Here is a 127124-nt window from a genome sequence, read left to right on the forward strand (position 1 = left end):
TCCGGCCTTGGCCCTGCTAAGCATGTATTGTTCGCTAACGGCAAGAAACACAAACCTAACATCTTCTAAGACGCCATATGAACTCATGTTAGCATCTTATTAACTAATGTCAGCAAAAAGAGACAACACAAACTGTCCGGATTGTAGATCATGTTTTGAATTATGTTCCTAATACGTTTTCCATTAGCCAAGAGATGCTTCTCTTCTTGGTCGTGTTTGGGAAGTGATTTGTTTGGGAAGTTGCCACGGCAATGGAAATCAATAACCTTTTAGCTACTCAGATTAATAAGAGGCAAATATGCAGACTCTCTCTACCCTGTCTGTTTTACCAGGGCACGGAGCACTGCAATTAAGGAAGAGGTTGGAAAAACAGTGTATTTGACATGCGTGATAGATGACAGGGCCATTGTATACAAACAATGTGATCACAATGTTTAGAGAGGAGTGCATTTCATACACAGACTGTAGAAGACCAACAATAACATTTTCAACACCAGCTTTCGCAATTATTGTTAGCATTTGTAATAATTATTAGTAGTTACCATCATCAACACCACTATCATATAGCCTACATTAGCTTTGTTTGATGTATTGCAATATTGAGACTCTTGAAACAACTCCCAAAACAATGTCAATGTAAAAAATAACTCTTAGGCAATCTGAACGCAATCTTGTGATTCAAATCTCTGCGTAAATAGATATCCACTGGATATAGCTGTCCATCCATCCACCCCTCCACCCCTCCATCCATCCATCCATCTATTGTTCTATCTCTTGCAGCTGATAGGCTCGATCATCGGCCGGCAGGGCACTAAGATCAATGAGATCAGGCAGGTGTCGGGGGCTCAGATAAAGATCGGGAGCCAGCTGGACGGAACCAGTGACCGGCACGTCACCATCACTGGCACACCAATCAGCATCAACCTGGCCCAGTACCTCATCACCTCCTGGTAAGGCCATTGGCCAATGCGATCCAGGCTAACCAAGAGGGGATTCGGCAGGGAGAGGGAATTCTGTTTCCATAACAGTCCAGGTTAAAGGTTAAATAACTTGGTGATAGGCAGTAATGAGGTCATTGTGTTCTTGTTCTGGTAATAACCCCTTAGATAATTCATACACCTGTATTGTATTGCATTGTACTGTATTGTATTGTAAGCCACTCTTCTCTCTCCATAGTTTAGAGACAGCTAAATCCACGGCCCAGGCAGCGTCCATGGCCGCCCCCAACATGGCTGACCTCAATATGGCCTTCACACAGCCCGCTTCCCCGGCCTCCCCCCACTCCGCCTCCACCCTGGCAGCCATGGGTGCCCTGTCCCCCACCCCCGTCATAGGCCACCCCTACGGCGCCCTGCCCTTCTCCAGTCTGCTAGGGGTCAAGTCTGTCCCCTTCCTGACTCTCTCTAGCCCCTCCCCCCAGGTCGCTGTCACCGCAGCCCCCTCCCACGCCACCCTGGCGGCCTACACTGCCAAAATCTCCTCGGCCAACTGCATCAAGAAACCCGACAGACAGAAGTTTGCACCCTACTGATGCTACATGCTACATCACGCTAGCCTCTGCCTTCTTCTGGAGGCTGAAATGAAGGACAGCTGTCTATTATGGTTGCATCTCAAATGGCACCCTATTCCCTACATAGTGAATAGGGTGCCATGTTCTTCCAGTCAAGCCCCGATGTAGCCATATCTGCTGACAGAGATTATCTTGGCTGTACTTTAGAATTCACCACAAGGAAGAGACCAACGCAGATTTGGACGTTAGCTATCATAAGGTATACTATACATTACATATATAGATGATTTGTGATTTCCCCATGAATTTATGGACTGCTTTCACCCCCCACCTCATTCTACTGTTATTTATCGCTTATAAAGAGCACAGTCCTAACTTCGGAATTGCACTAACTTGGAATTTCATGTAAATCATGCACTGATGTGATGGTAAGTGTGCGTCTCAAGTTAGGAATAGGTCCGAAAGTATTTATCCTTCAGTAAGTTTGTAAATTATACTCTGATATGGATGGCTGCTCAACTGTATGATGCTTTTATACAATGTCTGTGTTTGCTTCTTGAAGTTTTTAAGAAAATCTGTGAAGGTTTGGGAGGAAAAATATTGTTTGTTTTTTATGCCTTTGTGCTATAGCTAGTACTGTACTGTTCAGTGTTATATTTGTTTTGTTTGAAATGTTGAACTTGTTTTATCTTATTTCTTTGTATTGTTTTGTTTATTAAAAGTATTTGTTTCTTGAGATGGCTGCAGGTATGTGTCTCCCTTTAAACAGAACCTTTGTCCATTCAAGGTGGAGTCTGCAACTTCTTTGTTGCCTGTGGCCATGAGATGAAATGCTCAAACAGTCAATGTGCAAACGAAAACACACTCAAAAACAAATATAAGCCAATCAGAGTGCTTCAAACATACTGCAAAATACATGAAACACCCAAGTAATGGTCTTTTTTCCTATAGAGATCATCTATTTGAAACCACAGTGAAGAAGGCACTTGTGAAGCCACTTTACACACCATATAAAAATGACGCAGCACCAATTGTCCTCCAGCCAGGTTATTTTTATTTCCCCCCTAACTGTCACGAGACGGTGGGTGGCACGTCATTCCAAATGCCAGGTTTTTTGAGGGATGCTCATTGCATCATTGTGCTCTTGTCCCCCGAACAATAACCGCAGTGTGAGACAGGCAGGCTCCTCAACCCCACTGGAGCAGAGGGCTCCGCCTGCATTCACAAATACACAGCACACACAGACAGAGTTACTACGTACACACACACTGCACACACACTTGGACGGTGAACTCACACGCACGCATTTTTACATTTTTACGTTTTAGTCATTTAGCAGAAGCTCTTATCCATAGCGACTTACAGTTAGTGCATTCATCGTAGGGCAGCTAGGTGAGACAACCACATATCACAGTCATAGTAAGTCAAATGTTTCCTCAATTAAGTAGCTATCAGCAAAGTCAGTGCTAGTAAGGAAAGACAAGGGCGAGAGTTTGCGCAAGAAAAGTGGTGCTCGTTCCACCATTGGGGTGCTAGGACAGAGAAGAGCTTTGACCGGAAGCTGACCTCCCCGGGTTGGAGGGCCAAGAGACCAAAGGTGGCAGAATGGTGTGCTCGGGTTGGGTTGTAGGGTTTGAGCATAGCTAGAAGGTAGGGAGGGGCAGTTCCCCTTGCTGCTCCGTATGCACACACACACACACACACACTCAGATACTGTGCACACACATACTAATTCAGATACTGAACACACACAAACTCAGATACTGTGTACACACACACACTGTGACCGCACACACAAAAACACACACATACGCTCAGATCACACACACACTGATCAACTGATGCTCAGAGATGAGGGTGCAGGTGGAGAGAGCAAGGAAGATAAGGGAACATGCAGTGACAACTGGGAGGCAAAATACTGTAAAATTCAGCAACAGCATCAACATGCACCACAGCATCGTCATCCTCTGGAGAGAAAACCAGCCTTGTTTCCTTCCACTCTTAGAAGACTTCTCAGTGGGATCGACAGAAGGCCTTGACGGCGATGTGTCGTTACTGTTGCCATAGATATTCACTTACACATGGTCTCAGAGGCATGCAACAATATCACCCTTTCACCAGGCTGTGACATCCCTTTGTGTAAATTCAACTGAGAGTCTTCAAATTATCCAGTTTCTTTGCCTACTGTAGAATTGGATCTCTCTCCCTCCCTCCCTCTCTCTGTCTCTCTCTCTCCTCTCTACAGCCTAATTCTGCTCCCTGAGCGTTGAGCCAAAGGTCATAAAATATCCATGCCCTCAATGGTCTGTCTACCTCCCGCATCCCTCTCGATCTCCCTCTTTCTCCTCCCCCTTTTCTTTTTTTCTTGCTCCTCCTCACTCACACCCTATTTCTCTTCCTCTCTCATGTTCTTACTAAGATCTCTCACTGCACACAAGAATAAAAAAACATTGATTCATACATACACTGAAAGCAAAACATCACTATCTGGCGTTATCTACACACCAGACAGTACTATATTTGAGTATGTTCACATCCCAACACTACATCATTAACAAATATTGAAAATGTATCTCATACTTTGTGCTCTGTACAAACGCTCATACTGTAGATATGAATGAGAATGCACAGGAGCACTTCCCTCAGACACTTGTGCCACCTGCAGGAACAAGTATACACAGCACCATTGAATGCACTGCTACCTAGGTCTGCTACCTAGTCTAATGCAGTTTGACAGCTAACTGATGGAGTGAATTGAACAGCCGTTGACCTTTATCGCACAATCTATCCATCTCACTCTCTCTCTCTCCCCCTCAATTCATTCAACACCCTGTACAGGCCTCCTGTTTTCTATGTATGTTACATGGAAAGAGTTTGGAATGAAAATCAAATGAGAATAACTGAGCTGTGATGTCAGACCAGAGTAGCTATCCTACCTTTATTATTCAGGTTATTTTTCCTAATGTATTGTACATTTTGTGGAAACAACTGTCCCCTCTGAATAGAGTGTAGAGTTTGTATTATTTGCTGCCTGAAGCACAGGAGGAAGGAATTGTATAGGCTAAAGCATCTTCTAGGGTCTGCTATGGACCCAGGGGCCGAAGTGAAACCTTTCATAACACACACGCACGCACACACACACATTCATGTACGCACACTTTCTTACTTGCTTATTGCGGCGTAATACACACATACCCACACGGTATGGGTGACTATAACTGTTGTGTAGGCAACACAATGCAGTTAGTGGCAGGTAGCTTAGTGGTTAAGAGCGTTGTGCCAAAAACCGAAAGGTCGCTGGTTCTAATCCCCCTAGGTGAAAAATCTGTCGATGTGCCCTTGAGCAAGGCACTTAACCCTAATTTCTCCTGTAAGTCGCTCTGGATAAGAGCGTCTGCTAAATGACGTAAATGTAAATCATGACAAAAGCATCAAAGACAGTTTTGTATACCTATCAAAGACCTGAAAGATTCTCTAGAGCGTCTGCTAAATGTAAATGTACTTTTCCTGCAAAAACAAAGCATAGCAACTTCTAAAAGGTGGATGGAGATGGGTAGTTAAGGACATTTCCACTGACGTCTGGCTTTATACAAACAAAGCATATTGTGTACATGTCCTAAAGGAAGTTTCCATGTTGTTTTGCATAGGCTCCTAGTCAACTTGAACTTGAGATTGAGAGTGCATTTTCTAGATCAACATATAGCACGTTCATATACCACAACTTTACAACAGTTGTAGACTTTACCGTGAAATGCTTAATTAAGAGCCCTTCCCAACGATGCAGAGATAAAAATAAGAAAAAATAAATAAATAACACGTTGGAATAAAATACACAACAATTTAGCTATATACGAGGAATAAATACACAATGAGTAATGATACCTTGGCTATATACACAGGGTACCAGTACCATATCAATGTGCAGGGGTGCAAGGTATTTGAGGTAGATATGTATATAAAGGCAGGGGTAAAGTGACTAGGCATCAGGATAGATAATAGTAACAGTAAAATAAAGAACAGAGTACCAGCAGCATATGATGAGTGTGTGCGTGTGTGTGCGTGTGTGTGTATGTGTGTATGTGTGTGTGTGTGTGTGTGTGTGTGTGCGTGGTGTCGATATGTGTGTGTGTGCGTATGTATATAGTGTATGGGTTTGTGTGAGAGTGTCAGTGTAGTGTGAATGTAGCTTTGCGGTCGAGTGTAGTGCAATGGCCATACCAAGCGATGATGCAGCCATTCAAGATGCTCTCAACGGTGCAGCTGTAGAACTTTTTGAGGATCTGAGGGCCCATGCCAAATCTTTTCAGCCTCCTGTTCCAGCCCAGCATTAGCATACCTGATTCATATTTTAAAAAATATATTTGAAGCATTTAACTGGTTGAATCAGGTGCGCTAGTGCTGTGACTTTGAGTAGAGATGTTATTACATCTGAAGTGGCTGTCATTTTTATTTTGTCCTCAATGCCATGTGAACACGCTTAATAACGTGCCACTGAAGAAGAAAAGATATGATGATAAATATGGTGTATTTGTATACATATTAGTGCATCTTTGAATGATAAGCAATGTACTGCACAAGGTACAGAAGCAGCATATTTACAAAAGAAGGGAAACAACTATTTACCTAACAAAGTGTGTTGTTTTAGTCTTTTCAAGGTTTGTCCAGGTGTCACCCAACATGTGTCTGTGGGGGCGGGGGGTAGGGTAAGGGAGAGGAAGGGGGATATACACAATATCATTAGCAGAGACGGAAAAGCTTTGGATCTGGAACCTCAGCCATTCTCTTTGTAGGTAAGCAGTATTCCCTTTTATTAATAAGACTGGTATGCTATCTTGACTCGGTTATATTAAGGTATTCAAAAGAAACCTGATATATTAAAGAATCAAACTTTGAAAATAATCATAATCATAATGACAAATGCTGTAAAAATCAATATCAATCCATTGTCACTGGCACTATCTTAGAATGTAATAACTGACATTTGAACGTTCAATGTTGAAAAGGGAGGAATTATATAGTGTGTTACGTAAAGGACAAAGGAGTTTGATTATCGATCTTATTAGTCCTTGTTTTACAACTAACTCTATAACAGATATGGAGGGGAGGACATTTTTCGTCTTGCCCCTCTCAGGTCAGTGGCACAATCTTTTTGTCTGTCCATCTGTCCGTCTGTTCATCCGTCCATCTGTCAGTCTGTCTGTACATTTGTGTGTGCGTAGTTGTGAAGCCCAGAGTTACTGCAGAAGAGGTACACCTACCTGGCCTCCATAGACAGCATAGAGGACTCAACCAGGCTGAGTGACTCAGTAGGCACAGGTTATAGCGGATCAGTCTGGATAGGGCTGCAGAAGGAGGATTCTGTCAGGTGGTATTGGTCACATTCAGGGGAATGTCTAGACTGGGAGGGGGGGACTGGATTCAGCAACTGGGGGGATGACAACCCAGAACCCATTGTGCACAAATGCACTGGACGACTGGAAGATGGTACGCTACAGATTGTAAAAACTGCGTTATAGTGCAATTAAAATGTTAATGTAATTTCCGATTGAACCGACATATGCAGCGTTTAACGTGAACGTAGTCTCTGCGAATGCGGGAATATTGCCTTTAAATTTCACTATAGTGCGAATCTTCCAAGATATGGATTGAATCTAGGCCATAATGTATTTTTGTTTTTATCAATACATGTCTTGACTTCCCCAACCACTAAAACACTAACCCACATATCCATTCACAGTAGTTCTTGTATTTACAGTAACTATTGGTGATGTGAAATTTGTCTCTCATTTCAGAGATAAATTCCCTATATGTTGCTGTGGACTTAGCATTTACTTGGGAAGATTATCAGAAGTACTGTCGACAGCACTACACAGACCTGGCCAGCGCCCTGAACCAGAATGAGTGTCACGTTGTATAATGATTTGAAGACAGGCGCAGGAATACGTATTAGGGGTTTTATTTACTCTACCCAACACAAACATGTATATACATATCAAATGGATGTAACCCAAACAAAGAGCGAGGTGTAACCTCTACACAATACACAGGACGAGACCCGTAAACAACAAGAGCACAATACATGGTACTCACGAGACCAACGGACATGGGACAATAATGGACAAGGACAATGGGGAACAGAGGGCACATATATACACATACTAATCAGTGGGAATGGGAACAAGGTGTGCGTAATAAGACAAGACAGTCCGGGGTTGGTGGTAATGATCCATGTCAGTGACACCTAGAAGGCCATGACGTAGACCTCCGGAACTGGTGAACGGAATTAGTAGCAGTACCGGGGGGATCCGTAACACAGAGACTCCTTCAAGTGGTCAGAGCAGAGTGCCTACTCATTCAAAAACTGGAAGCAAGGACAACCTCAATACAATGTGACCCACAAATGTGTGGTGTCTTCTACAGACAAATGGGAATAGGAAGTTGAGAGATGTGAAATGACGTACCATTTCTTCTGCCATGGTGCCCTCCTTGTGAAGAGATAAGTAGTCCGAGTGAAGCTGACACCAGACTCCTCTGTGACCATGACTGATCCGGTTGTGTTGGAGGATACAGCATATCCAATCTTACAGCAGATCCAGGTATAAAATGATGGAGAAGGAGATGTCTCAAGATGCCAAACTGAGTTGGAAAAGGCAGCCAGGCGGAGAAGACTTCAAGGAGGAGAAGGAGATGGAGAGCTGTGAGAAGAAAAGGGGGAAGGAAAAAACAGAATTATGACTTTGTGAAATATCATCTGATCTGGTCCTCTGTAGCTCAATTGGTAGAGCATGGTGCTTGTAATGCCAGGGTAGTGGGTTCGATCCCCTGGACCACCCATACGTAAAAATGTATGCACACCTTACTGTAAGTCGCTTTGGATAAAAGCATCTGCTAAATGGCATATTATTATTATATACAGTTAATGTTATTATTCTCCTTCTCTATATTCTGATGGGATATTTAGTAGCCTATGTATTGTCAATTTTTTTGTCTAGAATTTATTGTGAAATGTGTACCTTAAATAATACAAAAACCTTTACATCATGTAGCACTCCTCCACTGATTCTACATTTCACAAACATTCTGTTCTAATAAGTGGTGGCCGCGGTAAAGGCCGGTTAACGCCATGCGGACATTTTGTTTGTTTGCAGTAAATGATGACATATTGTACTCAACTCTAAATATGTATTACTGTTGAAAATAAATGTGTTATCCTTGTCTAACATTACCATTAACTTGCACCACTGTCTTTGACTGAGTTTGGAGGAGCAGGTACTAGCAAGCTTCATGCACTAGGGGTGAAAGTGCGTTCCAGAAAGGATGCGTATACCTGATCGACCGCCTTTACACTACGCAGGAACTACTCCGTTCTTGAAGAAGGTGTGGTATCGTTTTGATTCAGAAATTATTTTGCCAGTCATAAAACTAGTATGATCAGCATTTATATATTGAATAAATAATCTAAAATGTATATTTAAAATATAAAGATAATAAAACAAATATTCTGTGCGTGGAAATTGTCATGTTTAAAATATGTAATCATGTGATTTATGCTGCGTTTGTAACCAAGTGGGAGGTGGGAATTTACCAGTTGTGAATTCATAAATATCAGTTAGATGTATTGACATGGAGGCTGCTGAGTGGAGAACAGCTCATAATAAGGGCTGGAATGGAGCAAATGGAATGGCATCAAACACATGGAAACATTTACATTTACGTCATTTAGCAGACGCTCTTATCCAGAGCGACTTAAAAATTGGTACATTCACCTTATAGCCAGTGGGATAACCACTTTACAATATGTTTATTTTTATTTTTTTGGCGTGGGGTGGGGTAAGGGGGGGTAGAAGGATTACTTTATCCTATCCCAGGTATTCCTTAAAGAGGTGGGGTTTCAAGTGTCTCCGGAAGGTGGTGAGTGACTCCGCTGTCCTGGCGTCGTGAGGGAGCTTGTTCCACCATTGGGGTGCCAGAGCAGCGAACAGTTTGACTGGGCTGAGCGGGAACTGTGATTCCGCAGAGGTAGGGGGGCCAGCAGGCCAGAGGTGGATGAACGCAATGCCCTCGTTTGGGTGTAGGGACTGATTAGAGCCTGAAGGTACGGAGGTGCCGTTCCCCTCACAGCTCCGTAGGCAAGCACCATGGTCTTGTAGCAGATGCGAGCTTCAACTGGAAGCAAGTGGAGTGTGCGGAGGAGCGGGGTGACGTGAGAGAACTTGGGAAGGTTGAACACCAGACGGGCTGCGGCATTCTGGATGAGTTGTAGGGGTTTAATGGCACAGGCAGGGAGCCCAGCCAACAGCGAGTTGCAGTAATCCAGACGGGAGATGACAAGTGCCTGGATTAGGACCTGTGCCGCTTCCTGTGTAAGGCAGGGATCGTACTCTCCGAATGTTGTAGAGCAGGAACCTACAGGATCGGGTCACCGCCTTGATGTTAGCGGAGAACGACAGGGTGTTGTCCAGGGTCACGCCAAGGCTCTTCGCACTCTGGGAGGAGGACACAACGGAGTTGTCAACCGTGATGGTGAGATCATGGAACGGGCAGTCCTTCCCCGGGAGGAAGAGCAGCTCCGTCTTGCCGAGGTTCAGCTTGAGGTGGTGATCCGTCATCCACACTGATATGTCTGCCAGACATGCAGAGATGTGATTCGCCACCTGGTTATCAGAAGGGGGAAAGGAGAAGATTAGTTGTGTGTCGTCAGCGTAGCAATGATAGGAGAGGCCATGTGAGGATATGACAGAGCCAAGTGACTTGGTGTATAGCGAAAATAGTAGAGGGCCTAGAACTGAGCCCTGGGGGACACCAGTGGTGAGAGCATGTGGTGCGGAGACAGATTCTCGCCACGCCACTTGGTAGGAGCAACCGGTCAGGTAGGACGCAATCCAAGAGTGAGCCGCGCCGGAGATGCCCAACTCGGAGAGGGTGGAGAGGAGGATCTGATGGTTCACAGTATCAAAGGGAGCAGACAGGTCTAGAAGGACAAGAGCAGAGGAGAGAGAGTTAGCTTTGACAGTGCGGAGAGCCTCCGTGACACAGAGAAGAGCAGTCTCAGTTGAATGACCAGTCTTGAAACCTGACTGGTTTGGATCAAGAAGGTCATTCTGAGAGATAGCAAGAGAGTTGGCTAAAGACGGCACGCTCAAGAGTTTTGGAGAGAAAAGAAAGAAGGGATACTGGTCTGTAGTTGTTGACATCAGAGGGATCGAGTGTTGGTTTTTTGAGAAGGGGTGCAACTCTCGCTCTCTTGAAGACGAAAGGGACATAGCCTGCGGTCAAGGATGAGTTGATGAGCGAGGTGAGGTAAGGGAGAAGGTCACCGGAGATGGTCTGGAGAAGAGAGGAGGGGATAGGGTCAAGCGGGCAGGTTGTTGGGCGGCCGGCCGTCACAAGTCGCAAGATTTCATCTGGAGAGAGAGGGGAGAAAGAAGTCAAAGCATAGGGTAGGGCAGTGTGAGCAGGACCAGCAGTGTAATTTGACTTAACAAACGAGGATCGGATGTCGTCAACCTTCTTTTCAAAATGGTTGACGAAGTCATCCACAGAGAGGGAGGAGGGGTGGGAGGGGGAGGAGGATTCAGCAGGGAGGAGAAGGTGGCAAAGAGCTTCCTAGGGTTAGAGGCAGATGCTTGGAATTTAGAGTGGTAGAAAGTGGCTTTAGCAGCAGAAACAGATGAAGAAAATGTAGAGAGGAGGGAGTGAAAAGATGCCAGGTCCGCAGGGAGTCTAGTTTTCTTCCATTTCTGCTCGGCTGCCCGGAGCCCTCTGTGAGCTCGCAATGAATCGTCAAGCCACGAAGCAGGAGGGGAGGACCGAGCCGGCCGGGAGGATAGGGGACATAGACATAGATAGGGGACATGTGTTTGATGTACCGCATCAGTCAAAAGTTTGGACACACCTACTCATTCCAGGGTTTTTCTTTCTTTTTACTATTTTCTACATTGTAGAATAATAGTGAAGACATATACACTATGAAATAACACACATGGAATCATTTAGTAACCAAAAAAGTGTTAAACAAATCAAAATATGTTGGAGATTCTTCAAAGTAGCCACCTTTTGCCTTGATGACAGCTTTGCACACGAATGCAGCATTACTTACCTGCCTTTGGTGTCACCTTCCTAACCAAGTGGGAAGGTGGCATTTACCACATACGACTGGGAAAAATCCACTTGAACGCCCCTCCAACTAGTAATTACTAGTGGGAAACTCGTCTATCATCCCTGAGCTCCGACTTCTCCATATGCTGACCTCTGACATTACCTACTAAGGACAGGACCTTGATAACAGCATTTTCGGCAGTTAAATGCAACAATAAAACAGTATTTATATAAAGCAATCTATTAATAAGGCTTTGGAACACCATACTTTGTTTACAAGCATGATGGCTGTACTTTTAGTTTATGGTTGATACGGCTTGTGGCCATTAGCCAATTGGCATTTCTCAACGAGTTCAAAGCATGTGAAGGCATCCAACTGGTATTTACAACTTTGCAACTGGTAATTACCACTTGCTTATGAACGCAGCATTAGGGTGGAGTTCCTGCTGGCCGACTGCATCGCAGACACATGCCAGATCTCACAATGCCTAGATAGTTAAATACCTATCAGCTAACCACATCATATGATATAGGTTGTGTTCCCCTGCTTAGACGTTGCATGCATCAACCAATGGTTGTGTGACACATCATCGACTGTGCAGTCGGGCGCAAGATTGCTATAACATGTGGTTAGCTGATACGTAAAATACCTATCCAGGCTTTGTAAGATCTGGCATGCGTCAGCAACATCTGAGTAGGGGAACAGGACTTAGCCATCGGATGCCCGACTGAACAGTCGATGACGTGGCACGCAACCAGTGGTGTAAAGTACTTACAGTAAGTAAAAATACTTGAAAGTACAACTTAAGCAGTTTTGTGGGGTATCTTTACTTTACTTTACTATTTATATCTTTGACAACTTTTACTACTACATTCCTTAAGAAAATAATGTACTTTTTACTCTATACATTTTCCCTGACACCCAAAAGTACTTTTTGAATTCTTATCAAGAGAACATCCCTGGTCATCCCTACAGCCTCTGATCTGGCGGACTCACTAAACACAAATGCTTCACTTGTAAATTATGTCTGAGTGTTGAAGTGTGCCCCTGGCTATCTGTAAAAAATACATTTAAAAAATGGTGCTGTCTGGTTTGCTTAATATAAGAAATGTGAAACTATATATACTTTTACTTTTGTTACTTAAGTATATTTTAGCAATTACATTTACATTTACATTTTAGTCATTTAGCAGACGATCTTATCCAGAGCGACTTACAGTTAGTGAGTGCATACATTATATATATATTTTTTATACCCCCCGTGGGAATCGAACCCACAACCCTGGCGTTGCAAACGCCATGCTCTACCAACTGAGCTACATCCCTGCCGGCCATTCCCTCCCCTACTCTGGACGACGCTGGGCCAATTGTGCGCCGCCCCATGGGTCTCCCGGTCGCGGCCGGCTACGACAGAGCCTGGATTACATTTACTTTTGAAACTTAAGTATATTTAAAACCAAATACTTTTAGACTTTTATTCAAGTAGTATTTTACTGGGTGACTTTCACTTTTACTTGTGTCAATTTCTATTAAGGTATCTTTACTTTTACTCAATTATGACAATTGGGTACTTTTACACCACTGCATGCAACCATTGATTGATACAATGCAACGCCTGTGCATCTAGTTGGACAGGAACTCCATTTATATCTCTGAAATTCAGATTCAGGTTGGGCAGTGTGGCTGCGTATAACCCTCAGGCCAGGATTAATGCTCACCCTCTGGTGAGGTAGCCTTTCTGGGCTATTTGTACTGCAGGGTTAATTTTCATTATTTAAAGCAGCTGTCAATTTAGCTTTGCTTTTGGTGAATCAACTTTACTTCATTTTCTTTTTAAATCTTTCTATACAAAGTTCCGACAAGATGCTTTGACTTTTGCTTCTTTGAACCTTACAAGAAAACAATTTTTACAACAAAGTGTCTTTCTTAATAGCTAAATATCTGTATTGAACTGTCACACCTGTCTGCAACCAAATTTCCTTCTGATAAAAAATAAAGATTGACTGATTGACTGACAGTGATTTGTGTATGTGGAAGTATCAGGGCCACCTACTATCAATTTCCATTCCCAGCCAAACATACTGCCAATCATTGGTGCTATTTTCCACAGAGCAGCAAGCGATGGAAATAACAGAGACAGAGCTGATAAAAGATTGTCTTTAATGTTTGGCATTGTTAATGAATCCATACCACAGCAGTTATGGGAGTAGGAAAACCACTTTTACAACCAAACACTGCTTGATCATGCTAACACCATATGTACAAGAAAGCACATTGAAAAGTGTATAAAGTATTTATATTAGAAGACTTAAAATCAAGAACAATGCAGACAACCACAGTCTAATGTATTTGTCTTCTTTAAACATTGATTATAGATATTCATCAATTACATCGATTTCTGGAGTACATGTATTTACACAAAACAACAATACAATAATTTTAGGGGGGTCTGCAATAATTCTCAAAAATATTTCACAATACCGCTGTATGTACAGTAACAGAATTTACATTGAAAAATTCTATTGTACCTATAATTTAATCTGAGTATTGCTCCACTTCTTAATTTATTTTCACACCAACATCAGTTCCCCATACACCTGACTTCCATCTTATATTTGATCTATAGTTCTGCTCTTCCATACTAACTCCACAGTCTGCAAAACATACCCTGCATCCTTCCATGATACATCTGTGAAATATGTCCTCACAACTGATGTACCTGCATACAAAAATAGATGTTGTCTGATCAGTGGACAACCTAATGTGCAAGAACACAAAGCAACGCATTCACCTGCAAAAAACAACTGGGAGAAACAAAGACCTGCCTTTGAAACAGTAACCTCCACCTTCCAACCCACTGGTGAGTTATAAATTACATCTCAGCAAACACTGTCTGTTGTACAAGGAGATCAACCTCATGGTCCTGTCTGAGCTTCTCATACTCATCTTCTGTACACACAAACATCTCTCTATTGCAGATCAAAGTGAAGAGAAACTGCAGGCAGAACGAAATATACTGTAGCGCTGCAAACCAAACAACAATCTTCAACCAAGGCAGGACAAAACAGATGTCACACATTGATATTATAAGGTTTGATCGGAAAGTGTCGAGAACGTGATGAAAAATGAGAGCTGTCATTTCATGAGCGTCACAGAAACAGTCAAGTGAGGTGTCGGAATGAGAGACTGATTCTGCATTTCAGTGCACTTAAGGCAGGTAGTTGTTTAGAACGCTGTTTGAGGGAGTTTGGATTTGCCATTCGGTGGGCGAAGGTGAGTAGAAGAGGTAACGTACTGTAATCAGACAGGAGCAATGTCATTGCCATTCGTCCTTTTACACACAGTCCATATGTAGTAATTGTTGATTGACATCGTCTTGAAACATATAGAGGCAGAGAGAGGGTGTGATAGTTGTTTTTCTGAGTATAGTTAGTCCAATAGGTGGTTGAGGTACTGTTGAGCCATTATTCTTCGCTACTTCTCATCTTACTCCTAGCTGAGTGTTGAGGATGTTTTCGCCATGGTTATTTTCTCCATCACTATCTCCTTTCAGGGAACAATCCAGTGCTATTGAGTCCAACTCAACCTGTGCAACTGACATTGGAACTCACTGCTGTTCCAGAGCTCTCTGTGGCACCTGACAATATCCACCCCTCCTTGTAGCCCTCCCAAGGATTTATCAGCTTTTTCAGTCTGGGTAACGCTCACGCTCCTCTCATGAGATATTTCGGTCTGTTACACAAAAGACAAGAAGACTGTAATAAAGACGTAACTTAAATTTAAAAGCACTTGAACAGAAAAGAAGACCTGCCACTTGCGTAATACAAACAGTACATCTTGTTTGAATACATTCACATTGTTTTTCCATATGTACTGTATGGAGGGATAATCCTAAACTGAGGTTTATATGTCCCTAGAGGTTTGGGTCAAGAAGAGTGACCCAGGTCCAAATAACAGACCTGCTTTCAATGAGAACCAGGTAGCAGAACAGAACAGAGGATTGGAGAATGCCACATTGTGAAGCACTATACAGCGTTTTGTAAAAAAGATGAATGAAAGTCTATATGAAAATCCCATACATACTGTAGCAAGGGTATCAAAATAATAGGATAGATATATTAAGCATTAAAAACAGAAAAGTCAACATCACTTTAATAAGAGTATAACTTTCTGTAGTTGCCTTTCGTTGTGGAAAAGGGAGGGATATTCTATTTGGGGCTCGTATCGGTTGATCATGTTGATCAGGATCGTTATGTTTCACAAAACGGGTGTATATTGTTCTCAAATGAAAATAAACTAAACATGCTCACAGACTAGTTGTACAATAGTGTACAATCAATATCAATTTAAACAAAGTCATTATTATCGGTCATATTGTCCAACAGATAATATTCCCTTATTAATTCCTATGAGGCTGCTTCATCCATTCAGAATCAGACTGAATACAGTGAGGAGAGTGAGGGTGCATCTCAATAGTCTAAAGTGGCTTCCTCTCCCCTTCATCTGCTCTGATATTAAAACATGGGATGGATGAAAGCATGCCTACAATGTATTTGCATGATTCACCAGCCCATGTTCTTTCACATCAATGCAGCTGAAGGAAAGGAGACAGGAGGAAGGGAGCCACTTTAGAATATTAAGATGCACTGAGGTGAGTGAAATTTCCAAGAGGCCCAGCCCTGTAGTCTCCTCATTGTGTCTCCTCGTGCTCCTCGCTGATGCACTGCTCCCAGGCAGCCTTGGCTAACTCCTCTCTGTGGCTGTGGGGGGAGTGGAAGATCCTCCGGGGAAGGGGGATGGGCTGGGGCACCAGGGAGCTCAGGTCCTCCTCAGGGATGCACCCTTCCCTCAGGTAGGGCTTGGGGGGCACAGCTGGGGGCTGGGGGCGCCGGTAAGGAATGTGGTGTGGGCCGTGGAGGGGTATCTGGTGGTGGGTGGGTCCGTGAGAGTGGGGGTGAGGTTGACCGTCAAGGCCGGCCGGTTGGTGGTGCGAGTGGGGGTGGGAGTGAGGGTGGGAGTGGGGGAGGTGTGAGACGGGGTTACGGTAGTGGAAGGGTCGGACATGGTCGAAGGACTCTGGTTCTGGACCACTGTAGTGGATGTGCAGGTAGGGAGAGGCCAGGTACTCATCAGGGGTCCACAGGTGGCTGGGTAAGGGCTCCATGGCATCATTCCGCACAGTTTGGGCATCGGGGTACTGGCCCCCAAAGTTACTCTCACTCAGAGAGGAGACCCCGCTGCTGGCGCTGCCCGAGAGGGTGGAATTACTGCCCCCCAGGGCTGACTGAGGACTAGTGGGGGAGCCGGGTATGGGGTGAAGAGGAGACTGGAGGGATGGAGAGAGAAAGAGGGAGAGGAAGATTAAAAAAGGGTTGGCATCTGTTGACCAAGTAAAGAAGATGTACCGGTACAGTCAAACTGTCTTTTACCTTTCTGAGAGAGCGAACAGGCAGCGCCGGGGGTGGGTCATTGTTCTGGTGGTGGAACGCATCAAAGTGCATCAGGAAGTGACCTAAAGAGAGGAGGTAAAAACAATCACATCAGAATAAACTTCCAAAACCACCGATCTAGTGTACATGACAGCTGAGGGACTCTTACCCATAGATAAGGTGTATATAATTGGTGTTACCTGGTGGGAAGGACCTGGGTGGGACGGGGGGCATGATGACGCCCCCTGTAGGTCCCTGGATGTAGGGTACCGTCTCCCTGCCCTCGCCATCTAGACTCCAGCTGCTCGGGGCACTGGGGAACACTGGGGGAACACCAGCAAACCACAGGCTCACTACAGAGCTAGGACTAGAAGTTCGGTCCTACTTAGCTCATTTCTCATGAACACTAGAGAACACTAGCATTTACCTTTTTTACCACAGGCATACAGTATACTCACCTTTCTCTGGCAAGCTCATGGGAGGGTCAACGCACGGCTTACAGGGGTTCACTTGCTGGAGTAAGGCACGCTGCAGATGATTGCTCTGCAAACAGAGAGACAACAGAGTCTAAAGATAACTGAAAAGGACAAGAACAAACAGTATGTTCTGTAGCCTCAGTACCAGTCTATTTCTGCTTTGGCCAACCTATTGTTCTTACGCGCAGTGAACTAGCTGTCGTCTTCTCCTTAATTAACTAATGCAGCAATGTCATCAGTTCACTTCAGTGCTATTTTAACATGTGTTGGCCTGTAACGTCAGCACCTGTCCGTTCTCAGTCATGGTGTAGTACATTGTGTTGTTGACTCTCTGGTGAGGTGGCAGCAGCATCATCACCTCCCGGTTGTGTTTGGCTTTATCCGGCAGAGACGGAGAGCCTGGGGGAGGAAGGGGGGAGAGGACAGGTCAGACAGACACCAGAGACCCATTGGAAGAATCTCAATTGGATTTGCTCAATTCTTCACATCCTCTTCTCCATCCTCTCCTTCCCTCCTTTTTAAAAAAGGTCAAAGGTAATTGATGTGAGGAGGCAAGGAGAGGAAACCTGGAAACAAATACTGTTGTATAAAATGAGACTGTCCTTCTCCACTAGCCCGTCATCAGGCAAATTAAGTTTACAGATGAGGAATCGCAAAACATATGTGTAAAGTGGTCAAAGGAAATGTAGCTAGTTGTGCCAGACGGAGGCTATCGAGGAGAGGAGCAAACTCCTCGGTTCGCCTATTAACGAATTGACACTCTCCTACATATGGCGACCACTTACACATATCGGTTCCCAGGTCACGGAGGAGAGGAGGACGGAGGAGTCGAGGAGAGGACAGACTTTTCCCCCATTGATACATTGGAGGTACACTGACTAACAGTAAAATAGGCTCATATCACTCCCTCAAGTCACAACTGTGGAAATACGTTTTAAATGGATGCTTACAGGTCTGTTAGGTATCCCTGTTTGCCAAAAATAATTAAAGCAAAGTATGAAAACACTTTGATCATTATCGGTGATCTTTGATCTGATTTTCTATCTGATGTTCTATCTACAGTGCATTCGGAAAGTATTCAGACTCCTTGACTTTTTCCACATTTTGTTACGTTACAACCTTATTATAAAATTGATTAAATTGTTTTTTTCCCTTATCAATCTACATACAAGACCCCATATTGACAAAGCAAAAACAGGTTTAAAAATAAAAAACTGAAATATCACATTTACGTAAGTATTCAGACCCTTTACTCAGTACTTTGTTGATGCACCTTTGGCAGCGATTACAGCCTTGAGTCTTTTTACATTTTTACATTTTAGTCATTTAGCAGACGCTCTTATCCAGAGCGACTTACAGTTAGTCAGTGCATATATTTTTCATACTGGCCCCCCGTTGGAAACGAACCCACAACCCTGGCGTTGCAAGCGCCATGCTCTACCAACTGAGCTACACAGGTATGACGCTACAAGATTGGCACACCTGTATTTGGGGAGCTTCTCCCATTCATCTCCACAGATCCTCTCAAGCTCTGTCAGGTTGGATGGGGAGCATCACTGCACAGCTATTTTCAGGTCTCTCCAGAGATGTTCGATCGGGTTCAAGTCAGGGATCTGGCTGGGCCACTCAATGACATTCAGAGACTTGTCCCGAAGCCACTCCTGTGTTGTCTTGGATGTGTGCTTAGGGTCGTTGTCCTGTTGGAAGGTGAACCTTCGCCACAGTCTGAGGTCCTGAGCGATCTGGAGCAGGTTTTCATCAAGGATCTCTCTGTACTTTGCTCTGTACATCTTTCCCTCGATCCTGACTAGTCTCCCAGTCCCTGCTGCTGAAAAACATCCCCACAGCATGATGCTGCCACCACCATGCTTCACCGTAGAGTTGGTGCCAGGTTTCCTCCAGATGTGACACTTGGCATTCAGGTCAAAGAGTTAAATCTTGGTTTAATCAGACCAGAGAATCTTGTTTCTCATGGTCTGACAGTCCTTTTTATGCCTTTTGGCAAACTCCAAGCGGGCTGTCATGTGCCTTTTACTGAGGAGTGGCTTCCGTCTGGCCACTCTACCATAAAGGCCTGATTGGTGGAGTGCTGCAGAGATGGTTGTCCTTCTGGAAGGTTATCTGTCAGAGTGACCATCGGGTTCTTGGTCACCTCCTTGACCAAGGCCCTTCTCCCCCGATTGCTCAGTTTGGCCGGGTGGCCAGCTCTAGGAAGAGTCTTGGTGGTTCTAAACTTCTTCCATTTAAGAATGACGGAGGCCACTGCTGTGTTCTTGGGGATCTTCAATGCTGTAGACATGTTTTGGTACCCTTCCCCAGATCTGTGCCTCGACACAATCCTGTCTCGGAGCTCTACGGAAAATTCCTTCAACCTCATGGCTTGGTTTTTGCTCTGACATGCACTGTCAACTGTGGGACCTTATATAGACAGGTGTGCCTTTCCAAATCATGTCCAATCAATTGAATTTACCACAGGCGGACTCCAATCAAGTTGTAGAAACATCTCAAGGATGATCAATGGAAACAGGATGCACCTGAGCTCAATTTCGAGTCTCATAGCAAAGGGTCTGAATACTTACGTAATTAAGGTATTTCTGTTCATTATTTGTAATAGATTTGCACACAAAAAAAAATGTATTATATTATGGAGTATTGTGTGTAGATTGCTGAGGAAAATGTTTTTTTCATAAATTTTAGAATAAGGCTGTAACATAACAAAATGTGGTTAAAATCAAGGGGTCTGAATACTTTCCGAAGGCACTGTATGCTTGCTAATACGGTTGTTTCTCAGCACAACATGTCAGGTAAAATATGTGTTGTTGAGAATGTTAAATTTCATTCTCAAATGCCCAAAGAAGATGATAATGATGAGTTGGAGGTATTTACTGCCTGGTGCAGGTGACACTCACCTCTGGCACTAGATGGGGCAGAGTTGATAACCTGGGAGGAGGTGGAACGAATGGAGCTCAGACTGGAGGAGGAGGGGCTTGGCTGGAAAATAATACATCTGTTCATTCACATATCTTCAAAACATACAAAACCTGAGTGTGTGTGTATTCATTCCACCCACCTCCATGTGAGCCGTGTCCTCAGGGTGCTCTCCCATCAGGCCGTCTGTCAGGATGACCAGGTTTCCTCCCGCCTCGCTGGAGGTGTGAGAAGAGAGGGAGGAGGAGGACTGACGGATAGATCCCTGCAGGTTCATAGGGCTGCAGAGAGAGAATCATATTTTAATCTCACATTGAGATTACTGTAGCATCTCTTTTTTCCAAGTGAAATCTTTGTACAATATGTGACTGACCTGTGTCTGTGAATCAGACGGACACTTTCTGGGCTCATGTGGCTGTGAGTGGTCAGGATGCCTCTGGGATTGTTGACTCCAGTGCAGGCTGCTGGCAACCCCTGCTGGGCCACATGTAAACACTGCTTTGAATAATCATGCTGAATGTGCGCGCACACACACACACACACACACGCACACACACACACACACACAGACACACACACACACGGGTGCACACACCAACACATTAGGACACAGGAGGACACACACACACACAAACAGAAGAGTATGTAGAACCACTCACGTGATGCAAACCAGTCCTCATCATGTGGAACTGATCGATCAGCTTTTTGTGCAGGGGACGCATTTCTGGGTGCACCAACTTCTCGTGGACGGCCAGCCCCACTCCAAGGATGTGAACCTGTGACAATGAAACAACATGTCGGAAAGAGAGAACATATGGTTTCTGTCCTCTATACCAATGTACACTGTATGGACCATTGGCCAGTGTGCAGTGACGAGTTAAGAGCTTTGTCTGACCTGTTCCTGCATCAATTCTTTGAGCTGAGTGATCTTCTCTGTGTCCTCTGCGTGGCTGTTCATGTAGTCCTTATCAAAGAATGCCTGTGGAGGAGGAATATGGCATATGAATGTGTTACAAGGCATGGCAAATAACAATACATGTCCTGGAAGAAAATTACCAAAGTATCCATCCACCCATCCACTGCCCGAACCACCCACCCGACCCACCCACGCATCCATCCCCATCTCCCTCCCTTCCTTCCCTTAGTACCTCCTGGTATCTGGCAATACCCCCGTTGACGGCAGCGTCTATGACCCCGTTGAGCAGCATGCTGAGGGGGTTGATGTTGCCATGGTGCTGCCTGTGCTGGTACTGGCTGATCAGGGTCCGCAGCTCCTGGGTCTTATTCTCCACCACGTAGATGGCATTCTCCAGAGGGCTCACCTCCACCTGCACACACACATATATATTTGAATCCACTATGAAACATGCAATAATTCTCTCTCACAAAACCTGGGAGGCTTGTAGGCCTTACCCCCTTCCATAGACCTACATGGTAATTATGACCACTTCCGGAGGATGTCCTCCAACCAATCAAAGCTTTTGCAATATGAACTGAGATTTTGTCCATCCAATCATAGGATTAGGATCAGAGAACGATCCTAGTGTGGTGTATTGGTGTTGTGCCACAGAGCATTATGGGGGTTCTATGTGTTGAGAAGCTTGGTGAGTTGGTTACATATTGGATAGAGATTAAGAGTGAAGAGTGATAGTTGAGCATTTTTAGGATATTATTAAGTTCAAATTAGTTTCTTCAAACTACAGAAGACAGAGAAGGTAGATTATATTTTGTTTTCTTGATTTTCAAACGTTATTTTTGTGTGGAGTTAGTGCAATTTATTTCAATTTGTCTTGCTAACTTTAGTAGCAAGTGCTAATATTACCTAGCTACCAGGGTGCAGTTTTCTCCGCCAAAATGGCTAATTAATGCTAACAACAATGTAGTTGATTTTGGGTTGAAGAACCCCTTTCATTGCCCACATGGAAAAAGCTGCATCGATCATGTAATGGACGAACATCTGCGTATTCAAACTGCGCGACACAGTGAGAAGGTAAAAAGAAACAGGGTCACAAGCAACTTATCGGCAAGAGTTGGCTTTTACTTAGAGGCACGATGGGAGGAAAAGTTCAGCTAACAAGGGCAACTATAAGGAGATTGCAGAGGTAATTGCACATTACGATGCTTTACTTGCTGAGCATATGGAAGTTTCTACTGTCTTCTCTGGAATGTTGAAATCAATTCAGAATGATTTTATTGTTTCCATCGCATTATCAAGTACATTGCCTTGCAAAAGCATTCATCTCCCTTGGCGTTTTTCCTATGTTGTTGCATTACAACTTTTTTTATTTGGATTTCATGTAATGGACATACACAAAATAGTCCAAATTGGTGAAGTGAAATTAAAAAAAAATAATAAAGGAAAAGTGGTGCGTGCATACTGTATGTATTCACCCCTTTGCTATGAAGCCCCTAAATAAGATCTGGTGCAACCAATTACCTTCAGAAGTCACATAATTAGTTAAATAAAGTCCACCTGTGTGTCACATGATCTGTCACATGATCTCAGTATACAGTGGGGGAAAAAGGTATTTAGTCAGCCACCAATTGTGCAAGTTCTCCCACTTAAAAAGATGAGAGGCCTGTAATTTTCATCATAGGTACACGTCAACTATGACAGACAAATTGAGAAATTTTTTCTCCAGAAAATCACATTGTAGGATTTTTAATGAATTTATTTGCAAATTATGGTGGAAAATAAGTATTTGGTCACCTACAAACAAGCAAGATTTCTGGCTCTCACAGACCTGTAACTTCTTCTTTAAGAGGATCCTCTGTCCTCCAATCGTTACCTGTATTAATGGCACCTGTTTGAACTTGTTATCAGTATAAAAGACACCTGTCCACAACCTCAAAACAGTCACACTCCAAACTCCACTATGGCCAAGACCAAAGAGCTGTCAAAGGACACCAGAAACAAAATTGTAGACCTGCACCAGGCTGGGAAGACTGAATCTGCAATAGGTAAGCAATTTGGTTTGAAGAAATCAACTGTGGGAGCAATTATTAGGAAATGGAAGACATACAAGACCACTGATAATCTCCCTCGATCTGGGGCTCCACGCAAGATCTCACCCCGTGGGGTCAAAATGATCACAAGAACGGTGAGCAAAAATCCCAGAACCATACGGGGGGACCTAGTGAATGACCTGCAGAGAGCTGGGACCAAAGTAACAAAGCCTATCATCAGTAACACACTACGCCGCCAGGGACTCAAATCCTGCAGTGCCAGACGTGTCCCCCTGCTTAAGCCAGTACATGTCCAGGCCCGTCTGAAGTTTGCTAGAGTGTATTTGGATGATCCAGAAGAGGATTGGGAGAATGTCATATGGTCAGATGAAACCAAAATATAACTTTTTGGTAAAAACTCAACTCGTCGTGTTGAGTTCACCCACTGTATATACACCTGTTCTGAAAGGCCCCAGAATCTGCAAAACCACTAAGCAAGGGGCACCACCAAGCAAGCGGCATCATGAAGACCAAGGAGCTCTCCAAACAGGTCAGGGACAAAGTTGTCTGGCGCAAACCCAACACCTCTCATCACCCCGAGAACACCACCCCCACACTGAAGCATGGTGGTGGCAGAATCATGCTGTGGGGATGTTTTTCATCGGCTGGGACTGGGAAACTGGTTAGAATTGAAGGAATGATGGATGGCGCTAAATACAGGGAAATTCTTGAGGGAAACCTGTTTCAGTCTTCCAGAGATTTGAGACTGGGACGGAGGTTCACCTTCCAGCAGGACAATGACCCTAAGCATACTGCTAAAGCAACACTCAAGTGGTTTAAGGGGAAACATTTAAATGTCTTGGAATGGCCAATCCAATTGAGAATCTGTGGTATGACTTAAAGATTGCTGTACACCAGCGGAACCCATCCAACTTGAAGGAGCTGGAGCAGTTTTGCCGTGAAGAATGGGCAAAAATCCCAGTGGCTAGATGTGCCAAGCTTATAGACACATACCCCAAGAGACTTGCAGCTGTAATTGCTGCAAAAGTTGGCTCTACAAAGTATTGACTTTGGGGGTGTGAATAGTTATGCACGCTCAAGTTTTCTGTTTTTTTGTCTTATTTCTTGTTTGTTTCACAATAAAAAATATTTTGCATCTTCAAAGTGGTAGGCATGTCGTGTAAATAAAATGATACAACCCCCCAAGAAATCCATTTTAATTCTAGGTTGTAAAAATGCCAAGGGGGGTGAATACTTTTGCAAGCCACTGTTGGCTTTCCACTTTCCTCCGGTATTTATTTAGCAAAGGTGATAACACATAATCACTCCGAACAGACACAAGCAGTGGCGACCTGTCATTCAGGGCAGGTTGGGCAGAGCCCCACCTGTTTTGAGCCCCACCTGTTTTGCAAACTGATATGTGACATTAATACATGTCACATATCAGTTTGCAAATAAAATGTATTGAGTTCATAAAGCTGCATACAAACATGGTCTCTTTTTTGCTTTCTTGAGTAAGGTTTAGTCCCCTGTAGCACAGTTGGTAGAGCATGGTGCTTGCAATGCCAGGGTTGTGGGTTCGCTTCCCACGGGGGGCCAGTATGAAAATGTATGCACTCACTAACTGTAAGTCGCTCTGGATAAGAGCGTCTGCTAAATGACTAAAATGTAAATGTAAAATGTAAGGCAGCTCCAAAATGCAGGTGTTTCAGCATAGCTCAGTGCCTTCTGTTGTGGAGGGGCAGCCAGTGGAAAATACAGAGCGTAGGGGTTGGTAATCTTCCCTAGTTGGCAGTGATTGGCTCAGTGTTCTGTCACTCATGGGGACACTATGTCACCGCAGAATCTACAGGGCGAGCTAGAAAGTTCAAGCCCCCTTGGGTGCTGCCATAGAGTTACATTAGAAGTGCCCATCCAAGAAGGCTCAAGGTCATTGGCCACAGATAAATTTACGCCAAATCACATTATATCTACTGTAGCTTTGATTGGACAGATCATGTAAACATCATACTTTCAAAATCTTAGCTAGCAGCTAGACAAGCAATCATCATGAATCACGTCGACAATCTACTGTCAAATCCTTTTCAATCACTGTCATATGAAGATAAATCATAGATAAAACGTATCGGTGCTCATCGGCCATTGGACATAAACATTACACAACAAGTTGGAAATCACAAATTAAACAATGAGTGGTTTGGAAGGAATCAGTGGCTAACTGCAAGCGTTGCAAAGCAATCACTACTTTGCTTCCCCTGCCTGCTAGTTGGTGGAGAGGGTGTGTGGTCCAAGTCTGGCTTTAAGGGTCTCTTTTCCAAGCTAAAAAGGATAAACATTCACACGCAACACCACGTGCCAGAAAAGGTTGAATATATTGGCCATGCTGTCAATCCAGCATGACTTCTGCCACGTTCAAAACAACTGGAAACTCGGAACTGGGAAATCTCAGACTTCAGTTAGTTTAAGACAACTGGGTCTCGAAAGAAAACAAGCTCCGACTGGGAAAATACGTTTTGAAAAGCACTATACATCCAGAGAATGACAGACTTTGATGACAACGTTTCCTGACAAAATTTGCCCACAAGGACCACCGCGCCACCTTCCTGTTCAAGTGAGCACAGCACAACAGTGAGTCCAAAAATGTATTGTATGCTGCTGCATAAATGATGTAATATGCCAGGGAGATATGTATACTTTAGCTAAGAAAGTAATACTAAGATTATGTTGTGTAGTAAGCTGTTAGTAGCCCATGTGCTTCAGCCTAATTATTTAGTCCCTTCCCCCTCATTTACATTTTAGTCATTTAGCAGACACTCTTATCCAGAGCGACTTACAGTTAGTGAGTGCATGCTGCACATGTAGCCTTTTTTAGAGAAATGTTATCATTGAATATTGTAAGAGCTTTCATTGTCTGCTTATATGCCCCCTTTATTTATCCTACAGTTCTGACTTGGTGTACAGGGAGAATACTGTAAGAACGGCCCATGTTCTGAATTCTGTCGCTGTACATTTCAAAAGTGCTGAACAAATAGTTATATTGACTATGTCCGTCTTAGCTCGCTCAATAATATCTTAAATGAAATTATGGATTGCCTCTTATCCGCTCATCGTTCCATTATGCCATAGTTTGTACATCTCAATTGTCAATAGAAACCACATTTGTTTAATCAAGTCAGCCATATCAGATATGTTTTCTAAAAAGGCAGTAAATGAGGCTGAATGAACTCTGCCAGAAAAGGCTCTGCTGATAGCTAGGTGTAGCGGTATTAAGGATTCACTCCATGGTGCTGAAAAGAACGCTCTGCTGTTGGGACAGCTTTATGTAGGCCCTAACAGTTTATGGGCACCGTTTGTCACCGCTATAGAGCAATTAATGTATTGTTTAGTGTTCTGTTGTGTAGTGGCTTTGCTGGCATGCATATTTTGTTGTATTTTATTTTTTGCCCCACCAAGATTTACATGCTAAAATCGCCACTGGACACAAGCAAAAACTCATTACATAAATGTTGCAGCAGCCTAGTCTACACCTAAACATTAGAGATCTGACATGCTGTATAGGATGAAAATGAGAGGATTTTTCAGTCTGATCAACAGTAGGCTACTAATAAGAGCAGCTGCATACAGCGTATGCGCCCTGTCCGTCTGGTCAGGGTAAACAAATTGGTAACATTATGCATTTAAAATAAATAAAAAATAAATATGCCATTTAGCAGACGCTTTTATCCAAAGCGACTTACAGTCGTGCGTGCATACATTTTTGTGTATGGGTGGTCCCGGGGATCGAACCCACTACCTTGGCGTTACAAGCGCCGTGCTCTACCAGCTGAGCTACAGAGGACCACATTTATAGTCCATTTGTCCATTTGTTTGTCAGTAGAAAATGTGAATGTGATCTAATTTGGTCTATATTCAATTAGGGTCCAGAGATTTCCTGGTTAGGTTACCAGATAAGGAAAAACTCTGGGCTCCAGGGGAATAAAATTGCCCCACCTCTCTGGGACATATGGTGCCACCAGTCTGCTCGCATTTGTCAGTTATCGTCAGGTATATGGATGATCAGGGCTTTATTCAGAAACATTTCTTGGGCTACTTTGATGTGTCAAGTGGGCGAGATGCACAGTCTGTGTTTGACTTTGTAAATTCTGAGATTAACTGAGTTTAACTTCATGGAGAAACGTGTTGCCCAAACCTATGATGGTGCTGCTGTAATGGAATGTATCTGCTATTTGTATTTCCAGCTTAGTCCCCTCCTGTTCCCTGATTAAGAGGTGATGACTACTCCACTCCACTACCATTGTCAACTCTCTCCTGACATGAACTGAAGCCACGTCTCATGTGCCCGCTCATCCACTGGCGCATTGAATGTTTCCTCGCCAAGCATTGTGAGTAGCCCTGTCAATTTCCTCTCATTACTGTACTGTATGTAGAGTCAATACACAAACACAATCACATTATTACACATCAATGATTTTACTCCTTGCTTGGACTAACTCATTCTTAGCTCCTTTGTCTAACTGTGTAGTGTGTTGTGTTATTGTTTTTTGTCTTCCCAGTCAAATCCTGTCCTGCACTGGTCAAGCCTCTGAACACCTCAACTCATGCCTGATACCTTCATTCAATCACTGCTGTGATCCCTTCCCAACACTGTGTAAGTAGCCCTCTCATTCCCATTACCCATAATATTGTACTATAAATGTCTTTATTAAATGCTGTAGGTAAAAATAATTAGTCTTTGACGATTTTTGAAACCCACTTTGTCGACTCCGTGCGGTCCGGCGCCTATAACGTGGCTCTCCCATCCTCCTCCATTTTTTAAGTCACCAGCCTCCACTGGTGTGCGCGACCAATAAACATAGATTTTTGATTTGATTTGACACAAATGATGCACGCGCTTGCATAATCTTCCTGAGGCGTCTGATGTCACAGTGTGAGATGACAGTTTGAGATGACAGTGCTCCTCACCAGTTCTCTCCTCTCCACCTCGGCCCAGCGGGAGATGCCAGGGAGAGGACGAGACAGAATCAGGGTGGTTCTCTCGATCCACAGGCTCTGAAAACACACACACAAAACACTGAGTCACCTTCTGTATAGTAATTATACACACCTTGTATCAACAGACAATTTCAGTTACATTTGATTCAAATTCATTGCACACACGCATACCCTGAACTCATTCTCCCTGTCTTTGGGTCCCTTGTGGAAGGGTCTGTCGTAGTGAAAGCGAGTGACATTGTTGATGCGGTAGAAGCTCTTGATCCTCTCAGGTACGCGCTCCAGCTGAGGCACATCAGTGATGTCTGACACTGGGGTCACCGCATAGATCTGCAGGTCTGAGGCCAGGCGTTAAGGAAAACACAATATACTGGCAGTTGAGTTGACAGACACAACACACACACACATTGACCATGGTTAGGATACACTGAGCGTCACTTTGTAGGAGGGCGTCATCTGGTTGGTTGGGGTGCTGCATGGCAATGGCCTGTGGGAATTCTCCCAGCATCCTTTGCTGAAAGTCCTCCAGTCGTTCATAGTTATAGCCCCGGCACACAAACTCCTTATTCTGGAGAGAGAAGGTTTGTCAAACCAATTCAATAGCATTTAGATAAAATATAGTGTGTGTGTGTGTGTGTGTGTGTGTGTGTGTGTGTGTTCATCTCACCCTGAGGAAAAAAGGAAACTTTCTGCCATAGAACCCCATCCTAAAGAACTCTGGTTCAATCCTCTGCTGTTCTATGATGTTGTCATAGTATGCAGCCTCCATTTTCTATAAAAGACAAAAATACTTGATTCAACTCTGAGAGCATCTTGAACTTTTATCAGCGACACACATTAATGAGGTTCCCTTTATCATATGGGTCATAATGTTTTTGATATTTCATCAGTGTATTGCAATGTGAATAAATGTCCACATTGTGAGGACAATAAAGTATTTATATTCATTTCATTTCCATTCATTTCTATTTACTTTCCATCTTGGCCTGACAATGGGGCTACATGGGCACCACCCTGACTTATATGAGTGAGTGAGTGAGTGAGAGAGTGAGAGAGTGAGAGAGTGAGAGAGTGAGAGAGAGTGAGAGAGAGAGAGAGAGAGAGAGAGAGAGAGAGAGAGAGAGAGAGAGAGAGAGTGAGAGAGAGAGAGAGAGAGAGAGAGAGAGAGAGAGAGAGAGAGAAGGCAGCCAGTGCTGGGTTGTCAGACAGACTCACCCGTATCCAGCTCAGGCTCTGGTAGTCATATAAGGTTTCATACTGGAAAGCCAGTTCCCGGCAGAGTGATATTCCATATTCCCAACACTGGAAAGAGATAAAGAGACCGAGATCTCACACATATGGAATCTCTCAATACATTTTTACAATATCCTGTCTATGGAACATCATTCTCAGGAGGATTTGAAGGGGGAAATGTTGGGTTTCCAGAATAAAACAGCCATCAAAGACATCATGGACATGGAGAAATATTTAGACTTGAGATTTTGACTTGAGATGTTCTTAAGTAAACCCATGTGGGACATATGTAAAATAAAGTTTGAGTATCTCACATTTAAATACTACCCAAAGTGACTGGACATAGCCTGACTTGCATTCCCCTTGTTGTTTAACTTAGCTTGACTTGATTTAGCTTGGCTTGCCTTTCCCTTGTTAAAGTAGTGGAGCACTTTGCGGCTGAGGCCCTCTTTGCGTTGCCACTCGCTCTGTGTGGGATAGTGGAGGAACTCCCTTAGGGGCCGGTCCTCCCAGTGCAGCAGCTCCCAGTACAGCAGCAGGGTGAACGCTGCCTCTGATGGTGGGGAGCACACAGAGGTCAAAGGTCAGCATGATTAACCATCATTGACCTTACATGGTAATCCTGACCGTCCCAGGGTTCTAATACTATACAGTGTGAGCACGTTGAAAAGTGTTCTATATATCCCAACCAGTTACCTGTGTAGTCCTCTGCGTGCAGGTGCAGGTCACACAGCTTGTGGACATAGCGGATGTACATGTCCTCCTTGTTGATCTCAGACTTGTAGAAGTTCTGGGGAGGACAGACAAATGGAAGCAACACACCACTACATGGATATACTGTAGCACACTGGCCTAACTGAGGTATCGTAAAGGGTTAACATATAAAATGCCTCACCATGAGGTTGGAAGAGCCACCTATTTTCTTCTTCTCCATCTCATCTCCTTTCATACAGTCCCTAAAAGCAGAGCAGGTTTGTAATGCCCTATAGCTCTACAGTGCATCCCTTTATCAATAGTCAATGTTATGATGTTAACACGTTGTTTCGAATCTGTAATCCAATCGATCAGTAGTAACAATACCTGTAGTCTAGTAGGCGCTCCATCAGTCTCGTGACGGAGGTGACAAACGAAATGCCTGTCTCTCTCCATGTTTCCTGCTCAATTTTCTCCAGCAGGCTACAGACAGAGACAGGCTATGTTGCTGGTGCACAGTAACAGTGGACAGGGGACTATAAGGACTGATGTGTTTGAAAGGACCATGATAGTGGTAGAGTTAAGGCTTGGGCTGTGGAGAAACTGATAACTTACCTGGGGTAAGGCCCAAACAACTGGGTCCTGAATGACGTAGCAGAAGAAGACCCAAGAGAAGTCAGAAGCATACAAAACAACAGTAGTACAACGCAGTCAAGTAACACTTTAGCATTGTGCGTGAATAGAAGACTGAGGTTGTTGGTGCTTACAGCAGGCCAAAGAGCTCTCTGTGATTGCCGTCCCCTTTCCCGTCAGCCACCATACTCTCCAGCTTGTCCATCAACTCTGCTTCCACCTACACAACACACACAACACAGAGGTTAGTGCATAAGGAATCAACGACCACACCATTTCCCTAGACACTTATAGCAGTAAAATCCGTGATCCGTAACATAGACATGATATTGCGTGATAACCTGTAGTACCACAAGGCCTGCAGAGGATGAGCGGTGTCACGCAGAAGGGGACAGCACTGACCAGTTTAAAGTTGCCGTTCTTCCTCTGCTCCCAGTCCATCATGTCATGGAAGATGGGGATCATGATATTCCGGACTTCGCTCTGAGGCACCAGCGTCACTCCCAGGAACGGACCCATCATTCCAGGGATAAAGTGGGGCTTATTCTCACCTGGAGCACACAGAGAGGGCACAATACCGATGTTATAATCACACATGACATTATCCTTGAAGGCTAGAATGACAAGACAGTTGTATCTGAATGTAATGTTATCTTACCAAGCTTCTGCCACATGCTGAAGAGCTCATAAGCCATCATCACCCTCATATCTCCATACCTGCAGAGAAGGTACATGGGGAGAATGTAGAGAATACTAGCTACTGAGTGACCACACGTAGATAGATGTAGGAAATATGTATTTCAGGATATAATTGATGGACATTGAACAGAGGTCCTTACTTGTCCAGAACTTTCTTCCTCTTGGCCTGGGTCAGGGGCTCCAGCTGCAGACTGGGCTGGTTGATGTACAGGACCGTCAGGCTGAAGAAGGAATTCCACACCTGGTACAGAGAACACACATATACAAACATCAACTCATATTTTGATTCCAATAAAGTTATATCTATATACTGTATACACCTTTTTAATGGCCCCATATTTCACCATCAGGTTTTGCATTTCCATATTTTCCCTCCAGGCATAAATCCAGGTTGGACAAATCCGCCACATTGGACTGGAGCCAGATACAGCTCAGATAATGACAGCATACTGTTGTTAGGAAACCACGTAGAGCAAAACAGAAAGTCCTTTGTAAACAGAGAAAGACATGGACAGAACAGCAGGTTTGGGGTTGACTTCTCCGGGATATTGAAGGCTCTATTGTTTACTTACTGCTCTTGTACAACATGACACTTCTCGTTTCTCTACAGAAGCACGCACCTTGAAGTCAAAATCCGCCTCTGAGAAGTTCTTGTGTAACGCTGGAGACAGGTACTGTGTTGTCGCCACAATGACACTGCAGAAGGAGACAGCAAAACGTTATGATAAAAATAGATGATGCAATGGCTACACTAATGTCACATGCGATCAGAGTCAGGAGAGTGTCATCTCATGGTTGGATATGATCCCTTATCTCATATAGGAGGCAATATGAAGGCAGTGTTATAGGTCATCTGAGTCAGACTTACTGACTGGTCAGTAGCCTCATGACACTCCAGTCTCGGGGGAAGATGGTGAGCTTCATCAGGTTCCGGAACACGCAGAAGATCTTCAACAGGAACTCCTGGAAGACAATGGATTTAGTTGGTATTGTGTACATTATAGCTCAACCCCAGGTTCCTCTGTGAGACTGAGACTGACACAGCAGCTCTCACCTTGAGTTCCTCTTTGCTGTGGAAGTTGTTGAGCAGGTGGTGGAAGTGGATCTCTGTCATCTGCCTGAGTAGAGACAGCAGAGTGGACACATACTCCCCCTGGACAGGCAGAAACACACCCATATTAGAGAGGTTACATGCATTACAAAAGATATACAGTATCTGTTTCATGCAGTGAATAAAGATCCAGCCAGACAGTGTAGGAGAGGAGAGTCACTGACCGTGATCTCAGCGGTGCACTGGGGACAGCGCTGCCCTCTAGCTGTCTCCAGAGACTGAGACTTGGACATGATGGACAACAGAGTCTGGAGCAGAACATCCAACAGGCTCTCCACCATCATCTCTACCTCCTCCTGCACAGAAGACTCCTAGGAAGAGAGGGAGAGAGAAACAGCGAGAAGGAGAGAAGTGATTGAGGAGACAGGCGAGAGAGAGATAGAAGGGGAGACGAAATAGCGGGAGAGAGGGAGAGAAGAAGGGGAAGAAGAAGAGACTGAGCGACAGGGAATAATTAAAGCATTTGCATAAGCTGCTCGACAGACCATTTAAAAGATAAATTCAGCACTCAACGTGAAGTGGCCTACATAATAATGTCTTGACAATAATGTCTAAACAATGACATGTGTTATGCTTGCCTTAACAAGCCTTGGCAGAGTATAACATTTTACCAACTACTCAGTCGTCTCATCTTTAATTCCATTTGAAACAGGAAATGTGAAAAGGATGTTTAACTGGGATTACTAGGTACACTGTGTACAGGAGATGTACTAGTAACCAGTTATGGTACCAGCTTTGTTACAGAAAAGTAGCCCCTAACCACTGATACAGGGTCAGATATAATTTCATCCCCCTAATGATTATGATTAGGCCTGGGGGTAGTGTAATCTGATACTGTGGTTAAGGGCACCTTCTTCCTCCAACCTCTACTATTACAGTAGATTTAGTATTGATGTGATGTACCATAGAGCTGGTCTTGATGATGGAGAAGATGCTGGTGAGGATTCCTGAGCAGATCAGCAGCTCCCTCTGCTGGCGCAGGTGCAGGTGGATGTGATGCAGGACCACCGGCAGCAAGATACTACGAGACTCTGACAGGGGGAGAGAGAGGAAAGGAGAGGGGGAGAGAGTGGGAGGAGTATGGAGAGCGAGGGAGATGGGGAGAAAGTGAAGGATCAAATGTAGAAAGATATTTAACCAGCTTTAACCCTTGCCTTTTAGATTCTGACAAAGACCCAGTTCCACCATCTATTAAATTGCCATTTTGGGAGCATCAAACAGTGTTCACAGATTCATTTTGTGTTAGTTTAGTTGTCCTGTAGTCTTTAATCTTACCAGGGAAGAAGAAGAGCCTGCTCTCGACGGTGCGGGCGATGGACTGCAGTTTGACCACGTCCATAGACTGGCCGATGTCCACCGTACTGGGCATGCTCCCCAGGGTGCCCCGGACGTACTCAGCCACCTCCTGCACCGTGAACATCTGCAGCAGCTCATCAAAAATGTCTGGGAAACTGTTCAACAACGCCGCCTGACAGGGTCAAGGAGAAGAGAGAAGAAGGGAGTGACAGGGAAATAGAGGAACAGACAGACAGACAGACAGACAGACAGACAGACAGACAGACAGACAGACAGACAGACAAAGAGAGAAGGGCAGAGAGAGAGACAGACAGACAGACAGACAGACAGACAGACAGACAGACAGACAGACAGACAGACAGACAGAGAAGGGCAGAGAGAGAGACAGACAGAGAAGGGCAGACAGATAGACAGAGAAGGGCAGACAGATAGACAGAGAAGGGCAGACAGACAGACAGAGAAAGACAGATAGACAGAGAAGGGCAGACAGACAGACAGACAGACAGACAGACAGACAGACAGACAGACAGACAGACAGACAGACAGACAGACAGACAGACAGACAGACAGACAGACAGACAGACAGACAGACAGACAGAGAGGAGCAGGTCTTTAGATCATTCGTATTCCTCCATTCTATAAATGACACTAGTAGTTATAGTAACATCCATACAGGGAGAGTAAAGAGACGTAAGTCTTAAAATGTGCTATAAGAAGAAGATAAACAAAAACAAGGCGGGTCTATACTCGCAAACGCTTGCTTAAGCCGGAGGTAGCTATTTAAAAAAAAAGGTCTAAACCTCCGGTTTAAGCAAGAGTTTGCGAGTATGGACCCGGCAGTGTGACACATATCTGATTGAGGACAGAGAGCAACTGCTGCACTGGGTCACCAACACAAGGTGGCGCTGTGACTTACTGAGACAGGAGAGAGCCCTGGAGCATGACTACCATAGAAAGGCATGCAGTTGATCACACCCCTAAACTGTCCAAGAGCAAGCCAAGGACGGGGCAACAGTAAAGGGAGGGATCAGAGCAAAAATAAAATGATACAAATGATAAATCCCTGAAGTGCATTACAGGCAAGCAACAGATAGAAGTCCAGTCAAACTGATTTGTCTATGTAGAAAAGGAGGACAATACCCAAGGTCAAGAACTATAACATTTCAGCCTTCTGGCATAAAGACAAGCTACAGACAAACAGACAGGAAGTTTTGATGTTCTGACCTGTGTGAAGACGAGGGTCTCAGAGCTGCGGCTGTCCAGACTCAACACAAAGCGGATGGACTGGAAGAGCTCCTGGATGCTGGCCCTGAACTGGTCCTCCTCCATACCACAGGTCGCCCGCGAGTACAGGATCCGAGACTGGACAATGAACTTAAATAGGTACTCCAGAGCCTGCAGGGTGGACAGAGGACGGAACAAGACACAATTACCTGTAAAATACCATTATTTTTATATTATGTGTTCTATTGTCTTGTGTTGTGTCACGTCATATTTCCTTTCATCTATAGACGTGAGGTTTGGTAAAGAAAAGCATGTTGGGAGTGTCTAACAGTGTATGGGTTCACTTTGTTTGTCCACACCTCCTCTCATGTCCTGATGTGAGCCTTACCTTCATGGCCTCCTGGATGTGGTCCTGTCTGACAACCTCAGCAGAGCGGTCCATGTACCATTTCAGACAGCGGATTAGCTCTCTACAAGAACACAGAGTAAAGGGTGTAAAACATGGGGTATCCCATGGCCATGTAAGACAAAGAAAATGTACATTAGTGTCATATATTTCTGTATATTTCTGCAGAGAGCAAGACAAATCTCATATAATACATTATGAGCAAAACAAAAAGGTATATGGCTTCCACTCAGCAACATGATACCGACATCAAGACCTCTCAAACACCATAGAAGCAGTTGAAATGGTAGACGTGGCATATTACTTGTAGGCTAGAGCTCCTGCAAAGTGGTTCTGTATGTAGGCCTCCATAACAGGCCGGAAGTGGTAGAAACGACTGTCCCTGAGAAGGTTGATGATAAACACCTGAGGGCAAAAAGACAGACAGAGAGGAAAACAAAAAAAGATAGGTTTTAGCCATAATGGAGAAAATTGGATTATGCTGTAGTCACACACACATGCGGTCATGCATGCATTCGCGCATGTGTGCACACTCTCACACATGTAGTCACACATAAACAGTGGGGAGAACAAGTATTTGATACACTGCCGATTTTGCAGGTTTTCCTACTTACAAAGCATGTAGAGGTCTGTAATTTTTATCATAGGTACACTTCAACTGTGAGAGACGGAATCTAAAACAAAAATCCAGAAAATCACATTGTATGATTTTTAAGTAATTAATTTGCATTTTATTGCATGACATAAGTATTTAATACATCAGAAAAGCAGAACTTAATATTTGGTACAGAAACCTTTGTTTGCTATTACAGAGATCATACGTTTCCTGTAGGTCTTGACCAGGTTTGCACACACTGCAGCAGGGATTTTGGCCCACTCCTCCATACAGACCTTCTCCAGATCCTTCAGGTTTCGGGGCTGTCGCTGGGCAATATGGACTTTCAGCTCCCTCCAAGATTTCGCGATACATGGCCCCATCCATCCTCCCCTCAATACGGTGCAGTCGTCCTGTCCCCTTTGCAGAAAAGCATCCCCAAAGAATGATGTTTCCACCTCCATGCTTCACGGTTGTGATGGTGTTCTTGGGGTTGTACTCATCCTTCTTCTTCCTCCAAACACGGCAAGTGGAGTTTAGACCAAAAAGCTCTATTTTTGTCTCATCAGACCACATGACCTTCTCCCATTCCTCTTCTGGATCATCCAGATGGTCATTGGCAAACTTAAGACGGGACATGCGCTGGCTTGAGCAGGGGGACCTTGCGTGGGCTGCAGGATTTTAATCCATGACGGCATAGTGTGTTACTAATGGTTTTCTTTGAGACTGTGGTCCCAGCTCTCTTCAGGTCATTGACCAGGTCCTGCCGTGTAGTTCTGGGCTGATCCCTCACCTTCCTCATGATCATTGATGCCCCACGAGGTGAGATCTTGCATGGAGCCCCAGACCGAGGGTGATTGACCGTCATCTTGAACTTCTTCCATTTTCTAATAATTGCGCCAACAGTTGTTGCCTTCTCACCAAGCTGCTTGCCTATTGTCCTGTAACCCATCCCAGCCTTGTGCAGGTCTACAATTTTATCCCTGATGTCCTTACACAGCTCTCTGGTCTTGGCCATTGTGGAGAGGTTGGAGTCTGTTTGATTGAGTGTGTGGACAGGTGTCTTTTATACAGGTAACGAGTTCAAACAGGTGCAGTTAATACAGGTAATGAGTGGAGAACAGGAGGGCCGGAATTCTTACTGGTTGGTAGGTGATCAAATACTTATGTCATGCAATAAAATGCAAATTAATTACTTTAAATCATATAATGTGATTTTCTGGATTTTTGTTTTAGATTCAGTCTCTCACAGTTGAAGTGTACCTATGATAAAAATTACAGACCTCTACATGCTTTGTAAGTAGGAAAACCTGCAAAGTCGGCAGTGTATCAAATACTTGTTCTCCCCACTGTACATAAACACACACACACACACGTGCACTATATTCCATTAAATTGAATGAGGTTGATCTCTCCATCTTGACCTACCAATGACTGGAAAACCAGTGGTCCGTATTTATCTGTGTTGTCATCCAGGAGACAAAAGAGTGTATCCAGGACATCTCGTAGGAACTGCAGGAGAGAGGAGCCAGCTCAATCATTTCACCATCCTAGTTCCCCAAAACTATGGCTAGTCACAGATCTGTTAGTGTTTGGCCAAACAGTCAAGAGGGCGTTTCCCTAGATGTATGTATTGATTGACTAAAAGAGTGTTACCTTGACAATCTCCTCTCCATTGATATGGCGTAGTCTGCCCAGGATGTCCAACACCCTGTCAGTGTGGGCTTTCCAGTTCAGTAGGGCCAGGAGATCCACTGGAAACAGAGAAGAATATAATATAATAAAATAAACACAAATAATAAATAATATGACATTTAGCAGACACTTTTATCCAAAGCGACTTACAGTCATGCGTGCATACATTTTTGTGTATGGGTGGTCCCGGGGATCGAACCCACTACCTTGGCGTTACAAGCGCCGTGCTCTACCAGCTGAGCTACAGAGGACCACACAAGTGAGCACCGCTCCTCCAAATACAGATGTAAAGCTCTGGATGAAGAGGCTAGTCAAAGCTCTGTTATAGCGCTGTGTGAATGTGGTGAGATGCACAGTGTAGTGAGTTGGCCGTACCGTTCTGGGTGAGCTTGGTGGAGCAGAGCTGTGTGGAGACCCAGAAGGTCTCCTTGGGGTTCCTCTGGAAGGGCAGGGTGGAGGGCAGGTTGGGGCAGCTGTTGAAGTCCTCCTTACAGCAGGGCATGCTCAGGTACAGGCCCTGGTTACTGAACGTTGCATTCTCATCACACTGGAGGACAGAGGCACAACAGAGAAATGTGTTAGATAGAAATGACAGAGAAGAGTGTAGAATAGCTGCAATATGCAAGTGTATGTGCATGTCTGTGTGACCCCACCTTATAGACATAGAGCTCATGGCTCTCGCCTGATAGCGTGGTCCCATCCTCCCTCATCAGAGGAGTGAAGGAAAAACCAAACAGCTTCTTCTCCCCTTTGTCTTTAGCTGAGGAGAGACACAAAGGCATTACTGTATAGTTTATACCATCTACGCAGCACAGACAATACCATACACAATTCAGTTCATAAATAGTATAACAATAATATTTCTAAGTCATGTCTAGAGTTGTTGACCTACTGGAGCAGTGTCTAAACTCAAAGCGCAGGTGTGATCCTCTGAAGCGGTCTATGGGGATGGGAAGTTTGATCATCTCACTCCAGCGAGGGCTGTTGTTGTGGTAGAGGACAAAGGAGCGGTGCTCACTTGTGTTGGGCTCCCCACTACCTAGACTGATACAGTCCTGATGGCGGGAACAGAGAGAGGACAGGCACTCTTTAGAATGGATGGATGGATGGATGGATGAATGGATGCAGATGTATGCATCCATCCATGTACAGTGGGGAAAAAAAGTATTTAGTCAGCCACCAATTGTGCAAGTTCTCCCACTTAAAAAGATGAGAGAGGCCTGTAATTTTCATCATAGGTACACATCAACTATGACAGACAAATTGAGGAAAAAAAATCCAGAAAATCACTTTGTAGGATTTTTTATGAATTTATTTGCAAATTATGGTGGAAAATAAGTATTTGGTCACCTACAAACAAGCAAGATTTCTGGCTCTCACAGACCTGTAACTTCTTCTTTAAGAGGCTCCTCTGTCCTCCACTCGTTACCTGTATTAATGGCACTTGTTTGAACTTGTTATCAGTATAAAAGACACCTGTCCACAACCTCAAACAGTCACACTCCAAACTCCACTATGGCCAAGACCAAAGAGCTGTCAAAGGACACCAGAAACAAAATTGTAGACCTGCACCAGGCTGGGAAGACTGAATCTGCAATAGGTAAGCAGCTTGGTTTGAAGAAATCAACTGTGGGAGCAATTATTAGGAAATGGAAGACATACAAGACCACTGATAATCTCCCTCGATCTGGGGCTCCACGCAAGATCTCACCCCGTGGGGTCAAATTGATCACAAGAACGGTGAGCAAAAATCCCAGAACCACACGGGGGGACCTAGTGAATGACCTGCAGAGAGCTGGGAACAAAGTAACAAAGCCTACCATCAGTAACACACTACGCCGCCAGGGACTCAAATCCTGCAGTGCAAGACGTGTCCCCCTGCTTAAGCCAGTACATATCCAGGCCCGTCTGAAGTTTGCTAGAGTGCATTTGGATGATCCAGAAGAGGATTGGGAGAATGTCATATGGTCAGATGAAACCAAAATATAACTTTTTGGTAAAAACTCAACTCGTCGTGTTTGGAGGACAAAGAATGCTGAGAGAACACCATACCTACTGTGAAGCATGGGGGTGGAAACATCATGCTTTGGGGCTGTTTTTCTGCAAAGGGACCAGGACGACTGATCCGTGTAAAGGAAAGAATGAATGGGGCCATGTATCGTGAGATTTTGAGTGAAAACCTCCTTCCATCAGCAAGGGCATTGAAGATGAAACGTGGCTGGGTCTTTCAGCATGACAATGATCCCAAACACACCGCCCGGGCAACGAAGGAGTGGCTTCGTAAGAAGCATTTCAAGGTCCTGGAGTGGCCTAGCCAGTCTCCAGATCTCAACCCCATAGAAAATCTTTGGAAGGAGTTGAAAGTCCGTGTTGCCCAGCGACAGCCCCAAAACATCACTGCTCTAGAGGAGATCTGCGTGGAGGAATGGGCCAAAATACCAGCAACAGTGTGTGAAAACCTTGTGAAGACTTACAGAAAACGTTTGACCTGTGTCATTGCCAACAAAGGGTATATAACAAAGTATTGACAAAACTTTTGTTATTGACCAAATACTTATTTTCCACCATAATTTGCAAATAAATTCATTAAAAATCCTATAATGTGATTTTCTGGATTTTTTTTTCTCATTTTGTCTTTCATAGTTGACGTGTACCTATGATGAAAATTACAGGCCTCTCTCATCTTTTTAAGTGGGAGAACTTGCACAATTGGTGGCTGACTAAATACTTTTTTGCCCCACTGTATGTATCTTAATTTGATCACTCTTTTGTGGCGGCAAGTTTTCCTGCGTATCAGGAAATTTAAATGAGACCTGTGATTTAGATACGGTCTCTTTCTCTCCATGCGGGGGCAGTCGAGTAATTCGGACAAAATTATCCTCCCTCTCTCGCTCGCTCAAACGCCACAAGCACCAGACAGAATATGACTAAATGTCCTACTGCTACTATTGGCCTATAGGTCATATTACTGCAACATTCAAATGTAATTTTTTTTATCTGAAATGCATCCATACACATTAAAAATCGGTCATTTTATATAGCATAATAACACAAGATAGATATTGGTCTCCACTACGACATAAAAGTGTCAAAAGGTATCCAAAATACAGCCATACGGTAGGCTACACCTAAAATATATAGCCTATAAAATATTATCACACACAGGCCTATAATATCAGATGTAAAGACAAGATGAAATTGAGAATAGTGAGGTAGCCTAGGGAATGGAGTGTGACTCTAACAATAAAAAAATTAAATACAGTGAGGGATAAAAGTATTTGATCCCCTGCTGATTTTGTACGTTTGCCCACTGACAAAGAAATGATCAGTCTATAATTTTAATGGTAGGTTTATTTGAACAGTGAGAGACAGAATAACAACAAAAAAATCCAGAAAAACGCATGTCAAAAATGTTATAAATTGATTTGCATTTTAATGAGGGAAATAAGTATTTGACCCCTCTGCAAAACATGACTTAGTACTTGGTGGCAAAACCCTTGTTGGCAATCACAGAGGTCAGACGTTTCTTGTAGTTGGCCACCAGGTTTGCACATATCTCAGGAGGGATTTTGTCCCACTCCTCTTTGCAGATCTTCTCCAAGTCATTAAGGTTTCGAGGCTGACGTTTGGCAACTCAAACCTTCAGCTCCCTCCACAGATTTCCTATGGGATTAAGGTCTGGAGACTGGCTAGGCCACTCCAGGACCTTAATGTGCTTCTTCTTGAGCCACTCCTTTGTTGCCTTGGCCGTGTGTTTTGGGTCATTGTCATGCTGGAATACCATCCACGACCCATTTTCAATGCCCTGGCTGAGGGAAGGAGGTTCTCACCCAAGATTTGACGGTACATGGCCCCGTCCATCGTCCCTTTGATGCGGTGAAGTTGTCCTGTCCCCTTAGCAGAAAAACACCCCCAAAGCATAATGTTTCCACCTCCATGTTTGACAGTGGGGATGGTGTTCTTGGGGTCATAGGCAGCATTCCTCCTCCTCCAAACACAGCGAGTTGAGTTGATGCCAAAGAGCTCGATTTTGGTCTCATCTGACCACAACACTTTCACCCAGTTCTCCTCTGAATCATTCAGATGTTCATTGTTAAACTTCAGACAGGCCTGTATATGTGCTTTCTTGAGCAGGGGGACCTTGCGGGCGCTGAAGGATTTCAGTCCTTCACGGCGTAGTGTGTTACCAATTGTTTTCTTGGTGACAATGGTCCCAGCTGCCTTGAGATCATTGACAAGATCCTCCCGTGTAGTTCTGGGCTGATTCCTCACCGTTCTCATGATCATTGCAACTCCACGAGGTGAGATCTTGCATGGAGGCCCAAGCCGAGGGAGATTGACAGTTATTTTGTGTTTCTTCCATTTGCGAATAATCGCACCAACTGTTGTCACCTTCTCACCAAGTTGCTTGGTGATGGTCTTGTAGCCCATTCCAGCCTTGTGTAGGTCTACAATCTTGTCCCTGACATCCTTGGAGAGCTCTTTGGTCTTGGCCATGGTGGAGAGTTTGGAATCTGATTGATTGATTGCTTCTGTGGACAGGTTTCTTTTATACGGGTAACAAACTGAGATTAGGACCACTCCCTTTAAGAGTGTGCTCCTAATCTCAGCTTGTTACCTGTATAAAAGACACCTGGGAGCCAGAAATCTTTCTGATTGAGAGGGGTGAAATATTTATTTCCCTCATTAAAATGCAAATCAATTTATAACATTTTTGACATGCATTCTTCTGGATTTTTTTGTTGTTATTCTGTCTCTCACTGTACAAATAAACCTACCATTAAAATTATAGACTGATAATTTCTTTGTCAGTGGGCAAACGTACAAAATCAGCAGGGGATCAAATACTTTCTGCCCTCACTGTAAAAAATCAAACAGCCCATGATTTTTAAATATTGAGTTACACCCTCTTTTGCACTCAGAACAGCCTCAATTCGTCAGGGCATGGACTCTACAATGTGTCGAAAGCGTTCCACAGGGATGCTGGCCCATGTTGACGCCAATGCTTATATAATGATGAGTGAGAAAGTTACAGATGCACAAATATCATACCCCACATTTTCTTTCTTGGGGGTATGATATTTGTGCGTCTGTAACTTTCTCACTCATCATTATTCATGATTCATTCAGGATTATCCGTAATCATGGTAGCATCCACATTAATGTAGAAGTGTTTAGAAACATATTCTATTCTTATTTATAATATAAGTGACTCCAGAATGACACAATACATTATATACTATACATTTCTATTGGGCACAAAACAATCTGAAACACAACCAAAACAAACAGCAAATGCATCCAACAAATTTGTAGAGTCACAAGCTTGATGTAGTCATTGCGAGCTATGAATATGGGACCAAATACTTAACTTTTTACTACTTTAATACACATATGTGAATTTGTCCCAATACTTTTGGTCCCGTAAAATGGGGGGACTATGTACAAAAAGTGCTGTAATTTCAAAACAATTCACCCGATATGGATGAAAATACCCTCAATTTAAAGCTGACAGTCTGCACTTTAATAGTCATTGTATCATTTCAAATCCGAAGTGCTGGAGTACAGAGCCAAAACAACAAACTATGTGTCACTGTCCCAATACTTTTGGAGCTCACTTTATGTCCATTTATTATAATTCACATGAGACGTGCTCTAGTGGCACCCAGTGGACCTGCAGTTAAGGCTCGCACACATCGCACAGAATGTGGATCTAGCTTTCGTCTGCCAATCGTTCAGCGTGCTATGTTTTAGGCTGTAGATGCATGACTGCCAAAATTTTTCTTGCGATTCTACATGTAAAATCGTTCGCAAATTACATTCAGAGGTGCTAAGTACTCTTGGCCAGCAAACGCTATTGGTGTGTCCGAGCCCTTAGGTACAATGTTGGTACGGTACTGCATTGTATACAAACATTGCTTCCAGCTGCCACCGGCGACGATTCTACATATTTCTTTAGCTTATCAAATCCTCCTGCTGCAGCCTTATTTTCCTCCTGCGACGAAAAGGGTCAAATAAACATTCAACATCTGTAGATGGATGGATGGATAAATGAATGGATGAATGGATGTATAATGGTGTTATAGTCTATCAAATGATTGAAATAAAAAAAATCCAAAACAATTACGACAAACCAACATAAATGTTCTCTCTTACCTTGAGTGTGTCCCCATCAGCATAAAGCACATAGACGGTGACCTCAATGTTTTTCTGGACACTCTTGCCCCCCCTCTCAAAGTCCCCTCGCTCCAGGGTCAGGTACAGGTCATTACGAGTGTCACCTAGGATACAGACACACGGTCAAACCATGACGTTAGGCACAAACACAGTGTTCTGTTGTAGACTATTCTCTCAGGCCTTCCCAGCTACAGTGTCACTACAGTTCAGAGGAATAGGCCTTAGAATGCCCACGAGACTATAGCATCTCCAGAAGTTCCAAGCCTAGGACAAAACCTGTCCCCCATGTGCTGCGAATGGAAGTTTTATGAGCACGGAATTGTGAGTTTACCTTTAGTTTATACTCTGTTTTTCGTCTTCTTCTATAATTTACCTGAGCCCCAAGTGATCCTGGGGCAGCTCAGATGAGTGTGGACATTATGAATTAGGATGCAGCGCTGACGCCAAACATTATTGTTCTTGTCAACGAAAAAATGACATACACTCAGTGGCTAGTTTATTAGGTACACCACCCCGTTCACTAAAATGGTTTGCTCCTACAGACAGTGATTCACGTGGCCCTCCTGAGGTGTAATAACTGCCACAGCACTCCTTGTGAGGTCAGTGCTTAATGGAAAATATATCAATGACTACAGTGAAAGAAGATATTGCAGTTATTTATAAAATCAGATTACTGTTATTTATATCTAACTCATTTCCTTGGGGATAAATGAGTCACTGACAGTGGTGTTGGGAGTTATTTTAAATCAGAATGAAAGGAAGTGGAGCTGTGTGTGTGTGTGTGTGTGTGTGTGTGTGTGTGTGTGTGTGTGTACACTGTAGTATTTATCTCAATGAGGCCTAGAAGAGGGATGCCGAATGATGAAACAAGTTGAAATAAACATGTGAGACAAATGCACACATCTCACACACACACACACACACACACACACACACACACACACTTTATGGCCCTTTACTCCTTTGACAGAAACTTTGAAGACCTCGATTGTTTATTTACAAATGGTCATGGTTTTAGCCTCTGACCAAAATGTTGTCAGAAGTATAGAACAACTGCTTACATTCTCCCCGGTACAGACCTCATTGAAATGTGTTTATTTCAAGTGAAACATCTGGTTGTGAGCATTTTGTATCTGGTGTCCAACTGTGTCTGTCCAACTGGTGTCCTTCTGAACATCTGGTTATCTCACCTAATGCATCACTTCCTTTGAACGAAACACTAGCCATAGTTTCTGGAACCCCCTCCCTACTTCCTACCCTCTACTACGGTCGTCACTAGTTGCCACAGCCACAAAGTCATAAACCCCGCCTATTACTACAATTTCTCTTCTTAAAATCTGATTTTAAACCTAACCATAACCTTAACCACACTGCTAACCCTAACTGTAAATGAAAACCAAAAAGCACATTTTTGTTTTCATGCATTTTTACGATATAGCACATTTTGACTTTGTGGCTAGATGATGTCAGGGATACCCAGTTTGTATGTGATGGCCAGGGCCCTGCTGAACACAGCCTGGTTCTGTCATCCTACCCCCTGCTCCCTACCCTTCACCTGGCATGATGACGTCAGGGAAGCAGAGTTTGCGCATGATGGCCAGGGCCCTGCTGAACACAGCCTGGTTCTCCCTCCTGATCTGATCCAGCTCCCCCCGCAGCAGCTGTAGAGAGATGATGAGGCCTGGGGAGGGGGAGGGAGGGATGGAGAGGGAGGGCGGGCGGGCGGGCGGGCGGGAGGGATGGAGAGGGAGGGCGGGCGGGAGGGAGGGAGGGAGGGAGCAAGAGGGGTGAAAGAGGAAGAGAGAGTGAAAGGGAGGAAGGGGATGTTAGAGGGAGGAGAAGGAAGAGACAGGAGCATTGATGGAGAGATGGGAGTCAGAGAGAGAAAACATGGTTGGGTGGCATTAGGAATAGAAAAACAGAGGAGAAGGGTGTGGAGCAAGACAAGATGACTGAATTCAGTGACTCACATTATGCTGCAGAAATATACCAGTGAGAGACGCAGAAAATAACACTGAGGGAGGACATAAAGATGTTTGTAGTACAGACATTCTATCAGTCAAACTAAAACTGAAGTTTGTTTGAACTGACATGTCGAACCACAGAGAATACAGTATATCCTCTATCTTATCACATTGTTTATATCTCCCGTACATGTGCAGTTAAACATAAATAATAACAGCCCTTTCCTTCAGCATAACATGAATGCTGATTGTCACGGTCATGGTGATCAATACATAATTATGACAATTCATATCTGAGTCAATCTTCAAGGACAGACAGGGCCAGTAACGTATGCATCTCATAACGTATGTCTGAAACGTTCTTTACACCTTACCTTCTTTCTTAGTTGGTAATTCACACCCTTTCAACACAGAATGTTCTAGAATTCAATCTCCATTCTTTCTTAGTTGGTAATTAACACCCTTTAACAACATGCAATGCCCTAGAATTCCATTTCAATTTAGTCCATTTAGGAGATTAATTGTCATTTCAATTCAAGAATTGAAAACTCCCATTTATCTTCCATGAGGATGTCTCATTTCCAATGTACTTCCTGAATTGACTGAATTGAAATGGAACTGACCCCACAGATGTACAGTCCTGAATGATGTCATCATATGTACCGTAGTTGGTGCTAGGAGCTGAGTACTTGGTGCTGGACTTGCGGATGATGTTCTCATGGATCTGAAACCACTCGTTCTCATTATTACATCTGGAGAAAACGATAGAGAGAAGCGTTAACGACACACACATTAGAGGGGGACAGATGGAGAGATGGGGACGGTTGGCGAGGGACTAACTGAACAGCATGTCCCAGAAGCGATTTCCTCCTGGACAAAAGGTACCAGCTGGGGGACATGCTATCAAGCAACATATTACCCCAAACTCACAGGCCACTAAGCTGAGCTGACAGCAAGTTCTTTCCTCTACTCTCCACCAGTAGAGGAGGCCCAAAGGCCCCTGGGAGAGGCATGGGGGAAATGCACAGGCTGGAGCATTATAGGAGCGGACAGTTTAGAGGCAGCTCTGCTCTACACTCACAACGCTGCTTGCTTTTTCTGAGGAGACGTGCAAAGGGCTAATTATAATCATCATCATAAAAATAGTTTTTTATTTTATACTGCACAATTCCTTTAGTGTAATGTATCAAGCTTTTTCAAGGCAAGATACACTATATATACAAAGATATGTGGAGACCCCTTCAAATTTGTGGATTCGGCTATTTCAGCCACACCCGTTGCTGACAGGTGTATAAAATCGAGCACATTGCCATGCAATCTCCATAGACAAACATTGGCAGTAGAATGGCCATACTGAAGAGCTCAGTGACTTTTAAACAAGTCAGTTTGTCAAATTTCTGCCCTGCTAGAGCTGCCCCTGTCAACTGTAAGTGCGTCTAGGAAACGTCTAGGAGCAACAACGGCTCAGCCGCGAAGTGGTAGGCCACACAAGCTCACAGAACGGCACCGCCGAGTGCTGAAACATGTAGCGCATAAAAATTATCCTCAGTTGCAACACTCACTACCGAGTTCCAAACTGCCTCTGGAAGCAACGTCAGAACAAGAACTGTTCGTCAGGAACTTCATGAAATGGGTTTCCATGACCGAGCAGCCGCACACAAGCCTAAGATCACCATGCACAATGCCAAGCGTTGGCTGGAGTGGTGTAAAGCTCGCTGCCATTGGACTCTGAAGCAGTGGAAACGCGTTCTCTGGAGTGATGAATCACACTTCACCATCTGGCAGTCCGACGGACGAATCTGGGTTTGGCGGATGCCAGGAGAACACTATCTGCCCCAATGCATAGTGCCAACTGTAAAGTTTGGTGGAGGAGGAATAATGGTGTGGGGCTGTTTTTCATGGTTCGGGCTAGGCCCCTTGGATCCAGTGAAGGGAAATCTTAACGCTACAGCATACAATGACATTCTAGATGATTCTGTGCTTCCAACTTTGTGGCAACAGTTTGGGGAAGGCCCTTTCCTGTTTCAGCATGACAATGCCCCCGTGCACAGAGCGAGAACCATACAGAAATGGTTTGTCAAGATTGGTGTGGAAGAACTTGACTAGCTTGCACCAAGCCCTGACCTCAACCCCATTGAACACCTTTGGGATGAATTGGAACACCGACTGCGAGCCAGGCCTAATCGCCCAACATCAGTGCCTGACCTCACTAATGCTCTTGTGACTGAATGGAAGCAAGTCCCCGGCAGCAATGATCCAACATCTAGTGGAAAGCCGGCTGTTATAGCAGCAAAGGGGGGACCAACTCCATATTAATGCCCATGATTTTGGAATGAGATGTTCGATGAGCAGGTGTCCACATACTTTTGGTCATGTAGTGTATGTTGGGAAAAGGGCATTTAAAACAGCATCAGTGCCACAGTAGAAATCAGTAGCGTCGGGCTAGACCACATCCAAAACCCATGATACAGACCCCCGAGGAGGGCAGAGGAGGAGGAAGAGGAGAGGAGGAAGAAAGGAGGAGGATAGGAGGACGTACAGTAAGAGATGTGCTATAGCCATCTGTTGAGTCACCGAGTCAGAACGCTTAGCTCTGTGTTATTTTCCCCTTCTACTCCTCCTCAAACTTTGTCCTCTAACTTTGTTCATTTGTCTAAGTGTCATCTCCGTCACTCTCTCATACACACACACATTCTCTCTCTCTGTGCCTCTCTCGCTCTCTGTGCCTCTCAGTCTTCCTCTCTCTCTGCCTCTCTAATCTCTTCATTGCTTGGCGGGGGTACAGGAGTGTCCCTTGAGTGGTGCCTAACAGAGGGAGCCAGATTCACATCACACCAGGAGCACAATCTTAGGCCCTGGTTGAGCAGATATTGATTTTCCAGAGGACACTTCATTATCATTCTGGTTCAAGTGCACAACACATCAACACAGTCAAGCGCTTGGTAGGGAACATTCACACAACATTGGTAGAACATTCATGCCTCGGTAAAAACAGCAGAATTTTAATGGAGATATCTTTGTGAAAGGCTGATGACACACTACAGTGTTCAGTTATTCTGGCTATCACCTCATACTTATCCCATTTAGATGGTATGTCCCTATTTACAAAGACTCCAGCTACATACAGAATGTGGCATCAGCAAAAGAGCGGTTTAGTATTTTGAAAAACGTTGGTTTAAATCTGGCACATTTCAGAAATGTTATTTCATTCATTAATGTTAATTCATGTGTATTGTCCCTGTCGAATAAATAAATAAATACATTGTAAGTCGCTCTGAACAAGATAATCTGCTAAATGACTAAAATGTAGAATGCAAGTCAGGATCAGACTGTGACTCACGTGTAAACTTTGAGCACAAAGTCCTTCTCCTCTTTGAGGTCAGTGATGGTGTGGAACACGTCACTCATGGCCAGAACAGCACAGCCGTACGGTCTCCTGTACTGCACGTGGGGCGGACCCTTCTTTGAGTCATTCAACAACATACGACCTGGGGACAACAACATCAACAACAACATCAACAACAATGCATTAGCTCCATGTGAGGAATGCTACTTTCCAAGGTTTCCTGGAATGAACATTGTGATATTTCTGTTACTCCATCTCACATAGGCTTACCAGTTCGTATGACATGTGCTACGATGTACAGGTCTCTCTTCAGGTCTTTACTGCTCAGATCCTAAGAATAAAACATAAACTCACTATTAACAAAAGAATACTGTAGCCTACTTAAAGTACATGGATGTGAGGCATGTGTTTATGTACACAACACATTAGTTAACTACATGATTTACTTAAATGTGTTGCTGTTTTACTGTGGTTGCTGTTGAATAACATATCCATGAATAGCTCATCCAAAGCTAAAATCCTATGAGCCATCATGTAAGGATGGAGAGCGGAAAGTTACCGTGAAGAGAGCACACAGACGGTCCACCTTCTCTGGGTTTTTTGGCCCTCCATTTTTGTTCAGTCTCACCATAAACTTCTCACTGAGGAGGAAGACATACGTTACATGATTCAAGTCACATTGTTTTTAAATGTAATCCTTATTAAACCAAGTAGTCCCATTGAGATCATTCTATTTTGCAAGTGTAGGAAACCTTGAGCTTTACAATGTGGTGCTGTCTGGGGTGTAAATGGGTCACATGAGGGAAAGGCCTAGCGCTGAGTGAGGGTGACATGTTTGGGGTGTGGTTTGTGTCTACTATGCCCTCTAGCACCCGCTCGATTTGGGCCTCACGTGTATCATAGAGGTTGTTTGCGTGTGTGTGTTCTGTATGTGCGTGCCCTGTATGTTTGAGTTCTGTGTGTGTCCTGCAGCTGTCCTTCCAGTATCTGTTCTGCTCGTTGTCACACGTATCATAGAAGGAAAATAAGATGTCCGGTGGCTCCCTCTTAAGTACCTGACCTGCTGCTTCTTGCACGTGTGCCTGTAGAGGTTGTGTTAATGTGTCCTGTGTGTGTATGGAGTGTTGACTGTGCGTCTACCTGATCTGTTTGTTGTCCCGGGTGTCGTAGAGGGAGAAGAAGACATCTGCCTCCTCGCTGATGGTGTTGTAGGTGAAGCTCTTCAGGTTGATGAAGAGGTGGTGCAGCACCGGAACACGGCAACCGTCTCCATGGCGCTGACGCACGCTGTCGCCCTGAGAACGATCGGACGACGAACACTAACAAGACAGGTCCTTACTGAGGGGCAAAGCTCTGACTGCACTGCACTGCACACATGCTACGTGTATCTACCCTGTGAATGTTGTCACTGTGTGGTAGACAGGTTTGTGGATGCGTTTTGCCAGCTAGGTGATCGTTCACATTGAATGGATTTGTGTTTGTGTTGGGTTTGTGGTAGTGTTGATGGTTATGGTGATCATTCAAAATGGTGGCATGTATTTTGTCAGTAGTGGCGTGTCAAATGAGTTCTCATGCATACAGTGTATCTCCACCCGGTTCTAGCTACTGCATAGGATATTTTATTGAGGTCATACCTGGTTTGTGCTTGGCTGGCCACAGTGTCTGCTGGATGCATGCTGTGGGGTACATAGAGAAGAGAGATTTCAGTTTAGTCAACCCATTCCATTCTATTCATACTCATGATCAATACACTAGTTCCTCACAAAGAGCCCACACCTGTTGTATAGTACAGTGCAATAGATGCATGAATTCTGATATAAAGGCGCCCACCAATTTTGCCTAGAGGTTCCTTCAGTGAGCAGTATCCCAAAAATAAGCCCACATGAGGTAGAACGTGAGCCCATGGGAGAGGAGAGGACAAAGCACAGATCGCCCACACACACACATACACACACACCTCTCTGCTCCGCAACCTAAGAGATCTCATTTACTCCTACCTGAAGAGGCGCCAAGGCCTGTGTGCCCTACCAAAAACAACCTCACTTTCATCAACAGAGTGAGGAGGCTTTTTGGCAGGGGTGCACCACACTGTTGTTTCTGGACCGAGCATTTAATGCACTAACAATCTGCCTGCAAAGCCGATAAAAATGGCACAGCAATAATAGGCGACTGCAGGGCAGTTGGAGACGGTATTAGACCAGCATATGGACCCTCCACCATTGGTCAAGACTGGGTCTCCCATTTCCAAGATGGCCTCCCCCAAAACATGACATCTACGTCTGAGCAGTGATTACACTTTCCTAATTCTGGATCTGGCTGAGTCATTCTAATCTCCTTTTACTGGGGGTGTTCACTTAGTGTAGAACTCCCTCCTACGTTACTACAGCTTATTCCAAATTCCAAGAGCACATTTGGGATATAACTTATTTATAGAATTATGTCTCAACTATAGATGTGGTTAGTTTACGTAACCCAGACTGTACTATGTAAATTACAATAACCAAAACGTGTGTGTTTTTTCAAATCCTCTGACATGGCTGTCACAGTGCATCTAGTTAACGTTCACGTTTTGGTCATGTGTGCGCATGTAGAGGAACACTCTCAATATGGCATCAACGTGACCTTAAAGAGTAGGGGGGATGAACTGGCTTGATCCACAAAAGCGGAGTTGTGCCGCACACACACACACACACACACACACACACACACACACACACCCTTACTTAGAAAATCCATACAAGACACATACATTCACAAGTGCACAAGGCGGCAGACACACACAAATCATACAGCACACACATACAAACAGATTCCAACATATATTTGCATAAACACACTTGTCAGTAAATACAACAAATACAGTAATTCACAACCCACACACTTATATTAAAATACTATCACACAAAGGAAGAATCTGTGGAAGTACACTGTGCGTGTATAATAATATATTATAATAATGCACATCTTGAGGGTCACTGTTCTCTTATTTCCCAGGGGTTTGATAGAGGAAACGATGTGCATAGATTTGCATTCACACATAACACCCACATAGAATGGCAATGTACAGAATGCAACATTAATACCTCCCTATGTTGACCGTACCATTTTGTAGAGTTCAGATGCACTGATATGATCCGGATCCACCATTTCAAACTCCTTTCTAGGAACAAGGTCCAAGCCAAGGTGCCTATTGAGAGAGATATTGGGAGAGAGAAAGAGAGAGAGAGGGAGAGAGAGAGAGAGAGAGAGGGAGAGAGAGAGAGAGAGAGAGAGAGAGAGAGAGAGAGAGAGAGAGAGAGAGAGGGGCGGGAGACAACAAATCATAACATTAACCATCCAAGAACACACAAAAAGCATTTCCTTTTATCTAAAAAAAATACCCCTTATATCTCTTAAATACTATTCGAAGCAAGCATAGAAGGCATTTAGCTCTTGTTCAGACAGTGATTATTAAAGGGATACTTTGGGATATTTGGCAATGAAAGGCCTTTATCTACTATTTATGAGATTAACTCATGGATAACATTTTATGTCTCTGCGTGCAGTTTGAAGGAAGTTGCTAACTAGCGTTAGTGCAATTGCTAACTCGCATTAGCGCACCTCCAGTCATTGCATCAACGCTAGTTAGCATTGGCTGGCGAAACCACATAACTTCCTTCATACTGGATGCAGAGACATAAAAATGGTATCCATGAGTTAATCTGACTTTGGGGAAGTAGATAATGGGCTTAATTGCCAAAATTCAGAAATATTCCTTTAGTAAGCAGGGTCTGAACAAGAGCTAAATGCTTTTTATGCTTGCAAGAGCATGAGCACCTGGCTTTCTTTATTTAAAAAATAATGTTACATTTTTTAGAATTGCAGAAAACCATTTCCTGCAATAATACACTCTTTCTTCACAGGGGGAATCCATATTTATGAACAGAACACAACTATTTGAACATCCTGAAGAACAATCTGGCCTTAATGGCCATGTACTCTTAGAATCTCCACCTGGCACAGCCAGAAGAGGACTGGCCACCCCTCAGAGCCTGGTTCCTCTCTGGGTTTCTTCCTAGGTTCCTGCCTTTCTAGAGAGTTTTTCCTAGCCACCGTGCTTCTACATCTGCATTGCTTGCTGTTTGGGGTTTTTGGCTGGGTTTCTGTAAAGCACTTTATGACATCTGCTGATGTAAAAAGGGCTTTATAAATACATTTGATTGAAATTTGATTGATACTGTTCTTAGGTTTTGCCACAACAAATTATATTGAAAATGTGTTTTCATTTCTTTCTTACTAATCTACTCCCTTCCCTGAAAATCCCACCCCCAATAATTAATCCTTAAGAGTATATAACCTAATTAACATTCTTTTTTAAATCCCCATCAAATCCGTCAGTTTAAGCTAGAGATGCTGTATCTGTATTTTTTATTTTTTTGCATGGGCTGCATCTTAATTGACCATATCTGCGGTGGAAAGTGACAGAGCTACAGCGCTGTTTGTCAGACAAGGAGACATCCCGAAAACGTCTGTAGTGTCCGAATGGTTTGGCCTGCTGACCATGACCAACTCTATAGAAAGACGAGACTATCAGGAGCACGATGGTGTTCTCCGTTTTGCTCTACAACCCCCACGGGACATTGGTACCGCCAATGTGCCAACTTCTGTCTGTAGCGTCCAAACTGTTTGGCCTACAAACTAATATGACCCCACTGTGGAAAGGGGAGACTCTCACAAACACAATGGTGTTCTCTATTTTGCTCTACGACCCGATTTGTGGGATGTCTCCTGGTCTGACAAACAGATCTATAGCTCTGCCACTTTCCACCGCAGATGCAACAGGCTGACATAGGCGGATGTGGTGTATTGAGATGCTGCCCATACAAAAAAAACATATCTCTAGCTTAAACTGAAGGTTCTTTATGGGTATTTGAGTATTATGTTAATTCGATTGATGCACGGGGGTGTCAACAGAATTAAGGATTAAAGGATTGATGTTGGGAAAATATATGGCAACAATGCACAGTGCTGTTAAATGCCTGCAGGTGCCTTTGGATTTTAAACACCAGTGGTGCAACTAGTGCTTTCGAACTGCACTGAACCAAAACAGTGGCGTGCGGGAGGGAAGCAAAACTTTCCAGTGGGTAAAACCATTCATCTTCAGGCGACGGGGGGAGGTGCAATATGCAATCTGTTAATTATATAAATAAATAAAGTTGACATATCTATCTTAATACAGACTAGCTCAAAACATGACTAATCATTGAAAATTATCCAATGGATCATGATACTTTTCTGGAAAAAAAAGTGTGGATGCAGCTGCTCCATTGCTCAGGTGCCTATAAATGAGAGCCCAACTGTGTGATCTCGCTCTCCGTAGCCGATGTGAGTAAGACCTTTAAACAGGTTATAATTCGCAAGGCCGCAGGGCCAGACGGAATACCAGGACGCGTACTGAGAGCATGCGCTGACCAGCTGACACGTGTCTTCACCTCTCCCTGACACGTTCTGTAATAGCAACTTGTTTCAAGCAGACCACCATAGTCCCCGTGCCCAATAACATCAAGGTAACCTGCCTAAATGACTATCGCCCCGTAGCAATCACATCTATAGCCATGAAATGCTTATCAGGTTGGCTCACATCAACACCATCATCCCAGACAACCTGGACCTACTCCAATTCGCATACCGCCCCAACAGATCCACAGATGACGCAATCGCTATTGCACTCCACACTGCCCAAAAGGAATACCTATGTCAGAATGCTGTTCATTGACTACAGCTCAGCATTCAACATCATAGTCCCTTCCAAGCTCATCAAAAAGCTCAGGACCCAGGGAATGAACACCTTACTCTGCAACTGGATCCTGGACTTCCTGACGGGCCGCCCCCAGGCGGTGAGGGTAGGCAACCACAAGCTTTAGGTAAATGCTGTGATTTTTCAGCCATTCCTGAACATGCAACGAAAAACAAGCTACAGTGAGGGAATTTTTTTGGGATCCCCTGCTGAATTTGTACGTTTGCCCACTGACAAAGACATGATCAGTCTATAATTTTAATGCTAGGTTTATTTGAACAGTGAGAGACAGAATAACAACAAAAAAATCAAGTAAAACGCATGTCAAAAATGTTATGAATTGATTTGCATTTTAATGTGGGAAATAAGTATTTGACACCTCTGCAAAACATGACTTAGTACTTGGTGGCAAAACCCTTGTTGGCAATCACAGAGGTCAGACGTTTCTTGTAGTTGGCCACCAGGTTTGCACACATCTCAAGAGGGATTTTGTCCCACTCCTCTTTGCAGATCTTCTCCAAGTCATTAAGGTTTCGAGGCTGATGTTTGGCAACTCAAACCTTCAGCTCCCTCCACAGATTTTCTATGGGATTAAGGTCTGGAGACTGGCTAGGCCACTCCAAGACCTTAATGTGCTTCTTCTTGAGCCACTCCTTTGTTGCATTGGCCGTGTGTTTTGGGTCATTGTCATGCTGGAATACCCATCCACGACCCATTTTCAATGCCCTGGCTGAGGGAAGGAGGTTCTCACCCAAGATTTAACGGTACATGGCCCCGTCCATCGTCCCTTTGAAGCGGTGAAGTTGTCCTGTCCCTTAGCAGAAAAACACCTCCAAAGCATAATGTTTCCACCTCCATGTTTGACGGTGGGGATGGTGTTCTTGGGGTCATAGGCAGCATTCCTCCTCCTTCAAACACGGCGAGTTGAGTTGATGCCAAAGAGCTCGATTTTGGTCTCATCTAACCACAACACTTTCACCCAGTTCTCCTCTGAATCATTCAGATGTTCATTGGCAAACTTCAGACTGGCATGTATATGTGCTTTCTTGAGCAGGGGGACCTTGCGGGCGCTGCAGGATTTCCGTCCTTCACGGCGTAGTGTGTTACCAATTGATTTCTTGGTGACTATGGTCCCAGCTGCCTTGAGATCATTTGACAAGCTCCTCCCGTGTAGTTCTGGGCTGATTCCTCACCGTTCTCATGATCATTGCAACTCCACGAGGTGAGATCTTGCATGGAGCCCCAGGCCGAGGGAGATTGACGTTCTTTTGTGTTTCTTCCATTTGCGAATAATCGCACCAACTGTTGTCACCTTCTCATCAAGCTGCTTGGCGATGGTCTTGTAGCCCATTCCAGCCTACAATCTTGTCCCTGACATCCTTGGAGAGCTCTTTGGTCTTGGCCATGGTGGAGAGTTTGGAATCTGATTGATTGATTGCTTCTGTGGACAGGTGTCTTTTATACAGGTAACAAGCTGAGATTAGGAGCACTCCCTTTAAGAGTGTGCTCCTAATCTCAGCTCGTTACCTGTATAAAAGACACCTGGAAGCCTTTCTGATTGAGAGGGGGTCAAATACTTATTTCCCTCATTAAAATGCAAATCAATTTATAAAATTTTTGACATGCATTTTTCTGGATTTTTTTTATTGTTATTCTGTCTCTCACTGTTAAAATAAACCTACCAATTAAAATTATAGACTGATCATGTCTTTGTCAGTGGGCAAACATACAAAATCAGCAGGGGATCAAATACTTTTTTCCCTCACTGTATACTTTTTTTAGCTACATGTGTGACATAACTCCACCAGTCCTATTTATGATATCACTAACAAAGATTATTCCATTTTAAACATTTTAAAAGAAATAATAATGTTTTCTATCAATTAGTATATTTGAGTTTAACTGAAATTCTTGCCAGCTTTCTATGTCTTGTTTAAAAAAAAATTTGCGATATTTTTTAGATTATTTCATTTTCAAATAACCGAAAGTGAGTGTTTGTAATCTGAATAAAGAGAAAGAGGCTATTTTTTAACATGGGGTGAGCCATTCTTACTAATGTGCTGGAGAACCAGTTCGGATTTAAGTATAACTTCTGTATGAATGAAACCTTTAGTGAGAGGTTCAATGCTTTAATATTTAATCATTTTAGCCCTCTGAATTCATATTCATTATCTAAATAGGCCCGTTTAATTTTGTCTGGCTTGCCGTTCCAAATTAAGTGAAATATTCTTTGCTCATATATGTTCCAAATTAAGTGAAATATTCTTTGCTCATATATATATATATATATATATATATATATATATATATATATATATATATATATATATATATATATATATATATATATTACGTCATTCAGTGTAGGCAGGGCCATCAGTAAATAGGTAAACTGGGGCATGACTAAATAATTAATGAGGGTGATTTTTCCACAAATAGACAGGTATTTTCCTTTCCATGGTAGCAAAATCGTATCTATTTTTGCTAACTTTCTATTAAAATGTAGTGTAGCAAGATAATTTCTATCTTTCGGGATATGAATAACAAGTATGTACACTTCACCGTCAGACCAATTTATTGGTAAACTACATGGTAATGTAAAAGTTGTGTTTTGTTGCGATCCAATACATAATATGGTACACTTATCATAGTTCGGTTGTAATTCAGAGAGGTTAGAAAAATGATCTAGATCCTCTATGAGGCTGTGCAGGGATCCAAATTGCGGATTTAAAAGAAACATGAGTCGTCAGTTTACAATGACACCTTTATTTTTAAGCCCTGGATTTCTAGCCACTTGATATTATTGTTGGATCTGATTTTAATAGCTAACATTTTGATGGCCATAATAAATAGATATGCTGATAGTGGTCAACCTTGTTTTACTCCTCTTTACAATTTAATAATTAGTGAGAAGTAGCCATTATTTACAATTTTCCACCTGGGGTTACTATACGTAACTTTGACCCATTGTATAAGAGACTCTCTAAAATTAAAATAGTCCAAGTATTTATATATAAATTGCAGTCATACTTTATCAAAGGCCTTTTCAAAATCAGCTATGAATACCAGGCCTGGTTTCACAGATTTTTCAGTGTTCTATTGTTTCCAGTACTTGTCTTAAATTATCTCCAATGTATCGTTGATGTAAAAAACCTGTCATGGGCCTCTCACTCCACCGGGTTACCACCTTAATTTTCTTCCACTCTGCTCACCACTCTCTCTACTCAGCCTAACTAGCTCCACCTGTCCCTGCTCTGCTCTGCTCTAATTACTCTGCCAGCTGCGCTGCATTACCCACTACCTCTCCCAGTATTTAAGGCCCTGTCTTTCAGCTCTCCGGTGTCAGATCGTCTGCAAAGCTCACACCCGGAACCTGTTTGCTCGCGCTTCTGGCTCACCCTGGTTTTGTGACCCCGGACCTGCCTGTTTTTTGGATACTCTTCTGCCTCAGGAGATCCAGACCTGCTTCTGCCATTACGACTCCTGACTACTCTTCAATCCCGGTAACTCTGACCAGCCTTCTGCCTTGCTACTACGTATTTTGGATTTCCCTTGAACTGTACTGCTGCCTGGTTTCATTCCGCCCTGTTGTGTCTGTGTCTCCCCCCCCCAGGACTTCTGGACCACCCACCACCGGCTTCATAGGACGCATCGCTGCCACTGGGGGGGGCACAGACCCAGCGCATTGGACGGGATCCCTGTTACCCCTGGAGCCTTCATTCACTCCCTACTTCCCTTTTCCCTTAAGTTTAATAAACTTTCTGGTGTGACGCAATTGTGGTCCTCTGGTCGTCTGTCTGAACCGTGACAGTACGATCTGACCATTATGGACTCAGCGCACACTTTCCCCGACATGGAAACCGATGAGCATGAGCAGCAGTTCCAGCAGCAGCAACAACAACTCGCCATGATCATTCAACTCCTCACCAACCTTACCCCAGCCAGTCTGCCCACCAGCCCAGCCCCCGAGTTACCTGCCCCGGTCATTGCAGCCGCTGCTCCGGAACCCAAGATTGGAAACCCCGAGCGGTTCAACGGCGATTCAACCCAGGTCCGGCCATTCCTGACTAGCTGCCGACTTCAGTTCTCCTTGCAGCCAAGGACCTTCGCCACGGAGGGGGCTAAAGTTGGGTATGCCATCACTCACCTGACGGGCCGAGCTCGACTCTGGGGAACAGCAGAGTTCGAACGTCAAACCCCCGCATGTGCAACCTTCGACCTGTTTGCTGAGGAGATGCTGAAGGTGTTTGACCTGGATTCACCCACCGCAGAGGCGTCTCGTGAACTGTTCAGTATTCGACAAGGCAGACGTACAGTCGCAGACCATTCCATCGACTTCCGAACCCTGGCTAGACGAAGTTCTTGGAACACACCATCGTTGGTGGACGCGTTCTTCCATAGTTTGGCTGACTATATCAAGGACGAGTTGGTCTCCCATGAACTGCCTTCCACTCTTGATGAAGCCATCGCACTGACTGTCAGGATCGACAGAAGGATACAGACCCGTCGTCGTGAGAGGGGGCGCCAAGGTCCACCTACTACCGGCATTCGGAGAGATCCGACTGGGCTCCTGTCATCTACTGCCACTCACCCAGGTCAGCTTGATCAGTCTGAGCCTATGGAGATTGGGCGAGCCTCCCTCACTCCTGCAGAGCGCCAGCGCCGCTTCACCTCAAACCTCTGCCTCTATTGTGGAGGTGAGGGACATCGTGTGGTAACCTGCCCTTTAAAGGGCCGAAGCTCACCGGGCATAGGGGGAGTCCGGTTGAGTTCAATGACCATCCAGTCCTCCGACCGCAAACCCCTGCTGCAAGTTCACCTCCGCCTCTCTGACTCAACTCACACCCTGGCTGCTCTGGTGGATTCTGGCGCCGAAGCCAACATAATGGACATCAAGCTGGCACGCCAACTGGGACTGGAGAACCTCCGTTTGACACCTCCTATTCCTGCCCGGGCACTGGACGGACACTTACTCGGATCGGTCACTCATGTCACGGCCCCGGTCTCGATGGGTCTGTCCGGAAACCATCAAGAAACTATCCAGTTTCACCTGCTCCCCTCTCCAGGCCAACCCCTCATCCTGGGTTACCCATGGCTCCGCCGGCACAACCCTCAGCTCGACTGGGTGACCGGGGTGATCAGGGAGTGGGGAGAGGACTGCCACCGAACCTGCCTGCTTGCTGCCGCACTACCCCCTCGGCCAGTACCTACTAACTCCGCTCCTGACCTCTCCAATGTCCCAGAATGCTACCATGGTCTCAGAGAGGTGTTTAACAAAGCAAGAGCCACATCTCTGCCCCCTCACCGTCCGTACGACTGTGCCATCGACCTCCTCCCTGGAACAGCTCCTCCAAAGGGTCGTCTTTATTCGTTGTCTGCTCCTGAAAGAAAGTCCATGGAGGACTACATCAATGGCTCTCTGTCCGCAGGATTAATCCGTTCATCTTCATCTCCTGCTGGTGCTGGCTTCTTCTTTGTGGGGAAGAAGGACGGATCTCTTCGCCCCTGCATCGACTACAGGGGACTCAACGACATCACAGTGAAGAACCGTTACCCTCTGCCTCTGCTCACCTCTGCTTTTGAGTTGCTCCAGGGAGCCACTGTTTTTACCAAGTTGGATCTCAGAAACGCTTACCACCTAGTGCGGATCCGGGAGGGAGATGAATGGAAAACCGCATTCAATACACCAACAGGCCACTACGAGTATCTGGTTATGCCTTTTGGCCTCACCAATGCTCCTGCTGTGTTCCAGGCTCTAGTGAATGATGTACTGCGGGACATGTTAAACAAGTTTGTCTTCGTTTACCTGGATGACATCTTAATCTACTCCAGAAACCTGTCTGAACACACCCGCCATGTCCAGCAAGTCCTTCATCGTCTTCTGGAGAATTCCCTCTACGCCAAGGCAGAGAAATGTGAGTTTCACGTCAAGACAGTGGCCTTCCTGGGGTACATAGTGGCAGAGGGAAGTATCCAAATGGATCCTGCCAAAGTATCAGCAGTCACTTCATGGCCTGTTCCGGAGAACAGAAAGAAGCTGCAACAGTTTCTGGGGTTTGCTAACTTCTATAGGAAGTTTATCCGGAACTACAGTACCGTTGCTGCCCCTCTCACTGCTCTAACCAGCACCAAGCAACCCTTCACCTGGACCCCAGCAGCCGACAAAGCCTTCAGTACCCTCAAGGTGAGGTTCACCTCCGCTCCCATCCTCCAGATGCCTGATGTGGACCGGCAATTCATTGTGGAGGTGGACGCCTCGGATGTGGGAGTTGGTGCTGTGATTTCTCAGTGGGCTGCGGAGGATAGGAAGCTCCATCCCTGTGCCTTTTTCTCACGTCGGTTGTCCCCCTCTGAGTGCAATTACGACATAGGGAACCGTGAGCTGCTGGCTGTGAAGCTTGCCTTGGAGGAGTGGCGTCACTGGCTGGAGGGGTCCACCATTCCATTTCTCGTTTGGACCGATCATAAGAACTTGGAGTACATCCGCACGGCCAAACGGTTGAACTCCAGGCAGTCCCGCTGGGCCCTGTTCTTCACCAGGTTTAATTTCACTCTGTCATACCGGCCTGGATCACGCAACACCAAGCCAGACGCCCTCTCCCGTCAATTCCAGAAGGATGACACCCCCTCCAAGGACCCTGTGTCGATTCTGCCAAGTCCCTGCATCGTTGCAGCTCTGACCTGGGCTGTTGAGGAACAGGTGCTGGAGGCTCTCCGTAACCAGCCAGGTCCCAGCACTTGCCCAGCTGACCGCCTTTTTGTCCCCGAAGACCTGAGGTCCCAGGTCGTTCAGTGGGGACATGACTCCCGCCTAGCTTGTCACCCTGGCTCCACCCGCACTTACAACCTGCTCGCCCAGAGGTTCTGGTGGCCCTCTCTGAGGAAGGATGTACGGGAATTCGTCCAAGCCTGCCCCATCTGCAACCAACACAAGTCGTCCTGCCAGCCCCCAGCCGGATTGCTGCAGCCCCTGCCTGTGCCCAGACGTCCCTGGTCTCACATCGCCCTTGACTTTGTCACGGGGCTGCCCCCTTCAAGTGGCATGACCGTCATTCTCACCATCGTTGACCGTTTCAGCAAGATGGCACACTTCATTCCCCTCCCCAAGCTCCCAACCGCCAAGGAGACCGCCCAGGTGGTCCTGGAACACGTCTTCCGGATCCACGGACTGCCAAAGGATGTAGTTTCTGACCGTGGTCCACAATTCTCCTCCGCTTTTTGGAAGGAGTTCTGTCACCTGCTGGGAGCCACAGTCAGTCTGACTTCCGGATTCCATCCCCAATCCAATGGGCAGTCAGAGCGGGCTAATCAGGAGCTCGAGAAGGCACTGCGATGCATGACTTCACGCAACCCCCACTCCTGGTCGCAGCAATTGACATGGGTGGAGTACGCACACAATTCTCTGACCTGCTCTGCCATCGGTATGTCCCCTTTCCAATGTGTTTATGGATACCAGCCTCCTCTATTTGCCAGCCAGGAAGAGGAGGTTACTTGCCCATCTGCACTTGCTTTTGCCCGTCGATGTCGCCGCACCTGGTCACAAGCCCGAGCCACACTCCTCAGATCCGTTGCCAGCTACACTACCGGGGCCAACCGTCGGAGAATTCCTGCTCCCACCTACCATGTTGGTCAAAGGGTGTGGTTGTCATCGAAGAACCTGCCACTCAGGGTGGAGTCGCAGAAGCTGGCACCTCGGTTCATTGGCCCATTCCCTATCATAAGAGTGATTAGCCCAACTGCTGTCCGGCTCCAACTGCCTAATTCCCTGAGGGTGCACCCCACTTTCCATGTGTCTAAGATTAAGCCCATCCATGAGAGTCCGCTGGTCCCTGCTGCGCCTGGTCCTCCTCCTCCACGGCTCGTCGATGGTGGTCTGGTTTACACCGTCCGCCGCCTGCTTCGGTCCAGACGGAGGGGTAGGGGTCTCCAGTACCTCATTGACTGGGAGGGCTATGGACCTGAGGAGAGGACCTGGGTGCCAGCTAGTCGGATTGTGGATAGGACTCTCATCACCGCTTTCCACCAACGGCATCCTGATCAACCTGCAATCCGTAGGGGCCGCCCCAGAGGGGTCCCTAACCGTCCGGCCTGCTCGGCTTCCTGTCCTGTGCCTGATCCTGTCTCGGGACCTGTCCCATCTCCCGACCACGGCCCTCCGGCTTCCTCCGAGGATGAGGACGTTCACTCGGACCGTTCGGAGGAGTTCTAGCCCTCCTCCGGCTCCCCTCCTCCCGCCCGGCGTGGTGTTGCTCTTGGGACTTCTGGGGCCGTCCCTTGGGGGGGGGGTTCTGTCATGGGCCTCTCACTCCACCGGGTTACCACCTTAATTTTCTTCCACTCTGCTCACCACTCTCTCTACTCAGCCTAACTAGCTCCACCTGTCCCTGCTCTGCTCTGCTCTAATTACTCTGCCAGCTGCGCTGCATTACCCACTACCTCTCCCAGTATTTAAGGCCCTGTCTTTCAGCTCTCCGGTGTCAGATCGTCTGCAAAGCTCACACCCGGAACCTGTTTGCTCGCGCTTCTGGCTCACCCTGGTTTTGTGACCCCGGACCTGCCTGTTTTTTGGATACTCTTCTGCCTCAGGAGATCCAGACCTGCTTCTGCCATTACGACTCCTGACTACTCTTCAATCCCGGTAACTCTGACCAGCCTTCTGCCTTGCTACTACGTATTTTGGATTTCCCTTGAACTGTACTGCTGCCTGGTTTCATTCCGCCCTGTTGTGTCTGTGTCTCCCCCCCCCAGGATTTCTGGACCACCCACCACCGGCTTCATAGGACGCATCGCTGCCACTGGGGGGGGCACAGACCCAGCGCATTGGACGGGATCCCTGTTACCCCTGGAGCCTTCATTCACTCCCTACTTCCCTTTTCCCTTAAGTTTAATAAACTTTCTGGTGTGACGCAATTGTGGTCCTCTGGTCGTCTGTCTGAACCGTGACAAAACCTGTCTGATTAGGATGAATAATATCCGACAATAACTTTTTTATTCTATGCGCTATGCATTTTGCTGGTGGACTGGATCTTTATATTTACCACCTGGGTCCTGTTTCAGTAATAGTGAAATCAGAGCTTCTTGCTGAGTATCTGATAGTCTACCATTTTTATAGGAGTGGTTACAACATGCTAATAATGGAAAAAAAGGTTGTATATACACTACTGGTCAAAAGTTTTAGAACACCTACTCATTCAAGGGTTTTTCTTTATTTTTACTATTTTCTACACTGTAGAATATTAGTGAAGACATCAGAACTATGAAATAACACATATGGAATCATGTAATAACAAAAAAGTGTTTTATATTTGAGATTCTTCAAATAGCCACCCTTTGCCTTGATGACAGCTTTGCACACTCTTGGCATTCTCTCAACCAGCTTCACCTGGAATGCTTTTCCAACAGTCTTGAAGGAGTTCCCACATATGCTGAGCACTTGTTGGCTGCTTTTCCTTCACTCTGCGGTCTGACTCATCCCAAACCATATCAATTTGGTTGAGGTAGGGGGACTGTGGAGTCCAGGTCATCTGATGCAGCACTCCATCACGCTCCTTCATGGTAAAATAGCCCTTACACAGCCTGGAGGTGTGTTGGGTCATTGTCCTGTTGAAAGACAAATGATAGTCCCACTAAGCCCAAACCAGATGAGATGGCGTATCGCTGCAGAATGCTGTGGTAGCCATGCTGGTTATGTGTGCCTTGAATTCTAAATAAATCACAGACAGTGTCACCAGCAAAGTACCCCCACACCATAACACCTCCTCTTCCATGCTTTACGGTGGGAACTACACCTCATCCGTTCACCCACACCGCGTCTCACAAAGACACGGCGGTTGGAACCAAGAATCTCCAATATGGACTCTAGACCAAAGGTCCACCGGTCCAATGTCCATCGCTCGTGTTTCTTGGCCCAAGCAAGTCTCTTCTTCTTACTGGTGTCCTTTAGTAGGGGTTTCTTGGCAGGCCTGATTCACACAATCTCCTCTGAACAGTTGATGTTGAGATGTGTCTGTGCCTTGAACTCTGTGAAGCATTTATTTGAGCAGCAATTTCTGAGGCTGGTAACTCTAATGAACTTATCCTCTGCAGCAGAGGAAACTCTGGGTCTTCCATTCCTGTGGTGGTCCTCATTAGAGCCAGTTTCATCATAGCGCTTGATGGTTTTTGCGACTGCACTTGAAGAAACGTTCAAAGTTCTTGAAATGTTCCGTATTGACTGACCTTCATGTCTTAAAGTAATGATGGACTGTCGCTTCTCTTTGCTTATTTGAGCTGTTCTTGCCATAATATGGAATTGGTCTCAAAGAAAAAGCCATATCTCAGACTGGCCAATAAAAATAAAAGATTAAGATGGGCAGTCTGAGATATGGCTTTTTCTTTGCAACTCTGCCTAGAAGGTCAGTATCCCGGAGTCACCTCTTCACTGTTGACATTGAGACTGGTGTTTTGCGGGTACTATTTAATGAAGCTGCCAGTTGAGGACCTGTGAGGCGTCTGTTTCTCAAACTAATGTATTTGTCCTCTTGCTCAGTTGTGCACCGGGGCCTCCCACTTCTCTTTCTATTCTGGTTAGAGCCAGTTTGCGATGTTCTGTGAAGGGAGTAGTACACAGCGTTGTATGAGATCTTCAGTTTCTTGGCAATTTCTCGCATGGAATAGCCTTCATTTGTCAGAACAAGGATAAACTGATGAGTTTCAGAAGAAAGTTATTTGTTTCTGGCCATTTTGAGCCTATAATCGAACCCACAATTGCTGATGCTCCAGATACACAACTAGTCTCAAGAAGGCCAGTTTTATTGCTTCTTTAATCAGCCCAACAGTTTCAGCTGTGCTAACATAATTGTAAAAGGGTTTTCTAATGATCAATTAGCCTTTTTAAATGATAAACTTGGATTAGCAAATACAACGTGCCATTGGAACACAGGACTGATGGTTGCTGAAAATGAGCCTCTGTACGCCTATGTAGATATTCCATAAAAAATCAGCCGTTTCCAGCTACAATAGCCATTTACAACATTAACAATGTCTACACTGTATTTATGATCAATTTGATGTTATTTTAATGGACAAAAAAATTGTCAATTTCTAAGTGACCCCAAACTTTTGAATGGTAGTGTACATATATATTTTAAAATCTTCCATATCTTAATTAATTCCCACAATTGACGAATAATATGTGTAATAATGCAGGCACTTCCTTCGAAGGATTGTTACCTATATAACAACGACCGGAAGTAGAAAAAATAAATTTTTGGCAAGCAATTATTATTTTTACTTGTTATTGCTTTTCATTATTCACTGTGTATTTAGTCCTCGTGTCACTATTTCAAATGTTTTTTGTTTGTTTGTTTGTTTTATCTTTATCGTTAACTCTGCATTGTTGGAAAAGGACCCGTAAATATTTCACTGTTAGTCTACCTGCTGTTAACAAAGCATGTGACAAATAAAATTGTATTTGATTTAATTAACTCATTGGCAACTCATTAACATTCATACACCTTTCCACAGTGTTTGTTTTTATGTTGTATGGAATTTATTAAAGATGTATGTTTAACATTACATTCTAGATGGTGCTGAAACCACCACCCACTACTAAACTAAAATCTAGGTATTGTGTACCCTTCACAGCCAATTCCCCGGAATAGGATCTGACAGGCGGATGCTCACATTTACGTGTGCGTCATAACACTATCACACTCAGCCACCCTAGCACCATCCTGGAGAGCTGGAGTGACGAAAACACGTGGAGTGTTCTGGTCAGATCACACAACCACAGGTTACTCCACGTCAGCTTGTGAAGAAAATAGCCTTTACCTCACTCATTCACATAAAAAGGTTTTCTACAGGTTTTCTTATCTGTAAAGATTGAATTCAAGCCTAAGCACGATGTCCGCTAAAGTCGACCTAAATTCATTTCACTAAGACTAGGGGAAAAGTCCAAGTTGATCCAACAGATGGCCTTTTCACCTAAAGCTCTTCCTTTGATAATGAGGACGGAGCCCCTTAGAGCTCTCTCTATGGGTGGCTACTGGAGTATGGAGCATGGTGCTGGCAACATCAATGAGCTGGGATCCATTTCCTTCCCCTTAGGGCCAACTACAGTGGGTATCATAAGTATTCACCCACCTTTTTTTGTTGCATTACAAAGTTGGATTGTAATAGATTTAATTGTGATTTTTTTTTGTCATTGATCTACACAAAATAGTCCATAATGACAAAATGAAAATACAATTCTACACATTTTTACAAATTATTAACAATTCAAAAACTAAAATATAGTCGTTGCATATGTATTAAGTGCCTACTTCCTTTAGGCAAGCCTAAATTAGGTCAGGAGTAAAATGTGGCTTAACAAATCAAATAATAAGTTACATGGACTCACTATGTGTGAAATAATAGGGGTTGACATGATTTGTAAATTACTACCCCTTCTTCTGTCCCCCATACATATAACATATGTAAGGTCCCTCAGTCAAGTATTGAATTTCAAGCGCAAATCGAACTACCATGGAGCTTTTCGAAACCCTCATAAAGAAGGTAAGAAGAAAGGTAAAAAGAAAGAAAGAAAGCAGGTAATAAAGAAGGGCAGTGATTGGTAGATGGGTAACAATAACAAATCAGATATTGAATATCTCTTTAAGCATGGTCAAGTTAATAATTATGCTGTTGATTATGTATTAAAACCACCCAGACACATCAAAGATACAGTCGTCTTTCTGAACTGATAGCCCTATTTGGTAAAAGACCAATTCCATATTATGGCAAGAACAGCTCAAATAAGCAAAGAGAAACGACAGTCCATCATTACTTTAAGACATGAAGGTCAGTCAATACGGAACATTTCAAGAACTTTGAACGTTTCTTCAAGTGCAGTCGCAAAAACCATCAAGAACGATGATGAAACTGGCTCTCATGAGGACCGCCAAAGGAAAGGAAGACCCAGAGTTATCTCTGCTGCAGAGGATGAGTTCATTAGAGTTACAAGCCTCAGAAATTGCAGCCCAAATAAATAATAATAATAATAATAATAATATGCCATTTAGCAGACGCTTTTATCCAAAGCGACTTACAGTCATGCGTGCATACATTTTTGTGTATGGGTGGTCCCGGGGATCGAACCCACTACCTTGGCGTTACAAGCGCCGTGCTCTACCAGCTGAGCTACAGAGGACCATGTTTCACAGAGTTCAAGGCACAGACGCATCTCAACATCAACTGTTCAGAGGGGACTGTGTGAATCAGGCCTTCATGGTCGAATTGCTGCAAAGAAACCACTATTAAAGGACACCAATAAGAAGAAGAGACCTGCTTGGGCCAAGAAACACGAGCAATGGACATGTGTCCTTTGGTCTGAAGTTCAAATTGGAGATTTTTGGTTCCAACCGCCGTGTCTCTGTGAGAAGCGGTGTGTGTGAATGGATGATCTCCGCATGTGTAGTTCCCAACGTAAAGCATGGAGGAGGAGGTGTTATGGTGTGGGGGTGCTTTGCTTGTGACACTGTCTGTGATTTATTTAGAATTCAAGGCACACTTAACCAGCATGGCTACCACAGCATTCTGCAGCGATACACCATCCCATTTGGTTTGGGCTTAGTGGGACTATCATTTGTTATTCAATAGGACAATGACCCAACACACCTCCAGGCTGTGTAAGGGATATTTTACCAAGAAGGAGAGTGATGGAGTGCTGCATCAGATGACCTGGCCTCCACAATCACCCGACCTCAACCCAATTGAGATGGTTTGAGATGAGTCGGACCGCAGAGTGAAGGAAAAGCAGCCAACAAGCGCTCAGCATATGTGGGAACTCCTTCAAGACTGTTGGAAAAGCATTCCAGGTGAAGCTGGTTGAGAGAATGCCAAGAGTGTGCAAAGCTGTCAAGGCAAAGGGTGGCTATTTGAAGAATCTCAAATATAAAATATATTTTGATTTGTTTAACACTTTTTGGGTTGCTACCTGATCCCATTAGTTATTTCATAGTTTTGATGTCTTCACTATTATCCTACAATGTAGAAAATAGTAAAAATAAAGAAAAACCCTTGAATGAGTAGGTGTGTCCAAACTTTTGACTGGTACTGTATAATAGTGTGTTTTTTGTATGTAAACATGATTAAAGTGACCAGTGTTCAATGACTAGAATACAGTATATACATATAAAGTGGGTAAATCAGGATGTAAACATTATTAAAGTGACCAGCGTTCAATGACTCTATGTAGATACAGTGAGGGAAAAAAGTATTTGATCCCCTGCTGATTTAGTACGTTTGCCCACTGACAAAGACATGATCAGTCTATATTTTTATGCTAGGTTTATTTGAAAAGTGAGAGAGAGAATAACAACAACAAAATCCAGAAAAATGCATGTCAAAAATGTTATAAATTGATTTGCATTTTAATGAGGGAAATCAGTATTTGACCCCTCTGCAAAACATGACTTAGTACTTGGTGGCAAAACCCTTGTTGGCAATCACAGAGGTCAGACGTTTCTTGTAGTTGGCCACCAGGTTTGCACACATCTCAGGAGGGATTTTGTCCCACTCCTCTTTGCAGATCTTCTCCAAGTCATTAAGGTTTCGAGGCTGACGTTTGGCAACTCAAACCTTCAGCTCCCTCCACAGATTTTCTTTGGGATTAAGGTCTGGAGACTGGCTAGGCCACTCCAGGACCTTAATGTGCCTCTTCTTGAGCCTCTCCTTTGTTGCCTTGGCTGTGTGTTTTGGGTCATTGTCATGCTGGAATACCCATCCACTACCCATTTTCAATGCCCTGGCTGAGGGAAGGAGGTTCTCACCCAAGATTTTACAGTACATGGCCCCATCCATCGTCCCTTTGATGCGGTGAAGTTGTCCTGTCCCCTTAGCAGAAAAACACCCCCAAAGCATAATGTTTCCACCTCCATGTTTGACAGTGGGGATGGTGTTCTTGGGGTAATAGGCAGCATTCCTCCTCCTCCAAACACGGCGAGTTGAGTTGATGCCAAAGAGCTCCATTTTGGTCTCATCTGACCACAACACTTTCACCCAGTTCTCCTCTTAATCATTCAGATGTTCATTGGCAAACTTCAGACGGGCCTGTATATGTGCTTTCTTGAGCAGGGGGACCTTGCGTGCTCTGCAGGATTTCAGTCCTTCACGGCGTAGTGTGTTACCAATTGTTTTCTTGGTGACTATGGTCCCAGCTGCTTTGAGATCATTGACAAGATCCTCCCGTGTAGTTCTGGGCTGATTCCTCACCGTTCTCATGATCATTGCAACTCCACGAGGTGAGATCTTGCATGGAGCCCCAGGCCGAGGGAGATTGACAGTGCTTTTGTGTTTCTTCCATTTGCGAATAATCGCACCAACTGTTGTCACCTTCTCACCAAGCTGCTTGGCGATGGTCTTGTAGCCCATTCCAGCCTTGTGTAGGTCTACAATCTTGTCCCTGACATGCTTGGAGAGCTCTTTGGTCTTGGCCATGGTGGAGAGTTTGGAATCTGATTGATTGATTGCTTCTGTGGACAGGTGTCTTTTATACAGGTAACAAACTGAGATTAGGAGCACTCCCTTTTAGAGTGTGCTCCTAATCTCAGCTTGTTACCTGTATAAAAGACACCTGGGAGCCAGAAATCTTTCTGATTGAGAGGGGGTCAAATACTTATACTTATTTTTTTGTTATTCTGTCTCTCACTGTTCAAATAAACCTACTATTAAAATTATAGACTGATCATTTCTTTGTAAGTGGGCAAACGTACAAAATCAGCAGGGGATCAAATAATTTTTTCCCTCACTGTAGGGCAGCAGTCTCTAAGGTGCAGGCTAGAGTACCTGGTGGTAGCTGGCTAGAACAGTGACTAAGGCTAGTGGTGATTGTTTAACTGCCTACTGGCCTGGAGATACAGTTGCTTGCGAAAGTATTCATCCCCCTTGGCATTTTTCCTATTTTGTTGCCTTACAACCTGGAATTAAAATGGATTTTTTGGGGGGTTGTATCATTTGATTTACACAACATGCCTACCACTTTGAAGATGGAAAATACTTTTTCTCATGAAACAAACAAGAAATAAGACAAAAAAATAGAACACTTGAGCGTGCATAACTTTTCACCCCTTTGACTAGGCCTTTCCAAGATATTTACATGTTTCCCCTTAAACCACTCGAGTGTTGCTTTAGCAGTATACTTAGGGTCATTGTCCTGCTGGAAGGTGAACTTCCATCCCAGTCTCAAATCTCTGGAAGACTGAAACAGGTTTCCCTCAAGAATTTCCCTGTATTTAGCGCCATCCATCATTCCTTCAATTCTGACCAGTTTCCCAGTCCCTGGTCCCTGGGATGAAACACATCCCCACAGCATGATGCTGCCACCACCATGCTTCACTGTGGGGATGGTGTTCTCGGGGTGATGAGAGGTGTTGGGTTTGCGCCAGACATAACGTTTTCCTTGATGGCCAAAAAGCTAAATTAAAGTGTCATCTGACACAAGTACCTTCTTCCATATGTTTGGGGAGTCTCCCACATGCCTTTTGGCGAACATCAAACGTGTTTGCTTATTTCTTTCATTAAGCAATGGCTTTTTTCTGGCACTCTTCCATAAAGCCCAGCTCTGTGGAGTGTACAGCTTAAAGTGGTCCTAGGAACAGATACCCACTGTATAGAGTACTGCATAAGTACTCTGATAAGTATTACATTATCTAGGAATTGCTTTGGATAAACAAATCTGCTAAATGACCTTGTCATTACATTACATCTACATTATTATGTACTGTAACATGATACAGTATTACAAATGCACACAGAAACACACACACACACAAACAAACTTGATATGGTTCCTGGCCCATGCACTACAGTACAGTAACTCACTCATTGCCCCAGTCCAGGCGCACGGTTATGTGGCGTTTGATCTCTCTGGTCTGGTCCTGGGCCAGGTGACCCTGGATGAGCTGCCGGCGCAGGTCGATGAGCTCATTCATCACATGACGCAGCTTGTGGAACAGGTCCACCTTGTGCTTCTGTGGGGATCACACACACAACAATATGATCAAAACATGAATGTAACAATACATGGTTCATTACACATTGACTCTTGGACATTCCCACAATACAGTATGTCTATATTGGTCTGGACTCTGACGTTTCCATGTTAGTATCTCTATTCTTATGAGATTTCCCTGGTCTGCTATGGAAGAACAAAGCAACTCCAGCTCCAGGCACCCTCATGATTCCATCCATGGTTTTAAATATACTTTCATTATGAAACACACAGCTAAGCAACTAGCTGCTGTTCGATTGCATGTGTTCCTCCTGACAGTAGAAGGTCAGGGTTATGAAACTGTAATGAGTGTTAATGAAACACACTAACATGGCTGTGTCATTAAATCATTATGCAGGAATTATGCAGCTATAAAGGAAAATAGACGTTCAGTGAAACCTGTTTCTCTGTTATCAAACAACCAACAAGCATCTTCATTTTCTACTGGAGGCTACAAAGTTAGAACAAGTGTTCCACTGATTGAGCTAAAGTACCAGCACAATTAATTATAAAAATAAAAATATATGTCCTACTCAGAGTCCTTACAGGGTTTCATCAACAACAGCTTTGTGGAAACTAGCTTTTCTCCATGACCAAGGACAGCACTTTTAATTCAAGCGTTTATTATTCCTCCCATCGGACTGACAAGCCCACACTACCTCCCAGGTTTGTTTATATAAGTGTAAAGATTAAGCGCATCTACAATGTTCATGTAAATTTAATGAGGGTAAACATTCCATGTTCTCAACCTGCTGGTGGCTGTAAAACAAAGATTTTAGTCAGAGCTGATGAGGCCTCTCGGACGGCTGTTCTGTGAGGCCTAATTATGTACATTACAACAGATACACTAATTCTCAGGCCATCGCTCCCTGAGGTACCACGATGCATTCTAATTGCAATATGCCTTGAGCGCAAAGCATTCAAGGAAAAACGTGTAAATATCTAGCCCAGGGGTGTCAAACATACGGCGCAGGGGCCAGATCCGACCGCGAGGCGGGTCCAATCCGGCCCGTGGGTGGTTTGAGTAAAAAATATATATAATAATAATATTCCAAAAATATATATACTTGCAAATGACTAAAATCAAATCGAAACTGTGTAGAAATTATAATTGCCTACATTCATACAGTTCTTGACTGTGTCCAGCTTGCTAATAATCACCGAAATGAAAGCTAGAAAGTCAAGGAGCATAAAAATTGGATAGAGGACTATTGAAAAAAAATATATATATATATATAGAGGAAATATAACCAATTTTCAGTGCAGCCCTACGGACTGAGTTTGACACCCCTGATTAAGCCAATGATACATCCTGTTTTTATGGACGGTAACCATGGTGACTGGCTACACTGGCTACCACACAGGGGGGCAGAGTGAGTGCCCGAAATGAGCAGCGTTAAATCAGTGGTTCAATTTAGTTGTGTTTGACAGGAAGTTACATCACCACAGTCCTGCCCCAGGCTCCTTGGCTGCTCTGAGCATGAGCAGTGCTCGTTGATAAGTTACGTAAAAACTCGCTTCCATCCCAGCTCAACAAAATCTCCCTCCCTCTGCTCAGCTCAAACCTCAGCTACGTACATCCTCCTGGTTCCTGACCCCTCCACAATTAGCAGGATTAGGGTTTATTTAGGTCTCCATAAACATTTATACAGTGGGAGGGTGATGATGACAATGCTGGCTGAACGTACAATACTCTGTTGAGTTTTAAGATGACTCTATGATAGGCCATAACATAAACATTAGCCTGTGTTCTTTAGCTATCTCCTCTGACTATCATTGTCATGAATGGCATGCCAACGATAGAAGAGTTGGCTACAGCACGTAGAGATCTGGGACCGGGATAGGCAAAGTAGTAAGGTAATGGCAGAGTGACATTCCGTGAAATTGCCTATGACAGCTATCTACTACGCCATTATTTATTGCCAATTACTATTTTGGGATTTACATAGGCAGGATATAATGATGAAGAGTGGAGTGACAGCCTAAATGGCACGCTATGGGGATTCATGGGAAGCGGCTGTATATACAGTGTGTTCAACCCCAATAGTTGTTGCTTTCCCCCAGTCTTTTTCAGCTATTGAATGAGGTGAAAACTGCATGAAAACTGCATACTGCAGGTACAAATCTGTATCTTATCAAATCTTTGGAGCTAAGTATGTAAAGCAGGGGTGGGTGCAGATCCTTTTTCGCTTTCCCTTTCAGATCAACCACCCTGTACGTTGCATTTAAATGGACTCAGTGTTTTCTCTAAGCTAGACAGAGGTTTCCCCGTGAGAGGTGAGGTGGTACTGACCACGTAGAGTTGCTTCCACAACACGCCCCATTCCTGCAGGGTGGAGGTGGTCTCAGTGATAATAGGGTCTTCCAGAGGTACCACCATCTCACACAGCCTAGGGTGAGACACACACACAGTTATTGAAACAGAGTCAGACACTCAGAAACCTAAATATTAGATAGAGACAGACATATCTGCCTACAGTACAAATAGAGAAAGAAAAAAAGAACACACAAATGAACAAACCAACGCCAAACACAAACACACACATTTACATCCCTGCCCTGTGTTGGCACTGTAATGACATAATAACTCTTTCATGACAAAAAAAAATGAAACATTACACAGTAATGAGTTTTCACTTTGTGAAATTAGGATTATAAAGGATCACTAGAGCAAAACCACAACAGACATCATTTATATTTCAGTGCCAACCATGAGACTAAATGAAAGACAAGAGAAAGGCCTTCAGCAGGAGAAACGTGTCTAGTTAAAAACATAAGACAGTCCATCCATTACATAACTGTCAGAATGATCCTCTATAGCTCTGATGCACTGGGAGAACTGAGGAGAAACTGTAGGTGTTTTCACATCATTAACCACACTGAACTGCAAAGCACATTTCCCAAGTGCAACCCTTTGAGCGGGGAAGTGTAATAATGACAATTTCCAAGTCTGCACCATTAATTGTTTTAAAAGCAAAAGAGAGCTCTCTGACTGTGTGCTAAAAGTGCACTGTAGGGTGGTGATATAACACTATGAAGTATCCTCCCAGTCCACACTGTGTCACTGATCCCTGCCTGCAGATCTAATCTCCATCAACACTGGCTGATAAAGAGCTTTCCTGCCTCCCTTTGTCTTTGCACTGCCCTCTCTCTGCTTCCACTGCCATGAACAGCTTTTGTGCCTTGAACAGCAGCACAGCTCGGATGACCACTGGTGTTGTGTGTGTGTGTGTGTGTTTTTGTGTGTGTTTGCATGTGTGTGTTTGCTTCACTGGCAGAGCAGAACTAATGCCGTTTAAGTACAGATCCTCACAGATCAGTGATGAGGGAAATGAGGCAACGGAAATGGGCGGGACATGCACACACCACCCCATTGTTGATGAATAAATCTGACCCAATGGCAGCTCTACAGTATGTTGTGGAAAATATATAGCTTCCTTTGGCTTCCATTAACCAGTGATCCTGCACCTTATATCTGAAATGATTGGCACTCTTGATAAAGATGAGCAAAAAATACTGTATAAAATAAATAATACAAATACTGAGCTATATTAAATGCAAAAACAAATGGGGAAATTATATTATTTTATAATAATACAATTGCTCAGAGAAAAATGGTTTTTAAGACAATAATAACCCCAAGCACACATCAAAATCCACAAATAAATTGTTAATTGAACACAAAATCAACATTTTGGTCTCCAGACTTGAACCCTATTGAAAACCTGTGGTTTGAATTTAAGAGGGCAGTCCATAACCTCAGATGAAGGATATCAAGGATCTGGAAAGATTCTGTATGGAGGAATGGTCTAAGATCCCTCCCAATGTGTTCTCCAATCTCATAAAACATTTTAGAAAAAGGCTCAGTGTCGTTATCCTCGCAAGGGGAGGGTGCTGGAGTATTGAACAGAGGGGTGCCAATAAATTTGACCCCTATCTTTTTTAGATTTAACTAAATATATTTATCTGAGCAATTGTATCAGTAAAATAATATAATTTCCACATTTGTTTCAGCATACAATATAGCTCAGTATTTGTATTATTAACTTTATATAGTATTTTTTGCTCATCATTATCAAGGGTGCCAATAATTTCGGAGCTGAATGTATCTCTGACAAACAGGGCTCATATGATTTAACAGAAAGAGACTCACCCTCTGTTGGTGACTGTGGATTTCTTCAGGTGGACATAGCTGGTTGGGAATATACCCTGATGGATGGAAAGGGCAGAAGTGTTAAAAAGAATGTAGCAAGGTGCTGCAACTGAAGACCATAGTCCTGTGGTGTACATGCATGTAAACAGTATGTCCCACATGTTGCATGTGTGTGTCCCTGTGTTGTACATGATATGTATTGGTCAACTGTAATGTGGAGCAGTTGTTCTTAACAGAGAAAAACTACTGTAGCAACAAGCTACTCTTAGATTGTGGCTATTTTAATTCTACTCTCTCTGACACACAACACACACACACACACACACACAAGCTGAATATGAAGCAGCTCAGCCCAAATTGTCGCTTAGCTGGGGAGGGCATGAGACACAGAACAGTGCCAACTGCCACCCTTGCAGTTCCTCTCTCTGGCTCTAATCTGCCAGATGTGATGAATTGGGCACAGTGAGCACAGCTGATTGTGGCGGCTCAGGAAAAGTATGAGGACGAGGGAGGGAGCGTGGGAGGAAGAGTACATAACAAAATGGAGGTGTGTTGGTGGGGGACTGTAACTAGCTGATGAGAGTAGTGAGAGCAGGACGGGCTTTAACATCCCATAAGACCTCTAGCTATCTGCCAGGATTCTGAGGAGTATTAGTGTGTCTTTCTGGAACAGTATGTTATCTGACTTACTGAGCTTTGATTTCAGGACGACTCAAAAGAATGATGACACAACAGAGGTATTGTCTATCACTGTCATGACATTGAAGAGGAGTAAACCACATACAGATCTGGGACCAGGGCCAGGCTAAGGTATCACAGGTTCTTCACTGGTTTCGCAGCTTATTAAAGATACTGACTGAGCAGGGCCTCCCGAGTGGCGCAGCGGTCTAAGGCACTGCATCGCAGTGCTAGAGGCGTCAATACAGACCCGGGTTCGATCCCGGGCTGTATCACAACCGGCTGTGATCGGGAGTCCCATAGGGCTGCGCACATTTGGCACAGCGTCGTCCGGATTAAGGGAGGGTTTGGCCGGGGGGGCTTTACTTGGCTCCTTGTGGCGGGCTGGGCGCCTGCAGGCTGATCTCGGTGGTCAGGTGAATGGTGTTTCCTCCGACACATTGGTCTGGCTGGCTGTTAAGAAGCGCAGTTTGGCGGGTCATGTTTTGGAGGACGGGGGGGGGGGTAAAAAAAATAAAAAGATACTGACTGAGTGACTGGTATCATGTGTCTGACATTTTGATTTGTAACATGGAATCCGGAGAAACAGGTACAGTTATAAACATGGTTTACTGAACAATCAATTGGATCAGAAGTGGATGTGTCAGTAATATATAATAGCCATGTACTGCCGTGCAGAACATATCGATGGCAGCAGCCATGGTGGAGCATTGCTTGGAGGTACTGTATCTATTTAGTTCAAACATAGTGTACGTACACATCCAACAAAATTCCACAGGTGCAGGCAGTTACTAATAATACCATAGAAAAAAGAAGATTAATACTTGCACACTGTTTGAATGTTCTTTGATTTCAAAAGTAACGTAAGGGTCCTCGTCAGACTTGGTCAGCCTGGCTGAAGAGACACTTAGTAATCGAATCAAAATAAAAAAGAAACCCCGTTTGTCATTTTTTGAGGTATTGTTGTATTTCTGTGCATCTTGGGACAGTATAAAAGCTAGGATACCTTGTTTTCTTACTGTACCTTTCTAGGCCTTGTGTTAATGGAGCTCTACCTGGAGGAGAGGTTTGCCAGTTTACATGGAGCTGCATGTGAGAACAGCAGCCTGAGCCGGCTCTCTGGAGGGAATGTACTGGCAGGAGATGCCTGATGGTTTGGACCACATCCTCCTCTCTCTCCCCTCTCTCATCCCCCAGCTGAACACAAATGGCTTCACGCTTTTATCTTAGATGCAAGCTCCAACGTATTCTCCCATTGCACTCATCTCATTGGAAGCAAGATGAATAGCGTACATTAAACACAGTGCCACACTGTAGGCCTCTTTGTGTGAGTGGTAAAACACTGATGGATCATCTGTGGTAAATAGTATGTGTGGGTGTGGAAGGTGAACTGATAAAAGAAAATGGTGTAACTCTTATTGTATATGTACCGCTACTCGTCCAATACAACGCCTCCAGAAATCCAAAGTGTGTATTGTATTCTCTGCAGCGCAGATTGCACCTAACAACACATACTAATTGCAGTACCCACAAATGCTTCTTTTTTTTGTGTTGTCGTGCTGAGGTTGAGGTTTTCATTAGGAATCACGTTGCTGTAAATAAATAGCTTCAAACAAACAGTGGCTGATAGCTGTCTGGTCTAACAGGACCGTTCTCAATAATAATGACAATACAAGCAGTGAATGTAAAGTGTGATTCTAAAAGAAAAGTCTGATATGTTTACCTTGATTGAAGGCTTCTTGGTGGAAAATCCTCTGTACCAGCCTAAAGAGACATCAAAGATGCATATCAACCAGCTGAACAGGGACTATGACTATTAACCCAATACACACACACGCACAAACCACAATGTGCTTTTTTAGATTAAGGTAAAGTGAGTACACTATACAATGTTATCCTCTATTATTCTCTATAAACTGTTATTCAGCAGTTCTTACCTTCACTCTTCTCCAGGATCTGCACAGTCTCTCCGATCTCCAGAACCAGGGCCTGACATACTGAGCCCCGGAAGTTACAGATCACTGAGAGGAGAAAGAAAAGGGTAAACAATGAAGTTCATGAAGTTATGTCTGTTTCTGCTTTAGCCAATGTGTTTGTTTGTTTATGATCAACTGTTTGTTCAGTGAATAGAGATTACTCAAAGACTCTCAAAGCTCTGCTCATCATTACATACCTTTCCCGTATACAGAAACAGTCAGATACCCAGCCTAAGGATGAGATACTCTGTCCTTGGCTTTATCCTTGTGTTACTTTCCACAAGGTGCATCCCTCCCCATCAGTCATGTTTTCACACAGCATGTGTTTTGGTTTGTCGCCGAGCGGTTATCACAGCTTTTTAATAAGCTGTTTCCTGCAGACATCTAAACAAGGCCTTGCAAAGGAGCCCCAGCTCAACCAACTGCAAACAGGCTCCCCTCCCTGAAGTGTGTAGCCATTTTAATAGGCAATTAATTCTTAAGCAGTCCTGATTTTAATGCAATGTTAAGTTAAGTCTCCAAATAAAGACCCTACACACAGCACACGTTCTGCTGCTAAGTAGTAGGGGTAACTGCTCCTTCATCATATCTTTGCATTTGCACAAATCTTCCATGCTGAACTGAACTGTGTGCTCTCTGTGTGTTTTCGCCGCAGCATAAATTCAACCAATGCCCTTTAAAGTATGCAGAGGAGTGCTGGCTGAATCAAATACTGTGACTCAGAGAAGATGATTAAGGATGCGTTAGAGTCATCTTCAGGGGACCCTTACTATAGTGTTCTACCTTTAATACCTCTTAATGGTACGTCAGTCGAGTAGCGGAGTAACTTAACAGCAGAACAGAGATGTAATGTCAACAGACCTCAGTACAAGACAAACTTGTTTGGCGATGACAGGGCTCCATTGACGATTCCAAAACCCACAAATGGTGGCCCTTGGAGGAGAGTTCCGTGTGAGTCATTATGCTAATGACCCAGTCAGGGGACCCAATGAGCGGTGGGAAAAGAGGGGAGAAGGGAGGGGCCAGAGCACTTGTTCTGTTCTGTTTGTGGGAAATGAGCGCTTAGTTCCTCTGCTACGGTAGCTATGGCAACAGATCATCTATAAAACTGTAGGGCTTTCTTCACTGTATAACTGCTGCAGGGATCTGGGCATTTTAAAATGGCAGGAATATAGATGTGTTGCTGCTGCTACTGCGCACAGAGTCCAAATCACGAGCACAGGGCATAGATCAGATGGAGAGAGAGATGGAGATGGAGAGGGAGAGCGATAATCTGAACATATAACCATCTAAGTGACAAGAGAGAAAGAGACTTGAAGAGGGATCTTCTTGCCACATTTTCTAACTCTGCTTCAGGTCTATTAACAACCTGGCCTAAACATTCTCTACTAGAAAGTCATTGTCTTTTAATGTCCCCTAGTTCATTTAAATTGCTTAATTACACTGGAACCATTATGAGACCCTCAGCAGAGTGCCCATGTCAGAACAAGATGGGACTGTTTCACTGGAGATTGTGGTTCTATTTCACAGGCTCTGTTGACACTGCTCTCTTACTTGGATTTGAAATATTCCCTTGCTGAAATCTGGATCTATGTGTTATCTCCAACGCAAATCTCCAATTACATCACTGTTCCCCATATTGTGCCTCAAAAGTAGTGCACTATATAGGGAATTGGGTGTCATTTGAGACGCAGACCCAGAAACAAACACACAAAGTATTGAACTCACTTCCTTTTCCATCTATCTATTACAGGCCTACTGTGAGTGCGTTGGACCAGTAACTGAAAGGTCGCTGGTTCGAATCCCCGAGCTGACTAGGTGAAATATCTGCCGATGTGCCCCTGAGCAAGGCACTTAACCCTAATTGCTCCTATAAGTCGCTCTGGATAAGAGCGTCTGCTAAATGACTAAAATGTAAATGTAATAAGTGCATAAACACACTATCTTTTATCAGAGGCCATAACCTTTATGGATCACATGGTCTGTGGCAACAAAGTGCCCATCACCACCCCAACAGTACAGGTACTGTACACAGCAATGCAGCAACACAGGGAGTGACCGTAACAACAACAGTTGAGTTCAGCCAGAGTTCAGATGCAAACTGAAAATGTTGATGTGTGAGTAAGATACACTAGGGTGTGTGATTAATTAGACTTGGCAGAAGCAAGGCATTTTCACAATCTTAATTATCAACTGGTGTGAGTAAAATAATAACCAACAGTAAACGGTAATAGCCGTGCTCGCTCATAGGAAAACACAGACAAAGAGAAAATTGTTAGCCTTACATTAAACGTAGTAAAGTGAGACACAGTGATATCTAAATGGGCAAAATAAATATTGATGAACAAGTTACAGAGTATTAGGTTGCATGAAGTGCCACTGTTGATGATTTGCAAAGAACTGATGTTAGTTGATGAGCCTGCTTACGATAGCTATTAAGTCTGAATATAACATAACTGTGTTAGGAAGTTGTTCCTAATTCCTCAACTTTGGAATTCAGATTAAGCTTATTTTTGCAGAGATTCAGCTGAAGCTATTTTTATAAAGCACCGGCAGTTTCTGTGGGCCCACATGACAATGTACGATGAATGCAGACAGATGCTGCAGTTTTGTGCTCCCTGCAGTGTGAAAACAGAGGAGGAAAGGGCCACACACACAAACAGGCACACACACCCACAGAGAGAAAGAGACTTACACACCCACCCACCCACCCACCCACACACCGACCCACCCACACCCACAGAGAGAAAGAGACTTACACACCCACCCACCCACCCACACCCACAGAGAGAAAGAGACTTGCCTACACAGAAGACAGAGCTCAAGGCTACATCATTGTTGCTTTGTAAATGAGTTAGCTAATGGTGTGGAGTTACAGGCTCCTATCTGTCATCCTTTGTTAGGTTTGCAAAGTGAACGAGAGAAAGTAAGCTCAGTTGAATTGATCCTTGCTTTTTAAAACAGTGCTTACATTGTTCACTTTTATATCACATGGATGTCTACAAAGCCATTTGTACGGTTGTCTCTATCTAGTCAACCCAGTGAATCTAGGTCTTTACAGTGTGTGTCACTCTCTCAGTCCCCAGGCTAAATCAACCATGCAAATAGCCTCAATCAAATATGCACAGCACACAAAACCATCACTATTACGCACCAATTTGTTTGGTCATCAAAATGCCACAATGTGGAGAAAATAAATGGATTTACAAAACGATCAATCAAAATGAAAATCAAAGTAGTCTCTCTGGTGATAAGATAATGAACTACAGACTGAAGTCACAGTCATCCAAGAATGATCGATCTATTCTTTCACCACAGACAGACACATCGCTCATTGCAAAGACAGCTTTATTGAACATGGAGGAGGTAGGTTACTGTTCTCTCAGTTCACTTTTGATTCTGTGTTGATGAAGGAAACATTTAGCAGACAGACAGCAGCACAGCACACATGGTCAGGAGAACATGCAGCTGAGAGAGAGACAGAGACATACTGTACTAGACTGTACTGTACTATGCCCTATAGGGCAGTGTAAAGGGTAGCAAGCATCAAACCCCACCAACAAGAGTAAACGCAACCCTACATCTCTTTTTGGGCCTACTTCATTTGAACTGAAGCTAAAGCAATGTATTTACATAGTAATTATGTTGACAGGGACAGCATAACAAGAGTACAGCGAGGGTGGACATTGCTTCTGAGGGGGCTTTATGGTACCATAAAGAATATACAGAAAGGAGCATACTGACAGATGGATGTTAAAGGGATAGTTCACCCAAATTACAAAATAGCATATCCCGTTCAAGTCTTGGGACGGATATTAGCAATTTTCACGCATCCAGTTTAAATCATCTATAAGTGACTTTGTTGAGCTTCACAATCAATTATAGATAGTTTCGGATGACTTGGACATGATGCGCAAAAAATGCTAATATCGGTCCCATGACCTGAATGGGATTTGTGTCACAAATGCTTAAACGTTAGCATGTGGAAACAGTGCCAGGGAAACTAAACCAAAGCATAGATTGCTGTCATACCTTGTCCATAGACTACTTACCGGGTAAGGAAACCAATATGTAATTTTGTAATTTGGGGGAACTATTCCTTTTAAACTGTGGCATCTTTATTTGCAAGATCATCTGAAACTACAGTGAAATACACGTCTTGAAGGACATCACATTACTGACGTACAATGTGTCTTACCCTTTTGGACCACTGTATGCATTTTATTCTTAAATCTGTGATTGTTTTACTATTATTTAAGTGCTGTATTGAATAGAAACTATCATAATGGCTTCCTGGATGCTTTTAGAACCAAAACATTACTGGTAGGGCTGATGATCACAGTGATGCGCATCACAGATTAGTTCCTTTAGCCATTCCAGTAATGCATTGTGACTAAGCATGCAGACCCCGGAGGTCCTGCTTCTCTCCTAGATTGAGTAACCCTGTCCCAGATCCTCACATGGCAAAGTAAAAAATGACACAAGGGCCTTTTCTGTTTGGCCCAGTGAGTCATGTTGTTCAGCATGACTTGAATGCACGCTCACTCACTCAGACACACATCGCATCACTGGGCTGTTCTCAGGTCCTGCTAACCTAAGGACTTCTGCCACAGGAGTGCCCGAGCGCTTTTGTCAGATCTGATTTCAGAACAGCAGCCACAGCTGTCTGAGTGAGTATGGCACCCTTCTGCAGTGGAGATCACATGACTACTTGATGATGACCACGTTACCTTTTATTAAATTTCGATGAGCAAACACTGTCACGCAAACACACATGAACACATACACAGATGCCAACAGACACACATGCCGCCAACCCACATACAGATGCACGCAATAACACACACACAGCACAGACACAACAATGTTTAAAAATAGGCAATAATGGACTAACGCTGAACTTTTTACTGGTGAGAGAAGAAATCCCATTGCTGGAATGATTCCACAAGCATTTTCACTCAAGTTCTGTCTAACAACCTGCAGCAGTGGAGGTGATCAGTGGTTGTGTCCTCAGTGGGTTCAAAACATTAAGAAATGGTGCTTAGGGTACACCAATCTCTGTAATCCACCCCCCCAACTGAACATTAAATTGTATATCCTGCTTTACTTGCTTATGGCTGTCCATCCACATCATTGTCCAAGATAGCATAGCTCCAAATTGCCATGCCGTTCTAGTTTATTAGTTGCACTTGAGCCATTGCATGTGGAGGTGCAAGGGCATGTCAATGTCAGATGTTTCTGAACCAGAGTGAGAAGTGAATACAGTCATGTGTACAGCTATCTCTAACTACCATATCACCCCAATAACCCCAGATACAACTGTCCGGTGCTACCTGCAAAGTTTGGGTAAGAGGACACATGGGTGAGATACTGTCTAGTAACGATGAAGTCGTTCACAGAGACGTATTATGTCCAATATAAAACCAAGGAAATATTAAATAATGAGGTATTCTAAAAGGAGACATTACATTTTCATGAAGTGGGTTCTAAAAGTTCTTTGTTAGCCTGAGCCCATTAAGATAAGACAGGATGAATGAGGCCCACCGAGAACAGTACAACTGCTTTTAGACTGTATTGTAGAAATTGCCCCTAAAACAGATCTAGGAACAGATACATTTGCCTGAATCCTGACCATTAGGTGAATTAAGAAATGTGTGTCCGAAAATCAATAGTCATAGACTCCTAGGAGATGCTGCCAATCAAAACTGATAAGTCAATGTCAGTTTGTAGTTTTCAACATGGGACATGGTTTTCACAAGGACAGCTTCAAATATCAAGCATCAAACCTCAGCAGCAGCCCACATATCTGAGGAATATGATGTGGCTTTTGATTACTCTGGCAAAATTCAGAGTAGTAGAGCAAAATGGACACAGTTGGTCAACATTGGTCTTCTAACACCGTGCAGTCCTATGCCTCTGGTTGTAGTAGGCATCATTGTATACATCGGTGTTTTTCAATTCGTGTGCCTACCTACAGGGTTTCACATTTTGTTCTAACCCACCACTAACACACCTGACTATTAGTTGATTAGCTGAATCAGGTGTGTGCAATGCAATGTTGTACTAACAAAATTGTGCAACCGGAATTGACAAACGCTGGTCTAAAAATGTCAGCACCCTGGAACGCAACACGCTAACCGCGGCGCCTGCCAGAGGTCGGTTGAAGCATACTTTTCAGCACCATGGACAGCGAAAATAAAAACGTGTCTGATTGAATCATCAAAGGTACAGTACACTGCGTGCTCTCATCAAACTGTTGCTTCTCTCCTGTCCTCCAATGACAAATCAATGGCTTCTCTTTCTTGAACACCAATCAATAGTTCTGGAGTCTGGGTATTTGTCGAACCTATACCACAACAAGCAAAGCAGTGTATGTGTATGTGTGTGTGTGTTCTGAGCGAACTGATTCAACATGACTCATTCAAATTGTCAGGAACTTTGCTCAGATAGTTCCAATACTCCTGATATAATTACCCACTACCTCTGGTGCTACTAGCACTTTTCACAATGATTCGGCTAGAGCATGAAGACAAGGGATGAGATAGTGGTTGGAGATCACAGATGGTAGTAGTAGTAAGTAGTAGCGAAATAGTCGTGGTGCTATGTTACAAATGCCGACAGGTAAGCATGCGCATACTCAGTCTCTAGACTACACCTGTTGGCATAACGCTATCCCTCGTGGTTTCCAGTCGAATGCCTTTTCAGATAGATAGGGTCTGATGCTCTTCAAAGCCTATCTGAACACTATTATTGACGCATTTACAAAACGCAAAACATACAATGTACCCTAGTATGAATGAATGATAAGCATACTGTAGGCCTAGGTTATGGATGGCCACTGGTGATACAGGCAATAATACGGAGGTAGCCTGCCTATACTAGGCTATATCATCCCACGCAGTAACCTATATTTTGCAATCTCTTATTATTGTCCGGTTATTTTCAGCCATTAAGCACGGCTGATAGACTATGTGTTTTGTAAACTATAGCCTCATTACATGAATTTAAAACATATGAGAGACATTGTGACTGTTAGCTGCGAATACCCTACCTGTGTGACCAAACATGAGATCAAATGCGAAGCTGTGTTCATCACAACGCTTCTTCATAAGAACATAATCAGCTTTGAACGAGAAAAGTCAATCAAATTGAAAACAAGCCATCAAAAATGACAAATGGCCAGATAAATACTGAATGGACTCACCAACTCCGATTTTTTCCTCTTCTGTCGGTATCCACATCTTGGGATTTTTTGTTATTTTCCCACCTGGAGACCAAGCCTCATTCTATCGATATCGTGGGAGGATGTAGCTAAATGAAAGCTATAGGAATATCCCCGGCTCTTTACGTATCGAACGGGATTAGGCTACATCTCGTTAGAAATATAGGCTATTAGAGGCTAAAACTGAAAAAGGACCACCAATGTCTTCGCCCGCGGTTCCTTTATCTCCCGGTCTGCTCTGCTCGCTGGGTCTCCTAGTCACACAAAATGCAGTCTCGGTTTCCACCTACCCAACACACACGGTAATCTAATCTCCAAACGCTATTATTGCAGCAGCATCTCGATAGGAACGGGAATGTGTTTTTTAACGGTTTATTTATTTATTTCCCGGTTAGTCATTAGCCTATGGCTCATTACCAAGTCGGATTCTCAATGATCAACAACGCCATGATATCGGGTCCCGGCTGTAGGGTTGAGTCATTAGACGATAATTAACACTCGTGATATTGTCCGCCGGTCCAAACTGGTATTGAGGGGCAAGACATTTTCAGAAAACTGCGATATACTGTAAGATGCGCCATCTTCATGGTCGTCACATGACTCGTTTTGTAAATACCGATGTGTTAAGCATTTGCAAATGTAAATTTGACTGTCGGAGCGCAACTGCATGGCAATTGCGTCCATCACTAACTGTGCTTTCACTGTCATGGGCAGCTACCTAGATTCGGCAGCATCCGATTTCACCGTGCCTTAAAATTGAATCTTCAGCTCCAGGGCTGAACCAAGCTGGCCATGCTATTACATCAGTTACTGGAACCAAGACTGAGATGTGGTAGGCTTTCCTTACAGGGTCTGTCAGAAAATGGTTGCAGAACCTCTTTATTGGTCTATATAAACACTTAACATTCTCCTGGCAGATCAATTTTTATTTTGGCCAATGTTTAATGCAAATTAATTAATCAGAAATGGAAAAAGGTGAACTTGATCTTAATTATAGTCTATCAATCAACATATAGTGTATAGCCCATCAATAACATGTGAGTAGAAGGCTATTCCTCCCATCACATTGTCACTCTTTTCCCACACTCTTTTTCCACTGGCTTATGGAGGGCATAAATCATGACCAACTGGTAGGCTGTGCTCATATAAAAACTCTAACTGAGAATCAAAATAACATGGCCAGACTCCAATATTTCACAATAACGCCTTGTGATCTGAAGGGTGGCCTATTGTATCCCCCCAATGGTCCAAATGTGGAATCCGTATACCCTTACCGATATCATGGACAGGTTTGAGAACATTCCATGATTTGAGAAGACAGGCAATTCCTTTTTTCTATATTTACAATTTAGGTCAGCTATGCTGGCCTCTGGAGTCCCTTGGGAAACCCAACTGCCGAACCATCCAATGATGGGATTTATAAATTAATTATCTGGGCTCCCAAAAGGACTAATCTCTATAATATATAAACAACTTTGGAAAAGCTCACATTCAGAGTTAGATATGTAGCCATACTGTTTTAATGGCTAAGTGAATCTGACCAACCCTTTAACTGGAAAGAAAATATGGAAAAATATTACCTTGGCAACCCGTAATCCGAACCAATTTATTGATTTTAAGTTTGTTCACAGACTGTATTTAACACCAACGATGTTTTACCTTGAAAATGGCCCCAACTACCAAATGTGTCCCCTAAATCAGGTAGGCATGTTCCTTCATATGATGTGGGAGTGCCCAGCAGATATATGCTTTTGGGACAAAGTTACAAAATTCATTTAAGAATGCATGAATGTAAATATTCAATGCTTCGCATCTACTATGTTACTTGACGATGATAGCTCCTTGAATCTCTCAATCAATCAGAGATGATTTATGCAAAAAGGATGTTGGCTCTTAGATGACCATTACTTCACTCTCTTCCAGTTCACCAGTGGATATATGGGGTGAAAAACATGGTTTCCGGGTATGGGGGACTGGGGAGGGGTGGTTGGATTGAGACATGTTGGCTGGGTGGGGTTGGGGGGAATGGGATGGAGTCCCACTTATTTTTTGTACATACCACATTTATTATTTTAAACTCCGAAATATGATCAATACTTTATAGTTATGTACCTTTAGGAATATATATTTTTTTATTTTCTTCTGAATGGCAGCCAACAGGTACAACAATATATATAGTGCATTCAGAAAGTATAAAGACCCCTTCCCTTTTTCCACTTTGATACGTTACAGCCTTATTCTAAAATCGATTAAATAAAAAAAATCCTCCTCAATCTACACACAATACGCCATAATGACAAAGCAAAAACAGGTTTGTAGAAATTTATAAAAAATTTAAACAGAAATACCTTACTTACGTAAGTATTCAGACCCTTTGCTATGAGACTCGAAATTGAGCTCAGGTGCATCCTGTTTCCATTGATCATCCTTGAGATGTTTCTACAACTTGATTGGAGTCCACCTGTGGTAAATTAAATTGATTGGACATAATTTCGAAAGGCACACACCTGTCTATGTAAGGTCCCACAGTTGACAGTGCATGTCAGAGCAAAAACCAGCCTGAGGTTGAAGGAATTGTCTGTAGAGCTCCGAGACAGGACTGTGTAGAGGCACAGATCTGGGGAAGGGTACCAAAAAATGTCTGCAGCATTGAAGGTCCCCAAGAACACAGTGGCCTCCATCATTCTTAAATGGAAGAAGTTTGGAACCACTAAGACTCTTCCTAGAGCTGGCCAAACTGAACAATTGGGGGAGAAGGTCCTTGGTCAGGGAGGTGACCAAGAACCCAATGGTCACTGACAGAGCTCCAGAGTTCCTCTGTGGAGATGGGAGAACCTTCCAGAAGGACAACCGTCTCTGCAGCACTCCACCAATCAGGCCTTTATGGTAGAGTTGCCAGACGGAAGCCACTCCTCAGTAAAAGGCACATGACAGCCCGCTTGGAGTTTGCCAAAAGGCACCTAAAAGGACTCTGACCATGAGAAACATGATGAAACCAAGATTTAACTCTTTGGCCTGAATGCCAAGCGTCACGTCTGGAGGAAACCTGGCACCATCCCTGCGGTGAAGCATGGTGGTGGCAGCATCATGCTTTGGGGATGTTTTTCAGCGGCAGGGACTGGGAGACTAGTCAGCATCGAGGGAAAGATGAACGGAGCAAAGTACAGAGAGATCCTTGATGAACACCTGCTCCAGAGTGCTCAGGATCTCAGACTGGGATGAAGGTTCACCTTCCAACAGGACAACGACCCTAAGCACACAGCCAAGACAACGCAGGAGTGGCTTCAGGACAAGTCTCTGAATGTCCTTGAGTGGCCCAGCCAGAGCCCGGATTTGAACCCGATCTAACATCTATGGAGAGACCTGAAAATAGCTGTGCAGCGACGCTCCCCATCCAACCTGACAGAGCTTGAGAGGATCTGCAGAGAAGAATGGGAGAAACTCCCCAAATACAGGTGTGCCAAGCTTGTAGCATCATACCCAAAAATACTTGAGGCTGTAATCGCTGCCAAAGGTGCTTCAACAAAGTACTGAGTAAAGGGTCTGAGTACTTATGAAAATGTGATATTTCTGTTTTTTTTAATGTAAAAAAATATGTTTGTGTGTAGATTGATGAGGGAAAAAAATAATTTAATCAATTTTAGAATAAGGCTGTAACCTAACAAAATGTGGAATAGGGCAAGGGGTCTGAATACTTTCCGAATGCACTGTATGTGTGAAATAATATGAATTTAAATAATGTACCTGACTAGTTCTGTCTTCTGCATTGATGTACAATGTAATCACTGTTGCCCTAGATTGCCTCAAACATCTCAGTGGGTTCTTGAATCAGCTTACTGCATTCAGAAAGGCAGAGGGCTCAAAGAAGAAGAATGCAGCCTGCCTGCCAGTACTGAAACCCATTAAAATCCTCATGAAATTATATTTTGGGAAAAACAATCTAATATGTTTGCCTTGAAAACCAGCACAGCTAACTGGAGAATACATCATCATCCTGCCTTGGGTCTGAGCATGATATGCAGAATGTCATGCTGTATATTGAGAACAAATACATTCTTGATGAATTAGCTTTACTCTACATAAAACTGTGTCCTATATAAATAAACAGATTGATAGAAAAAAATGATCTGATGATTGACAGTCTCGGAATGTTTGTTGTGTACTTACAGATGACCGCCAGTGAGTTGGATGCTGAGGAGGAGGGAGCACAGTGTTGTGCATTGCTACAGTGAGGGAAAAAAGTATTTGATCCCCTGCTGATTTTGTACGTTTGCCCACTGACAAAGAAATGATCAGTCTATAATTTTAATGGTAGGTTTATTTGAACAGTGAGAGACAGAATAACAACAAAAAAATCCAGAAAAACGCATGTCAAAAATGTTATAAATTGATTTGCATTTTAATGAGGGAAATAAGTATTTGACCCCTCTGCAAAACATGACTTAGTACTTGGTGGCAAAACCCTTGTTGGCAATCACAGAGGTCAGACGTTTCCTGTAGTTGGCCACCAGGTTTGCACACATCTCAGGAGGGATTTTGTCCCACTCCTCTTTGCAGATCTTCTCCAAGTCATTAAGGTTTCGAGGCTGATGTTTGGCAACTCAAACCTTCAGCTCCCTCCACAGGTTTTCTATGGGATTAAGGTCTGGAGACTGGCTAGGCCACTCCAGGACCTTAATGTGCTTCTTCTTGAGCCACTCCTTTGTTGCCTTGGCCGTGTGTTTTGGGTCATTGTCATGCTGGAATACCCATCCATGACCCATTTTCAATGCCCTGGCTGAGGGAAGGAGGTTCTCACCCAAGATTTGATGGTACATGGCACCGTCCATCATCCCTTTGATGCAGTGAAGTTGTCCTGTCCCCTTAGCAGAAAAACACCCCCAAAGCATAATGTTTCCACCTCCATGTTTGACGGTGGGGATGGTGTTCTTGGGGTCATAGGCAGCATTCCTCCTCCTCCAAACACGGCGAGTTGAGTTGATGCCAAAGAGCTCGATTTTGGTCTCATCTGACCACAACACTTTCACCCAGTTCTCCTCCTTTGTGATGGCAAACTTCAGACGGCCCTTTATATGTGCTTTCTTGAGCAGGGGGACCTTGCGGGCGCTGCAGGATTTCAGTCCTTCACGGCGTAGTGTGTTACCAATTGTTTTCTTGGTGACTATGGTCCCAGCTGCCTTGAGATCATTGACAAGATCCTCCCGTGTAGTTCTGGGCTGATTCCTCACCGTTCTCATGATCATTGCAACTCCTCGAGGTGAGATCTTGCATGGAGCCCCAGGCCGAGGGAGATTGACAGTTCTTTTGTGTTTCTTCCATTTGCGAATAATCGCACCAACTGTTGTCACCTTCTCACCAAGCTGCTTGGCGATGGTCTTGTAGCCCATTCCAGCCTTGTGTAGGTCTACAATCTTGTCCCTGACATCCTTGGCGAGCCCCTTGGTCTTGGCCATGGTGGAGAGTTTGGAATCTGATTGATTGATCGCTTCTGTGGACAGGTGTCTTTTATACAGGTAACAAACTGAGATTAGGAGCACTCCCTTTAAGAGTGTGCTCCTAATCTCAGCTCGTTACCTGTATAAAAGACACCTGGGAGCCAGAAATCTTTCTGATTGAGAGGGGGTCAAATACTTATTTCCCTCATTAAAATGCAAATCAATTTATAAAATTTTTGACATGCGTTTTTCTGGATTTTGTTGTTGTTATTCTGTCTCTCACTGTTCAAATAAACCTACCATTAAAATTATAGACTGATCATTTCTTTGTCAGTGGGCAAACGTACAAAATCAGCAGGGGATCAAATACTTTTTTCCCTCACTGTATGTCCCCATCATAGCGACTGCATACTGACTCCCATCCGTCCTTCATCTCAAGTGGAACACCACGGGCAGTGTTTTAATCACATACATAAAGCTGGATGAGTGTGTGTGCTGGTTTAGCACTACAATACGGGTGTCCGCTAATAACAATGTGGATCCTCAACTGGCAGCCCGCGGTCCAAATTTGTCCAACAGGGAGTTTTATTTGGCTGGCCAAGTTTTCGGAGCAAAACAATTTAAAATAAATATTATTTATTTTTTCATTGTTGGACATAAAAGATTGTAAAAACACAAGGAAATCAGCTCAAAGTGATTTTAATTTAGGAAATCTATTCCCAAGTATTCCCACGCATAATAGAGAGACGTGATCGTATACAAATGTAAGCAAGGTTTGAAAATATGAAGTTTTAGTCAAATATATCTGTTTGCGATTCTTGCAGTCAGTTTGCAAATTATTTGTAATTATGTTCTGGCCCCCCAACCACCCGCTCAAGAAAAAAATAATAAAAAAAAATAATAATAATAATCAGTCTGTGGCTGAATCTAGTTGATGATCCCTGATCTAGCTTGACATTTGATTCATATTCCTACTGACAAAATAAGAACTAATGTCAACACAATGCATATATAATATAATTATGTTGAACATTGGTTGGTTAGTGACAGCCAGTGAGAGAAAATAGTATGGTAGAGTAGCGAAGTACATTACGCAACTGGGAAAATCAAACCTGGTATTTTAGAACATGTAACAGGTGCACAAGGACATTTTAAAATAAACTTCAATACATTTTTTAAGCATTTACAAGGTAATAACCAAACTATACAGTGTGATTTTCTGGCACTACTTTCATTGAAGTCAATACATACAAGTCATCTTATGAACGCCTTGATTGAAAGACGTTTTCCAGATGTTATTGTACCCAGTAGTTTAATACCGTTTCCCCTAATAAGCTTGGCTGAGGGAGAGCTTATCCCTCTGTATACCAGAGGGCTATGTAGACCACAGGTCTATAAGCTGCTATTAGTTTCTACACCCTCCATTCCAGCAGACAAAGGAAGCCAGAGGTGGTGGTAATAGGATCCATGCAGTGCTTCCTCATCAATCTACCTACACACCCACTCCAGCTCTCGCTTTCTCTCACCAACAAATACACAGTCCAGATCTCCATATCCCTGTCATACACACGTGCAACCAAGACATACGTCATGATTTTGATTTGAAGTGCTGCCTTGCCCTCCAGTTTAAAATATATTCTCTCTCCCGCTCTCTTACACACACAATTCTCTGCTCAAACATAGCATAGACAGAAACTATAGGCTACTCTATTATGGACAGACACAGAATCGGTCCTCCATCTCGAACACTCATACTATATTCACGCAGACAAGATAGCCTCTGCTTGCAAAATCACCCACAGACAGAAAAATAATGTATTCCTGTTCTCGCTCTTAGACAAGATCCTGACTGTTTTCAGCATAACACAGACATCTCCCACGCACTACTCTCCCATGCTAATATAGACCAAGACCACACACATTTAAAAATCTCTTTTAATCAAAATGAGGTTTTTAGAATGTTATGATCCCTCCTATAATTATCCAAGAACATTACATGATCCAATTTAACATATGGTAACCCATGGTGATGTAACAGCACACTACTGAATTAGCTTATTATATAGCCAATAGCCCATGTCTGTAGACAGCATGTGGTCTACATTAAACAGTAATTGAAGTAGCAGCTTCACATAACTACAAAAAAAATGTGTGTGTGTGTATGTGTGTGTATTAAACTACATATACAATTGGCTTATATTGGGTACGACAAATGACAAAATCTCTAGTACATTCTGTAGATTTCAGAGGTATATTCTATACGTTTATGTTCTGGCCGTGAACCCTTGGCTCTACGTAGGCAGAGATGAGTGAACTCTTCCATCACAGCAACTGAATAATAGCTGTTGGGGTGTATGCAGCACATGTCATATTCAATGTTCAGACTAGGGCATTCATCTCTTAATGTCAATGGGTCAGGGTCTTCCAACTTAGGCCTCAAGACGACAGAGCTCAATCTTTCATTTTATTTATAGTAAAAATACTTTGATACATACTGTGCAGGACAGGTTTTTTATGGATCTTTACAAGAGTGCCTCTAACTAAGAAATAAAAAGAGGCAGAAGGGAAAAATGAAATCAAACTAGGCAAAGATCATGATTCAGGAAGAAACATGATATGTTAGCAATACAGGTGCGAACAGCCCACATTTGTATCTTGACTGTCTCATGAAAGAAGTTGCAACTGAACAATATAGCTATCAACAAATGAATACTTTTCAGAAATAGCTTCTAAAACCACCCACCCTTCCACCCAACAAAGTTCCATAATCCAAACAAACTTGCCTCAGCGTGCTCATTTTGCACAGCCGGGGGAACGAGTTTCATTGTTTCGTTTTTCAACTCCATCCCTATAACCTGCCTCACTGGCATTTTTGAGTGGGGAAATTCTGTGTTTTCCACCGGGCTCCTAAATTGCCAATCGAGTGCCAACTTCACCCACCCCGACGTCTCCTCTTGCAAAACGTGTGCACCCAGTGTCTCTGCATTTTTGACAGTCAGCAACTAAACATCATCCAATGCAGTTCTGTCAGGGGTGTTCCATGAGAGGACCAATCAAATCCAAAGTAAAAAATAAAAAGGGAAACAGGTTGTAGCGAATTAACAACTGAACACCAAGCAATGTCCACTAATGAACCCCCCCAAAAAATGTATCCCAAAATGTTTGTAGTCCCTCTTACAATATAACATTTGCTGTGTGTGTGTGTGTGTGTATAGCATAAACCCACGTTTGATAAAGCACTCATCAAAATGTAAATCTAATTCATACACTGTTCGACTTTGAAATAATTAAAAAGGAAGACAGGCATCCTTTAAGGCCTCGTTGTGTAGACATACACTTACATCAATCACGTGCTGACGATATTTGTCCTCGGATTTACACTCACTAATGTGCGTCCAGATTCTAAACAATTGCCAGTATTCAGCATTTTTAAAGAGCACCATGTTTAATCCATTGTTATGGTTACACAGTGAAAATTGGCGTTGGTCATCGATGGCACTACTGCGTGTGGTGTCTTGGTCGTTGGTTACGTTTGTATAGTAGGTGGTGCAGTGGAGATGAACCTGAGAATATGGCTGGTTTAGCTGCAGATAGACTATCAGCGCTCTGTGTGTGTGTGTGTTTACAGTGGCGGCCACAAGCAGCACCTTTAGCAGACCACATGGGAGCTGACGCCGTACAGAACAATAAGCTTAAGTCAGCGAACACTCTGCCTTACCAATCCACAGAGGCAGAAGTGGTTTCCTGCAGTTTCGCCATCTAAAACAGTCTACACATGATGGTGGTCATTCAGCATTCTAGAAAATGACAGATAGTCCATATGCGGGACAAACTTTTGAAAGAGCTTTAATGAAATCAACATTTTAAAATAATCAGTCTTTGTTGTGTCTGTACAAACATTATTTTCCACTCATCAAGCCCACCGTGTAATATAAAACTATATCATATACAAATCTTCAGTTTTTTCAGGAATTCAATTTCTGTGGAAACTTTTTTGAAAGGTGGAGCTTTCTTCTGGCCCTCCACTTCTGACTCTCCAATCAGCTTCTCCCAGTATTGCTCCTGGGCGGTAGGAAGCCCTTGGACAGAATTCCAAACTGGCAGTGTTCTGTCGGCTCTCGCAGTTCATTTCCAAAATCCAAATCCCATCCGTCTTTCTCACCAACTCTAACTGGACCTTACCATCTTGTCTCAGTTGTTTATGAGTGTACACCCACGGGAGTGCTCTCTCCAGAAGTCCAGACATGTTGTCCTAGTTTCTCTGTCCCAGACACTGACAGCTCCTCACTCATTCAGGGACAGGATGATGTCATCCTCAAGGTCTGAGCTGTCTGCTGGGTTGACAGAAAGAAAGCAAAGATAGATTTAGAGGTCTGGGGAATAACGGGACAGAATACTGTACAAGTCACGGTGCATGTGTAAAAATGCCAGAAAGCAGAAACATGTCTTCTGCAACATGCCCTCAGAGAATGTGTGAGGGTTCATCTCTCTGTTTTTCCTCACTCGATCTCCCTCTTCAATAGGACAGCGGTACGGCAACTTGAATTTGAAGAGTAAAAAGCAAGCTGACCAGAATTGTCTACACAGCCAGCAAAATAATCGGTTGGCCAAAGATATAGCTGGTAACTAAAAGGAAGGCACTGGCTGTTGTTGGCGACCCTCTGGCCATCGCTTTAGGATGCCCCTGTGCTGTGGGTTTACTAAATGCAACATGAAATGTCTTGACATATGCACTTATTTATTTATCCATAAAATAAAATGTAAAGTACCATTTTCAGGATGGAAAAATGTTTTCAGTGTAACCTTAAACCACTAAAACCAGATATAAAGTAAATTGAAGTCGGAAGTTTACATACACCTTAGCCAAATACATTTCAACTTAGTTTTTCACAATTCCTGACATCCTAGTAAAAATTCCCTGTCTTAGGTCAGTTAGGATCACCACTTTATTTTAAGAATATGAAATGTCAAAATAATAGTAGAGAGAATTATTTATTTAAGCTTTTATTTCTTTCATCACATTCCCAGTGGGTCAGAAGTTTACATAAACTCAATTAGTATTTGGTAGCATTGCCTTTAAATTGTTTAACTTGGGTCAAATGTTTCGGGTAGCCTTCCACAAGCTTCCCACAATAAGTTGGGTGAATTTTGGCCCATTCCTCCTGACAGAGCTGGTGTAACTGAGTCAGGTGTGTAGGCCTCCTTGCTCGCACACTTTTTCAGTTCTGCCCCAGGGCTTTGTGATGGCCACTCCAATACCTTGACTTTGTTGTCCTTAAGCCATTTTGCCACAACTTTGGAAGTATGCTTTGGGTCATTGTCCATTTGGAAGACCCATTTGCGACCAAGCTTTAACTTCCTGACTGATGTCTTGAGATGTTGCTTCAATATATCCACATCATTTTCCTTCCTCATGATGCCATCTATTTTGTGAAGTGCACCAGTCCCTCCTGCAGCAAAGCACCCCCACAGCATGATGCTGCCACCCCCGTGCTTCACGGTTGGGATGGTGTTCTTCGGCTTGCAAGCGTCCCCCTTTTTCCTCCAAACATAACGATGGTCATTATGGCCAAACAGTTCTATTTTTATTTAATCAGACCAGAGGACATTTCTCCAAAAAGTACAATCTTTGTCCCCATGTGCAGTTGCAAACCGTAGTCTGGCTTTTTTATGGCTGTTTTGGAGCAGTGGCTTCTTCCTTGCTGAGCGGCCTTTCAGGTTATTTCGACATAGGACTCGTTTTTACTGTGGATATAGATACTTTTGTACCTGTTTCCTCCAGCATCTTCACAAGGTCCTTTGCTGTTGTTCTGGGATTGATTTGCACTTTTTGCACCAAAGTTCCTGAGCAGTATGACGGCTGCATGGTCCCATGGTGTTTATACTTGCATACTATTGTTTGTACAGATGAACGTGGTACCTTCAGGCATTTGGAAATTGCTCCCAAGGATGAACCAGACTTGTGGAGGTCTACAATTATCTTTCTGAGGTCTTGGCTGATTTCTTTTGATTTTCCCATGATGTCAAGCAAAGGGGCACTGAGTTTAAAAGTAGTCCTTGAAATACATCCACAGGTACACCTCCAATTGAATAAAAGTATGTCAATTAGCCTATCAGAAGCGTCTAAAGCCATGACATCATTTTCTGGAATTTTCCAAGCTGTTTAAAAGCACAGTCAACTTAGTGTATGTAAACTTCTGACCCACTGGAATTGTGATACAGTGAATTATAAGTGAAATAATCTGTCTATAAACAATTGTTGGAAAAATTACTTGTGTCATGCACAAAGTAGATGTCCTAACCGACTTGCCAAAACGATAGTTTGTTAACAAGAAATTTGTGGAGTAGTTGAAAAACAAGTTTTAAATGACTCCAACCTAAGTGTATGTAAACTTCGACTTCAACTGTATATAGAAAAGATAAATGGACTGGGCTGTGGCGGTCATGAAATTTTGTCAGCCGGTTATTGTCATGCAAAAGTCTGCTGTTCTCACGGTAACTGATCGTTAATTAACATAAACACATTTAGCATCTCCAGGCCTCTATGCATGCAAGCTGCTGATGCCCACCTTTAAAAAAGTCTAATAAAGCAATTTAATACACACCATCACGATAAATCCATTATTTATTTTAGTCAGGTCTAAAGAAACATTATGATATGAAGAAAATGTATTTCAGAAGAACAGCATATGAGTTGGCCTACTATATGTTAGTTATCTGGCTTTGTACCATGCCATAGCCTTTTTCATTTAGCAGACAAGATATGTTTATAAGTCCCGTGCCATTATATGATTTTATTGTAAGAAAAATATAATTTAACTTAGCTGAATAAAATAGAAATGATATTTTTCCCATTACTGAGCGAGTGCGCATATGAAGTGGCTACTGTATGTTGAGCTCAAAAGTGATTTTTTTAAACAGTTTCTAAATGCTAGATTTAGAGTTATTTGGCAACTTTAGTTGTGAATGATAAAAACCTTAATGTCTTCAAAATCGAAACATATGGGCTGCATGGTGTGACTGACTATAGGCTATTATTTGAAAAGCTTGCCTCAGGCTGCACAGCTGTTCTCTCATCAAGTGATCATATTTTCACCCATCAGACTATTATCAATTTAAATCTTGTGTCTTTACTAATATGTAAAAATGAGTTTCTATTTAAAATGGCCCATTTATCAAATGTGCAGAAACAGGAACAGGGGAAAAAAGACATGTCATCTGTATGCACTCGAATAGCGAATGGAGGCCGCAAACTTTCCCGCCAGGTCCGTTTTGTAGGCTACATCGGTTTAATAGCGGAGCATGTGATTAATATGAGCAGCTGAGAAATAAATACAAAAACACTTATTTCACTCCATGCATCAACCACTGTTTGAGGAGCACGCTCTCGCTGCCCGACAGGTGATATTCCGCCCAAACTCTGTATGCCATGGGCTCTCCAACCTTGTTGCTGCAGCTCCCCATTAGCTTAATTTGGGAAACCAAGTGAAATCTGTTCGGGAACATCGATAGTAACATGTTTTCGCAACGAAACATTTCACTAAAGTGTTGACAGCCCGTCTACGTGCTCGAGAAAGGAATAAACGAGAGAACGGAGGAGATGGAAACGCATGGTGGTGAGATCTTCTGTTATAGCTAAAGGTAAGGTCACCCAATTACTGAAATATTTAAAAAACGAAAATATATTCAAAAAAAATACTAATTCTCTAATTCTAGGCTAACTGTAAGCCGCTGTGTAAAATCAATGAACCGACAGCATCGCCTAGGGCTATACATTCTCTCCCAGTGTCATGGATAGACATTGTAGTGTAGCATAAGGTAACCAGCCCTCCCAGAATGCATAATAATACAGTCCACACTCAAAAGCTAGACTAATTATGTACCAAAGACATCTAAAATCAGTTTTGTTTTATGCGGAAAATGTGGTAGGCTATGTATTGTGTAATGGCACAATTATAATTTTAATTCAGTTTTATTAAATCATTTTAGCTTGGGCTCATAAGCCTATGCGTATACTCTAATATGTATATGGGTGTTTTGAATTAATCATCACCTTAGAAAGCGCTGTCCATTTCATTGTATTAGGCTTGGAAACAACATCCACAACAACCATATTTTACACTGTTTCAACCTGCTGTTGAACTTCTGTCTTCAAATTGATCATCACAGTGAGGTGAGTTTTAAAAGTACTATAGGCCTACTGTTTTGATGATATGTGTTTGATGGGATTTTCGATTGCATTTGCATTGATGTCAGAGTGGTTATGGGTGGTTCTCTGTAGCTCAATTGGTAGAGCATGGCGCTTGTAACGCCAGGGTAGTGGGTTCGATCCCCGGGACCACCCATACGTAAAAATGTATGCACACATGACTGTAAGTCGCTTTGGATAAAAGCGTCTGCTAAATGGCATATTATTATTATATTACAATAGAGCCCCGAGTACCAGGCCATTAGGACCCGATGGTAGAGGCAAGTTGGGTACTACCAAAGCATGTCCAGAGTGCATAAAAGGAGATTACCATGCCGGTGTGGCAGTAATATGGTCACTGCAACAGCCCTAAATGGACCTATCTTTTTAAATAAGATATTTGAGAACTTACAATCACCAAAATAAAAGCTAGACAGTCAGGGAGATTCTAAAATTCTAAAAATGATGCATTCAGGAGTATTTCTGGCATGGCATGGGGCCCCCATTGATTTTGTTATAATGTTTGAGTCCAATGGCCACGCCCACCACCTACACCCCATTTTGATCCAGAAAAAAAACCTGTATGTGTTCGTGTATGCAGAACTGACTGCTTTCATGTGTATGATGTGAATGTGTTTGTGTATGGGATCCTTTTTGTACGGTAATGCCAAAGGAACATTTCCATCCTGAATGGACAATAACGTATTCTATTAATAACATAAATGGTTATGACATCTTCTATGTCTCTTAAACTCAACTCTGGACCTTCGTTTTTTCATTGTTCCCCTCTAAATCACAGATTTAGACCTGGCACACCAGGTGGTTGCAATTAATTATCAGGTAGAACAGAAAACCAGAAGGTGCCGGACCTCATAGGGTAAGAGTTGAATACCACTGTTTTATGTCATTACTTTAAAAAAGTGATGTATCCTAGCCCTTATGACAGAAGGTTTAAGTTCAACGTTACCACAAACTTCAACCTTGCCGGTCCTTCATCCAATGCCTAGATGTGTGCGTGGCTGAGGGACACACTGACACAACTGTTACTCACTGTTATCCAGGGCAAGGTCCCCATCTTCCTCATCGTCATCCGAGTCATCATCATCATCATCCTCACCGTCCCGCTCAAGCAGACGAGCTACCTCTTCATCGTCATTGTTCCCGTCTTCCTCGTCCTCGTCTCCGTTATCGTTTTCCAGCTCGGCGATCAGCGGGTCCGTGTCGTGGTCGTCATCAGAGTCATCCTCGTCATCATCATCATCATCATCCTCCTCCTCTTCATCCTCCTGATAGGGGACAAGTGTTCCAGAACAGCCAGATCTTATATTTCGATATTTAGGCTGTATTACATATAATCTGCCACAACCAACCAATCATCCAATGTTAGCGATTGGTTATTTGATGGATTATCAACCAACATAACACAAGAGTGGCGCTTTGTGAAGGGAAGGGGTCTTTTACCTGATCTTCCTCATCCTCCTCCTCCTCCTCAGCCAGTCTCTGGCGTCCCACCTCGTACAATCTGCACACCGTGTCAGTGTTGACCGAGTCCTGGTTCTGGAGGGGAAACACAGAAAGTCTGACAACAGTTGTATGTCTCAATACTACTAAGCCCCACCACCACCACTAAACTCAATATCTGACTGTGCAAAGCGGAGTATGTGATTCAATCACTTGCAGCTTTATCGAGTTATCTAACAGATGACAGAAGATGCACCTCAATCACAGCCAGGTAGCAGTCCTTAGTATCCGTGCAGAGGTCAAAGATATTCCTCTTCACGTCGATGGTGGCTGGGGGGAAATAATAAACCTCTCATACGACTTCACAATATTGAAAGTAGTTGATACAGAAAGAATAATCTATTTTAGATGGAGTCAATTTGCTTTATACATAAGAAAAAAGCTAATCCTACTCCATTTCCAAAGCATGAAGCTGTAAGTGTTTCCCAGATGGTGGGTCAGGACAGGAGCCACTGGTGAGTCACGCCTGGGTTGCAATTTAAAACTGGATAGTCTACTCCTGATAAATACAAGGCCTTGGGACTGTTGTGACAGTGTGTCTTAGAGCAGTCTTACCAATGGGTTTGTAGTCGGTGGCGTTGAACGTCCTGAAGGAGGAGCCAAAGGGAGTCTTCATCTGCATTTCTATCATGTCATCCTCATTATCAGCCTGTAGCATCGCTGGAAAAACAACAGTAGGGTTACGTTTTCTGTACACGCCACAACTAGAGCAAATCCATAGGTGTGCTTCATATACGAAGAAAAAGCAATAGAGGTGTATGGATGGCTACAATTATTTTCACAGTCAATAAGGATACCAGTTACATCAGTAGATATTGCATCAGTAGAAGGAAAGCTGGGAGGCCAGATTAAATGGCCAGACCGATGGTCATGGACCCATGGTTCTGGCTACTAATAAGAGTGGTGTGGGTGTGTGGGTGGGTGGGTGGGCAGAGCCTTCATGGTATCCACATGGCCCTAGGTAACAGGATTGTGGTCAATTCCATTTCTATTCAGTCAAGCCAAGAACTGAATTGGAATTCCTATGAAATAATTGAAAAATTCTCCTTGAAAATAGATGGCATTGTTCAATTCTGGTACCGTAGGGCCAAGTTGTGGAAAACACGGAGGGTATTACAGGATCTAGACAGAACGGAATTCAACAATGTTCCAAAATGTATTGAACTTCGTAGGAAATCAACTAAATGTATTGAACTAATTAGAAAACACATTACATTTGCCCAAGTAATCATAAGACATGAACAAAATGCATCAGTGATTCGTATTTTCCAGCAACTTTCGGAAACGGCACATGAATGCCCGTCTGTGTGTGGCGTGCGTGCGTATGTCTAGTCTACACTTTGTAGATGTAAAGGCTTTCCCAAAAAAAAAATTCTCCATGAAATGTTAACTACAAAGTAGCCTATACCTATCTAGCAGAATGATATCATGCTCATTTGCATCAATCCAGAGGTCATTTAGCAAACTCTGCAATCACATGGTCTCCATCTGATGCTCAGGTACATTAAAAGGGTAACTATACCCCCCCAAAAAATAAATAATCCCAGACCTCAAAAGTAGTCTCCTGATGTGGTTAAAGCATTGTTGTGGACTTAGAAAAACAACAAAATTGGATGTTCTATTAAAAAGTGAGACGTGAAAAGATTACCAAAAAAAAACTCTGGGGAAAAACAGAAACTTGGAAAAACTAAAACGGATAAAACTGAATTTGGGAAAAATTTCATGCATTTTGGTAATGCGAGGATCCACGATGACAATATAACACTAGTTGCATACGTACATACCACATGGATGTACGTATGGGTGGATAAATAGATAGTATGATAAGAGTGATACTGCTGCTAGAGTGACACTGCTGTGGGTGGATCCATCATGGCCTCCACATGGCTCTGGCTACTGAGACGTTAGAGTGACACTGCTGTGGGTGGATCCATCATGGCCTCCACATGGCTCTGGCTACTGAGACGTTAGAGTGATATGGATGTGGGTGGATCCATCAATGGCCTCCCTGTGGCTCTGGCTGTGAGGTGGTGTGAACCAGCTGGTGCTCTCCTCTGCCAGCTCAGGGCACATCCTCCTGGCCATATGGTTCAGCGGGGCCGTGTGGCATCAAACACACACCTCTACATGCACCTTTCACACTTCATGAACACACAACCACTCACCTTTTTACACACATCTTAAAAAGTGCTAGCTGTTTAGCACTAGGTGAAATTTGATTAGTCTCGCAACCACAGCATACTGTACTCTATTTCCCATCATGCACTGAGGTCAGTCCTCACCTCCGTAGATGACCGTGCCGTTGTTGTTGAAGACGATCCTGCACTGGTCCAGAGCTGGCACTGTGTGGAGCAGGTGGAAGGTCCGCAGGTCCCACTGACACACTCATTAAGGAATCACACAGTCACATCACTTTCAGCATAATGTAATGACAATTTTTTCCAATTCATTTGGGGTTGGGGCATTTTGCTGGATCTACACAACAGATGGCATGGGACACAAACTCATCTTGAAATTAGGCCACTTTTGAGGTCTGAAAACATCTGACCAACTGATATAGGCTAAGTACCATCAACTGAGCACAGGAAATACTCTTTACAAATACAATAAGTAAAACAGTAAGTGAGTAAAGGATACAATCTCAGTGTTGACAATGACCTCCAGGCCGTTGGGGTGGAACACTCCGCTGATGTTCATGTTGAACTTGTCAAACTTGTGGATGGCCTGAGCTGAGCGCACGTCCCACAGCACACCGTCGTTCAGTACCAGGTCGTCGGTGGGGTTAAAGGTCGCACAGTTCCTCTTGTAGTTGTTGGCCAGGTCCGGGTAGTGGAGGGTAAGGGTCTTCTGCCCTGTCTGGATGTCGTAGATCTGAGACCCAAAGACGATGACATGATTTCAGCTTATACACTGAGTATACAAAACATTAAGAACACCTGCTCTTTCCATGACAGACTGACCAGGTGAATCCATGTGAAAGCTATGATCCCTTATTGATGTCACTTGTTAAATCCACTTCAATGCAGGGGAGGAGACAGGTTCAAGAGTGATTTTTAAGCCTTGAGACATGGATTGTGTGTGTGCAATTCAGAGAGTGAATGGGAAAGACAAGATTTAAGTGCCTTTGAACGGTGAATGGTAGTAGGTGCCAGGCGCATCGGTTTGTGTCAAGAACTGCAACGCTGCTGGGTTTTTCCACGCTCAACCGTTTCCTGTGTGTATCAAGAACGGTCCCCCACCCAAAGGACATCCATCCAACTTGACACAACTGTGGGAAGCATTGGAGTCAACATGTGGGGGTGCAACTCAATATTAGGAAGGTGTTCCTAATGTTTGGTATACATGGTTGTTCAGTTTAACCTTTAGATGTTGGGAAAGAAGACTTACATGAGCTATGTGTTCCTTTGTGCCAATGACTCGGTCTTGTGAAAGTTTACTGAACTCCACATTATGATCATCTAAGAAGGAATGCCTGGAAAGAAAAGGCAAAACTAATTATATAGAGATCAAATCAAACATCTACAAATAGAAAATACAAATTCCCAGGCAATCCTTACAACCTCTGACTTCAGTTCATATTGATAAATACATTTTGGTTAAGCAATGATGGTCTAATGTTGTTCTAGCTAAAATCACAAAAGCCCCAATGTTGCTTTTGTTAAACTGTGGCCCCACTACACTGTCAGTGTTCTATGAAGTGAAGATTCCAACCCTAAGGCAGTTCAGTTAGTGTGCATAATTCAATAACCTGTCAGCAGCTCCCTGCTCTGAGGACCATAGACACAGAACCAGTAGAATGAACCATAGAAAGGGAATGGGTAGAGCAGTCATCCCCATTGAAAGCAATAACCAACTGTATTAATTTGACTGGGCCAGGGTTAGTCTTCTAATCGAGTCACACTTACTTCATGATGAACACTGACTTCATGCCCCACAGTGCAGACAGAGGATAACTCCATGATGCTGACGTCAACAACAGAGAGCCATCCTGATGACAAAAGACAAGAATAAAGGTTTCGTTCAAATACTATATGTTTTAGATATCCACAAGATGGGTAGATTTGTAAATGTGTCCCACTGACCCGTGATGGCTCTAGGTGTGTGATGGCAGAGCTGTGACAGCTGTAACTAGCCTCCTCCTGGCCTGTGAACACGTTGTAGAGTTTGAGCTGGCCCGTACACGTCCCCAGCATCAGGAAGCGCTCACGGGCAGAGAAGGCACAACACATGAACCCACTCTCATCCTCGTCTGCCTCCCTGAACACAGAGATGGGCCGGAACCTGGGGGGGAGAGAAGAAGAAAAAAAAAAAAGGGGGGAAAAAAAAAGGGAAAAAATATTCACCCAAGGTCCACCTCAGCCTAAAAGGCAAGGACTTTGTGCCGAGTCCCCAGTGTAGTGGGAACAAATCATACCTGCTAAAGATGAGGTGTCTGTCGAAGCAGCCCCCGTCTACCCCTCCGTATTTTGGGTAGACGACCCTGCGTGTGTGTCGGGAGGTGAAGTTGGTTGGGGCCTGGCGCCTCTGCTTGGGCTCGGGGCACTGGTGGGGGGTGAAGAGGGAGAAGGGGGGGCAGGTGGTGACAGGGTTCTTGCAGCGGGCGTGCTGCTCCCTCAGGTACTCTGTGATGATGCTGTCCAGGGCGGGGGGAGAGGGCAGGTGTCTGTCCAGCTGTTTCTTCATGGCTGGACTCTGGCTGAAGGCACCGTAGTCTGACTTCTGCCTCAGCACCCGCGGCTTCTTACAGATGGCAGGCACGGGGCACGGCGACGGGCGCTCTCGCGTGAACACGATCCGTCCGATCAGGGGAGAGCCGTTGCTTTGGTGAGGGGTCAACAGGGGAGGGGCGGCCGGAGGGACCGTGAGGAGTTGCGACGTCGAGGGACGAGGCTGGGGGTGAACTGACAACGGCACGGACGGATGAGAGCCGTGGCTCGCCAACCGTGCTGCGACCCCATTGGCCAGCCGAGGGGTCCGGGGGAGGGCAGGGGCGGGAGAGGCAGGGGGAGGGGGAACAACGACAGGAAGCAAAGCTGAGGAAGATGGGTGGGGGAGGATGGCCATGGGGAGGTCAGCCTCCTTGGTGAGCGTGGTGGCAGTGTCATGCAGACCCTTGACCACCAGGTGGTTCCGGATCAACAGCAGTAGCTCCTTTTCAGGGAAGGAGATCCTGGACTGGGCCACCACGTTGGCCCTCTGCAGCCAGGCCAGGGAGACATCCGTCCCGATCATGAGGGGTTTACCAGACACCCGCTTGATTAGCTCCGCCGCAAACTTGCAGAACTTGACGTGTTCGCTGCGTTTGTCCTGGAGCACAGGCTCCTTCATAAGCTGCTGGATGTGTCCGCTGCTGAAGAGAGGCAGCTTGCTGATAATCTGTCTGACTGAGCTGGAGCGGGACAGACCCACCAGGGCCTTACAGGCCAGGGTCCGAATCTGATCCGCATCTGTGATGGGCATCTTCACCGTCAGCAGGGACAACAGTACCTACAGGGAGATGGCAGAACTATGAGACCGGTAGTGCCTAAAAACATACCAGCGTAAGATCCATCAATAGACAATTCTGAAATCAATATTTTCACCTTGATGCCGTTGTTGGACTGCACCACGTTCCACATCTTGGTGAGCACGCTCTCGCTGCTCTTGGTGGTCTGGGGTAGACATCTATGGGGCGTGCCGGAGATGAACTTGCCGATGCTGGACATGCGTTTATCCGGAGCGCACACACAGTTGATGACCACCTGCAGAGCCGACTTCTGGATCTCGGCGTCGTTCACAAACACCTCTCCCTCTGCCACCACCAGGACTACACTCATACCTGAGGAACAACAGAACATTAAGATTAGAACCCAAAGCCAAGAGTACTGGTCTGCTGGATATATGGGGTTGTGTAAATAAAAAGCCATGACAGGTAGGCTAAACACAGAGTGTACAAAACATTAGGAACACCTGCTCCTTCCATGACAGACTGACCAGGTAAATGCTATGATCTCTTATTGATGTCACTTGTTAAATCCACTCCAAATCGGTGTAGATGAAGGGGAGGAGACAGGTTCAATAAGGATTTTTAAGCCTTGAGACAATTGAGACATGGATTGTGTATGTGTGACCTTTAGAGGGTGAATGGGCAAGATAAAAGATTTAAGTGTCTTTGAACAGGGTATGGTAGTAGGTGCCAGGCGCACTGGTTTGAATGTGTCAAAAACTGCAATGCTGCTGGGTTTTTCACACAACAGTTTCCCATGTGTATCAAGAATGGCCCAACACCCAAAGGACATCCAGCCAACTTGACAACTGTGGGAAGCATTGGAGTCATCATGGGCCAGCATACCTGTGGAATGCTTTCGACACGTTGTAGAGTCCATGCCCTGACGAATTGAGGCTGTTCTGAAGGCAATAGGGGGTGTAACTCAATATTAGGAAGGTGTTCCTAATGTTTTGTACACTCAGTGTATATTGACAAGTGCAATATCCATATAGCAAGAGATCCATATCGCGTGCAATATTTTGAAACACTAATTAGCTGCATGTAACGTCTGTTTTTATAGTTTACTCAGCTGTTGTCGTCTCACTCCCCTTGTGGCTGCTTCCCACACAAACCAAGCCTTGCCCCTTAGCTAGCTGGCAAGCCAACAACACTGTTTCGCACACAAATTGTCTACTCCTAGACGGTCTTATAGCCAGCTCGTGTGCAGTCAATGCATACAGTTGATTCAACAATGAACTGAGTGCAGCTAAAACAGATGTTCCAACGTTGTACTAGCCCACCTGATTTTTTTGCTCATATCGTGCAACTTTAATAATAATAATAATAATAATAATGACAGGGCAGGGCAGGGCAGTGTAACATACCCACGGTGGAGATGGCGTTGCCCCCCTCCCCATCCAGCACGGCCACAGGCTCCGCCATCAGCAGCTGGGTCTTAGGGACCACTGTCAGGATGCTCAGTATGTCCAGGGCATAACGCACTGTGTCACTCCTTGAGGACAAAACAACACATGGGGGAAAATAGTCACACAGTACAACTCTGTATTCACTTGAATTTGTGAATTATGGAGAACAAATGTTCTCCATAATGAATAGAGGTGTATCTTCATATAGAACAGAGAGGGTTGATAAATAACTCCGTCCTTCTCATCAGTCCTTGAAAGAGAAGGAAGGTTGCATTTTTTTTTTTCTGTCCTTACCTGCCGTAGTAGGTCCTCCAGTCACAGGCGATGGAGATGAGCTGCAGGAGGAGCTGCACACAGGAGAGCTTATGGAAAACCTCTGCAGGCTCCCAGTACAGCCTGACTGGGCCGTACTCGATCAGGAACTCCATCATCTCCACCACCTGCTCGTGGGTGTAACTACACGCCTGGGGAACAGAAAGAGAATGCTGCATCACTGAAGGAAAAACATCATCAAGGTTCATCTGTGATGATGGGTTGCAGGGGGATGGGGTCAATTCCATTTCAATTCAGAAAGTTAATTGAAATTCAATTTCATTAATTGAAAGAGGACCCAAGACAATCATTTCAATTTTCACAATCTCCCAACTCACATGGAAAGGCCTGTTCCTCTTACCTTGTAGTAAGGCTGTGGGTGAATGGGAGCACCCCCTTCAGTCCGCTGCAGGGACTGCTTGACCTGCTCCATCTTGATTGCCAACTGGGCCTCGAAATACCTGCGCAGGGCCATGCAGGTGTGCTTGGCAGTCTGCCTGCTGGAGAAGATCTGGTCATCACTCAGCAGGGCCCCCTGGTCCTCAGGGTTTAGGATCTCCAACGTGCTGATCTGGAGACAGTAGAATACAAAATGAACAGCAGTCTAATACACACTCCAATACAGAGGACGTTCAGAGAACTGATCTGGAGACAGTGAAATACCAATAGTGGTTTTCACCAGGATTAAGAAACCCTGTCGTAGTGACAACTGGATGAAACAGAAGCATGACTAAACCAGACAGGTCCTCCTACCAGGTTGACCATGCGTCGGAGGCCGTCCTGCCTGTCGAAGAGCTCCAGCACCGCACGGAAGGAGAAGGAGATGGAGAAGAACATGGTGGCGTGGCAGCAGCCCGAGGCGTGGGAACACTCCAACAGCCACAGAGTGTAGCTCACCACGTCAGACAGAATGGAGTGGGGCAGCATACACACCTAGGGGTAACAAAGACACATTTAATTGGGACACATGAACACACACATTTGGTATTGACTTACACATTTACATGGAAGTAAATCATGTTACACCCATGTACCACAGGTCACAACTTCTATGAACCGTTGATCTTTATGCAGTGTGTGTGTTTGTGTGTGTCCTACCCTCTCCATGGCGTCCTGGTTGTAGGCCAGGTAGTAGAGGCACAGAGACACCCCTGTGGCGGCCATGGAAGGCTTGGGGATCTCCAGCAGCTTCTGAACCCCTCCATGGGCCACAAACTGAGCGGCAAACTTCTTATGCAGGAGCAGGGAGGCCAGGTACTACAGGTAGCGAATGAGAAGCATAGGATAAGGCTGGGATGCTCCTCTTTAAACAATTGAGATGCATTATAGGTCAGTTGTAGAACGGTTACATTGAGAGCCTCAAAGGTGAGCTGTACATCGTTGGTCTGCTTCAGGTCCATGTAATGGATGAGCAGCTCACAGGCTCTCATCTGCATGAAGACAGCCAGAAGCTGAAAGACAGAAATGAATACAAAGAAATAAAAAATGTATACAGAGTACTACTCGTCTGTCTGCCAGTCTACACAGACATTTATGGTATATTGTCTTCAACGAATACAGCACTAGCTCTTATAAGGGAGTTTGAGAAGACTGACATCTGCTGGTAGGTTTATGTAGCAGACACTAACCTCCTGGTACTCTCCCAGAGGGGTGAGGTACTGCAGGATGAGCCTCTGCTCCATCTCTGGGGTCAGAGGGTAAAGGTGATAGTTGTTCCCAATCACCCAGGGGCTCATCTCAGACCAGCTGCTGTTGGACAGCTCGCTGAAGTTCCTCTCCGGGTCCGGCAGGGAGAAGTTCAGTTTCTGTTTCACCTTCCGTCCGTTCTCCCTCTCCGCTCTCCTCTTGAGGTGACTGCTGCCCTCCGCCCTGCCGTCGGGGAAGTCCCGGTGGGACAGAGACGGTGCGGCAGACACAGGCTTCATCAGGCCTTTGACAGCCAAGTTGGCGCAGCTGCTGGTCTTGTGGGTGTGGTTAAGGTAGTTGAGGTGGAAGGAGATCTCGTTGTCAGACTTGTGGCTGGGGATCTCCACTCGGTCCTCATCTGGTCCCTTCTCATCCCTCTCCATGCCATTATTCCCCGGGGGGAAGGGGGTGTCCTCGATGCCCCCGTCAACCGTCTCCTCATCCAGAGGAAGGAGAGGTTCCCCCAGGGTCTTCCTGGGACTGGGCCGTTTAAACTCCTTCCGGTTCTCAGTGTCCTTGGCCTGCAGCTCGCGTAGCCGCTGCAGCATCAGAGGCACCTAAAGCGAGAAAGATGCATCTAGCATCATTCACAGATACCGATTATGGCCAGCCTGGCGCCCACTTGTAGTGACAGGGCTAAATTAAACTGACCCCACATTACAGTATTTACTCAAGAGCTTATGTTGATGTTGTTAAACCTTCTCAGAGGCTTAACAAAAAACATCTGTTAGTAGGGTGTTGCCACTGACCACAACAGAGTTCTCCTCCCTGTAGTTGGCAGCGATGTCCTGGTTCTCCATTGCTCCAGCAAGCAGGCCCGTAGCATAGATCATCAGGGGCTGCTCAGCCTCCTGGACCCATTTAAACAGCCTCTCCACTATGCCATCCTGTCATGTACACACACAAACATATAATAATAATAATAATATGCCATTTAGCAGACGCTTTTATCCAAAGCGACTTACAGTCATGCGTGCATACATTTTTGTATGCACGCATTGACAAACAGAGGCATAACGGCAAAGACGATTGAATATTTGAATCAGTTGCATATTATAGCTAACAAAATATACAAACATGTCTAGGTTATATCCTACCTTCTCCTGAAAGACCACAGCGGTCTCCAACCCAGGCATGATGTTCTGCAGCAGGCGACAGGCTGCCGTGTTGAGTGTGAGTTCTCTGCTGGTCATCACATAACTATTAACGAGCTGGAAAAAAACAGGAATTCAAATAACAATTCAAATTTGAACTAATACCATTCTGTAAATGTGTGTGGGGAAAAATACTACTAAAAAAGTTCAGGTCTTACAGCATTCACAAAGTCATCATTTTTGAACATGATCTTTAGCAGCTGACCCAAGATGCATTCTGGATCCGCTCTCCCTAAGTGGCAAGAGGTGGGGAGAATTAGAAAAACCTACAGAATGTCAACAACTATCACTGTTGCTATTGTTAATACTATAGTTATGACTACACACAACATAAATCCATCATCTTACCAGGGTGCCTGTCATCAAAAGGATCCGGATCAGCTTTGTGATATTCCTCAGTCTCCCTCTCCACCAGCTCTGAAACCCTGAGGAAAAGAAAACCCATGATATATTCAAAAACAGACAACCACATATTCCTTAATGTTCAGAGACTTAAAAATATCAAGTAACATGTGGCCTGAATAAATAACGTCAACCCAAATAGAAACTTCCCATAACATTCACTGATGTTACTTCACATAATATCCACTGGTGTTACCAACAATAATCCTCCTGTATTACACACACTCACTTGGTCAGGATGTTGACCAGGTCTGGTGTGCTGGCCTGCTGCTCCCTCTCCCACTGCTCCAGCAGTGCGGTCAGCTCTGCCTTGGAATCCACACTGGCAGATGCCGACGCCATGGTCTGGCCTGACACACAGAACAAATTATGTAATCAACTCGACTTTATTTGGGGTCTAGAGAGAATGAGCAAACAAAACTGCATTGGTGCATGCAAGAGGAGGGAGTCGCCTGCCATTGTAAATGTTGATATGGGCTAGCTAGATTGATTCCCTACTCCAACCTCTTGCATGCACCAATGCAGCTTTTTTAGCATATAGTCACTGTCACTAGCTTACGGATTTGGCCTACTCCTCAAATAAAATATAATTAATGCATGATCATCTATGCTCACAAACCATGACTTCCTCTCCAGTTGCAACCAGTGACTCAAAAGGGACCTTTATGTTGGCTCCAGTTCAGAACCGATTCAGCTATACAGGTCCCTGGGGACTAACAGTCAACGGGTGATTTGGTCATGGCCTTGAGCACGATGCTAGAAACCAGAACCATTGTGCAGTAGCTACTAGTTAGCCTGACCTGTATAACTAATGTCAGCTAGCTACTAGTTGAGGAACCCTCAACTCTGTTCTCTTATATCGAGGCGGAGTATAGTTTTGGTGACTGGTCGCGGGATTTGCTTGCAACAACACAGTCACCACCATCAGTCGATTATTGTAAAAATGTCAATTCTGAAAACGCTTACATGTACCTGTTGGTCCTGTACAACTGCGGTCCTTACACGGGGTACTAAGATTCATACTTCTAATAAAAACTTTTAGCTAATACAACCGACTTTTTCCCTCCTGAGATTAAATTGGGTCCGTGCTATCTGGAGTCCTTGGGACGTCCCTACCCTAAACATTTAACGGACCCAATTGAATCTCAGTTTACGTAGTACGAGCAACAAGGAAAAAGTCGTTATTAGAAGTATGAATTTCAGCACGCCGCGGAAGGAACGCAGTTGAACAGGACATACATAGGTAAGCGTTTTCAGAATTGACATTTTTACAAGAATCAGTTGATGGCGACTCAATGTTGTTACTAGCAAATCCAGTCATCAAAACTCAACTCAGCCTCGATATTAGAGAACGGAGTTGTTTTCCTCAGCTAGCCACTTACTGTTTCTGAAATATATAGCTTGTTAGTTAGCTACATCAGGATGACAAGCTAACGTACACACAGGTGATTTAGCGAGCTAACTACTGACACTGGTTAGTCATCGGTACCTTGCTAGATATTGTATATTAGCTAGCTAGTTAACTATCTTCGTTAGACTCTGCAGACGTGAAATATCCCTATTAGCTACACTACCAACTATCCATAAATATGCGCTGTATAGTTAGCTAACTAGTATAACGTTGGCTACAATCAGTTCAGTGTTGGTGTTCCGCACCAGAAACAGCTGTATGCATTGTGTGCACACGAGCTAGCAACAAGACCGTCTAGGAGTAGACAGTTTGTGTGCGAAACAGTGGTGTTGGCTTGCTGGCGAACACGTACCTTATTCTGCTAAATTTTCCCTCGCTCTTTCCTTATTCCTTCCACAATTATTATTTTTTACAATGCCGACAGACACTTGCTGACTACACCAATATTTGTTGAAAATAATACAAACGCCAGTTTCACACAGCCACCTTGTTGTCACTTGTTTTTAGCACAGCATTTATTATGGTGAACACATTCTTCACGTCAAAAGTTCAGCGCTGACTGGCGATTTTTGATGACGCAAGCTCAACATGGGCGGAGTTCAGCAGGGGTGTATTCAGATTAGTCCAAGGGAAAGGGACATACTGGGCTCATACGAGTTGATCACTCTTGTTAAATCGGTGGCCTTTCAAAGTGTGTTTCATTACGGGGATAAAAATTGTCCGACTTGCGCCAGAGAGGAAAAAGCTAAGCGAGAGGTTTGACTCTGCCCAAAATCTGTCCGGGAAAATTAGCCCCAAGTGACGAATTTTTGTATAGAGGTCAATGAGAGAGTGTCGAACTTGGTCAACCAAAAATGTAATTGATAATTTGCTACGTGAGGCTTATTTGATATAATATAAATTTCGTAATGATTAGGTTGTTACGAATGCACTGATATAAGTGGACGCACGTGGCATTTCGGCAGTGACGTGTATTCATGGCTGCAAAAAAAGTGGCCAATTAGCCATGTATGGAGATAGGGATTTGGACTTGTGGTTTTACTTAATTCTCCGTACTGGCCAATGATTATAATGGTGATTCTGATCCAACCAATAATTCATACATTGTTGTGCCCCTGGCCTGAGAGGATGGAAGTTCAACATGTTGCTAGATGTAGAAGGCTAACGTTAACTAGCTAACATTGCCCATGAATGGAAGTTAGGCTAGCGAGCAAGCATTTTAGCCAGGTAGCCTAGGACAACAAAAAATAAAAGCATGTGCTGTACGACAGAGTCATAGACCGTTTCGTCAACATGAAAGAGAGGAGGATGGCATTGGCGTTTCTCTACAAGTAGGGTGAGTCAACATGTTTTTCTACTTGCACGAACACACGCTCACACAAAGCAACCATGGACAGCCACATCATATTTAGCTTACGTTGATTGGACTAAATTGTTTTTTGTATCTTTTAGTTGTCACTGTATTAGACTAAGCAGAGGTGATTTGATGTTGAAATAGTGGAGGCAGCTCCTGTTTTCTTTGCGAATTGCGGTAACTCTCTGTGGTTCTAAATCAATAGTTGTTTAGTGGTCCGAAAATGTTAAATGAAACATTAGCCCTTTCAAAGTTCTTGAAATGTTCCGTATTGACTGACCTTCATGTCTTAAAGTAATGGACTGTTTCTCGTTGCTTATGAGCTGTTCTTGCCATAATATGGACTTGGTCTTTTACCAAATAGGGCTATCTTCTGAATCTCAAATATTTTGATTTAACACTTTTTGGTTACTACATGATTCCATATGTTATTTCATAGTGTTTGTCTTCACTATTGTTAGAAATTGCGTAATTCAAATCTGGTATTGGATTAAGAATCAAGAGATCTTCAATCCAAGCTACATTTATTACATGCAAAATGTATGTATGAAGGTTCGTATACGGGCTCACTGAAATACCACGCAGGGCAGACAGAGAACTAATCCATTGTTACAGGTTCTTCTTCAAATACTCGGACAGTTTTTAGTTCCCGCTCTCTACTGGCCAATCAGAGTAGAGACTGAGCGTGGTTTAGACTTACTCAGCCTATCCGTTGGCGCACCGGCTGGTCCCAACCCCTTGGCGCATTCCTGTTGCCAGGCATACGTTTTTATCATAACAACCTGTGGAGTCAGCACCCAAAAGACACCACTGTACTGTGAGTTCATACGTTCAAGGACGGTTCACAGACAACGGTTCACAGACAACAAAGAGGCAGTGTTCGTATCTGTAAGAAATGCAAGTCTTATCTTTCCTTCCCCCTAACGTTCCTTACATGAATCACAGCCTGTTATGTGAAACAATTTATATCAGTATAGTACAAACCTATGCTTATCATTAATACATTCCTTCTAAGCTATTCATCACATACAGATCCAATTATTAGAAAATAGAACCCCACACTATTATTCTACAATGTAAAAATAAAGAAACTCTTGAATGAGTAGGTTTGTCCAAACTTTTGACTGGTAGGATATATATACACACATACAGTGCCTTCGGAAAGTATTCAGACCCCTTGACTTTTTCCACATTTTGTTAGGTTACAGCCCTACTCTAAAATTGATGAAATTGTCCCCCCCCCCCCCCCCCCATACACTACCCAATAATGACCAAGCAAAAACAGGTTTAGAGATTTTTGCTAATTTATTAATAATGTAAAACTGAAAATACATTTACATAAGTATTCAGACTCAGTACTTTGTTGAAACACCTTTGGCAGCGTTTACAGCCTGGAGTCTTCTTGGGTATGACGCTACAATCTTGGCACACCTGTATTTGGGTAGTTTCTCCCATTCTTCTCTACAGATCCACTCAAGCTCTGTCAGGTTGGATGGGGAGCATTGCTGCACAGCTATTTTCAGGTCTCTCCAGAGATGTTCGATCAGGTTCAAGTCCGGGCTCTGGCTGGGCCACTCAAGGACATTCAGAGACTTGTCCCGAAGCCACTCCTGCGTTGTCTTGGCTGTGTGCTTAGGGTCGTTGTCCTGTTGGAAGGTGAACCTCCACCCCAGTCTGAGGTCTTGAGCACTCTGGAGCAGGTTTTGATCAAGGACCTCTCTGTACTTTGCTCTGTTCATCTAGTTCCTCGACCCTGACTAGTCTCCCAGTCTCTGCAGCTGAAAAACATCCCCACAGCATGATGCTGCCACCACTATGCTTCACCGCAGGGATGGTGCCAGGTTTCCTCCAGACGTGACGCTTGGCATTCAGGCCAAAGAGTTCAATCTTGGTTTAGTCAGATCAGAGAATCTTGTTTCTCATGGTCTGAGAGTCTTTAGGTGCCTTTTGGCAAACTCCAAGCGGGCTGTCATGTGCCTTTTACTGAAGAGTGGCCTCCATCTGGCCACTCTACCATAAAGGCCTGATTGGTGGAGTGCTGCAGAGATGGCTGTCCTTCTGGAGGGTTCTCCTGTCTCCACAGAAGAACTCTAGAGCTCTGTCAGAGTGACCTTTGGGTTCTTGGTCACCTCCCTGACCAAGGCCCTTCGCCCCCGATTACTCAGTTTGGCCGGGCGGCCAGCTCTAGGAAGAGGCTTGCTGGTTCCAAACTTCTTCCATTTAAGAATGATGGAGGCCACTGTGTTCTTGGGGACCTTCAATTCTGCAGACATTTTTTGGTACCCTTCCCCTGATCTGTGCCTCGACACAATCCTGTCTCTGAGCTCAACGTACAATTCCTTCGACCTCATGGCTTGGTTTTTGCTCTGACATGCACTGTCAACTGTGGGACCTTATATAGACAGGTGTGTGCCTTTCCAAATCATGTCCAATCAATTGAATTTACCACAGGTGGACTCCAATCAAGTTGTAGAAACATCAAGGATGATCAATGGAAACAGGATGCACCTGAGCTCAATTTTGAGTCCAAAACAAAGGCAATACTTGTGTAATTAAGGTATTTCTGTTTTGAAAAAAGTACAAATTAGCAACATTTTCTAAAAACCTGTTCACTTTGTCATTATGGGGTATTGTGTGTAGATTTAGTTTGTTTAATCCATTTTAGAATAAGGCTGTAATGTAAAAAATGTGGAAAAAGTCAAGGGGTCTGAATACTTTCTGAATGTGCTGTGTGTGTACTTTTGACTGGTACTGTGGGTATATGTGTGTATATCTCATTCTATTGAAAAATAATTAAAAGTATGCCTACGTTCACCATCTTAGATAGCTAGTTAACTAGTAGCAAACTAGTGTTGCTTTATAAAAGCCAAAGAAAGCTAAACTTGTTTTTATGAATTTTTCATGTATTTAAATGGCTAGACAAATAGACGGCTAATGTAGCCATCTAGCCAGACTAATGTTGCTAACTAGCTAACCATGAGCTAGTTAGCTAGAAAACAGGGTAGTGTGTAAATGTATTGGCCAAGACAGTTAAATTATTATTTTTTTTAACCAATTTATGATTTACTAAATTTAGCCTTCATTCAGCAGTCGGCAATCTCGTCCAGATCATCATGGCCCTGGTGAGTGACGTGAAGCTTGAGACAGGCATTTGTAGTTCTGTATGATAGCCACATTAGCAGCTAATTAGCATTTAATTTTGGGGGGTAAATACAGGCAAATAAATTATCAAAATGTCACGCCAGGATAAGCCTACACGAAATACAGCCCTTATTTGAAGTGTTTCTAAAATCCCTTATGGGGAAAATGTATGGTGAAAAACTATTGGATCCATTTCTGTGTTTGACTGCTAGGTTTTATGGGTATTATGACTCATACTGTGGTACTGTCCTCCTAAACTATGTCTAATCCATTACATTTAGGGGCCGTAACCATTGATAGTAAAGGCTGTAACACACCTCGCCTATGACCTCATCAGCAATGCTACACTTGAAAACAGGTTTATATTTGGAGGTGCTGTACTTTGCTTAACTTGACAAGCAGTTATGATAGTTGAACTGAGACTCAATATATAGACATTTTGCTGTTGTGCACCTCAGTCAATTGTGTAGTTGTCTTCCAAATGTTGTTTTGTTCTGCACAGTATCCCATCTATCACTGAAGACACTTCTCGAGAGGCATTTACCTTGTATGCCTCCAGTAAGTTCAGCACCAGTTAAAGATGGCTTGATAATCAACATGGAGTCCATCTTACCCTGTATGTATTGTATGCCATTTTTACGCTGCCATTTCTGAATAATGAAGAGTGCTTTTGAGTACCTGTCTTCATGTGGTCAACATGGCAGGTTGTTTTGTTTTCTCTCCTGTGGTTGTGGTTTCAACTTTGATGTAGATGTCTCCGACTTCCTGTTATACAGTGCCTCCAATTTTTTTAATGGACTGGATCTTTATATTTACCACTTGTTTCAGACCTTCTTGTTGAGTATCTACCATGTTTATAGGAGTGGTTCAAACATGCTAATAATGGTCCTCTGAGTACATAAAAAAAGGTTTGGTATACCTCAACTGGTATGTCATCCAGCCCTGGAGTTTTCCTGGATTTAAAGGCTTTAATTGCATCAAGAAGTTCCTTGTATTTTGACCTTCACATGGGTCTTTCTGTACAGCTGTTAATTTTACATGATTAATAGAAAAGAAAATCCTTACAATTAACTTCAGTGAGTGGAGATGGAGGGGACTGAAATGAACACATATGCTAAAAGTACTTTGCTTCCTCTTTCAAAGTCTAGTTTGGTTCATCATGGGTGACTCTGTCATTTGTAATAAGTTTCAGTAAATTATTTTAGCTTTTCCTCTAACTTATTCTGTGCCTCTATGGTACTGTTTTTTTATTGCTATCTATCTGTATTGTTAGGCCCTCAATTTCCTTTGTTAATATGAACTATTTTGACCTAAATTTCTTTTGTTTTAAAGATTAGTATTGAGGAACATTTAAAAGTGTCCCATACAATAAGGGAAGCTAGGCGTTCTTGATCAAGTTTGTTTGTGGGTGAGGGGTGGGTAGCCTACTTCAATTAACTACTTGACCTGTAGCTACCAGAGCTAGCTGTATTATTTTGGTATGGCTTTTTGAGAGGTTTCAGAGATGGACTGATTAGCATCCTCTCGAGTCAGTGTGCTTACTTTACTGCGGAAAGACATTGATCTGTTTGTTACCCTCTGAACAGCAGATCACTAGTATAGCTAGAAACCTTATTTAGTCCTACCTGCTATGGTGGGCTTTAAATTAATTGGTATTCACACGTTTTTTTTTGAGGTAGAATTACTGTCATGTTATTGATGCCAAATTGCAAACCTTATTTTCACTTTGTCTATTCCAGAACCAATGGTTGTGCCTGAGTCTTATCACCTCTCAACTAGGTAAGCTGTTTCAACCTGGAACAATATTCTCCTGCTTTGGTCTGTTTTGTAATTACAGGAAGTCCTGAAGGACAGGAGTTTGAAGGGTTTTGTCCCAGCCCAGCTATAACACCTAATTTAATGAATCCTGGCGATTAGGCTATGATTTGTAATCAGGTATGAGCTGGGGGGGTGGGGTTCGTTTCGATGGAATTGATATACTTTATAACGTATGCTTCACTCTCAAGTTGAAGTTGAACAAGGCGGCGGCTGCTAAGAAGAAGGGAGCATCTGTGGAACAGAAGACTGCAGCCAAGGCAGCACTTGTCCACACCTGCCCTGTCTGTCGGGTGAGTAAAATTGGTTTATACTGTACAGTGGCTTGCGAAAGTATTCACCCCCCTTGGCATTTTTCCTATTTTATTGCCTTACAACCTGGAATTAAAATGGATTTTTGGGGGGTTTGTATCATTTGATTTACACAACATGCCTACCACTTTGAAGATGCAAAATATTTTTCAGGGTGTAACAAACTTGAGCGTGCATAACTATTATACTTTGTAGAGGCACCTTTTGCAGAAATTACAGCTGCAAGTCTCTTGTGCCAATCTTATAGAGACATACCACATCTCGCCACTGGGATTTTTGCCCATTCTTCAAGGCAAAACTGCTCCAGCTCCTTCAAGTTGGATGGGTTCCGCTGGTATACAGCAATCTTTAAGGAGTACCACAGATTCTCAATTGGATTGAGGTCTGGGCTTTGACTAGGCCATTCCAATACATTTAAATGTTTCCCCTTAAACCACTCAAGTGTTGCTTTAGCAGTATGCTTAGGGTCATTGCCCTGCTGGAAGGTGAACCTCCGTCCCAGTCTCAAAACAGGTTTCCCTCAAGAATTTCCCTGTATTTACCGGCATCCATCATTCCTTCAATTTTGACCCGTTTCCCACCCAGTCCCTGCCGATGGAAAAACATCCCCACAGCATGATGCTGCCGCCACCATGCTTCAATGTGGGGATGGTGTTCTCAGGGTGATGAGAGGCGTTGGGTTTGCGCCAGACATAGCGCTTTCCTTGATGGCCAAAAAGCTCAATTTTAGTCTCATCTGACCAGAGTACCTTCTTCCATATGTTTGGGGAGTCTCCCACATGCCTTTTGGCGAACACCAAACGTGTTTGCTTATTTTTTTGCTTTAAGCAATGGCTTTTTTTCTGGCCACTCTTCCGTAAAGCCCAGCTCTGTGGAGTGTATGGCTTAAAGTGGTCCTATGGACAGATACTCCAATCTCTGCTGTGGAGCTTTGCATCTCCTTCAGGGTTATCTTTGGTCTCTTTGTTGCCAGTCGGATTAATGCCCTCCTTGCCTGGTCCGTGAGTTTTGGTGGGCGGCCCTCTCTTGGCAGGATTGTTGTGGTGCCATATTCTTTCTATTTTTTTATAATGGATTTAATGGTGCTCCGTGGGATGTTCAAAGTTTCTGATATTTTTTTATAACCCAACCCTGATCTGTACTTCTCCACAACTTTGTCCCTGACCTGTTTGGAGAGCTCCTTGGTCTTCATGATGCCGCTTGCTTGGTGGTGCCCCTTGCTTAGTGGTTTCGCAGACTCTGGGGCCTTTCAGAAGAGGTGTGTATATATACTGAGATCATGTGATAGATCATGTGACACTTAGATTGCACACAGGTGGACTTTATTTAACTAATTATGTGACTTCTGAAGGTAATTGGTTGCACCAGATCTTATTTAGGGGCTTCATAGCAAAGGGGGTGAATACATATGCACACAACACTTTTCTGTTATTTATTTTTTAGAATTCTTTGAAACAAGTTTTTTCACTTCACCAATTTGGACTATTTTGTGTATGTCCATTACATGAGATCCAAATAAAAATCAATTTTAATTCCAGGTTGTAATGCAACAAAATAGGAAAAACGCCAAGGGGGATGAATACTTTTGCAAGGCACTGTATGTGCCTTTAGGCACCTCTCCTTGTGTGGGCAATTGTTCCATGTGTGGGCTATTGTACTGGCCTATGTGGTACAGTCTTTCATATGTGTAGTAGTTTGTTGCATCGTATTGCTTAGTTTATCATTTGTCAACTTTGAATTCAATCTAAGCCACAGTTTGTTACCTTCCTGCACTTTGAGAGCAAGCATCCCAAGTCTCCAATGGTCCCAGTACTGGTTGATGTGCACACACAATCATGGACCTACAGCTGGGGTAAGATTCTTCTATCATTCACACACAGTAGACATAGTGTAAACCACCATGTTGTCAACAAAATGCTGTTCTCAATGCTTAAGTTGTATTGTCTATGGCTCAATTTGTGGAAATGTCATGATCACTCAGTCTTTAATGTTGTGATTGACAGACACACGATAACCACGGTTTGAATGCTGCAACGGAGACTGAATGACGTTGAGGGACACGCTATGAACCCGAGTATGATTGGACATGGGCCAGATATGTGACAATTACCTAAAAGGGGTGCAGAAGCACACTAGCACCCCATTTTATGTTTATTCCATGGCCAACCATGCCTCCTAGCTAATACAGTTGAAGTCAGAAGTTTACATACACCTTAGCCAAATACATTTAAACTCAGTTTTTCACAATTCCTGACATTTAATCCTAGTAAAAAGTCCCTGTCTTAGGTCAGTTAGGATCACCACTTTATTTTAAGAATGTGAAATGTCAGAATAATAGTAGAGAGTGATTTATTTCAGCTTTTATTTCTTTCATCACATTCCCAGTGGGTCAGAAGTTTACATACACTCAATTAGTATTTGGTAGCATTGCCTTTAAATTGTTTAACTTAGGTCAAACATTTTGGGTAGCCTTCCACAAGCTTCCCACAATAAATTGGGTGAATTTTGGCCCATTCCTCCTGACATAGCTGGTGTAAATGAGTCAGGTTTGTAGGCCTCCTTGCTCGCACACGCTTTTTCAGTTCTGCCAACACATTTTCTGTAAGATTGAGGTCAGGGCTTTGTAATGGCCACTCCAATACCTTGACTTTGTTGTCCTTAAGCCATTTTGCCACAACTTTGGAAGTATGCTTGGGGTCATTGTCCATTTGGAAGACCCATTTGCGACCAAGCTTTAACTTCCTGACGGATGTCTTGAGATGTTGCTTCAATATATCCACATAATTTTCCTTCCTCATGATGCCATCTATTTCGTGAATTGCACCAGTCCCTCCTGCAGCAAAGCACCCCCACAGCATGATGTTGCCACCCCCGTGCTTCACGGTTGGGATGGTGTTCTTCGGCTTGCAACTCCCCCCTTTTTCCTCTAAACATAACGATGGTCATTATGGCCAAACAGTTCTATTTTTGTTTCATCAGACCAGAGGACATTTCTCCAAAAAGTACGATCTTTGTCCCCATGTGCAGTTGCAAACCGTAGTCTGGCTTTTTTATGGCGGTTTTGGAGCAGTGGCTTCTTCCTTGCTGAGCGGCTTTTCAGGTTATGTCAATAAAGGACTCATTTTACTGTGGATATAGATACTTTTGTACCTGTTTCCTCCAGCATCTTCACAAGGTCCTTTGCTGTTGTTTTGGGATTGATTTGCACTTTTCTCACAAAAGTACGTTCATCTCTAGGAGACAGAATGCGTCTCCTTCCTGAGCAGTATGACGGCTGCGTGGTCCCATGGTGTTTATACTTGCGTATTATTGTTTGTACAGATGAACGTGGTACCTTCAGGCGTTTGGAAATTGCTCCCAAGGATGAACCAGACTTGTGGAGGTCTACCATTTTTCTTTCTGAGGTCTTGGCTGATTTCTTTTGATTTTCCCATGATGTCAGGCACTGAGTTTGAAGGTAGGCCTTGAAATACATCCACAGGTACACCTCCAATTGACTCAAATGATGTCAATTAGCCTATCAGAAGCTTCTAAAGCAATGATGTTATTTTTTTGGAATTTTCCAAGCTGTTTAAAGGCACAGTCAACTTAGTGTATGTAACTTTCTGACCCACTGGAATTGTGATACAGTGAATTATAAGTGAAATAATCTGTCTCTAAACAATTGTTGGAAAAATGAATTGGAAAACTAGTTTTAATGACTCCAACCCTAAGTGTATGTAAACTTCCGACTTCAACTGTATAAACCCACCCTGCCTTCACCCATTTTACCTATGCTGCTTCTTTCACTTGTTCTTCTCCTGATTGGATAACATGTTTTAAAACGTTTGGTGTACTGTGTTTTCTACCTTTTTTTTTTTACCTGTGTAATGCTGTCCTCCTGCTTATTCTTGTGTTTGACTGAATGCAGTAAATGTGCTGCTCACAATTGACAGCAGCAACGTGGACCTGTTAAACTGACAAGAAGGGAGTGGATATAGCGGCGTTTAGTCATGACTTCATTGTTTTGAGTCTAGGTGTGTTTCTCATTCTGCTAGAGTTTACCTAGTATTTTCTATTAAACCTACCTTACACATCCAGTTGTTTCTCCATTTGTAACTTACCCACCAAAAATCACAGTATGCGGTTTTAATTTTTTTGTTATTTGTGCTTGTCTAATTCCTAAAAAGGAAAAGCAGAAGAATCTGTGCGCTCTCCAATTAGTGATAAAAGTTAATATGGTGCTCTTTGATGTCCCAGGTTTGTGGCATTGATGAATATATCATTAAACCTTACTTAAAAGTCAGATATTTATATTTTATGGCATATGAATGCATTGTTTACTATTGATTTCTGTAAAACAATGTATTTGTTGGGGTTCAGGTGTTTGACGTGATTCATGGCCGACTAGGTGCATTCTTGTCAAATAAATATGCTTATTCATTCATCATTATGGATACATTCTGCAGTGAGTTAATCTGGATTTGAATCTGCATGTCAACAAGTTAGCTCTGAATTGCTTTAATACACCAGTGCATAGTGACACGATGAATTGAAATAGATTTCACCTTGTTCATATAGTTGGCAGAAATGATAAGGGATTGAATATAGACCTCCACTGGCAGAAGGAGAAGAGGATCTGGTAAAATAAGGCAATGTCACCAATAATCAGCTAGCAAGCTAGCTTCTTTGCAAAAAACTAGTCTAGTATTCATGGCACGTTGTAAATATCTGACTGCTACTAGGATAGTATTCTGTGCAAGACCAAATGCATAAATAAGACAAATATTAGTTAATATGGAACAACATATTGAACATTTTCATTTATCTTTGGTTTTGGATCAAGGTAGCTAGCTTGCTGACAGCAAAGGTGTCCTTGCAGGGATTTGTAGTCTTGCATGATGTGTACTTTGACACTAATCGAATCTGAGAGTAAATAGAGACTAATATATTGATAAAAGTGACCTTGTCCGAAGAGAGATTTAAACAGTTATCAAAACGTCATGCCAGGGAAAGCCTACATGAAACACAGAAGTGGTTCTAAAATCCCCTATGGGATAATGTATGTAGAAAACACTAATGGAACAATTTCCGTGTTTGACCACTAGGTTTTATGGGTATTATGACGTGTCCACTGTGGGGCTCTACAGAGCTCACCAGCTTGTATCAAAGATTATGGATATACTGACAACATACATGTCTTTCCTCCCTAACAATGGGAGTTGTTGTCCACAAAGCGGCACGGCTGGCTGTCTAGCTCCCGGCTATCCTTTCTTTAAATTGGTGTATAAATCTAATTATTGTAATCCTTTTTTTAAATATTAAATAAGGGTTGTTGAAGTCAACCGCCTGTATTCAGTGGCGAGAGATGCTATGCTAATAGCCTCAAGCCATTTAATATGCATAGCCATCTCGAGACCACTCCGATATAAAGTGTTTTTTTTTCTCAAAGTTGCCGGGATGTCACGTGTCCTACTTATATCAGTACACTCGTAACAACTTAAGCATTATGAAACTTCTATTCGATCAAATGAACCTCACGTAGCAAATAAGCTACTCCTTTTTTTGTTGACCAAATTCGACACCCATTGACCTCCATACAAAAACTCCTTGCTTGGTGGGCGAAACGAGGGAGACAGATTTTCCACCGAGTTGGGCCTCTCTTCCTCTCTGCTAAAACCAAGAAATAAGTTACCACTGGGGTTGACACAGGCTTAGGAGATCTTATCCGTTTTGTTCTGAGATAATCAGTCAGTTAACATGACCTTTATGAATTATGAGCCTATGTGTTATTGGGGATTTATCATTCTCCTAAATTGATGGGATGACTAACTTAGAAAGAATGCATTCTTGACTGGGCTAATGTAGGCTGTGACACCTGGCAAGGCTGTGATTGATGTGAAGAGCTGTTTTAGGGGGTAAAATGAGATAAGGATGTGTCTTCAAATGCTAGACTATACTGGTTCTTTGTGATCTGTGAGCCTTCCTTGGACGTAGGAATGATGTCTAAGGGAGCTGGCTCTTCTCACTATGATAGGTTGTTATGATAAACTTGTGCCTGGCTGAAGTGTGAAACAAATGGCGCCGAGGAGATGAGACCAACCCCTGAACCAACGGATTGGCTGAGTAAGTTTAAACCACGCTCAAGTCTCTACTCTAATTGGCCAGCAGAGAAGTGGGAAATTCCCTCTGTCAGAGTATTTGAGTATTGGATCTGGAACAATGTCTTTTAGTTCTCTGGGGTGTCCTGCGAGGCATCTCAGAGAGCCCGTATATACGAAACATCATATTTACCATTGAAGGTTTTTGCATTAATTAAAATAACTAGTATATCTTAGAAGTTGTGTTGACCTCTTTTGTTCCTAATACCAGATTTGAATTGACGCGACTTTGACAGTGTGATTTGTGTTTTATTATTACATAAATTCTTCAAAAATCACAATGTTACTAGCTGATGAAGATTATCTCATAGAATAAAATGTATAAGATCTCCTAAGCCTGTGTTTACAACATATCTTATTTTCGGTGTTTATCCAAAAATCCTACAAAAATGCTATTCATTTTCCTCATTGGATTTGTCCAACGAACCATGGCGGAGTTGGTGCCTACAAAGACACCATTACTATTTCTCTCTATTGCGGCCAGATAGGACCCAGAGGACATCTGTTGTGCTAGTGTATAGGCCTGGGCATTCTTATCAAAGCTCCAGCAATAAAAGGCATACAATGGCAAACTGAGGAATAACAAATTCCAAACAATATGCACATATTACAGTATGTGGCTAGTCCGGCGTTTCCCAAACTCGGTCCTCTGGACCCCAAGTGGTGCACGCTTTGGTTTTTGCCCTAACACTACACAGCTAGTTCAAATGATCAACGCTTAATGATTAGTTGATTATTTGAACCAGCTGTGTAGTGCTAGGGCAAAAAACAAAATGTGCACCACTTGGGGTCCAGAGGACCAAGTTTGGGAAACTCTGGTCTAGTCAGTGAGATGATTTGTTATAACTGGATAAATGGTGGAGCTGTCCTTCAGCACCAACATTTTGCCCACCATTTGTGGCTGAAATGACAAAGACTGTAGCCTTCATGAAATGTTGCATTACATTTTTCTGTTATACTTGTTAATTGTTGCTTGTGACTGTTTTTTGCTGCTATTGACAGGCCAACCTCCCTGTTAAAACTATTAAAGAGATTAAAATAAATGTATTGGTAGTCTGGTAAACGTGCATTGGTAGTCTGCAACCACATACCTC

General features: G+C 43.7%; 3 protein-coding genes across 3 annotated transcripts in view; 1 reads left to right on the forward strand and 2 right to left on the reverse strand.

The window, feature by feature from the left end:
• Nucleotides 1-1531, forward strand: part of LOC311147582 (poly(rC)-binding protein 4-like) — a gene marked incomplete at both ends in the record, with an annotated part of 18972 nt that extends 17441 nt beyond the window's left edge. The window contains 2 exons of the mRNA XM_084184327.1: nucleotides 781-950; nucleotides 1177-1531. Of these exons, the coding sequence (XP_084040453.1) occupies nucleotides 781-950; nucleotides 1177-1531 (525 nt within the window). The remainder of the gene's footprint in view (nucleotides 1-780; nucleotides 951-1176) is intronic.
• Nucleotides 1532-16299: 14768 nt separating this feature from the next.
• dock3 (dedicator of cytokinesis 3) lies at nucleotides 16300-86284 on the reverse strand (the record flags this gene model as incomplete). The annotated part of the gene is made up of 54 exons (XM_084184013.1): nucleotides 16300-16935; nucleotides 17039-17121; nucleotides 17239-17361; nucleotides 17497-17581; nucleotides 17801-17913; nucleotides 20424-20505; nucleotides 20585-20723; nucleotides 20816-20916; nucleotides 21102-21218; nucleotides 21338-21421; nucleotides 21591-21770; nucleotides 28351-28437; nucleotides 28552-28718; nucleotides 28807-28948; nucleotides 29048-29152; nucleotides 29596-29682; nucleotides 30018-30166; nucleotides 30310-30403; nucleotides 30509-30569; nucleotides 30694-30789; nucleotides 30922-30948; nucleotides 31074-31159; nucleotides 31342-31490; nucleotides 31598-31656; nucleotides 31779-31879; nucleotides 32259-32334; nucleotides 32507-32601; nucleotides 32693-32791; nucleotides 32914-33060; nucleotides 33653-33780; nucleotides 34025-34217; nucleotides 35270-35440; nucleotides 35658-35739; nucleotides 35980-36080; nucleotides 37699-37782; nucleotides 37927-38024; nucleotides 38341-38512; nucleotides 38619-38725; nucleotides 38858-39020; nucleotides 44122-44246; nucleotides 45698-45823; nucleotides 46770-46858; nucleotides 49447-49594; nucleotides 49723-49783; nucleotides 50012-50093; nucleotides 50593-50747; nucleotides 51087-51128; nucleotides 52555-52639; nucleotides 72068-72216; nucleotides 74530-74626; nucleotides 76390-76445; nucleotides 78791-78831; nucleotides 79005-79088; nucleotides 86248-86284. 54 exons carry the CDS (start codon nucleotides 86282-86284, stop codon nucleotides 16300-16302), a joined length of 6246 nt encoding a protein of 2081 aa, XP_084040139.1.
• Nucleotides 86285-95530: 9246 nt separating this feature from the next.
• dcaf1 (ddb1 and cul4 associated factor 1) lies at nucleotides 95531-113780 on the reverse strand. Its single transcript, XM_084185084.1, has 25 exons — nucleotides 113621-113780; nucleotides 112087-112207; nucleotides 111804-111880; nucleotides 111614-111687; nucleotides 111399-111512; nucleotides 111051-111188; nucleotides 110244-110858; nucleotides 109965-110066; nucleotides 109714-109872; nucleotides 109369-109548; nucleotides 108977-109186; nucleotides 108598-108767; nucleotides 108262-108389; nucleotides 106992-107227; nucleotides 105824-106896; nucleotides 105492-105690; nucleotides 105315-105397; nucleotides 104797-104881; nucleotides 104047-104280; nucleotides 103692-103785; nucleotides 101965-102069; nucleotides 101606-101679; nucleotides 101350-101445; nucleotides 100940-101174; nucleotides 95531-96034 (listed from the first exon to the last, which is right to left on the reverse strand). The coding sequence occupies exons 2-25, from the start codon at nucleotides 112197-112199 to the stop codon at nucleotides 95985-95987; spliced, it is 4644 nt and encodes a 1547-aa protein (XP_084041210.1). The 5' UTR covers nucleotides 112200-112207; nucleotides 113621-113780; the 3' UTR covers nucleotides 95531-95984.
• Nucleotides 113781-127124: the final 13344 nt, after the last annotated feature.

This window comes from Coregonus lavaretus, assembly GCF_964263955.1.
Source record: "Coregonus lavaretus genome assembly, chromosome: 20".
NCBI lineage: Eukaryota > Metazoa > Chordata > Actinopteri > Salmoniformes > Salmonidae > Coregonus > Coregonus lavaretus.

Coding starts and splice junctions, on each gene's coding strand:
- dcaf1 (XM_084185084.1), bottom strand. CDS start 112,199: ATGGCGTCGGCATCTGCCAGTGTGGATTCCAAGGCAGAGCTGACCGCA. Junction 104,281..104,796: donor CAAAGGAACACATAGCTCAT/GTAAGTCTTCTT, acceptor TTTGGGTCTCAG/ATCTACGACATCCAGACAGG. Junction 103,786..104,046: donor TCATTGTCAACACTGAGATT/GTATCCTTTACT, acceptor TGAGTGTGTCAG/TGGGACCTGCGGACCTTCCA.